At 45.6% G+C, this 141,434-nt stretch overlaps 10 protein-coding genes and 1 long non-coding RNA gene across 18 annotated transcripts; 4 read left to right on the top strand and 7 right to left on the bottom strand.

Annotated features, from left to right (window-relative positions):
• Window positions 1-42,601: 42,601 nt before the first annotated feature.
• fndc5a (fibronectin type III domain containing 5a) lies at window positions 42,602-50,056 on the top strand. Its single transcript, XM_084683281.1, has 5 exons — window positions 42,602-42,622; window positions 43,291-43,489; window positions 48,956-49,045; window positions 49,279-49,412; window positions 49,988-50,056. Exons 2-5 carry the CDS (start codon window positions 43,306-43,308, stop codon window positions 50,054-50,056), a joined length of 477 nt encoding a protein of 158 aa, XP_084539407.1. The 5' UTR covers window positions 42,602-42,622; window positions 43,291-43,305.
• Window positions 50,057-56,881: 6,825 nt separating this feature from the next.
• LOC146299726 (uncharacterized) lies at window positions 56,882-60,512 on the bottom strand. 2 transcript variants are annotated; one of them, XM_084675399.1, is made up of 6 exons: window positions 60,365-60,512; window positions 58,603-60,065; window positions 58,282-58,463; window positions 57,882-57,982; window positions 57,662-57,761; window positions 56,882-57,555 (listed from the first exon to the last, which is right to left on the bottom strand). In XM_084675399.1, exons 2-6 carry the CDS (start codon window positions 59,956-59,958, stop codon window positions 57,426-57,428), a joined length of 1,869 nt encoding a protein of 622 aa, XP_084531525.1. In that variant the 5' UTR covers window positions 59,959-60,065; window positions 60,365-60,512; the 3' UTR covers window positions 56,882-57,425. The 2 variants fall into 2 exon arrangements, with proteins under 2 accessions (XP_084531525.1, XP_084531526.1); XM_084675400.1 differs by lacking the exon at window positions 60,365-60,512 and adding an exon at window positions 60,164-60,331.
• Window positions 60,513-60,648: 136 nt separating this feature from the next.
• Window positions 60,649-64,688, bottom strand: LOC146299725 (uncharacterized; the record flags this gene model as incomplete). The annotated part of the gene is made up of 5 exons (XM_084675401.1): window positions 60,649-62,298; window positions 62,432-62,531; window positions 62,676-62,782; window positions 63,078-63,541; window positions 63,675-64,688. Coding segments are annotated over 5 exons (1,815 nt in total), but the record flags the coding sequence as incomplete, so codon positions are not given.
• Window positions 64,689-65,320: 632 nt separating this feature from the next.
• On the bottom strand, window positions 65,321-91,390 carry ldlrap1b (low density lipoprotein receptor adaptor protein 1b). The gene is made up of 9 exons (XM_084675402.1): window positions 91,129-91,390; window positions 78,732-78,874; window positions 77,445-77,557; window positions 76,289-76,403; window positions 75,634-75,706; window positions 72,060-72,155; window positions 69,784-69,908; window positions 69,171-69,205; window positions 65,321-66,588 (listed from the first exon to the last, which is right to left on the bottom strand). Exons 1-9 carry the CDS (start codon window positions 91,211-91,213, stop codon window positions 66,444-66,446), a joined length of 930 nt encoding a protein of 309 aa, XP_084531528.1. The 5' UTR covers window positions 91,214-91,390; the 3' UTR covers window positions 65,321-66,443.
• A 2,570-nt stretch (window positions 91,391-93,960) lies between these two features.
• Window positions 93,961-104,743, bottom strand: maco1b (macoilin 1b). Of its 2 annotated transcripts, none has more exons than XM_084675388.1 (11): window positions 104,262-104,743; window positions 102,819-102,960; window positions 102,016-102,142; window positions 101,005-101,128; window positions 100,193-100,371; window positions 99,351-99,957; window positions 98,415-98,573; window positions 97,224-97,406; window positions 96,755-96,875; window positions 96,445-96,619; window positions 93,961-96,324 (listed from the first exon to the last, which is right to left on the bottom strand). In XM_084675388.1, the coding sequence occupies exons 1-11, from the start codon at window positions 104,339-104,341 to the stop codon at window positions 96,122-96,124; spliced, it is 2,100 nt and encodes a 699-aa protein (XP_084531514.1). In that variant the 5' UTR covers window positions 104,342-104,743; the 3' UTR covers window positions 93,961-96,121. The 2 variants fall into 2 exon arrangements, with proteins under 2 accessions (XP_084531514.1, XP_084531513.1); XM_084675387.1 differs by having other exon boundaries at window positions 99,351-99,963; window positions 104,262-104,742.
• On the top strand, window positions 103,441-108,403 carry rhd (Rh blood group, D antigen). Of its 6 annotated transcripts, none has more exons than XM_084675392.1 (10): window positions 103,441-103,623; window positions 105,850-106,036; window positions 106,164-106,314; window positions 106,442-106,589; window positions 106,790-106,962; window positions 107,184-107,321; window positions 107,567-107,694; window positions 107,835-107,914; window positions 108,040-108,113; window positions 108,261-108,403. In XM_084675392.1, exons 2-10 carry the CDS (start codon window positions 105,870-105,872, stop codon window positions 108,327-108,329), a joined length of 1,128 nt encoding a protein of 375 aa, XP_084531518.1. In that variant the 5' UTR covers window positions 103,441-103,623; window positions 105,850-105,869; the 3' UTR covers window positions 108,330-108,403. The 6 variants fall into 6 exon arrangements, 5 of the variants coding, with proteins under 5 accessions (XP_084531518.1, XP_084531515.1, XP_084531520.1 ...); XM_084675389.1 differs by lacking the exon at window positions 103,441-103,623 and adding an exon at window positions 105,218-105,384; XM_084675390.1 differs by lacking the exon at window positions 103,441-103,623 and adding an exon at window positions 105,219-105,384 and having other exon boundaries at window positions 108,245-108,403.
• Window positions 108,404-108,671: 268 nt separating this feature from the next.
• Window positions 108,672-111,887, bottom strand: tmem50a (transmembrane protein 50A). Its single transcript, XM_084675397.1, has 7 exons — window positions 111,703-111,887; window positions 110,797-110,902; window positions 110,476-110,588; window positions 110,305-110,372; window positions 109,833-109,925; window positions 109,321-109,381; window positions 108,672-109,132 (listed from the first exon to the last, which is right to left on the bottom strand). Exons 2-7 carry the CDS (start codon window positions 110,896-110,898, stop codon window positions 109,087-109,089), a joined length of 483 nt encoding a protein of 160 aa, XP_084531523.1. The 5' UTR covers window positions 110,899-110,902; window positions 111,703-111,887; the 3' UTR covers window positions 108,672-109,086.
• A 569-nt stretch (window positions 111,888-112,456) lies between these two features.
• mgst3b (microsomal glutathione S-transferase 3b) lies at window positions 112,457-113,925 on the bottom strand. The gene is made up of 4 exons (XM_084675398.1): window positions 113,712-113,925; window positions 113,380-113,502; window positions 113,064-113,136; window positions 112,457-112,712 (listed from the first exon to the last, which is right to left on the bottom strand). Exons 1-4 carry the CDS (start codon window positions 113,835-113,837, stop codon window positions 112,612-112,614), a joined length of 423 nt encoding a protein of 140 aa, XP_084531524.1. The 5' UTR covers window positions 113,838-113,925; the 3' UTR covers window positions 112,457-112,611.
• A 334-nt stretch (window positions 113,926-114,259) lies between these two features.
• Window positions 114,260-117,701, top strand: rsrp1 (arginine/serine-rich protein 1). Its single transcript, XM_084675395.1, has 5 exons — window positions 114,260-114,437; window positions 114,841-115,411; window positions 115,536-115,672; window positions 117,119-117,199; window positions 117,336-117,701. The coding sequence occupies exons 2-5, from the start codon at window positions 114,850-114,852 to the stop codon at window positions 117,504-117,506; spliced, it is 951 nt and encodes a 316-aa protein (XP_084531521.1). The 5' UTR covers window positions 114,260-114,437; window positions 114,841-114,849; the 3' UTR covers window positions 117,507-117,701.
• Window positions 115,679-117,042, top strand: LOC146299719 (uncharacterized). Its single transcript, XR_014731405.1, has 2 exons — window positions 115,679-116,003; window positions 116,216-117,042. It is a non-coding gene; the product is annotated as an uncharacterized LOC146299719 (long non-coding RNA).
• Window positions 117,702-120,628: 2,927 nt separating the features above from the next.
• syf2 (SYF2 pre-mRNA-splicing factor) lies at window positions 120,629-124,299 on the bottom strand. The gene is made up of 7 exons (XM_084675385.1): window positions 124,201-124,299; window positions 123,706-123,780; window positions 123,428-123,553; window positions 123,016-123,133; window positions 122,349-122,439; window positions 121,547-121,645; window positions 120,629-121,161 (listed from the first exon to the last, which is right to left on the bottom strand). The coding sequence occupies exons 1-7, from the start codon at window positions 124,216-124,218 to the stop codon at window positions 120,996-120,998; spliced, it is 693 nt and encodes a 230-aa protein (XP_084531511.1). The 5' UTR covers window positions 124,219-124,299; the 3' UTR covers window positions 120,629-120,995.
• Between the last annotated feature and the right edge of the window lie 17,135 nt (window positions 124,300-141,434).

Genomic DNA, 141,434 nt, shown 5'->3' with positions numbered 1-141,434 from the left:
GCAGCATCACACATCCCAGCAGAAGACACGTCTAGATAACAGGATTTGTGACGCTTTGACATCTTTATGAATGTTGTAATATGGCTGATAGTGGCTCAGGCTGACGAACAAAGTTAGATGCCTTCAGTATTACCACCAATCCAGAGTGACATCTAGGCATGACCGACGCTTCGAGTGATTTAACTTTCCAAAGTGGCGTGATAATTCCTTATTATATTTTGGGTAACTGTTCCATTCAATCACTGCATAACGCTGCAACTCAAATTCCCAAATAAGAAGTTTTAAAAGAGGGTGCCACAAACACCCAATAATGTCTGTAACAAGTTGTGGAAATATTCTTTTCATTTGAGGAGGAGAGAGTTCAGCGCAGTCAGGCTCTCGAGAGGAAACAAGCTTACAAGACAATGCAGATCTCTCAGCTCTGAGAACAAAGAGGATCTGGCTGGATAGTAATGATGAGCTTCAGGGTAGGTGCTGCATCAGGAAGGATGGAGGGGTGAAAAGAGGAGAGAAGCCGAATGGTAGAGACTTCACTGACCTGTCTAGGGAGCAAACATGCTAAATCATTTCTCCATTACGTCCTCTAAAAACAGGAAACACAAACCATCCAATATAGATGTCGACATGCTACATTTATTTGAATGCAATATGAGAATGAGAAACATCTACACAAACACTATGAACAAAACGAGAGCAGAACAATGTCCTCTTGGTCATACAATCAGATGGTGTCACAGATAAAAAGTTACCAACACATCATAACTAGTCAAAACAGAAACATTCCATCTTTCAAGGTCAACATACCAACCATCTCTGGAGATGAGTTATGGCGTTCAATCTCAAACAGTGCAGTGACCCTTTCACCACCAGGTCCCTCTCCTTGGCAGTGGGACGGGCGACACCATGTCGTTAGAGGAGGGGAGATGCGCATAGCATTGGGAAAGTGAGTGCTAAACACTGGGAACATACCCTGCCATTGTAATGCGAGGCCCACGAGAGGGTTGTCTCAGGTTGTCCTTGGCCCCCTGACCCGGGGCTCCCTTTGATGCCAGGGGACGTGGGGCCGCGGTCCCCTCAGGGCCTCCCTTCGTGGCCCTGGGATAGTAGCCTGGAGCCCAAGGATAGCTCACCAGACACTGTAGGGGCCAGCGAGGCCAGGAGACACCCTTTTGTCCCTAAGAAAACGAACGTGGGTTTGGGCGGAGCCGCGGTGGGGTCACAGAGCGTCGCACACAGAGAGCATGGAGAGATCAAAACAAACAGGAGATAGATTGACTTCATAAAAACAGGCTCAGGCCGACAGTTGAGTAACAATGTGTCAGACGACTTTCTTTCAGAGGGAATTTTGAGATACATTTCAATCTGAGTAAATTATTGTTGAATCATAAACATGATAACACTTCCCATTCTTCCCAAAAATACGTAGGAGCTGTTCTGCCCCCTAGTGGTGTCAATCACAAAGTTGGCTCAGGTTTGTGGCACCCAAGGGTTGGAGTGTAAATGTTTTTCTTATTCAATGACATGTAGATGGAAAAGTACAAATACTTAAATCAGTCTTTCCTGGAAAAGTCAATTAAAAAAACGGACATGACCTGACAACCAAAGCTTTTCAACTAGGACATTCCTGCTTCATCAAAGACTAAAAAAATAATCTCAGAAGAGGTTTGTGTGAGTCCCTCATTTCCTCTCGCTCTGCATGAATAAAATAATAGAGCCAGAGCTGATGAGCCAATGGTGTGGCAGGTTGGAAGTGGTGTTTGTTATGTAAGACGTCTCAGTACTGAAGCTGCTGGAGCAAGTGTTAAGTGACTGCCTGTTTCCATCTCCCACTGTGTTTAGGGGGGCAAAAACACCTCACCCAGGTGTCAGTTAAATCTTCACTGTGCAGCCTCCAACAGGGAGCAGCTATACTGTAGGTGAAGGGGATGGAAATAATTTAGGTATGTTTTGTAATTTTGTTTTTTTAATCAAAAGGTATAGATACAATTAACTTGTTAATATTTTTTTCCCCACAATTTGTGCTTGTTTGGGTATAAACATTATGGGAAATTGACAAAATAATTTACCAGAACTATCAACAAACACTCCAAGGCCCAGTCAGCCTTTGGATCGACTGTTTTATAACAGTTTTTTTTAGGTCAAATTCATTCTACAGTCTCAATGTGGTTGTTTGGCTATTTCTGAAATATTCATTCTTCTGGAGGGTGTCTAGAGGGAGGGATACATATCCAGGCATTCAGCAAAGGCATAAAAATGTCAGAAAATCCCCCCCCCCCATATATCTCCGATCCCTCCATCTCTCCTGTCTCTCTCCAGTCTTCCATCAGTAAGGCGAAGCTGTGTCCTCCATATTTAATGACCATATAAAGTATGAACACGGGGTCGGGGGGCAGACTGAGAACACGTGCTTCCTCCAACATTCATGAGTGTAAATGCACAAAGCGTGGGGGCGCAGAACAACCCTCCTCCTCATGGGAGAGGTTGCCAGCAACCCACAAATCAGGACTACAACCCCCACCTGACGACAAAGCGACAGAGAAAAGGCCCCAGTGGTGTCATAACTTCTGAGGAGTGCTCGTCAGGCTGATTGCTGCCTGATGCGTCTGTGTGAACTGCCTGACAGGTGAAGTGGAAACACGCAGCGGGAAAGCTCTAAGTGGCTCACATCATGATTTGATTGTCAAAGCTGTTTAGCTGAAACAGTTTTCTTCCATTTTCTACCATTTCCATGCACTTGTTTGCCTGAGGTGTTCTTTTGTATCCAGACAAAAGTTTGTCTTGTCCACTGCACACTTTTAAATGAGAAGTGACAGGTTTTAAGTCAGTGTTATCTGACAGGAAGTTTGGTCAAACTGTACAATTGAAAACAGGAGATGGGTGAGAAATTGGAGATCTCATGGCAAACGTCCTTCGCCCAAAGAAAGGACACAAAGCCCATCAGCTCAACTTTGACCGATTCCCTCAGCTTTCATTTTCACTCCCATTCTCTTCTCAAATTTCATTTGGCATCGAAACAATCCTTGGCCCTAATATGACCATTACCAATATTACATCCCAGTGAAAAATCGCTCCATTCTTCTGTTACTGCAGGCAGTGGGGGGAAGCGGATTAGGAATCCCACTTGAACAGGCAGATAAATTGTCACATTATCGCCTTTCATTTCTTTCCAAATCGGCAGCTTTAAAGCTCCTCAACTTTGGGAGAGAAGGCAATCGTGTCCGGGGGCTCTGTAAGCCTGTTCTCTTTCTTTCTTTCCTTCCTCCCTCACTCCCATTCACACTGTACAGTGATTTAATTCCGCCATCCGGTGAATGTTGAAGAAGAGGAGAAGGAGGAGGGGAAAAGCTTGCGGGGATCATGGTAGTGTTAACTCTGCTCCTCCTCCTGACATTCCTCTGTCAAAGGACATGAGTTTGCTTTCTAACGGCGGAGACACTGTTAACACCGCTTACAGCTGTATTCGGCAGGTTTATACTTAGCCTAATGAGCCTGGCACCAGTATCTGTAGGCCTCAGCCTGTCTGCAGAACCCTCCGGGTCCAAATACTGCTTCATTATTCCATGTAGGAGGCATGTAACACAAAAAGATGCGCTTTACCTAATTCCCATATTGCACTATGCTGTACTTAGTGGGAAAGCACTGGAGCCGACCTTGTACGACCACAGACACACCGAACCCTCAGTTTGTCTGGTGCTTGCTCGGGTGTGGGGCTGGTCGAGCTGTGCCAGACAGAGAAGGTTAGGCTGTGATGGATGCTGGTATTTTTTGGTGGGATATTCATTCATTAGCATGGAGGCAATAATCTCAATGGTTGATCTACTCTCCCACACAGCAATGTCACAGTAACTTTGGGAGAAGGTCTCCTTGTACTGGCCATGAATTTTTGACGTGTTTATACAGTAGGTTTGCAAGCGTAACACACCCTTCCACTGACTTTCAGGGACAGGAAAGTGTCTGTGTCTGTTTGTGTGAGAGAAAGATGGAGGATGAGTGTGTTTTTCCCACACACACCTCACGCGCACTTGCATGTGCATGCGCGCACACACACACACATTCCTCCCATCTGGAGCCTCACAGAGAGTTTTGACATTGCAACAGTGTTCATAACTTGAACTCTGTATACACTGATGAGTCAGACTCATAAGACAACAGGGACAAGGACTTTGTGTGTGGAAGTGTGTGTGTGTGTGTGTGTGTGCTTTTGCTTGTGTGTATATGCATGTCTGCTTCTATTGATATTTACAGTCCCAGTTCTCAACCAGGCTTTGTACCACTTTGAACTACTTCCACATTGCCGTGAGAGTGTGAGGCTCAGCTCTGGGTCCAAGGCTGGGGACACTGGAGCAGAACGCAGAGGATGTGACAGAGCACCCAATCTCTTCCGACGTGAAGAAGGTCTAGCATGAATATGGCTGGCAGGGGGCACTGTGGAGCTCTGTATACATCCTAAGCAGTGTGATTTAACAGAAGATTCTAGGAGACTGACAATAGGATACATGTGTGGCAGATGCAAGATACATCCATTCATTGGAACATTCATAACAATACATGGCATGAGCTGACATTTTAGTACATTTACTTTGTGATTCTGATGCATTATGAGTTGCAGTGTACACTATGATCAATAAACGAGTGTGTCTGATGACAGAGAAGTCCTGAAGTGAGGGTTATAGGTTTCCAACCGTCCTGTTACTAACTAGCTCTGTGGGGGTATTACATTTCCCAGCAGGCATTGCAGAGCTGCAGCGGCGTTGGCAAGCTTCAGGGCGTCTCCAGACACAGTGTTCCTCCTAAGCCGATGGTATTTGCACGCACACACACATTACCACTGCCACCACTGATATAGGCACAACTCTATTGCACACCCCACTGAAAGAGCACACTGCGATACCAGAAAGATGTGTATCCTAAGACCTGGTATCTAAATGAGGTTCAGAATCTTAATCTCAAATTGGTCCCTGAGTGGACTTAAGGGCATGCCTCTTTGACTCCACAGAGGTGATAGACTTAAGACATATGTAAAGCTTTTAACCGGGCAGTTCTCAACCCTGGCCGTCGGTCCCCCCATAAAATCCCACACTGTAAATGTGCCGACTCACGGCTTCTTTACAACCTTGTTAAACACTCTGGTTTTATTCTCCTGGAGGACCATAATGTTTTTGCCGAATCCAGAGGGGTCTCCAGCGGGTGGCACTTTGCCCGGTAGAGCTTACAGACGAGCAAGAAACACAGAATTTGTTTGGAATTTTTGTCATGGATTTACAGAAAATATTAGTCACTATGACTAGTCGTTCTTGCGGGCTGGGGACCCGTATTTTTCCATAGAAGGCCAAGTGAGTGGAGGGGAGGCGTGCGTGATGTTGCTTGTCAGTTTGAATTAAGAGCGGTGTGCAGTTTCCTGTGCTGGCTCCAGTGAAACAGCCACACACACACACACAAAGGGCTGTCCTTCACAGGTAAAAGATGCATGCCATTCTCCTCTAATCTAATAGGTCTACTTTTTCATTGCTTCCATGTAAAAACTGTCAGAGTGAATAGTCTACACTATTCATTATGAACATATACGTCATTCTAGCTACAACAATGGTGCTACAGTACATTCCACCAATGACTATGAATGGAATTCAATGTGCGAAACATTCATATCAATAACCTTTGCTTAATACATTAGCTTCCCGGATCAGTTTTGATGAAAGGGTGTATATGTCTTGCTTGCGTAAGACTCATTTTCTGTTTCAAAAGCCTTGTGTGAAAGACCAGCACTAAAACTTGTTTTGACTGAACCCATGAAGGTAGGGAGTGAATCTGGTTGTGTTATCAAAAACTGTGTGTGTATACTAATTCATATGCAAGTGAGACTTTACTCAGTATAATGTAGACATTACATGCAAAGGATCAAACACCCAGACTCATCAGCATGAACATGACATGAGTTAGAGTACAGTGGGTGTCTCAGGAATGAGGGAAAAAGAGAATGTCAGAGTGAGAGTGAGAATGCGAGAAATGCCTTGATAGTGAGCTCAAAAGATGAACATGGATCAAGATCAATCTTTATCGGGAGGAACAGGGATCGAATGAGAGAAATAGGGTGAAACTTGAATGGATAAATGTAGAGATAAAGAGAGAGAGAGAGAGAGAGAGAGAGAGAGAGAGAGAGAGAGAGAGAGAGAGAGAGAGAGAGGGAGGGAGAGAGAGAGAGAGAGAGAGAGAGAGAGAGATCTAAAGAGACTATGAACAGTAGGCCCTGGTGAGGTTTAAATCTGAACCAGTCTATCTGTATGGGACTGCACAGAAGTACCTCTCTGGAGGCTGGGTCGGGTAGAGGAAACGCATCAGCATCTCAAGTCCTGCTTGTCTGCCTAAAGAGAGAAAGAACAAGAAGAGAGGAGGAGGGTGAAGAGAAGAAGAAGTACGAGGGGAAGCTTATCAGAGGAAACGTTGAGGAGTTTTTGTTCTCTGGAAGTAACAACTCCCCAACCAAGCCTCAGAGAAGCGGCGGGGAGACTGCACAGAGGCAAACCCTCTCCACTTGCCTTCATCCTCCGGACACGTTCCCCACATTTTTGAGGAGACAGAAGAAAAGACAGAAGACAGGAAACCCTGAATTGGGCGAGTCTGTTTCATCCCAGTCTGAGGGATGTTCGCGTGCAATGGTTTGGACAGAGGGACAGATGGCGCGGGGAACAAAAATCAGCGAGTGACACACTTAAGCTCGATACATTCTTATGTAAAGTGGTGTCGGCTTCTTGTTGGTTCAAATGTGTTATGGACACAAGTGTGCCGGGAGCAGATGGCTCACTGAGTATTCTCCCAGTGAGAGACGGAGGCTTCCAGGGGAGATGGACCGTCGGGATGTTTGGTTCCCCAGGGGTGGGGGGTGGAGCTGCTGTTCTAGTCCTTCACAGCACTGCAGGGTAGGTTCTGTTTCTCCTCCAACACCCAGAAAAATAAAGGAGCCCTGACAAGTGATGTTACACGTCTCCACTACACACCAAAAATGATGCTCAGGTGTATGAGTTTATGCGACACACACCGGTGAGACAGCGAAAACACACACAACCCACGTCCCAACCCACACACACACACACACACACACACACATACACTCCCACAACCCCTATCCTCTCTCTCTCTGTCTCAGACACACACACACACACACACAGAGAGACACATGCACAGACACTCAAAACTCAGCAGTGAGAAACACACATCAATGTCTATCACTCTGATCCTCTGGTATCCTGGTGTGGGTTTCTGGGTTGTGGGGCACGTTTAATTGGAGGAGTGGACACATAGGCTCTCTGGAGCTTTTAAGGGTCAGCTAGGCTACGGTTCATTAGTGCAGCAAAGGGAATCCTCCTCCAGTCCCTCAAGGATCCACAGGCTCTCTGCTATTTCCACCTCCACACACACTTTACATCACACCTGCAGACCCAAGAACTAGCCTTTGAAGACACACACACTCACACATGCAATTTATGTACCCAAGTGTACATTAAACTAGTGTATTACCTCCATTCTCCTTATAAGAGCATTTCAAAGCATAAGTCAATTGTGAATTAAATGCAAGACACACACAGATTAGGTGAGTGTGCAAGAACACATTATGTTCTTCAAAGATGTGGCATTTAAAGAATTTATGTATGGTTTGATCTTCCCTGAGTTCAACTGCTAGCACAATTGAAGTGCTCCCGTAGAGAGTTATATAATTTTACTTCCTCCTTGGGTACCAGCTGGGTTCATTTGGAATCGCAGGGGCAATAGGCTGTATCTGTGCAGAATAACCAAGACCAAACTTACACATCAAAGCAGGTTAAATTGGCCTAATGGAAAGGATTTTTCATCAATATTTAAACCCTGCTTATTAACTGTCTGAAAGCCTTGCTGATGAGACAGGCTACGTTGCTGGGATTTCCTGCTTCTCATAATACTCTGAATATTTCATCACTCCTAGAGCAATTAAAGAGATGTAATTGTCATCTCTTCTACCGTAAAGACTTCCCTTATGGACGTCTCTCTTTCCTTTTTCCCTTCCCCTCGGCATCCATGCACTCCTATTCTGTTCTCTCCTCTCCTTTCCCCAGAAATGTCAAAAGAGCCACACACAAACTTGAAAAGGAGAGATAAGGATTTTTTTTTACTTGCGCCCACAGTACCATACAGCACGCTTTTCTGAAGTAGAACTAATTCTTCATTCACCTTGAACTAGGAGTACACCTTCTGAAGATAAGAAAGGACTTACTTGGGCAAGAGGAACTTTCTAACAGGAGTCTGAAAGAAGAAAAGCAAGTCCAAAAGGAGAAAATTAAATTTTCATTCATGGGTTTAAAGCACTGACATGATTCTAAACTGGGCAGAGGAGAGGGATGAAAAGAGAGGAAGAGACAAGGAGACAAGGAGACAAGGAGACAAGGAGACAAGGAGACAAGGAGACAAGGAGACAAGGAGACAAGGAGACAAGGAGACAAGGAGAAAGAGGAGATGTGGAGGAATGGGTTTCCACCCGAATGCCTCTGACCTGCACGCAAAGCTGCCAGGGAATATTAGCTGGACTGGGCTTAGCTGAATCCATTTGATCATATGTTTAACAGTGTCACAAATTCACCCTGCATGTTAACTACAGACTCCCCCTTCCTCCCCCAATATCCCTTTTCGCCTCTCTCTCTCTTTGAATACATTGATTATATTCTCAGAAGCCTCATTGTAAGAGAAGCTTGACAAGTCGTTCCTATCAGTCAATTATCATCAGCGATAAAAACAGACAGTCATGCATCAGCCTTGGCAAAACCTGCTTTCCTTTCACATCAAAAGGAAAATGCAGATATAATCAGTTGACGGTTGTGCAGTTTCCTCTCATGTTGATATGTAAGCCATGGAGGCGCAGCACCTGTATTTCTTCCCACACTCTGGCACTCCAAATAGATTGAAGAATAGCTCATTGATTCCATGTAAGAGGTGAGGCCTTAGGCTGGGAGGATGAAAGCTGAGAGGTTGAGAGGCTGGAGAAGGCTGGAGGATGGAGAATAGAGGATGGGTGTTGATGGCTGGTTTAAAGGAAACCTCAAAGACTGTGGAACTTTGGTATGAGGCTGTGGTTGGTTACATGCTTTAATAAAATACTTCTTCTCTCCCCTTGGCCTTGGCCTACCTCATCCATCAACAGGGACAGTGCCAGAGACAGTGTGGGGCCACAGTACTAGCCTACAGGTCCCGCACAAATCTCTGCAAATGGGAAAACTAATAATAGGTCAGACTGTTGCTGGGAAGGACATCGAAGGAGAATCTATGATGTGGTATCTGATATTCCATTAGTAAAAAGTCGTTTTATATAACCCTATGACTCCAGTCTTATAACTGACTAGGTCATGTACTGTAAGTCTTGGGTCAGACCTGGTTAAGCAGAGTGTCAGGGTCCAAGGTTTCACTTTATAGCCCTCTGGGAGCTCTCAGTGGCTTTCTGAATATGAATCAAACACATGACCTTCTCTTCAGGGATCTGGGCTTACAGTGAGAATCTGGATGGTGAAATGGCCATGAGTGTGTGTGTGTGTGTGTGTGTGTGTGTGTGTGTGTGTGTGTGTGTGTGTGTGTGTGTGTGTGGGACTTAAATCATCGTGGTTATTAGAGAGGCGATGAGGCGATGGGGCCTGCTGATGGCTGTTTATGGGTCTGAGCCAGCATTGGCCGTGCATCTCAAACAGGACGATTTAATCAGCCCGCATCCACGACAAGGACTCTCATTGTCAGCATTGCTACCTTTCCCTTACCCCCACTCCCTCTCTGCCCCCCTCCTCCCTTTTCTGCCCCCTCTCTGCCACCCTCCTCCCTCTTCCACTCCCTCTCACTCTCCTCCTCCCAGACTAATGAAATGACCAGATAATGGAAAGCACCTCATACCCTGCTATAATAGAATTATATACATCATCTCATTCACCCTCATAATTCACTTATACTGTCCAGTGGACACCGGACATGCACCCTGTAATAGGATTATATTGTATACAACAGCTAATGTAAAGTGTATTTTAATGATACAGGATGGTACACATACCAACACACACACTGTACACTCCCACTCCCACACACTCTCACTAAAACAGACACCTTGACTACAAGTGTTGTAAAATGAATGTCATAAACACGCTCAATTAAGTAATTGTAATACCACCAATAGTTGCTCGTAATTATATTGATAAAATATGACACATTCCATATACATGACTGACAGCGCAATTATGTATCCAATTATGATATTATTCTCACCTCTATGACAATACATTCTACAACCCAAATTAATAAATAAGACATAATTTAAAACCAACCCATATAACTTTCCCAGGATTTACTGCTTGAGTTATTTTAATTAGAAGTTGTAAAAAAAAAATCTTCATCACGTACGTCATGAGCACAGACATGCCCATCTCTAACTTTGGTCAACCCCCTCCGCTTTCTTCTCTTTCTCTCTCTCTCTCTCTCTCTCTCTCTCTCTCTCTCTCTCTCTCTCTCTCTCTCTCTCTCTCTCTCTCTCTCTCCTACTCCTCTGATCCGCAGATCTGTGATGCTGAGCAGCTGGTATAGTTCTATACTGATGAAAGGGGTGACAGCGGGATGGAAGGATGGTAGGTTGATGGAGGAGGAGTGGAGAGAGGGAGGGAGGGAGGAGAATGGCTCTATCAAACAGTTGTCTAATGAGCCATCTGTAGTGGTCCTTTGGAGTCCAACACACCCTCTTCACTCCATCGACAAACATCAAAACAACCCATCAGCACCAACACAGTCATAAGAGAATGAAAACCCTCTGACGTCCACACGTTCCCACATCCGCACCACACACACAATCAACATGTGTCCACACATGACGTTGTTGAAGCAAAGAAGTGAGGAGTTGCAGCAGATCGTTGCTCTATTAGAGGCATAATGGCTTATCGGGTGACTGGAGATAACTGGTATGGAAGCCAGTTGGCTCGTACCATTCACTGAGCTCTGGGAGGACTACACAGGGGTCACTGACAGCACTGTGGACACAACCAGGGATGGATTTTTCACGATGCATTCGGAGTGTCAATGCATGCTCCAGCGGTTATGGCGGAATCTGCTCTGCCTGGGCTGACAGATAACTGACTCGTTTATTACTGTAATATCCAAGGTTGTTTGTTTCTGTACGGAATGGGGTTTTATAGAGGTTCGCTGGAAATAGCATGGGGGTCATTTTATCTCTGTGAACAGCTTTCATTCTCTTATCACAGAAGAATGCAGAGGTGGCCTCAAAAGCAGCTCTGCTTCTCTGTTCCTATGCAAACCACCACCAGTCAGCTTTCCTGGACGTGTGTCGGCCATCCATCTCCCCGGTTTGTGCACACGGAAAGAGAACGAGGCAGCTTCTTGGAGGGCTTGCTGATGAATGGAACAGAAGGCATTCGTGGAGGTTAAAACTGTTTCTCCTTTCCATTCCCCAAGTCGGTTTTGAAAGGCTTATTGCTATCCCAGTCTTCCCAGATGAGATAACAGCCAGAATGACGGAATTATCCATCCCTACAGATCTGAGAGATGGATGAGCAGAATTTTTGGGAATGTGACTTGTGGGGGTTGGGGGGGGGGGGGCGGGAAATCCAACCAATGTTACAGGACAGATTTCCTCTGACTTCTTTTCATCTCTGGCCTTCTAGAGAGGAAGTAAAGAGTCAGTGCACGGGAGGCAGGGAAGTCGATTCGTCAACGAGGGCTGTGAATGGATGGCTCATTGATTGAGGGATTATAATGATTATGGGGAGCGGGCGGGCCTGTGGTAATGCTATAGAGACGGCCATTACAGCTTCTCCCACTTTGTCAGACTCCATGATTTAGATCCCTCCTGGATAATGGCATACATCTGTCCATCTCAAATGACTAGGTATTCATCAAACATTTCACCGTCAAACATACATTTAGAAAAACACACTGACACACAGGCACACAACACAACACACAGACACACAGACACACAGACACACAGACACACACCAGCAGGTGTCTCAGGCCCGCACAAAAAAACACAACCGCATAAACCTGCCTGTGCACACACACACAGTCTTATCAGAGAAATTACAGTAACGAGACAAGGAGGATTTACTTTCTTCAACTAGGATATTGCTGATGCTGCAGTCTGTCTCTGAAGGGGTCCTCCAAGTTGTCCCCCTCCACATTGAGTTATAGGATGATAGGATGGAATGAGGGTAATTTAGAGTCGGGTCAAAGTGATTGTGTATGTTTTCAATCAGGCTTAGCCTGGCCTGCCCTTCCAACCGCAGGATACATTATTGTCAAAGACAGTAGGCCTAGGACCCTGTATGTATGGAATAAAGTGGGGTAGTAATTCAAGTCCCTTCCGCCATCCATTTTTTGGCCTGGTATCTACAGTGAGCTTTATGATTAAACACACATCCTTATTTAAGGGTCCAAACTTAAATGAACCACTCGTCCGTGAACCACAGTAAGTGCTCCCTAAGGAGAGCCAGCAGAGGAGGAGAGGTGGGAGAGGGAGGAGGGAGTCTGGAGGAGCCAAGTGGGGAAAAATGACAGATCCAGCACATTGCTATTCATGGTTTGGTCCTGTCCATTAATTACATTCCAAAGCGTTTCTTGAAAATGTGCTCCTGTAAAGACCCCCTTCCTCCCACCCACACATGAAAAAAGGCCTTCCTGGGTTAAAAGCAGAAACTACCCACCATCCAAAAAGTCATTACAGTGGCATCATTAATAATTCCTGAGAAAGGGATATAAATTAAAGAGAACACACAGAAGATTTGTGCGCTCCATTCCAACAACTTCAGCAAGTCTTCCTAAGTATTCAAATACGTCTCATGTTGAAAAATAAATGTTACCTTTTCTTTCATTTTTTGACGGATGTGTCTCACCAGCAGGCTATTTCTTTCACAAGAAGAGTCCAAAACTTTCAGGATCAATAGAGAACTGCAGGAGAAAACACAATTTCTTTCCCTCTGCTTTCTTTTCTCATTCTGGAGATTCCCGTGGTGAGATAGACTATTGTCAATTCCACCACCACAACCCCTCTTTCTCAAGTTAAATAGGACTGCGTAGCTTAACGTAGCTCAGCATAGCCTAACGTAGCCTAACATAGACGTGCATGCAGCGTAGCCTACTGTACATGTAACAGAGAGTGTAGACAAGTGTCATTTGAGAATGGGCTCTCCGATCCTGTTTGTTTTCAACACAGTTGATTATCAGGCCATCTAGGTGAGCCAGTCCAACCAATCAGTGTGGGTAGCTTCTCCCTGAGGCCTCCATTAGCATTCCAGCCCTAGCCCTGGCAGAGAGAGGGTCTATGGGCCAGAGTACTACAGATGATGAGTGGGGGCCAGGGCGTGAAGGGCGTTACAAGAACTCATGGCTGCTGACACTATGACAACAATGAGGGACTGATGGCATCAGGTGACAGGAAGTTTGGGCTTGTAGCCAACTTACTCTGCTGCTGTTCACAGGTGACTGCACAACTACACTCACCCTCGGAAATACACACGTGTACAATACAAACACTGACTGTGTTTAATCATCACTTAGGCAGATACTTTAATGCATATCAAATCTGTCTAACCCCAACCCCCCAGGTGACAAATGAACACACATTACCTGTCACACATGTTTGATAGGGATGCTAATATGCATAAGACAAATCTAATACGGACAGGTGTAAATATGCATTATTGTTATTTACTCACAAAGCCATGTTAGAACATGCATGCATTGTTCTGATTACAGAACAGCTTCAATCATTCCAATTAGGATGGCAGAAAATCATTTATATTTTGCTCATTAATGCTTTCCATGTGCATGCATCATCATCAAATTAAACAAAATAAATAATTGTGGAGAGCTTCTTATCTGCGGACCCATTCTCATAATCTAAAATTGTGTGTTCAGGATGCATGTTAATCTGAAGTAGGAGACCCTCGGAAAGCCTTGAATGAATTCATACAACAGATCAAATGAGGGGGCTCGTTCATCAGTTTAATCACAGCTCACCTGAGAGTGCGTCTTCTCCATTCATTTACCCCTTGTCACAAAACAACAAGGCAAGCAATTGAATCTTGTTTTAAACACAGCCCTCGCTCAACTCATATCATCAGCAACAATTTTGTCTCCCCAGCAAGTCCATTGGCATTGTGTCACCCTTCCAGAACTTTCCACTGAGCTTCAATTAAACAAAGCAGGCCCACACCACAGCGCTGATGAAATCATCAAGCATGCTCTTCTCTAATTGCCAATATGTCATTAGGCTCTGCCAGCTGAATGCTGGGGGGACATTAGTATTGGCCAGTGTGAACAGAGGGAAAGCTTGGATGCCCCTGTATATGTCTGAATATACATACTGTTAGTGACGTTTCTGCTGTTTGTCTGTACTTATGTGAGTCTGTACGTGTGTCTATGTGGGTTTATGCACTTGTGAATGGCCTGGCTTTGTGTATGTGTGTGTGTGTGTGTGTGTGTGTGTGTGTGCGTGTGTGCGTGTGTGTAATAATCATTCCGGCTCATATTTCTTTCTAATAATGCGTCAGGTTAAGAGCTGATCCTTTTCACATCCTTTACAAGCCGCTGCTATCCGATTAGCAGGCCCTGCCAAGCCCACATTTTTGAAATTCACCGGCAGATCATTTCTCTTCTTTATTGATCCGTTCCCCCGGCGCACGGAGCCCATCAATAAAGAGCCACCCATCAGGTCTCCATCTGGCCCCGTGGCCCCGTGGCCCCGTGGGGACAAAGTGACTCATCCCTCTGTCTTCCCTCCATGGCACCTGCCACTCTTGACCAGGGCTGGGCTCAGGTGCGGCCCACGTGGGGGGAACGGGGGGGGGGACCACTGTCAATGAGACTGAAAAGGAAAGAGACACTTTAAAGGTTCCAGCCGTCTGACTGTGTGTGTGTGTGCATACTGTGTAACCCAGAGAACGCCGTTGGAGACCGATCTCAGACGACTGTTCACGCAGCTCCGTTCCTCCGTCGGCACGTGTCGCTCGGACCAGGCCTCGCCTCATCTGTCCCTGGCGTCCACTTTAGAAACGACACCATGCGTTTCCCTGACGCTTCAGAGGGCCCTCTTCCTCGTTCCTCATTTTCCCCCGGCCTTCCCTCAGACTCCGGCTTCATAAATCATCTTAAGTGTGAGAGAGCGTCTCGTCCACGCCGGCAGGCGAGAGCGCCGCTGCTCCGCCTCCTCCATGTAATCCCTATGGGAAACGACAGCACGCTAAACCAACTCATGTGGGCCCGTGGATGATTTGCATGGGGAATAGTCTGTGTCTTGTGACATGCAAAGGAACCAGATCTGTCTGTTAGATACACGCACAGTAAAGCAAAGCTGTGACACACTGAAGGACAGTGTAAACAGTGTAGATTGTAAACTGACTTTCTCATTTTTTGCTGTCTTTCTGTCCTATTCTTCAATTCCCCTACATCCCCGAATGCCACAATACACCGTTTCACCAGGCACACAACACTTGAATAGGGGATAACTGAGAATCAGTCAACATCAAAAGACACGCTCAATGATGCAGCATCTCAGAGGTAGGCTGGTTGATAATCCACACACCTACCTTTCCTACCCCCTGCTATGCTGCCTCTGGGACCCTGGCCAAGTCTTTATGTGTTTCATATCTGAGAGACACGCTCTGGGCCTGCTTGAGCTTAGAACAGCGCACTTCCAGAAAGAGACAAAGTGTGTTTTTTGTGGGCAAGATTTTTTATTCTCTATGTCTATTCAAACTGTACAGTAGGTTTGTACATGGGCTCTCTGTGTGCGTGATATAGAAGTTCACAATGTATGAGTGTAATGGACGAAGCCCAACTTTTGTGTGCATCAGGCTGTGTGTGTCTGTGTTTATTGTCTGAATGTCACGTAGCACATGTGTGTGTAGGAGGGGCATATTAGTATGAGTATAACTAAGTTTGTGCATAAACGTGCATGCGATGTTACATAGTATCGGTTAGGTGTGTGTTTGGTTGGTTGTGAGAGTGTGTGGTTGTTTGTGACTGTGAGTGTGTGTGTGTGTGTGTGGGGGGGGGGGGGGAGAGCTGCTTAGTATTGGAGCTGTGAGGCATTGAGAGCACCATGCAGCTGGAGGCGTCCAGATGGAGAGTGTCCCGTACCAGTCTGCTGGCTAATGAGTGGAGCACAGCCAGCGCCACTGGCAGATGCCACGCCAGAGGGGAGAATTCCTGAAAAAGCTTTTTGGGAGCGCCACATTTTAACCTCGACTTGCGGCCAGACTGCGAATAAAAGGTGTATGAGCCGAGGTGGGGTGCGGGAGCCTAAATGTTTCACCGGTTGTTTACTTTCTAACACGGTACTGATGCGGAGTCTCTCCCATTTGCCGATACCCTGTTGGCTGGCTTTGCGAGGCTGGAAAATAGGTCTACAAAAGATTACCACAGAGTAAAACATCCTTGAATACTCCCTATTGTTCAATTTGTGATTAATCAATCTGACATGTTCCAATATTGATATTCAGGCAGTGAAACCCTTATCTCTGAACATCATCTATAATCCACATCTCGGTGCACAATCTCCAATTTTCCAAACGGGCCTCTTACCCTCTCTGAATAGAATTGTCGGGCCTTTGCTCTCCTCCCTGAGATTAAGTTTGGCGTCGCATGCTGTTTCTGCTCATAAATCATAGGCTTTATCATTCCTCTGGCCTCAATAAAACTCCTCTAAATGTAAATGGATTCATGCGCCGCCATCTTTGCAGGCTTACTTTAAGGGAATAACTGTATAAATCAAGTTTGTTTAAGAGAAGTGCCGTACACAGTTTCCTCACTCTTCTGTTGATGAAACCCACACACAGTGAGTGTGGAGAGGGGTTGACGGCAGTTCCTGTAACACGTGGGCCACACAAGACTCCGGGGGGAAAGCCTCTCTGGACTCTGTAGAATGATGTCATGCATCGGAACGTCTTCACATTCTCACTTACAGCATAGCAGAAAACCACACTGCTTCTGGGAGAGAGACATTCGGAGAGAGAGAGTTCTAGTACCAGAGAGAAAGATAGCTCAAGATGGAATGAAGACAAACAGATAGATGGAAAAGAGAGAGAGGCCAAATATAGAAGTCCATGAGGGCTGAGAGGTATTGAATGATTAATATTCTTGATTATAACATTGAAAGTGTGTTAGAAATGTTCTCAGGAACCATGTCTCAGTAACCATTAAGTGATTTCTCCCTTCAGTCAATGGTGATATTTCCCAGAAAATTCCTATTTCTAAGTGATTTATCTACGAAATTATGTAACCATGGGCAAAAATAGAGATGGGTTGAATTTTACCCCCCCAAAAAATGTATCCCGAGGTTATCTGTATTCAGCTGGGAAGGCAGTTGTGCTTTCATCTTGGAAGTTAAACATCTGAGACTCTTTTGTCTGAAACTACAAAACACTGTCGACGGTTTACAAAGATATTGAATGAGAAGGGAGGAAAATGAAGGATTTGGAACATTGAAATGTTTACATCCCCGTACTGAGTCCTCAACTCCACTCAGTTTGGCAAACGTTAACATGAATAACTTTGCCCCATTTTCTTTCTTTTTGAAACACCCTCAAAAGTCCCTGGGTACCCGGTGAATCTGACGAGGTTGCGACTGGTGGATGAAGGTTTGGCTGGTGAAAGGTCAGCCTCTAAAAAGAGAGAGACAAAGTCATCAGTTGTTCTTTAGAACAAGCAGTGTGATGGAGAGTGGGGGCAATGAGCTAAGAACATGAAGCACAAAGAACTCAATCAATTAAGATGAGAGTGTAATACCGCCTTGGCACACGGATAAAAATAAAACAATCTCCCAAAAGGGAAAATAATTTAGTGCTTGTGCATTTATCAAGCTCCTGCCCCCCAAATGGTGAACGTTAAAGTGGTTTGTTCGTCCGCTAAGCTCTCTGAGTGTACAGAATATGAACAAAGGGGCCCTTTTCATTAAGGAGAGAGTCTCTTCGTTATTACAAAGGGCCCGGCTCTTTGTTTCTCTGCTTCCTCCTCCCCCCCCCCTCCGATCCCCACCTCTCCCTCCCAGTGTTCATTAAGGGCCCCAAGTTGATGAAATGGCCTATCTGGGAAGAGTCACGGCCTGGTTTGCTCTGGATTCAGCCAAAGGGAGCGAGGCTTTCCGAGGCTGATTAAGCCATTGTGTAGGTAGCGCCTCCGAGGACTCTGGGAAGGACGTGCTTCATTAAGACGATTGGACCAGATGGCTGGGGGGGAGTGGTCGGCCAGACCATTCGCCTGTCTGTCTATATTTCTGCTTGTAGATAGGCAGGTCAGGGTCATAGAGGTGACTGCCCAGACTGGCTGTTTTCAAAGTTTCCTTCCAAACTATTTAAAAACATTGATGGAGGTTAGAGCCTTTTGGACAGACCTGTTGTTTGTTATGGAGTTCATTGAGATATGGCACTTAATTAGACTTTTCATTTGTAACTTCTCAACTGTCTCGAAATCATCAAATCCACAGGCCATAGGTGCTGATGTTCATTCAAACACTTCTGAGTTCTGTCTCAGAGACTGAAATATGTGTTTATTCAGTCTGATGTTGATGTATTTTTTGCTTTTGTTCTTTTTACCGACAACATTGGCTCAAAGAGCCTACTCTGGGTTAGAGTGAAAATTACACTGAAAAATAGAAAACATTCAATAAAAGCAAACAAGACAATCGTACCAACTTCAAACCATGACTCATTCGTCTCATAACCTCTCTCAGAGAAAAGGTTCATCAAAACATCAAAAGAATCCATGTTTTTTGGATTTCACCATTAAATCAGATGACGAACTAGGCAATCTGTCTTTGTCATCACAATCAGGTCCAACTCTCACAAATGCTCCCACAAGTGCCAGAGAAAATGCACCAAGAACATCTCTAGAGGTAAAAAAAAAAATCCTGATTACAATCATTTCCTGTTTGAGGGCAGGTTTCCTTCTTATCAGAATGTAAGAGTGCATCGTTGACACAATCCTCATTCTTTCCAGTCAGCCTCTCAGACCGTGACTATTTTAACTGAGAAAGAATGTTGTGGACTCTTTGGCCTCACTGAAGAAGCCTAAATTTCAAGCCTTTATTACTCTGCTCCTTCCATGGGGATGCTGGATGAGGGTTGAGTGGCTAAGTGATGGATGTCCCCTTGATAGTACACTTAGCCTGTTTATGAGCAATATTAAAGCTGTGCTGTACTTCTAATGGTTAAGAACACTTTCTGTCATCCATCACCGTGGTAATGAACACTTTATGGAGTTCACACACTTATAATATACTGGGCTTCCTCTAGGCTTCCATCAATCATTTCCCTACAAACTTTGAAGAGATGGTCTGCTTGATTTTCTTAATTGGTTTATGGCCTGTGTTATTTATTTGCATATTTATGAACATTACCGTTTCCCATTCCATGGGCTGTGGATATTTCCTCTTAATAGTATGGTGTGGGGGGAGGGGGGGTTGGGGGGGGGGTGTTGATGAGAGTGGTGAGGAAACAACTTGATGTCACAGGTATATTTAAAAGCCTACCACTTAAAATTCCTTACAGCATGTTTGAATTTAATTACATACATTGCGGTTTCAAAGCACGTTTAAAAAGATGCCAAACACATTTTATCTTTCTCCCTCTCTCTCACTAAAAGGTACACTTACACGCACATAAATGCACAAACAAACACAGGCTAACACACTGTTGTCCGTGCAATATACCTGTACAAGCCCCTGAAATCAAAATGAAAAACAGACTTCAGGTTTGTAGTTAAAGGGTCTGCTCTAATGATCCAAGAGTGAGAGAGACAAGAGAGAGACAGAAGCCACGATGACTCATTCATCCCTTGTTAATAATTTTAAAAGGCCATTGAGAAAACAGGTAATTTCAGACCACATTTGACTGCAAGCCCACGTAAATAATTGTTTTTCTTTCCCCTCTCTCCTCTTAAGTGCTTTCTCCTGAATGAGGTTGTGCTACATGTGACATATCATTCTAAGTGCAGCTTATGCAGGCGTGTGTGCCAGTGCTGTAGGGACATGTCTCCTGCCGCATCCTGCAGCTCTCACCACGTTTGCAGACATCGAGGACAACGTGTCCATCTCTCTTTCTCTGTCTCTCTCCCACTTTCTCCCACTTTCTCCCACTCTCTTTCTTCTTCTCCCTCTCCCTCTCTCCCAGTTCTTTACCAGTTCCCTTCAACTACAACACTCTCTGTTTTACAATGACTGTACTTTACAAAGTCAAGATATAGTGTCTTTGTCCTTCCAGTCTCTCAAATCAAATCAAATCAAATGTATTTGTATAGCCCTTTTTACACGCAAGCATGTCACAGAAGCACTCTGTTTGCCTGTTCTGTTAAAGCCAGAGGTTAAGTGTGGTCAGCTCTTATACTGAGATATAAAGAAACCGCCTCTATCTCTCTCACACACACACACACACACTCATACACACACAGCACAGAGATTATAACCTTACTAAGACTGTGTGAAGGCCCAAAACAAACTGGAGTTCTGACCCTGGATGGAGCCAGGCTTTCACCTTCATCCCTCTCTTTCCCTTCTCTCTTTCATCCCTCACTCCAGGGCTGCGTCCCCATCAGTATGTGTCACCTGAAGAACAATTCCTTGCCTCTCATTCTTCAATGTCACACGTCTTCTGCATGCATCCATCACTGTCTGTTCCTCTTCCTCCTCCTCCAAACTGAAGCTATCTTTCTTATGGAAACGTCAATCTATACTTTCATTCTTACATTCACTGTACCTCTCTCCCACTTCTCGTCCATTGTCTTACCTCATAGTGGTCTTTTGTCTTTACATCCCTTGTTGGATGTAAAGAGTGATGTAAACAGTGGATTCCTGAGCATTATCATCAGGATATTCATCAAGAGGATTGATTGGAAGTGCCTGGGTGAGTGTGCGTGTACCCACACGTGAACTGTATGTGTTTCTGTGTTCCTAGGCTACTTGTTTGTCTGTGTTCTTTGTGCATGAGTCATTATTGTACACACATGCATGTCTGTGTAAGCGTGTGTATGTGTGCAGTGTGTGCGTGTGTGTGCTTGTCTGTGCGTGTGTGTGTTGAGACCAATGGCTGAAGCAGGCAGTGAGAACAGGGCTTTGTGGCTGTATCAGCATTCAGCAGGCAGGGCCGTGTCAGCCCCATGCTGAACGACGGCTAATAGAAATGACCTGTGTCCAGGGATGGGAGACGGGCAGAGAAAGAGGGAAGGACAGAGAAGAGAGAGAGAGAATGACAGAGAGAGAGAGTAAGAGATAGAGAGCGTGGGAGAGAAAGAGGAAGAGAGAAGGAGAAAGAAAGAGAAAGAGAAGTGGGGGGGGGTCCAATTATAAAGTACAGCCTGATAGTGGAAGCGGAGGGGAAAGTACCGTCACAACCCGCATGACCATGTTAGGGGCATCCATCAGCTCAAAGTCTTTGCCTGGCCACAACAAGAAGTAGCTTTCTGCTACACTCAGACATTTCAATAGAATGTTCACATGTAGAACCCATGTCACGGTTGAGTCTGTTTTAAATATATTCCTCTGAGCATGCGAAACAATCAATATGGTGTGTGACAAGAGAGGGACAGAGAGGAATGTAGAGGGGGATCATTAATTCCAGGACTGACAATATTCCTAAATGGTCTCTAAATGTTGCCCATTAATTAACATACATAAATAATAAGACTACCATAACAGCTCTCTATTTGCCGTAGTGACTTGTGGGATCTCTTTTTACACTTAACGCACAACTTCCTGACAGATAATCGCAATAGCGAGGTCGATCTTCATTTAGATCTGATAGACATTTTAACAGCATGAAAACTATTCCGATGCAATTACACATTGGACAATATTTCCTTCATTATCGTCAAAACTGTGGGTCCCCGGTGATCTGTCAGAAGTGTGAAATCAACTTAACTGCACACCGTGAGGAAGACTCCTAAATGGAGTAATCATCAAACGAAACTGACAAGTACTGTTGTTGAAAACAGCTGGGGAAGGATTGAGACCTGTGTGATTTGTGAGTGTAATACATCGATCAGTCTTATCATATGCAGTACAAAGCAACAACCAATCAGCAACCACTCAGGACCTGACGACAGCTTGATTAAACACACACTCGAAATAGATCTGTGTGTCACGGCTCCAGGCGTGTGACAAACGCAAAACGTAATTCCCTCAAGGCCAAGGCCAGACGCACATGGACTTGGCTCAGTCTAGTGGCTGGCAAACACCTCCTGCAAGCTGTCAGTTCCCTGTCATTTTCCCTGTCGCTGAAATGGACTTTATTACCAGTGCAGGAGATGTTCTCAGTCCAGTACCCAGCCCTCAAATCTGCAGTCAGTGGCAGGAAATCTTTTCTTTGGATATTAATAGTTGTGCTTAGTGGGCCATTTAATTGAGCGAGCCCTTGACTGACAGGTGAAAAGGATGAGGGGGAGGTTCCTGCCGATGCGTGGGCGTTACGTGGGATTCCTGTACTGCATAAATACACTCAATTCCCTGAGCTATCACTGCAGGATGGGATGTACTGGGGCAATGAAGAGTGAAGAATAAGTAGAAAGCGGTTAGTTGACTCATTCTCTGGTTGCTTTCACCAGAGGAAGAGTGAGGAATTCTTCTTTTCTTTCTGTTTCTACTTTTAGGACTGGATCTCTGTTGACAAGAGTTTCTGGCATTATTTTGACCAGACTGTTGATTTGCAGATATAAGAATCTGTGTCAAGGTTTGACAACAGTTCAAGTCAGCTAGTTACTTTATCAAGGAAGTGCACAAATTAAATATTCATGGACAGTATCAAATTGACCATTTTCTATTGGCCTAGAAAGAAAGGCAAGCGTGCGATGTCTTCAGTGTAGGAGAATTACTCCTCTTCTCTACTATTCCTTTTTTCTTCTTCCCATTAATTATTATCCTCCTCTTCCTCTTTTTGTCTTGTCTGCCCTTCTGTAGGTCACGTCCATTTTTAGGAAAAAGGACAAACAAAGAGGTCGAACAACAACAGCAGACTCCAACTTGAGCAACAATAAACCCTGGCTGCAGGATGATGTCAGTGAGAGGCAGATGTGTCTGTGTGTGTCTGTGTCTGTGTTGCCAGCTCATTGGGCAAAAGATAAGGGGAGAGGTATAGACAAAAGGGAAGGATGAGAGAGGGGGGAAGGGAGGGAGGGAGGGAGGGAGGGAGGGAGGGAGGGAGGGAGGGAGGGAGGGAGGGAGGGAGGGAGGGAGGGAGGGAAGGAAGGAAGGAGGGAGGGAGGGAGGGAGGGAGGGAGGGAGGGAGGGAGGGAGGGAGGGAGAGAGAGAGAGAGAGAGAGAGAGAGAGAGAGAGAGAGAGAGAGAGAGAGAAATCTGAAGCGATGGAAAATCAGATCAGAAAATGATCAGAATGTCTCTCAGCAGCTCATTTGAGGAAGCATCACATTTGAAAAAATCTCATCATAAAAAAACTAATATGCAGCTTCTTCCCCACCAAAGAATCTCTGCAGAATATCAAAATAGCTGGCAGACATGCATGGCATTATGATAGTCAACAACAAAAAACTCCAAGAAGCAAATGAGTTATGTGGTATGGTAATGATGTACCCTGGCTGACCTGGGGCAACTCCCAATCCTCCCACACAACAACAGTATCCCGAACCTGCAAAGAGTGTGTGGTCATCAGGAGAGAGAGAGAGAGAGAGAGAGAGAGAGAGAGAGAGAGAGAGAGAGAGAGAGCGAGAGAGAGCGAGAGAGAGAGAGAGAGAGAGAGAGAGAGAGAGAGAGAGAGAGAGAGAGACCACAAGACAGTGTGTGTGTGTGTGTGTGTGCGTGTGTGTGTGTGTGTGTGTGTGTGTGTGTGTGTGTGTGTGTGTGTGTGTGCATGTTCATTCAAATCAGGCAGACTGAAAAGGAACACTGGGATAATTCTGCTCGTGTTGAAGAGTTAACGGCCCTCTCTCGTTGAGACAATCAGTGATCAGATGTGTTCTCCTCCTCGACACAGACCCCCCACTGGGACGACTCGGGGGAGATCCTGCCCCTGCTGCAGAGAGGACACGCCACCCCACCCTGTCCATGTCCAACCACTGCCATCAACACCACCGCCTCGTGAATATTCATGAGGCATGGACAGGGGTGATGCAAGTTGTTTTATCCACTGCGGTGGTTTTCCAGAGAGCGCTGCCGAGTGCCATGGAGCTCCAACGACTACACATCCCTCCGAAAGCAAGCGGCAACCTCAACCAGATACAAAGAGGGATCTTTCTGGATCAATATCTGGGATTCATCTGAGCAGATCTATAAAGTGCAGCAGAGACAGGAGTCATTCAATAACCTTTGATAAGGGCTGTAGATAAATTGAAATGGTGGTATTTAAGATTGAGACTGGTTGTAGGCTAGCTGTAGGGTGGTTACATTCTTATCAGAATTTGTATTACACTTGTGTCGGACAGTCATGTCTCCCAGAAATGACTATCCAACAAGTGTAATGCAGATTCTGATAAGGCTCAGGGCGTTTACTGCTCTCAAACACAGCAAGTCAGGTCGACCGCTTGGTGTGCTTGTGGGCTGCTTTCAGGAATATATGTGAGACATTTTACCCAATTGCATCTCAACTTCTCACGACCTGATCAAGTAAACATTGCTCTTTTTTCAGATAGAGGAATTTTTCAGAGGGGTTTTTCAAGGTCCAACACTCAAGGCTGGTCACTGCCCTACCAACGCCATTTCATAAAATCAACATTACTTCTCCGCAATTAAACTGGAGCTTTTCTAGATGAATGGTGGCACTCGAGCAGAGCGAGGGACCACATCCCTATGAGGGCTGTGAAACAGTCTCATAAAAACAGCCAGGCAGCTGTGCTCAGTGAAGCCAAGCGGCGCAGATTAAATTGACTTCCTTAGTAAAGCCAATGTCCCCTCGCACACCGTAACTACGGAACCAAATCAAATCACTTGAGTCCCCTCCACCTCCGAGGCAGTTCCTTCCATGCTCAGTCCAACAAACAGGCCTTGCACCTTTACTGCTGCTCACAGGAAATGAGCGCTAGAAGCCCCTGTTGGATGAAGCTCTGAACATGGTGCTCAATCCACGCCTTGTCTGCTTCTGAGGCCGATTCTTTCATCATCATTTCGTAATTATTTGGGAGGTCTGTCTCTCTGAATGAACTCTGACTGAGTAATACAGTGGTTCTGATTCAAACTGCATTTTGCTGCCATATTGTGGATCTATAGGCATTGATGGTGGTGAAGAACACCTGGTTGTCCTTAATACAGCCCTACTACTTTACTATAGACAGAGAGACAGAGTAAGAGAGAGGGGGTGGAGAAACAGCAACAGATAGAGAGAAAGAGAGAGAGGGAGGAGGAGAGATTGTCACGGCTCACACACAGAGGTAGACCCAGATGCAGACTCAGACACAGTAGGTAGCTTCCAAGAATAGGGTTTATTTAAGGCAGAGTAGTCGTGGACAGGCAGGTGATCGGTGCACAGGCAGGCGGCGAAGGTACAAGCCGGTATCAGAGTAGTCATGGACAGGCCAATCGAGGTCTAAGCACGGGAAATCTGAGCACAAGGCAGGATCAGAACAGGCAACAGGTACACGAGAACGCTCGGTAGAAACACACAAGACGAACTGGCACAGGGCAAACATAACCCAACGGACTAAATACCCTACTAATGAGCAGACAAGACAAGAAACACCTGGAGGGGGCGGGCAAACAAAAACAGGGGAACACACAGATGTGACAGAGATAAGGTGACGGAGCGAAAGGGCAGAGTGCCAGAAAAGCAAAGATCAGTGGAATGTCCTGCACCGTCAACGAGAATAGGAAAAAAAGATTGAGTTTCATTAATGGACCTGTGATTTCTTGATGGAGATCAATGGCTGAGGGTGTGGAGGCTGGAGAGACTGGGGCTGGAGGATGTGGAAGGAGGGGAGCCCTGGGGCTGACATACCCAGCCCTGAGCAGATGACTGCTGGTTTATTCTTGGCCAGGCTCCATTCAGGTGTCCCACAGAGAAGGATGCAGTGTCCTCCACAAAGGAGCTGGGTCAGTTCTGCTACCTGCCTCCCTGGATTTAAGGAATCCATACTCTCACCCTCAGAGCATCTGGTGTGCACAATCTGCACATGGCCATGTTCTCACCTCTCTCTCTCTCTCTCTCTCTCTCTCTCTCTCTCTCTCTCTCTCTCTCTCTCTCTCTCTCTCTCTCTCTCTCTCTCTCTCTCTCTCTCTCTCTCTTGCACACACAGGATCATGCACACAGCTGAGTGAAAATACTGCTGAAGTCAGTCGTGCCCTCACTCAATAGAGGCACTTGAGTGACTTGGCCCTGCACTACAACAATGACAATATGGTGCCCCTCACTTCAGTCAACGTCAAGCACAAGAGCATTTCCATGTGCAATTCGAACTGTGTGAACTCCCCTTGGGTTAGAGGATGGCTTAATGTTTGTCCTTCACTTCTTCTTTATTGACAATGAGTTACCATAGTCTTGACTATAGATGACACAATGAACACACGTTGCAACGAAACATCGTAAACCTGAGGATAGAAATGCGACAGGTTTTACCTTAAGTGCATTTAGCTCACCATGAATTGCGTTCCTTAGAGTCTTAGCACAAACATTAAAATTTGTTTTGTTTAATTTTGATCTCTAAAACGGCCTCATCTCCCGTAAGCGCTTTGAGCAGTGCCACACCGTCAGTTCAGATTTTACAGTTTCCCGACGGGAGCTTTACTCGGCTTTACTCGGCACAAAAGCGGCAAATTAACTCGGAATCCGTAATGGGATTATAAATGGGGAAGTCAATCATTCAACACTGCGTGTGAACGGAGGCAAGGACTGTCCGGACCGAGAATGAACCAGCAATGTGCCAATCAAATTACTCTCACATCTAACATTTTCACATGTTACCTCCAGGTGAGAAGAAATCACATTATATGTGGGAAATTGTGAAAGTAAACACAGTCGGATGAAGGCAAAAAAACACTTTTTCAATATTTTACATTAAGTAAGGTTGCCATTTAAAAGGAAACATCGTCATCATTATCCTCGTCATGCCTTTAAATCTAGATTCACGTATATAGTTTGAAGTAGATCTATTTAGGTTTTATACCAGCCCAACCTCTCCTCCGAGCTTGGCCTTATGTTCCCACCCAGCCCCTCCTGGTGCTTCAGCCTAGACCTCACATCTCCTGGGCCATAATCCCAATCCTATCAATTAGAGACAGGCACAAAGGCCCCTCTGCCTCTCTGGATCCTCCATCCACCTGCCCCACCCCCCTACTAACACATCACCAAACCTGGAGAGCCCCACAGATATCCAGGACCCAGCACTCACCTCCTCTCGACCTCTCCATCATAAGATTTTACACCTCATAATAATCTAAACTCATTTAGAATGGTGGATAGTTCCAGGTAGAAAGTTTAAATGTCACTCCAGGCAATATTTGTGAGTGAAATATTCATACTCTGGTTATTGCTTGCTTTTTAAACCCCTCTGAAATGTAGAGTCAAGGTCTAAATAGGAATAAAATTCATCTGTAAATCCTGTTCTGTTACAAATGAGTTCCTCACCTTACTCAAAATGGCTAGATCCCCTCAAACTGCATTCAGCACTGATGGTCTGACAAACCTTTTGTATAGAAAGAAACAAATCCCATCTGTGATCAACATTAAAGAACAGCATGTTATCAAATCAAGAGCTCATGTTTTCACTGTATTGTTAATGTGTCAGGAATAACTGTGTAAATTAATTCAAAATGCAAACAAGTTGTCAATGAGTCCCACAGCCATGCGCTCACAGGCAACAGATTAGAAAACTTGGATGGTTGGATTAAAATGACACAGTAATTAGATATACTGTATACACTCCTCACCACTAACAACCCCCCTCCACACACACACAAGCACACACACACAAACACACACAGATACACAAATTCTTCCTTTTGCAAGAGTTGAACAAGAATGATGATGGATACAGAACAATGTCCATGAACTGATTTATTCTTGATTTTCTGCTTGATCTGCGTTTAATGTGGCGGGCTGTGAGGTATCACTGAGACCTTTTCCAAAAGCAAATTACGCGCTTGGGCTGAGTCCTTTATGTGTTTGCTGAGTGGTGAATATAAAGCCCATTAATATTCCATTGGCCCAAGACTAGAGAGATCTCTTACAATTCCCAAGTTTGGGTCCAGTCAACAATCTATGAGTCCGTCTTTGTGCTGCTTGTGCGTAAATTGAATGAAATAAATTATGTGAGCTCGATGAGAGCGTAGCCTACATACAGCAGAGGACTTGTGTATCAGGCCAGAGAGCCTGATACTGCTCATTCCTCTCGCAATTCATAAGCTGATGCCCATCTGTATAGAATCATAAATGAATAACTGCAATATGTTTACTTTGTTAGCTGAATACTTTTTCACCTGAGATCTTTAACCAAACAGTCAAACCAGCTATTTATAGTTTTTAAACAAAAGAAAATATCAGAAGATATTCTCAGTCATTCCTCAATGGTCACTTAATGCGCAAGCTGAATTAAGAATAACTCGTGTGAATGGAAAATGACTTCCGAAAAGTCGATCTTAAGAACAAAATAAATGTTTTGATTTACGTGGCAAAGATTACTTGGTGTGTGTGGTCGTATAATCTGGAGAACGTCCCATGCACCCTAATTCACCCATTCTCAGACACACACACATCCACGTCACACCCAAATGCTGCGGTGAGTAAAGATGTGTGTGTGTTGGGAGAGCGAAGTGCAGCAAACACTTCCTGGTGACACAAGGGACACTGGATAACGCCGTTTCACAGTCGGGACGGTTGCCGACTCCGGACTGTCCCGCTATACTTATAAATTCCTAAGGAAGCTCAAAGACACATCTCAAATACACCGCAAAGACCACAGTGCAGGTAAGGGCTGCGCTATGGCTTTGTTGTAACTTTTTTGTGTTGGAAGTTAGCTTTTTCCTACCAGTCTATTCAAACCATCGAAAATAAGGCTCAGTTGTGTTATAAGGTCAAGATGTGTGCTTGTTTTCTAACTGAGTGGACGGACGTAGCCTATGCAGTTCAGGAGTGTCGGAGCCGGGCCAACATTATTTATGAAAAGGCTTGTGCTCAGACTTGTTTGCGTGGGCTTCTTCATGCATTTTTAATCGTTGAGTGGGCAGCAATAATTCTGAGAACTGTCTGACCAAGTAAGGCAAACGGATGAATAAAACAGGGAAGATTGATAAAGCCCACTCCATCAAACAGGAAGGACTTGACAGGACCTGGGATTTAGACGTTGACAAGCGGGCGGTTTCGATTAAATTGTTTGCTTGTATGAATTTGAATGCAGTGTAAATTCAAAGTTTTAGCCACTGAAGGAGTAGCCTATTTCTTGGAAATTGTGTTATTTATAATACTGTCATTAAGCTAATCGTCTTGAAATAATGATGTTGACAATGAATGTTCAGTTGTAATCGATGTGACCACGGGACTATTTAAAAATCGCAAACATCACAAAAAAACAAGGATTATTTGCAGGCCTATTTCTATTGGAATAGTCTATTTGCTCTAGCTTTTTACTAAGGCAAATTGACATTGTTAGGCATTTGAGCCAATTAATTGCAACCTTATAGATAACATATCAAGATACATGTTAATTGACTCGGTCACTAGCCTATATCACAAAACAGTGGTACAGAGTCAGTTGGTAAGGATTGTAGAGTCCAGGCACACCAGAACGAGCACGTTTCTGTCTATAGTTGAGCACCCATTATCCCGCAGATCTTAAACGTATACGGAGCCTTGGCGCCATCCCGAGTTACCGTCGTGGACCAAAGTCTTCATTTGAGTCAGAGCGTCGAACGCGACCGTACCGACAAATACACTGTCTGGTAGCTAATATGACGATATGATGGGGAGGACTGCTCGTGGGCGACACGGTCACACGTAAAGACTCAGAGCACAGACCATTCAACAGCAGGCTACTGTTGAATTCAGGTGCTAAAGTGCTGTCCCAGGTGCTGAAAGCGCTCGGTGGTCGAATATCTGCGGCAAGACTATGACCGCCGTTTTCAGTCCAGACAAGAACGCATGGACAGATGTGAATGCTGAACAACAGCGAGCAGGTTATCATAGCACTGAGCAGAGTAAATGGGATTTCACGTTTTCCGAATGTTAGAAAGATGGAGAGATTTTTTCTGCCAACCGTGCTCCTGCTGATTCTCAGCTGTCTCGGTGTCTCTCGTGTCTTAGCGGGTAAGTTTATATTTATGTACATTCGTTTTGGAGGAAATATCTTTTGCATAGCCAACACATCCTTATCTTGTGGTGATAATTGAAACACTGCATGCTCGCACATTATTGGGCGTGCGGGAATAATGTTTCGAATGGGCTTATGATGGGTAAGATTATGATAATTTTCTGTCCATTTAAATGTATATTATTTTGAATGATATAGGCTATGTAACCTATACGTTAATACGTGTGGGAACTGTTCAACACAGAGAATAAGCGATTCCACGCTCAGGAAATGCCTAATTAGGAAATGTTCTTAAATGTCGGTTGTTCCAACATTTGACAGTTTGATGAATGAATTTACCATTAACGATGCCAGAGCTAATACACGGCGGCAATTTGGTTTGAGGTACTATGCAATATATGAGAACCAAATCTGCTGTAAAGCAGTTGTCTGTTGGTCATTTAACAGACACACACACACAAACCCCAACTCGATCTAACACACTGAGAAACACGTAACAAGCCATTAGTAGACCTACTGTATTTTGAGGTTTTCTGTATCGTTGTTTAAAAGGTTGTGTGTGTGTGTGTGTGTGTGTGTGTGTGTGTGTTTGGCGTGTGTGTGTGTGTGTGTGTGTGTATGTGTGTGTGTGTGTGTGTGTGCGCGCATGAAGGCTGCATGCTAAAATGACCTTTGAATCTCATTTAATTTACAGGACTAGACTAGTATATTCCATAGTACAGCAGAGAGGTGGAAGCTCTAATGGTATTAAATTCATATCTCTCAACTCTGAGATAGTCATGGAAGTCATTTTCCGCACACAATCTTGTGATAATAATCTAGAGTATGATTAAAGAGTGGACTAAGTTATCAAGGCTCAGTCACAACATTGAATTAGCATGGGTACAGAGAATTGAATCTAGCAACACTGTGATGATGCCTGGCTAATTAGGAGTGATTCTTGGGAGTATACTCTTTAGACAATCCAGCAGAATCTATTAGCTTTGTGATATGAGCACTCCAAACTGTTGAGTGCTGTAGCTTTCAACAGTCACGGTGACTCAATGTTAAATCCCACTGATACACCAGCTCAATCAGAATTCACCTGTGGTCCATTACTCCTTTTCCACCACACCATCAACCTGAATTACTGGTTGCCCCTTCTCCACATATACTTCCCGTTTCTCTTTCTTTCTAAATCCCTTTCTCTTTGTCTACCCCACCCATTTCTCTCACTCTTTCTATATACCAGCCACCTCTTTCAATTTCTGTTTGTCTATACCACCCATCTTTATCTCTTGCTCTCTCTATCCATGTCTCTCCCCCACCACCCCTCTCTCTGTCCTCTCTATGCCTCTCTCTACTTTCTCTCTCTATATGTCTCTTTCTCACACAAACACACACTTATCCTCACAAACATGCAATCTGTCTGTCTTTCTCACACACACATACTGTACACACCGTTCAGAAACACACACACTCTCCCACTTGTACACCCAAGGGCAGATACAGCACTGTACATATCTACTGCAGCCATGGAGTTATATTACTTTCATCCATTTGGACTGTGTGTCATCTTATAAACCACTTCCAGTCAACTGCAGCATGGAGAGATGGACAAGTTCATCTTCCTCCATCTACATTTGAACTAAGGCTGTTAAATAATGCTGATGGGAAACCATGTGGTGAAGATGTTGGTTAATATAGAGTTGATAAAAAGACTATGTTGATGATAAGCTAAAAGGAAAAAAATATTTGTTGACCTTTGACTTTTCAACCAACACTAGACACTTTTGGCACCTGTCAAGAGCAAATTTAATGCTGAGTGAGACTCTTCATTGGGAATCTGAGTCTTTTCCACTTCCAATCTCTTAAACATATTCTCAAGCATTTTTATATCCAACACCCTGGTGTGTTTGTGTGTATGTGTGTGCATACACACAGCCTGATTGGTGGGAGGGAATGACTGACGAGGTGTGTGTGCTGTGGTGCAGTTAAACTGGACCGTCGTGACGTCTTTAATGTGTCACTGTGTTTATGGTGAGTCATTAAACACCAGTGGCCTTTCATAAGCAAAGGGGAGGTAATGTTTCCATTTAAAATGTAAATGAGGCTCAACACATTTATCTTCATGGGGCTGTAAATCCTACCAACCAATTCCCATTCCTTAACAGCCAAAGCCACAAAAAAAAAAACATGGAACCAATGAATCAGTTAATGAATCAAACAAGTGATCTGTACATAAGCCCATGAAGCCCATCTGTTGAAGATAATAAAAGGAACATGGTTCCCTTGGATTACTTTTACAGTATAATAGGACAATTACATTGTCTTCCTATTGGCGGCCATCGATGGAGTAACTTGGCACTCCCGAAGCGGGTAACAAATTCTCAGTGGCTGCAGCATATTAACTGTCAAGTGTGGAGTCATTCACTATCCCACTTGAGTTGCTGCCCAGGGCCAGGGAAGCCAGAGGTCATAAACCTATTCATTGTCTGTTTTCATGCCAAAATCCCTGGAATTTGATTGTAATGCTCTTTTTTTGTGATATTTGGGAGACATTGTTTTCTTCATCAGGAAAACATCCTATTTGGGGTGGCTCACCGGTGAAGTGCGTGGACCACAGGGGCTGTTGACTTATCGCAGCAGCCTGGGATAGAATCTGGCCCAGGCAATTCTCTGCACGTCTTCCCCTTTCTCTCCCCCTGCCTTCCTGTCTCTCTCATACTTTCAAAGTACGAATAGGATTGATCTTAAGATATTATGTTAAACAAGCCTGAGAAACAGGGCACTTTCTGAAATGATTCCATTTTGGGCACAAGATTTGTGCAAACATACTTCAAACTGTGGTTAGGAACTGCAGGAGGAAGGCCGGGTTTGTGGGTTTGATGTCTCAGCCTAAATGTAAAGTTGATCACCTGATCTGAGTGCTGCTGGTTATGTGAGGAAGACTCTTGATTGGATGGGTGAATCATCACTATTTCCAGAGGAAAATTATTTCCAAACACAGTCAGGAGTGTGTATGTATGTGTGTGTGTGTGTTTCTGTGTGTGGGTAGGTGGGGTCTCTGTATACAGTGAGTTCTTCTGTATGTGCCAATATATCATGTAATCTATTGCTGTCTGAGTGTATTTAATTTCCCCTTGAGAGGCTTCGGTAGCTCTGTGCACACCTAAGACAAACATTCTAGACAAATATTCTAAAATACCGATGTACGAGCACTGTCTCCACTGCTGCTCTCAGGAGGCCTGTGGACAGTAGATGATGACCACATGGAGGGTCATAAGGAACTCATACTGGCTACTGTATTAATCATTTCACAGCAGTAGTGTCTTCACTGTGCCCTCATCCACAGTTTGGACCATTATCTGCCACTGGAATCACACAGTGCTCTGCGGTCATAGTCCTGCATTGTTTTCTCTCTGTCCAGACTCCGCCTCCTTAGAGGATGCCACCCATGGCTCGGTGGGTAGAGAAATGAATGGAGCAGGCTCTGTGGTTTTCTGTGGGAGCTAGTTAAGCTAGGCCAAGTCGAGCTACTGTAGCTGTTTCAGAGAGCACACAGCAGAACAGACATGAGCTGGTGGAGCTGCCAGCTGTCAGAGAGTGCCTGGGAGGAGGAGGACGTGAATCGCGGCAGGGCGGCAGTGCCAGCGCGGCTGACGTGTTTCTTGTGCCACCACTGACGCAGGAAGGAGTCTGGAGTGTGCCCATGTTCTGGCTGTTGGGAGGGGGGTCAAGGCAGCGGGGGGTGCTAACAGGAGGCAAGTTATGGGGGGTCCAATCTGCCATTTAGAGCTAATCAGTGTGGGGTGAGATTTAGTGAGGGGGTCTGGTTTGTGTCAGAGACGGTGATGATGTGTGAGTGTGTGTGTGTGTGTGTCTGTGTGTGTGTGTCTGTGTGTGTGTGTCTTTCCAGTCCCCCCTTCGGCAGCTCACCAGAGCGTAAAAAATGCTGTTTTTATTTGGTGTTTCGGATACCATCCTGAGGGTAAAGCCCAGATGGTGTGTTCCACTGCAGCAGGCTGGGGAGGCACAGGTGGGCCTGCAGGAGTTTACCTGTGTCTGTTGTCTCTCTTTCTCGCTGCCTCTTTCTTTTCTCTGCTTCTTTCCCCATCTCTCTTTTACCCCCTCTCTCTCTTTCTCAGTCTCTCTATTTGCTCTTCATCACTCACTCTCTCACACACCCACCATGCTGGCTGCCAGAACTGCCCCAGTCACACACTGCTGTGCTGTATCAAAGTCTCCTCTTATCCCTAGCCAACTGCAGCGGTGGGCCTGTGTGTGTTTGTGGATACACACACAGGGAGCGTTGGATTTGTGTGTGTTGATCAACCCTACTCTGTTTTGTGCCTGTATGACTGTGTGTGTGTGTCGCACTATGTCTAAACTGGCTGAATCCAGTGTTGCAGCTGGAGTCTCAGGGGCCAAAGCTCCACACAGTGTGAGTGATCAGGAGAGACCATCTCCTCACCCTGGCAAGCACTCATGGTGGAACCATCATGCTCGCCATGCTGGGAGAGAGGGATGGAGCTGGGAGGGGCGGAGAGAGAACTCAGTTCTTGTTCACCATTTCCCTCATCCAGACACAGCTCACCTCACAGTCAGCTCCTCATTATCCTAACAGCTGCCTCCCTGTCCAACGGACTAGATGGCCCTGAAAGAGAGAAAGATACAGACAGAGAGAAAGAAAGAAAGAGCAAGAGAACAGAGATAAGGAGGTAGAGAAAGGGGCAATGAGAGAAACAAAGAGAATACAAAAGGATGACAGAGATAAAGACACAGAAAGCATGAGAAGATATGCAGAGAAGCAAGGAAAAACGTTGGTGCAGTGTTGATGGTATAAATGTGACTCAGACTCCCAGACTTGCGGGGAAGCTTCATTTGGTAAAGATTTTATTTCCAGTTAACAGACAAACACAGCCCACACCTAACTGCCCAAGCATCAGACTCACCGCCAACCGCCGTGCTCAAACAAGTCTCATCCTCACAACACCGCAACGACACGACACACCATTGATTTTCAGACAGCGCCTTTTGACATTTAATTAGAGGAGAGACGAGGGGTGTGTACCCGTGTGTGTGAGTGTTTGCGTGTGATAGATGAAGAGAGTGCGACACACAGTTTTGCCTTTGCTCTTGTAGCCGGCGGTTAGGGGCATTCATTTCCTGTGTGTAAATATAAATAACTCCACAAGATGAGAAAGCCCTGGAGGAGAGTGTGGAGTGAAACACTCATTTATGGAAGAGAGCTACCTGTAGCTTCGCTGTGTGTGAAAATGTAATGGCCTGGGTGCACACGTACACACACACACAGAAACACACACACACAGAAACACACACACACTGGGAAAGGCACTGGAGGCCCTCTGTATCGTTGTATGCTATTGTATAAGGTTCTGTATCTTTCATGCCGTCATAAGGACACCATGGACTCAGTCACCTGTTAAAATGAAAATGGTAGCAGTCTGAAGCATTGTGTGTGTGTGTGTGTGTGTGTGTGTGTGTGTGTGTGTATGTGTGTGTATGTATGTGTGTGTGTGTGTGTGTGTGTGAGAGAGAGTTTGTGAGAGTGAGTCATAACCTTCAGCATAGGGCCTGCGGATAGATGTGGAGGCAGTAGTGCAAAGAGAAGACCTTTTCCTCCTAAGCTTTTCCCCCTTCCGTGCATGCACTGTAAACACACACACACACACACACACTCTTTACTATCTGAGCAGTCTCGACTGAGGTGTCAGTAAGAAAGTGATATTATACTCTGAGCTGTGGAAGGGCTGCCCACCTGTCCGAGAATACCTGCTGCTGTCGGACAAACACAGAACTGAGACGAGAGAGATGACCCATTAGCAGACCGGGGTGGAGAGAGCAACAGATCAAATTGCTGAGAAGGGAGGACAACATTTTACAATATTTTGCAAGAACAGAAAACAGAGGTAAAAGATAAAGTGAGTAAGTGTGTGAGGGAGAGATAGTGTGTCTGAGTGAAACATGGAGAGAGTGTTTGTGAGTGAAAGTTCAAGGGAGCGTGTGTGAGAGTTAAAGATAAAGGTAGAGGAAGGTAAGAAGAGAGGTGAGAGAGAATGAGAAAGAGGGAGAGCTAGCGTGAGAGAAAAAGAGAGAGGGAGAGAGCATGATTATCCCTGGGCTCCTGTGCTGAAGCAATAAGCTGTCGAGCAGAGTGAGGCCCCTGAGCTCTCCCCAATAAAACAGGTGATAGTGCGTTCATAATTATACATGCAATTGTGTTATTGCCTCCCTCGCTCTCTCCGGCAGGTCTTAAATATTCACCAGCTGCTTTAAATCACACTTATATTACATTTACTTATATTGTTCCTATTCCCAGTGTCCAAAATATGTATGTGCGTATATCTATAACAATGTATTTGTTAATGTATTGGTGTGTCTGTCAATGTGTGTGTGGGTACAGTAAATGAAAGTGCATGTATACACAAACAGTGTTCAGGGGACGTGCACCCAAGGTCCTTTACTGTGAACTCCAGATCAGCACAAAATCCCGATGACTATCATGGCACATTAACTATGAATGAGCAGGAGAGAGGGTACCTGCCAGCTATGTTTGCTGTAATGGGCCTGGGGGCGGGGGGGGGGGGGGTTGCCCTGTGAGAGAGAGGTTGGAAAAGGACGGGGGTTGGGAGGACCAGAACAGCGACCAGAACAGCCCCATCCTCGGTTCTCAATGACCCATCATGGGAGTCAGAGGGCCACTTGTAATTCCCACGGCGTAGCTAATAACGACAGTCAACGCTGTGGTTATGAACATGTGCTAATTTAGCTATCCATGAAGCAACACCAAGTTAATTTCACTTGTCTGTGAACCTCGTTCACTCCTGAGGGCCCCTGTGCAAACACTCGCACCCGGTCACTAGTGCTAGCACCCTAACTATTAGCACCTATCTATTTGCTTGGTGCTTGACTGATATTAGCAAACTAATTGTGATAGCTAAACAGGTGGCCTACGGTACGGAAAAACATTGAAGTAGCGCTTGGTTTGTCTCAGCACAACACTGCTACAAGTGGAGTGTCCAGCAAAGAGGAGGAGAGAAAGAGAGAGATTAAAGGATGGTGTGACCCTGAGGAGAGAATGGAGGTCTCTGGTCCCTAACCAGGTCAGAGAGCCAGGCAGGGCAGGGCAGGGCAGGGCAGGGCAGGGCAGGGCAGGGCAGGGCAGGGCAGGGTAGGGTAGGGTAGGGTAGGGCAGGGTAGGGTAGGGTAGGGCAGGCTGGCGCAAGCCAACACTGTGGAGGAGCAGAGATTTGCAGTGGCATAGACAAAGGCTTAGACTGGGAGAAAGAGGAAGGAAGACATAAAGAGACATAGAGAGACACAGAGACAGAGAGAATGACACAGAAGAGAGAGGAAATGTATGTGGAGAGAGATGGTCAGGAAAAGAGGATGAGGAAGGAGAGAAAGGTGAAAAAGAGGGTACAAAAAGAAAGGAGAGATACAGAGTGGTCTGGGGAGGCCTGAGTAGAACATTCATGACATAATGATGGGCTTTATTGATTAAGGGCAGCAGAAGAACAGTGAGAATGATGCCTGAACACAGTATGTGTTTGTGTGTGTGTGTGTGTGTGTGAGTGTGTGTGTGTGTGTGTGAGTGTGTGTGTGTGTGTGTGTGTGTGTGTGTGTGTGTGTGTGTGTGTGTGTGTGTAGGAGTGTAACGACTACAGATAGACCTCCTTAAATGCTGGAAGATAACCATAAAGCTAACTCTTAGCGTGTTTTTGTGTTCGAAGTGTGAATTGATTATATTTCATTAGCAGACAAACTCACACACGTACACACATTCTTCCACAGTGCTCTCTAATGGAGGGAGATGTTAGCGAGCTGTCACACTTGTCACCTTAAGACACCACCCAGCATAGGCCAGACAACTGGTTGTCACTCTGATCACTGCACTAACAAAGGAACATCGTTGACAGCTTATAACACACACATAGGCTACATGAAAACACGCGCACACACAAACCCTTCCTCCTACTAAATCACACACACATATAAACACACACACACACTCTCTCTCCTACCACTAAATCACACTCACAAACATACACACACACACACAAACTCTTCCGCCTACTAAATCACACACTCACACACACTCTAACACACACCACACCCTCACCAGGGGACAGAGTCCTGGCTCAAAGTCACCCCCGTCTCTGTCAGTGTGGTCTCAGCAGCGAGCAGGAGACTATTTGGAGACATCTGTCGGCTGTTTCATTAGACAGCACTCACACCTCATCATGGGGATATATTAGGACTGGCCGTCACGGCCGCTGTCCCCAGGCAGAGACACTGCTGAGAAGCATTCAGTCAGACCCAGGAAAGGAGGCACAGTGAAGGACAGGCCAGTAACCAGGGAGCAGGTCTGGAAGTAAAACACTTTGCTTAGAGGTTAATGATGTCAGACAGTGAGGAGTTTGGGGTTGCTTTACAGACTGTAGCTCACATGGAGTTCAAAGCTTCAAGACTGGTTTCAGTAATCTGTGTGTGCATGTGTGTTTGTGTGTGTGTGTATGTGTGTGTATCTATGTGTATCTGAGTGTGTAGTAGCCATTTGTATGCTGTCCCAAGAGGTGACAGTGGGGCTTTGGGAATGAGAGTCTGTGATTGTGGTGTTTTTCTGTGTGTGTGTGTGTGTGTGTGTGTGTATTTGTATGTTTGTGTTTGTATGTGTGTGTCTACACTAAGAAGTGATTTGTGTCACAGTCACAGAAATGAATGTATCCCCTACGGCAGAGTGAGCTAAATGCTAGCTGTCACACAGTGTTTGCAGATCAGTGAGCTACAGCTAGCGCTAGCGCCCGTTTCTGTCGCCCGAATCAGTCCCTGGAGGGCGCAAGGACCAGCACACATGATTAATAAAGAGATAATGAGTCTGATTTGTCACACACACTCCACGGCGATGCCACCTCCCGCCCCACCCGCAGTGCTCTCCCCCGCGGCTTTTCCCCCGAAACCTCAAACAAACAACCAACCCAAACATGCTAACAGGAGACGTGCTCAAAAACCAACAAAAAGTCACTTCGGATATCGAGGACTACCACCTGTGCTGACGGCAGGAGGATCAAGAGCTCCGCGGCGCATCCGCCTGTCAGCTGTCGTTAGCCATCGCATTTGTCAAACACGTCAACAGCAGGCAGGCAACAATAACCAAGGGAAGTAGCAAAAGGAAACATGGGGTGCGTGTGGTGAGTGCATGTCTTTGGGCGTGCGTGCGTTTCTGTGGGCGTGCGTGCATGTGTCTCCTCGCCTCTGCCTTTCATCGTCCCGACAATTGGGTCCATGATTTGTAGGCGTCACACTGAATGTTAACACACTCGATAACTTACTGGATGCATTTGTGCACCCCCTTAATAGCAGAATCCATCAGGGATGATCCACATCATAGGGGCTGTCTACTCTCTACTCAATCCATCTTTCTCAATCTTCATGTCTCATCATGGGCATCAATCCTCCCACATGCCAAATATGATATGTTCTACTGTAAGGCCTAGAGGGAAACTCCAGATATCGGCAGTGTTAGCATTCTTTAGAGATGCAGCCTTCCCTTCCTTGAAGAAATCTACTATTTGATATTAGTTTGGGTGCAGCTGTGTAGAAAGCACGACTGAAAGTATGAAATCACGTCAGACCATGTGTTATCTCCAAGAGGAAAAGGGGGTAGGCTGGAGTTGGAAGGATTCGGGCTGTGACTTCCTCAGATAGCCGTGCAGCATGGCTGATGTGGCTTTCATGTTTTCTCTGCAGTGTTCCTAATTCTGTGTGAGGGTAGTGAGAGTGGAGAGGGTAGGGAGGGTGGTGAGGGTGGAGAGGGTAGGGAGGGTGGAGAGGGTAGTGAGGGTGGAGAGGGTAGGGAGGGTGGTGAGGGTAGGGAGGGTGGTGAGGGTAGTGAGGGTGGAGAGGGTAGTGAGGGTGGAGAGGGTAGTGAGTGTGGAGAGGATAGGGAGGGTGGGGAGGGTGGAGAGGGTAGGGGAGGGTGGAGAGGGTAGTGAGGGTGGGGAGGGTGGAGAGGGTAGGGAGGGTGGAGAGGGTAGTGAGGGTGGAGAGGGTAGGGAGGGTGGTGAGGGTAGTGAGGGTGGGGAGGGTGGTGAGGGTAGTGAGGGTGGAGAGGGTGGAGAGGGTAGTGAGGGTGGAGAGGGTGGAGAGGGTAGTGAGGGTGGAGAGGGTAGGGAGGGTGGTGAGGGTAGTGAGGGTGGGGAAGGTGGAGAGGGTAGGGAGGGTGGAGAGGGTAGTGAGGGTGGAGAGGGTAGGGAGGGTGGTGAGGGTAGGGAGGGTGGTGAGGGTAGTGAGGGTGGAGAGGGTAGTGAGGGTGGAGAGGGTAGTGAGTGTGGAGAGGATAGGGAGGGTGGGGAGGGTGGAGAGGGTAGGGGAGGGTGGAGAGGGTAGTGAGGGTGGGGAGGGTGGAGAGGGTAGGGAGGGTGGAGAGGGTAGTGAGGGTGGAGAGGGTAGGGAGGGTGGTGAGGGTAGTGAGGGTGGGGAGGGTGGTGAGGGTAGGGAGGGTGGAGAGGGTAGTGAGGGTGGGGAGGGTGGAGAGGGTGGAGAGGGTAGTGAGGGTGGAGAGGGTAGGGAGGATGGTGAGGGTAGTGAGGGTGGAGAGGGTGGAGAGGGTAGTGAGGGTGGAGAGGGTGGAGAGGGTAGTGAGGGTGGAGAGGGTAGGGAGGGTGGTGAGGGTAGTGAGGGTGGGGAAGGTGGAGAGGGTAGGGAGGGTGGAGAGGGTGGAAAGGACATCCAGGTTTTGATAATTATGCTTCAGTTGTCAGTGATTCTTATTAAAATGCTTACTCCTGATTGAATGTTAATATGTTTTTACAGAGAGCACACATATTCAATCACACACGCACACACAAACAGTAATATACAGTGGTTGCCCACTTCCTTGACCTAGTTTGGAGCCTCTCATCCATAATGCATCACAAGTTTATTAACATGTTGGAGTTTGATCTGTAATCAGCTGTCTGTGTGTGTTTGTGTGTGTATCTTAGAGAGTGTGAGAGAGAGAGAGAGAGAGAGAGAGAGAGAGAGAGAGAGAGAGAGAGAGAGAGAGAGAGAGAGAGAGAGAGAGAGAGAGAGAGAGAGAGAGAGAGAGAGGGGGAGAGAGAGTGTGTGTGTGGCTCATCTAATCACAGCTCAAGGGGCTGCAGAAAAGAGGATGGAAAATACATAATTACTGAATCTCACCCCAGGTAACAGCTGAGTCTCACAGCACACACACCTGTATGCACACACAGCCAAATGCATGTGCTGCAACCACACACACCTGTTCACCCACATGAAAATAATCACAAAAATTAATGACAGAGGGAAACTAATCATTACTGTGTGATCACATGCCCTGTGACTTCTAATTTAACTGAAGCGTAGGTAGTTTATGTGGTAACTGCCCAAATCATAGCCCTCAACAGCGACCCACAGCAAGTAGGCAACTAAAACAGTGACTAAAACACATTTGAAGCTGAACGCCAGTCCAGGGTTCAAATAACGGGGGCTTTGGGGGGTTTGACAACCCCTAATTAAGACTTGGACACCCCCCAAAAGAGGGAAAAACAACAGGTCGGAGGGGTTGATACATTTATAGATCGTTCTTACCTGTCATAAATCGTAAATATTACTTTATGCCTTGGAGAAGAACTTTGTCCGATTGTCATTGTATAATTCGCACTCTGCGCCAGTCCACTAGAATGTCTACTGCTGGTGTTAAATGCGATACCTTTCCTAAATGTATTCCTAAAAGTCTTACGCTTTTTATTAAGTTGCAGTTATAAGTTAAGTTGTCATTTGTCAGAATCTTTCTAAATAATGATATTAACAAATTCCCTCCCACAGGGAAATTTGTGAGGAGCCAGGCTTATTTAATGATCTTAAATCAACTGTGTGTCTGGCTTTGCTGTGGGCTGCTGTAGCACTATACTGCAGTCCTGCCAGACACCCCGAGAGAGAGAGAGTCTGGCCCACGTTAGACTTGGACGCCATGTTGCTACCTGCTAGCTACCTGTGGACATTCACTTCATCCATTTACAACATGCCGTGATGGGAAGCCAATGCTTGCACTTGTTTCAGGACACAGTTGTGTTTGAAAATGGCTTTTGGGGGAAGGTAATGTTGATTGAGTTGTTTTGGGGATAGTGGTAAAATGTGGTGCATGGTAGGATAACATTTCTCTCTCTCTCTCTCTCTCTCTCTCTCTCTCTCTCTCTCTCTCTCTCTCTCTCTCTCTCTCTCTCTCTCTCTCTCTCTCTCTCTCTCTCTCTCCCCCTCTCTCTGTGTTTTAGACAGCTTGGCAGCTCCTGTCAATGTGACCATCGGGGATCTGAAGGGCAACACTGCCGTGGTGACATGGGACATCCCCGAGGGGGACCCAGTCATCGGCTTCGCCATCACACAGCAGGTAGGCGCACACGCACCAACGCATGCACCATACACACACACACACACACACACACACACACACACACACACACAAACACACCCATACTGTAGATACGCTTACAGGCAATTCATTAGTAGCTGTCATCAGTTGTTACCCATCGTCTCTCTGCCGAATCCCTTTGCTGGCGCTTGCTTGTGTCACGGAAGGTGTCACAGGAAGTTGTGTTGCCGGGAGGTTCCCGGTGGAACACCCGTTTCCGCGGCAACAACAAAAGTTGAAGACAGCCGTGTAGAGGGGGAGAGTGATTTTATTTCCTTCCGACAGAAAGACACGTTGTGTTGGCGTCCCAACAGAGTACATTGAATTGTCCCAGAAACCACGCACACTCATAGTGACACGCACACTTTGTGGTCCTACGACGTGATACAGGTTGGCAGGTGTGGTGCTAGCGCGACGGTCAGTGTGGAACACCTGTCCAGTGCCTTGTCATGGTATCAGAAAAATCCTGAGACTTTTAATTAAGGATTTGACCTTTCTACCAGGACACAAAGTAGTTGTGCTTACCATCCATATGGTCTATGAACTGTTTAGACTAACAGGTCCGATCAAAGATTATCTATCAATACATTTGTCAAAATAGATTTTACAAACTGTCCAATGATTCCTCCTTTCTCTCTTCAAAACAGAAGAAGGACGTGCGCATGCTGCGCTTCATCCAGGAAGTCAACACCACCACGCGCTCCTGTGCATTATGGGACTTGGAGGAGGAGACCGATTACATTGTGCACGTGCAGTCCATCAGCATGAGTGGGCCCAGTCCGCTCAGCGAACCCCTGCGCTTCCGCACGCCCAAGGAGGCCAAGACTCTGGCCTCCAAGAGTAAAGGTAACACATTAGAGAAAGACACACACACAGACACGCACACAAATATATTTACAGTGTACAGCGCAGCTGAAAATGTACACTTAGTGAGAAATTGAGAAACAGACAACACACAACTATTGACACAGTTTATACATACTATAATGTACACTGAAAATATACAGTATACTGTAAATACACATACACATACACACAGCAATTCACTTTTTTCACTCTTGAAGTATGGCATACTGCTGTACTGTTCTATTGACTGATTTTGTCCAGGGCCGTAAAAATCAATGGAGACACCAGGCGTGAAATTAAGTTTCACAACAGAATCATGAATAAAATACCTTTGGGGTACACTTCATGGTGTGTTGATATCCCTACTGTCCTCATCCCCCCTGCCCCTGCCCCTCGACCCCAACTCTTGCTTAATGGCCTGTCAGCTGGGAGCTGAGGGGACATATCTGTCAGCGTTGGGATGAGATATTCAGGCCTGCAGCAAGGATGCTAAATCAATCTGGTTTTGGCATGCTCCCCACTGTAACCCCTTCACTTGCTCCAGAACATTCCCTCTCTGTTTCTTTCTTTTTCTCCCTCTTTGTCTTTTCTCTCTCATTATCTCTCTCTCACCACATGGTCTGCTGGTAGTCTGGGAACACAGTACACTGCTTAGCTGCTGTGGAGGGTAAGTTTAGGACAGACAGACAAATAGGCATATAGTCAGACAGACAGACAAATAGGCAGATATAGGCAAAGACCAACAGATAGACAGGCAGACAGACAGGCAGACAGACACAGCCACGCAGACAGACAGACAGACAGACAGACAGGCAGCCAGACACAGGCAGGCAGGCAGCCTGACAGCCAGACAAACAGACAGATAGGCAGCCAGACAGCCAGCCAGACACAACCAGGCAGACAGACAGACAGACAGACAGACAGACAGACAGACAGGCAGGCAGGCAGGCAGGCAGGCAGACAGACACAGACAGGCAGCCAGACAGCCAGACACGGCCAGGCAGACAGCCAGACAGGCAGACAGACAGGCAGGCAGACAGACACCACCAGGCAGGCAGACAGCCAGACAGCCAGCAAGACAGCCAGAAACACAGGCTCACTTTTATTACTTTCAAGTTGGTTCAGATAAATAAACGTCTTCCAGACAACCCCATCAGGCTGTGTAGACAACAGAAGCACTGTAAGCTCACAACATTTAAAACAATAGAATAAATGCACCTGTCTGGATAGTATTACTAGCTGGGAACACAGAATTACAGTGTGCAGACAACAGCCTTCACCTTTGGCTCAGCTTCCAGACCCAGATTCTAGCATCATCAATGGGGGGGTGAGACATTTCCCTCCCCGTGAGAGAGAAAGAGAGTAAGAGAGAGAGTGAGAGAGAGAGAGAGAGAGAGAGAGAGAGAGAACATGTTAGAGAGAGTAAAAGAGAGAGAGCATGTTAGAGAAAATAAAAGAGAGAGAGAGAGAGAAAGAGAAAGAGAAAGAGAAAGAAAGAAAGAGAGAGAGAGAGAGAGATAGAGAGAGAGAGAGAGAGAGAGAGAGAGAGAGAGAGAGAGAGAGAAAGTAAGAGATGGCTGGGCTGAGATCAGATTACTTGTGTGTCTGAGACAAGTGTTTGTTTCCTCGTGTTGGGCAGACCATGATAGATGGCTGCAGTAGCCATGCATGACTCAGCTCCAGTCACCCCATTCTACAGCCCTCACATTCCTCTCTCTCCACCTCCTCTCCCTCTCTCCCCCTCCTCTCCCTTTCTCCACCTCCTCTCCCTCCCTTTCCCTCTCTGCACCTTATTTCCTGCTCCCTACCTCCTCTCTCTCTCTACCTGCCCTCCTCTACCTCCTCTCTTTTCCTCCTCTCCGCCATGTTCCCTCTACCTTTATTCCCTGTCTACTTCCTCTCTCTACCTCCACTCACTCTCTGCCTTTCTTCTCTTCTCTCTGTATTTCTCTGTGATTTCTAAACAGTTTCAGTTTCAGTCAAGTTGATAGTTGAGGCTTGAAAGATGCCACAGCTGCAGGCCTCTCGAAGGGATTCAGACACCTCCTGACTCACTTTTCGCCATTCCCTCAAAACTGCATCACTCCCACACACAAACACACACAGCAGTGACGGTGGGTGGCAGTGCTGTAGTAAAGACCACCTAAACCGAGACCAAGTCATGAACAAGACCAGAGTGTCTCGAGACCGAGTCAAGACCAAGACCAAGGCCGGGCCAAGACCGGACCACTCAAAACACAAGCAGTAGGGTTTGACTAGGTAAAAAGATTAGATTTGATCTGTAACTGTGTACATGAACTACAAATCAGCAGTCTTAAAGTAGTGCCATGTGCTTATGGCACATGGTGCTAAGAAGCCTTGTTTTTGAGTTAACAAGGATGTAATGTAACTGGCTCATTTTCACAAACTAAATCTGGCAAGCAACTGAAACTAGCACCCTGAAACATACATTATAACATTACATAGGAAGCTAATACTCGCTAAATCTCGTGTAAAGGGGGAAGAGATTTCTGAGAGTTTTGGTACAGAGACAGATGCAAACATTAGGTAGAGCTTTGCTAGCGTCTCCCTGGCTTAGCTTTCCTTTTTTGTTTTCTTTCTAAATGCCGGTAAAGGTTTGATGTAGGCTGAGTCCCAGCCGGCTCAATAAGCATCTCTGAAGAATTTACACACGACTGTGTGTTTTCTTTTGAACGCTATTCTCTTTGTGGTTCAGGTAACCACATCTGATTATAGCTGATTTGGCCAACATCTTCAGACAGCCCCTGTTTCATATATCTTCCTCATTCACAATTGGGGTGCGAGGGGTGATGGGTAATTTCATATTAGAAATGAGTGAAGTTATTGGTTGCCTTTGAAGCGTGATGTGTTACATCCATTGACTAATGATATTAACAAATAAATTAAACAATGCACAGGCAATTTAGTGATACTCCCACAGTTGTGGTCTTGAAAAAAAATCCAGAGTCCACTTTGTCCGAGACAAGACCGAGACCTTCAAAAAGTGGTTTCGAGACCAACACCGGTCTCGAGTACTACAACACTGGTGGGTGGTATGGCTGCTAGTATAGCTGGGTTGGCCCATTGTCTTTTTTGGTGACAGGCAGCATGGCTGCTGCCCTGAGAAGGGAGAGGAAAATAAGCTAGCCTGCCTACCCTGCTTTGGATCTCTGTTCTGCTCCATATCACACTGAGTATAGAGAGAGGGAGAGGGGGAAAGAGAGAGGGGGGGAAAGAGAGACATAAAGAGGCAAAACAAGAGCAAAAGGGTAGTTTAAGAGAAAGAAAGAGAGAGACAGAGAGAGAGAAAGGAGAAAAGCAGAAGACAGAAATACAGAAGAAAGACAAGAAAGAGAGACAAGATAAAGATCATCAGAGAGAGACAGAAGAGATGAGACATGTATTCCTTTCTTTGTTCACCACAGGCCCAATCAGGTGCCAGATCAAAGACAGAGAGAGATGTTCAAAGAAAGTTTTCTCCAAACAGACCATGAAACTGAATGACAGAATCTGACATGTCTCAGTGAGGGGGAAAGCCAGGAAGAAAGAGAGATGAGCGTGAACCAGAGGGAGGGGAAAAAAGAGAGAAAGGAAGCAGTGAGACGGCTGATTGAGACATCATGTCAGAGTTTAAAACACAAACACAATCATTCTCCCTTGTCTAACTGATTGCCTGGAGACAGATGCACGCATACGCTTACACACACACACACACGCATACACACATACACATACACACACATACACACACATACCTGTAGATACTTTTTCACAGAACATCACAAGTTATTCACATGGAGGGAAAAGGAAAAAACTAGTAACCAAACGTACAGTACTTTAAGTAGCTTTGTTTTTTAACCCCCTCCTATTGTGTTCCTGCTGTTCTCTCTGTTGTTCAATGAATCTGATTGTTAAAAGGTTATTTGTCCGTATAGGGAATCTGAACACACCAAATAAATGAGACATTTTTGAATTTTCATAACATTTTGGGCACTAAAATGTTGTGTTAACTTTGGTACACCTGTGGTGTTCCTAAGATGCTCTTGAGTTTCAAGCAATGTGTCCCTTTTCTCTCTGTTCTGTCTCTAAGTACGATTTTTTTGCTGGATAGAACCAACAAGAAACATATTAGATGCAAATACCAGTTATTAATCCCACTGACCATTAGTACAGGTACAGAGTGTCAACAATAGTGTAAATACAGTGACCTTTCACTAAAGAGATGGTCAATGGTGTTTCTATGCTCAGTTCTTGCATGAGGCTATGCTGACTTTTCACCACCTCTCTCCACATGCAACCAGCCCCCCTTTCCCCTCAGGTGTCCACACCTCACCACGGTATTGGACCCTGCGTGTCAGTGACATTAAACTTGACCAATTAGCCCCAGGGAGGCTGGCCAGCAACAGTGTCAGGAGCCTACGGCTGGGTCCTCTTTGATTTGTTAATACCAAGGCACAGGGGCCAATCGATTGGCTGAATTGTTGAGCACTGAAGCCAGCCGAAGCGTGGAGAGGCCCAGGCCCTTCAGAATGTCAGCCTCTGACTCCCTCTGTTTGGTCTACGCACACACCACAGCAGTGGCAGTTTGCTATGCCGAGATGAACTTTAGAAGGAGGCGACGGCCTGAATTCACAATAACAAAACAAGAAAAGTTGTTTTTGCACAGCTCAGTTCATGTGTAGTGACTTTGTTCAAGGGAACACAGATCCAGGCATTTATGTTTTACTATTCTCCTCATCCCCCCCCTTCTTCCTCAGAGAATCCAGGTTGGCCAGGCCCTGGACTTAAATATTCTCTTCATTCCCCTCTTCAAGCTCAGTCCTCCAACACCCACAGCCTTTCACACGGTCAGGCCCTAATTGGGGTATGTGCCTCCCTGTTCTGCTGTCACAAAACAGCAAGGATATCATTGAAGGAGGCTTGCTCATGGGCTGTGGTGTCTCTCTCTCTCTCTCTGTCTGTCTTCCGCCCTCTCTCTCTCGGCCTTGCAGTATGGTAGAGCACGCCTGTCTGAAGCTAACAGAGAGTCCCAGGCTGGGATCGGGGAGTGATGGAGAGATCATCTAGCTCAAGTGGAGTGAAAGTGACAGAAATAGCATAAAGGGGGAAGACATCCAGATACTGGAGCAAGAATCTGGCCAACTGTGCATCTTGTGCTTACAGTAGAAACACTCAAATTCAGCCCTGTCAAAAATGTCCTTTATAAATGACAGGTTTTTCCTGATATTGAGCAATACCTGATGTTTAGAGGGCTAAAGTGGTGGTCTGATCGGAACAGACATTAGACTGGGTGGAGGGTGGACCGGGTAAGTGGTTTGAATTCTTGTCAAAAGACAGCTCTAAGAGAGCCACTGTGGCAAATTACCTAAACAGTAATTCATGCATCCCTGCACATGCTACTAAAAATGATTTTGAACAGCACGTTGCCATGGTGATGAACTCACAGAGCTGCTCTTGTCCCGCCAGACGAAGTGACCATGGAGGAGGTGGGCCAGACCACTCAGCTGAGAGCGGGGGAGCTCATCATCATTGTGGTGGTGCTCATCATGTGGGCAGGTGAGGGATGGACTGTACCAAGGTTAGAATGCCACCCGTGCCACCTTGTTACCAGTTTAAACAGTAGAAATGAGCTGTTTCGGACGAAACATAGTTAGAAAGGCTACGCTAGCAGGGCAAGCTGTTTTTGTGTTTATGCAAACCGCCACAGTAAAGTGTTTTAGCCCATATCTCATTCTCTATCCCTCCCAACCTCTCTCTCTCTCTCTGCCTGTCTCTTCCTCCTCGCTCAGGTGTGATCGCCCTCTTCTGCCGTCAGTACGACATCATCAAAGACAACGAGCCCAACAACAACAAGGACAAAGCCAAGACGTCCTCAGAATGCAGTACTCCCGAGCACCCAACAGGGGGGCTGTTGCGCAGTAAGGTATAACCCCACCCCTCCTCCTCCTCTCCTCCTCCCCCTGGGCCCCCTCACCGATGCTGGGAAGGTGAATCGTCCCCGCAAACCTTTTGACTCCCACCTCCATTCATCTGGGCTGTGTCTACTTTACTTTGATGCTTCATTCCGTTTTTCTGCATCAAGCCCAGCTTGTGTGAACATGCTTCCTCGGAGACCACAGTCGGCTGTAATGTTAGAAAATATACTGATGAGTCCCAGAACGTTCACGAGAAGCATGGCTTCATGTTCATGTGCTCTGATCAATCCGTCAGCCAGACTTCAGATCTTCAAATCAAGCACTGCTTTTAACTCCACCGTTGAGAAACACACTGACAACCCCCCCCCCCCTCTTCCTCCTCCTCCCTCCACACGCACACACCCACACATACATATACAAACTCGCCTTCCCCTCTTTTTTTTCACACCAGACCTCTGTGAAAGACCATGGCTCCACTCTGTTCAGGCATTCCATGCTCATAACAGAATGACACCTTTTCCCAGTGTTCTAAGCTACCCTCCATCTTTCTCACCCCTGCCGTTTACTTCTCTCTGTACCCCAGGACGCCAGGAACCCCAGGAACAACAACAACAACAACAGGACGCCATCTGTCAACATCATCGAGGTGTGACACCCAGAACACCAAACTCGAAATCCTTTTTCAAAAACTTTCAAAAACTGAGTGTCTGCTCAAACAAAGCTAAGCTAAAGGCCCGCTTCATGCCCATCTGTTTGTCAGGATGAAGCTGGGACTGTGGGTATTGCTGCCACCTAACTGTGCCCAGCACCAGTCCTTTGGCACAGTGCCCAGCTTGGAGCCTGGCATCCCAGACTCTCTGGTGCCTGGCAAAGGACAAGTGACAGTGTTGGAGATACAGTGTCTGAGGTTTCTACCTGCCTGCATCTTCCACCAGCCTAATCACTGCCAGCAGGCTACGGAGGTAGAGAAGGGCCACACAGGCCCAGCCAGAGTTGATGCAGGCTGGGGGGATACAGACAACCAGGGTCAGAGACCCCTTCCTCTCTCTCAGCGTGTTAGCCATGAACAGAAACACGCCGCGAGGAAGTGTGCGCGTGGTTGAGACTGGAGCACTGATGACAGTTGTCTGTTTTAATGAACTCCCACCTGCTCCACCTCCGTCAGGACCACCACGACCTTGGTTCTTTCCCCCTATCTTCCTCATATGATTGTTTTGCTGTCAGCTTAGAGTGGAAACTCGCCTTTCCACATAGCTACTTGGGTCATGTTATAGCTGTCATGTACACTGTGGATATTGTGTTTTCACTGCCTGTCACTTCGTCGTACTATTTTTCTCTTTATCGCTCGCGGTTTGAAAAAGAGAACCCTGAGGTAGTGTAGGTCTCTAAGTGCAAAGGTATCCATTTTATAGATCTCTCCCTTAGTTTCTTTCTTCCTGCGGCAAAAAAATCTCTCGACATCCCCCGAGAATTGTTTTCATTCCGAGCGCTGGGTTCCGTCTCGGGGGAATCCAGATAGCGGGAGGCTAATTTAGGAGGGTGTGAGGCGCGGTGGTGGCAGGAACAGCACAGAGGGATCAAAAGATGACACCAGACAGACACCAGTGGAGCGGGAGACTTTATTCCTCTGAGAATCAAAGTTTGTTAACTCTGACAGCGGGAAAGATGAGGAACACTTGACGGATGAATCTGGTACCTAGACGGTGCTCTTAATGATGTAGAACCTTAATTTGTATATTTGTGTATGTTCCTTTTTACATCCACTGATCCCTTACAAATAGACGACTTCCCTTTCTCCTGTTTGTGATCTTCTACACTGATATGTGTTACAGTACATGCAGTCATAGCCTACACATGATACACCACTTTGAAAGAAAAAAATTCTAGACGCGTATACTTTTCCTCAGTTGACTCGTGTTCACCATCACACTTTGAAAGGCGTGACGCTGTACCGTTGTGTATCTAAAATAGACGACACTTCCCCTCCGACGACCCCCGATGGACTCTTTGTGAGAGGCCTGACTCATATCTAGGGAGAACTGGACTCAGTCTTTATGGAAGGGCTATCCAGGCCTCTCCTGTGTCAGCAATAACAGTCCTCAGTGGAGTGAAGGGATGGGTGGGGTGAGGGAGGTGTCTCACAAACTAAAGGAGCACCTGGAGGACAGTGCCCGTAGCTGTCGACCGAAACTCCATATCCCAGCATGCTTGGCTCAGGCTTGCACACGCCACATTTCTTACCCTTCAAACAGGTGAAGAGGCAGGGAGGATTGTGGGCACGTTAAGTTAAATACAAGCCTCTTTTTAAGCGTCATTGTTGCTGTCCTGAACATTCATAACGTATACTGTCTATGTGACAGGTTGCTTTTAATGTATCTCCGCACCATGAATCCCTTTGCAACAGTCCCATCTGACATCATCAACTTGTGACAGCCTGAGGGCTCACGTACCATTGACACATGACAGAAGTGGACAGTGTTATGGACTACTGTTCAGTACCACTATGGGCCAATCAGCCCACCCACTAACCCCTTAAGGTGGACCAGGACAAAGTGGGATGACGTGAAAAAAAGAAAAGGAAGAATGTGTTTGAGGGCTTATTCAAATAGTACTGCCTTAAAATACCTTAAACTTCCATTTCAGTTAATAGGATGGAACAACAAAAGCCCGATTTGTAACCGTTTCATTATTTTAACATTCTGTGGGGTGTGAAGACTATGTTATCTGTGACCAACCATGGTCAAGTGATTAAGAACAAACATGAAAACGTGTTTCTCAAGTCTCTTAATTAGAAGGTTTGATGGATATAACTGAATGTATGGATGCTGTTTGAAAAACTCTTAGGCAGATCAATGTGTACATAGGTTTTTATATCTTCTTATTAGTTGGTTTGCAGGAATGCCAGTAGATGGAAGAAATGTGTCTTTAGTTGAAGGTGTCAGTTTTGTATTTATGGCGAAGGGCACTATAAAAGTCCTTTCATTTGAAAAACATGCATTTAGATTTCACTGCTCTGCTCTGCTTTCAACGTTCTACAAGTCTGTAACATTCTAATGTTGTACTGTAGCTGTTTGTATGGGGGGGTGATGGCTTTAAAAAGACTGTGGAAGTTGAAGCAAGTTGTTTTCTATCCCGTCCTTACAAACCGAAAATATGGAGAATGATCCAGTGATGATTCACCCTCTATGATCAAATCCAAGGGATCAATGGACATTTTGTTCAGTAGACTGAATGGATATGCCGTTTTACTAATCACATCCATTCGCGCTTTCACCTTTCCATGTCTTACTGTGCAAAACCATAGACATACACCTGCTATTTCTACCACTTCTTGTACAGACCATACTCTGTGCTGACAATTAACCTTGGGTGTGGGAGAAAGAGAAAGGAAAAGAGAGATAAAGGCAGTGAAGATGGGGGGAAACAGGTTATGGAGGGGCTGGGTGTGGGCTGAACAATGACTAATGCAATGGCTTTTATCACTCCCTCTCTCCCGCTCCACTTCCACCTTTAATGAGAAAGAGTGGAAGAACTCTGGTTCAATTTCTCTAATCCTCGCTGATTCATGTCAGGGACAAGAGCGGGTTTTAAGTAGAGACAGTGGGAGTGAGAGAGGGAGGTGAAGGGAGCCAGGGCGAGAGAGCTAGAAAGAGCAGAGAGAGGTGAACAGGCCTATCTGATTGATTACCACAAACGGATGGCTGTTCCGAGGACCAGCTCTAGTGGTGAGTTCTCCAAGCGCTGTTCTGCTGCATTACCCAGAATGCTTAGCAGCTCTTAGAAAAGTTTGGTGCTGAAGGTTGAACCCATCTGTCCTTACGACTGCCATCCATACTCACAACTCACTTCCTCCCTCCCTTCGATCGATAGGCATCTGTCGACTCAGTAACAGATAATGATGATCATCTCCCAGGATAATTTCTTTGAACTGTGGCCATGCCTGTAGGTTGCTAATGCTAAATCTTTCAATGGAACCCCAACGGATTTCATACACCCACTTCAAGTTTTCAATTAGTATTTCAATTTTAATCTTAGTTTCGGCAACCTGGAACTCGTGCCCTTACTCAGAACCGTACAGTGAGGGTGCAAGGGAATTGGTAATGAAGTACTTATGTATCTGTAGCCTAGATCTATGAAGCTCATTCTTAATTGAGTGTATTATAATTATTTTGGATTATGGTTTGCTGTTCTCTGTGGCAACTGTAAATACAGCATTTTATGTGGCTGTTTTAAGAGCAGGCATAAATGTAGGGCTAATGTAAACCATGTTTCCGTGATGCTGCCAAGCTTGTGTCTAAGCTTGCTCTGTGGCGTGCAGACGGTTGCAGATCTGCATTGAGGAGGCATCATCATCCAACGCATGAGGGACTTTTCACAAAAGAGATCAGTGCCAAGCCTTCAGGTAGGACTTGTAAACATGGTTGGTGACATATTGTTGGTCGACTCCAGAAGGTTGTCCTTCCTGTGCCACGTTCAAAGAGAGTGGCCTTAGGTGTCACAAAAAGCATGGGGGCTTGTGTAGTGGTTCCAAAACTACAGGAGGTGCCAGATTGTCCTAACGTCATGTAGTATGTGGAGCCCACATGGGCCTCTTCATCTGTACAGACCGCCCTCTGCCACACCACAATATCTCAGTCTTTTCTCTTTTTTCCTGGATTAAAGTCATTGGGCAGGCCCCCACCTGTTAGAATGTGTACAGTATGACACAATACCTTCACCTGCCTCTACAGTTACGGGGAGATGCCAAGGAGGTGTACTCAGATGAAATGCAATTAGGCTGCAAGCGAACATTGTTTTTGTTGACTTTTGTCTTCTCAAAAGAAAGAATATATATGAAAGACTGTAAGAACTCAACATTCCAATGTGGTCGTGTTTTACCTTTTTATGATGCTGAGAGTCATTTGGTTTTTGGACGTGTTTCTTATGTTGTTCACAAGATTTCCCTGAGAAGTTGCTTTGCTCTTGAAATAACAGAAAACTTGGGATGGGATTATAATACCATTCATTTTGGTTTTGAACTGTACATAAAGTAAAGACAAACTGGTAATCATTGTTGGCATTCAAAGAACCATAGTAGAAGTATTTCTTTATATTTAAAGCGATCCGTAATGATGTAGGCCTCATAACTGTGGACAGTTTAACACTGTAAAGAGATTTACAAAAAAGCATGGTTAAGAAAACATGAAATGCTTTATCAATGCCATCTTGTTTATATTCAATGTTCAACATATACAACAGTCACTGCTTAAAGAGGGCTAGCATGGTTCTATTATTATGCACAAGGTTACACAATTTCTATTATGAAGAATATGGTGTATGCTAACTTGTGTATGCTTAATAAAATAAAATAATCTAACATTTTCCCAAAATACTTTTCTGCTTTCTTCTCAATACTGTTCTGGTCCACTTACTATAAATGTTGACTTAAGAATGACAGGAATGTACTGTGTGGCTACCTTGGTTTAAACAAGTAACGTTTACCTTTCAGATATTCAGATAAAGTGTCAATGTGTTGAAAGTGAATTTGGATGGACTTGAAATGGAGGGACTTAGGCCTTGACATTAAGAACGCAGACATCTCCTTTCCCTTCTTGAATAATGCATTGCTGAAAATGTTCACCGGAACTGTCAGGAACAAGCGCCAGCCAACCACATGCAATATCCCCCCCTCATTGCTCTCATAGAGTTCTGACAGGCCCACAGATTCATTCTAGTCAATAAATACCCAAACAACACGATATCAAGCAACCAAATTTAATGTGGAGTCAGCAATCTGTATCCAAAACGTGCCTAGATTCACAAAGACAGAAATCAACAGGCCTTGCACACTGGAGCCTTACAAAGAGCTATGAGCTCAAACTCCCCAGTAGATTACATTTACAGATCTCTCCAACGTGTCAATACAAGACCAATCCCAACAGAGAACAAATAGAAAGTTGGGCATTCAGTGACTTGATGACAACTCATTGTGAGATGTTCTCCTATCGCACCTCATTTGGACAGTTTGGAAAAAGTAACAACTGGAGCATTCTGGCTTTAGGACTCTGATAGTCAGATCATCAGAAAGGCATTAGACAAACACAAACAACGTTCACGTTGCTAGGAGGATCATGCACGTGATGTCAGATGCTAAATAGTAGCTTCTGTAGCTCCCGTCTCCCACGCACGTGCACAGCAGTCCTCACAGCCTGTGTTCACGAGGCACTTGCACAGCAGTCCTCACAGCCTGTGTTCACGAGGCACTTGCACAGCAGTCCTCACAGCCTGTGTTCACGAGGCACTTGCACAGCAGTCCTCACAGCCTGTGTTCACGAGGCACTTGCACAGCAGTCCTCACAGCCTGTGTTCACGAGGCACTTGCACAGCAGTCCTCACAGCCTGTGTTCACGAGGCACTTGCACAGCAGTCCTCACAGCCTGTGTTCATGAGGCACTTGCACAGCAGTCTTCACAGCCTGTGTTCACAGCCTGTGTTCACGAGGCACGCACACACACAGCTTCTGGATGACTGGGCTGACACAGGCATCCAGTGGATTTGTAGAGACAGCCTTACTTTTAACAGCTTCCATTACTCAAAGGACACGGGTCATGCTGGTGAGATCTAGGCTATATCAGTTGCTCATAACTTCCAAAATACACAGCCGCCCCCCCCCCACACACACACACCTAATTGCACTCCGCACTAGCAGATACCATACACAGTTGAGGCAGCGTCAGCTGCATGGTCAGACAATACAGACATGGAGAGAGTGCAGACACATTCTCTTGGTTCCACTTATGCCGGCCTGTCAGACACAGCACTGCAGTTCTACATGTGAACATAGCACATTAGAACACTGAAACACATCCTGGAATTTCAGGATAAACTTTGTGTGTGCAAAGGGGGTGACACACGTGTCCACTGTCCAGTGATGACACCAGAATTGTCTCCACTTCAAAACCGAATTAAAATACAGCATTTGCATCTGTTTCAGCTTCAGGAGGAATGAATGTTAAGGTCTGTTTACCAAGAGGTTTTCTTGAGGTTTGTGGGGCAGGGCTGGAAAAAACCCTTCCAGTTAAAAGAGCTCCAGGCTTACATAAGAAATGTATTTACATAATGAATGACCCTCTTTCTTTCCACTATGCTTAACTTGCGCCTGGCATTGCAAGGCGTTGAACAGAGTGCACTGGACCTGCGACTGTATAGGGACTGTGGACATTGTTCTGAAATATTAATTAAACTATATACGAGTTCCGTGAGGAAGTGAAGTTCACTCCACAAGCACTGTAGAAGGAGCTGGAGCAAAGGTGTCAAACTGGAAGATGCAAGGTTGTGACAGGGGCCAGCCAAATGTCACAGCATGTGCATGCAACTCCAGGTATAGTAATGAAAACATTTAAGTTACTCCACCAAAAACCTGCAGGAAGCATATACTGTACGTTTTTTGCCTCAAAATGAAGCTCTGTTCACTTCCATTAATAGAAAGTACTCAATCTTTTTAAAACGGTTTAATATTTTTAACTTGAGTGGTGGAGTGTCCCATGAACAGTTGTCTGACCAGAGATATCTAACACCAGCTAAATGTGCCAGGTTAATATATTAGAAAGACATAAAGTGAACTTGACACACGGATCTTGGATTTTGGAAAATTGGAAGGCACTGGCGCATGACTTAAAAAGCACAATAACAAAACAAAGAAATAATAATAATAATAATAATAATAATGACATAATCTGTAAATTTAGCAAGCCACACAGCAATCAACATGAACATAATATATACTTCCAAAAAGCATTTCACGCATGCAAAAAACAAACAAACATAATAAACAGTAAAGATAAGAACAGTTGTGCCAGTCCTGCCATTCTCATACATTTTGGGCAAATGCAGGCCTCTTCACAATTCTTTTTATTTTATTTTTTATAACAGGCTCTTGCCAGGGTCTTCATAAAAAAAAGAGACAGAAGTGCTAACATATAGAAACATCTTGAAACATTTTGAAACGACTTAAGAGCAGTTTGGCCATGCCTTTCTCTGACCTAATTTTTTAAATTCCTCTTGAAAAGCTTTGGCACCGTGGCAAAGCGCCGATGCTTTATGTGGCTCTGACACCTCCATTGGTCCAAACTGAACTTTAGCACCCCATTGCCAAAACGCACTTTGTAATTCCTGCAACAAAAATGCAAACAAGGTCACAGCTCGTCTTCACAGTCGTCCACTAACTGCATTTCACCTCAGAATGCACACACACAAACAAGTCCACTACAACATGTACCTGCGTGTGAGGTCCGAGGGGTGCTGCCATTGCTGCCCATTAAAGCCTGCTCCCTGGTGTGCTACATGGTCCATCAGGTTGTGCAGCTCCGTCATCACCCCTGCGCACACGCACACGCACACACACAATCAGCACTTCTCATATTCCAACCACATCAGGTTTCAGGGCTATAGGAGGCCTGGGTGGACTGTTGACATGAGTGGAGATCCTCACACAGTACCTTGTCCTACCCCTACATTCTCCTTCATGTGACGGGTGACTGAGTCCACGTAGACCCTCTTCTCACGCTGCCAGTGCTTCTCACTGTCAAACACCACCGGCCTGGAACAGACAACACATCCACCCTCTTCCAACAATATAGATACGTCTTGTGTGTCCCACTGACGGCCAATCCTTGAAACTATATTTGAAGCCAAGCTAAGCAGCTTGCTGTATCATTCATTTAGTTACCAAATCCCATTACTCAAATGGAAAAGGCATATTTGAAGAGACAGATGACCTTTTTACCATTCAAGGCCTTGTCAACAAAGTTATCCAATGAAAGCTGACATGGCAATAGAGTTCTATCTAGAGGTGATAAGAGGACTTCACACTGACTGGATGAATGCACAGTTCAGTACCGTGACAGGGTGGCCTTCCTATCTTTTTTGTTGCTCTCTTTGTGTTGAAAATGGCTCTTCTTTTGGACCTCTCTAGGTTGAGGGGAGCTTTCGTTCTCATTCTGTTTGGGTGGAGACTGAAGAGTTGCTGGTTTGTTGCTATTGTTGATCTGGAGGTTGGGAACCACAACCACCGACCTGACCTGAACAGGTATAAACAATAAAATAAAACTGCTTGGTTGTGAAGACAAACATTAGATTTTATCAACAGGAAATGTTGATCAAATTCACAAGTAAATCTTAAGAATTTTCGGTGTCAAGAAGTGATTCCGATATATTTACCTGGACCTGCAGAGGCAAAGTAGTCTCAAAGCTCGTCTCCACTGCCACCTCCTCCACCTGCCACTCCTGGGTTGAACTAATCACGCCTCCCTTGTTCTTCCCCTCACTTCTCTCATCACACACTTCTACGGGTGGGTCTGTGCTACAGTGACAAACTGAGGACTGGAGTAAAGGGTCTCCTATGTTCCACACCTCCCCTGTGGCTCCGTCTAAACATTGCTCTGCACCCTCCACTGGAATCAACAAGGCCCCACTGACATCGAGGGAGTCCTCCAGGCTGAAGGAGAGGCACTGCTGACACACCTCAGCCTGGCCTTTCTTGGGTTCCAGGGGACAGGGAGCCTTCCGTTCCACTCTGTCCTCCCACAGTGAAGGAGCAGCCAGCGCCTGCACCCCCTTCGCTCTCACACTGACCAAAGTGCTGCTGGAGAAGGCCAGGGGCCGCAGAGGTGTCTCTGCCTTGCACACATCCTTCTTTTCTTCTCTAAGTGCATTCAGAAAGGACCCAGAAAAGCTCTCGCCACCGAGAGATCTCTTCTGTTCCCCTGCCCTCTGTTTTACCAGACCCTGCTTTGGAGCGGGCTGTATTAGCAAATTTCGATCTAAGACAGAATGCTTTTGGCCACCAGCCTTCTTGTCAGAATTACTATATTCATAAAGGCTCTGGCAGCTTGAGATAAAATCATCAATACTGTCATTGCTGCTGCTGTCACTGTGTATGGGGCTCAGACACATGATATCGTCAATGTCACAGTCAAAGGCAGTACCATGGTCCAGTGCCACATTTTCTAGATCCAACTCTGGTGGGTTTGGATATACCCTGCCTGGCAGCCTACCCCCCTGACTACCATCTGACACCCCTGACGGCTCACTTTTAACATGCTTTACGCCAAGCCTTGAACCTGGTGTCCTACCTTCCTCGTGGTCTACTACCAAATTCTTCACACCTGATGACACAGTTTTAGGGCCAGATAAGGCTTGGCGTATTTCTGGAAGGGGGTTCCAGGAATCTATGACACATGCAAGGTCTGGGGACACAGTATTTTGTGGTTTCCAGAGCTTTTTAGCAGGAGTCTCATAAGTATCATCAAGGCAAGAGTCATCAAGTCGCCTTTTATGACTTGTGGAATCACTACTGGTCACAATCTCTATTTTGAAGTTGCAAAATTGATTTGAATTTTCCCACAAATGGTTTATTGTTCCATTAGACTGACCATTTCCACAAGATGCCATCGTCCTGGAATACACAGACAGGGGTCTCAAGTGCCCATGGCTACCATTTTCATAACTTGATTTCTCAACACCAAGTCGATGAAAAATTGTTTTCATACCATTAGCTATCCTAGCATTCTCCATCCCGCCAAATAACAAGGCCAGATAACTTAACCATACAAAGCTTAAACTACAAGTAGCTAGCTTTCTACGTAATAGCAACGAGAAGAGTCAGGATCCTCTCGACTGGCCTGAAAAATGAAGATGTGACGTTGAATTGGAATTTGTCATTGACAACATTACGGTTAATTGTAAAGTACAGGCTAATTATGTTGATGAAATCAGATACCATTTGCAGAATTGCAGCCAGCAGAATGAAATGGGCCCAAAATGTTGCAACTACCTACAAGCCCGTGCAGTGCATGGGGATGTGGCTAGCTACTTTGATAATTAGTTTAACACATTATCTTTCTTTATTTGATCTTGCGTTTCAATGCAGGTTAATACATGTGATCTACAGCGCTTTCTGAATGAAGAAGCTTTTACTTACGACTTTTTTTTCGTAGTCCACCGCAAGAGGAATATCGAAAAACACTCACAGGTGCAAAAATGCGAGGTCAAGAGGTTCACGGACGAGCTCTTTCTCATTGACGTTTAATTAACAATGCGGTTAACAATCTGCTGCTACTAGGCCTATACAAGCACTCGGACTGCACATTTTAATAAATACCATATTTTCAAACACTTTTTAAAGAAATACATTATTCAAAAACATTATTTAAATTTATGTAACAAAATGTCCCATCCTATAACGATGATCAAAAGAGACCGATATAATTCAACATATATTTTATTACAGAAACTTTGCATACTAACAATCCAAATTTAAGTAAGGGATAATGCCCGACGAGGTGTCCAATATCATCTGATAACGGACGATGCGGAGACGTGCGCGTCGGACGGTTACTTCCGCGGAGTGCGTTATCAGATGATATTGGACACCTCGAAGGGCATTATCCCGCTTATACCATGGTCACTTGCCAACGATTTTTTTTTTTACAAACATTAATTTATGTTTTAAGGCGTTTTGCAATAGAAATCTAACGTTTTTTAACGTTAGCCAACTCTGATATTTATAGTCCGCTCAGCTCATAGAACCAACACCGGCTTTCCTTTGGCTGAGCTATTAGCCCAAAAGCTAACGTTATGCTAGCAGGATTCAAAGCCAATAACATTGTGTACGGTTGACAAACAGTAAATATAATTTTACAGTATGTTTGACAATAAGATTTGCTAGCTAACCAGCCATGTCACTGTCCCAAAATCAATATCAAGATTTTCCCGAACAATATCGGCCATATACTACTAGTACTAGGGCTACAGTATGGCCGCAGCCTGTGGAGCGAGTTGAATAGCAAATGGATGTGAGATGATCGCATCATAGTTGACATTTTCTCCAATCAGTGATTATAATTTGACAGTATGTTTAACAACAAGACTAGCCAGCTATCAAGCCATGTTATTGTCCCCAAATAAAATCAAGATTTTTAAGAAGAAAATAATCGGCCATGTGTAGAGTTGCTACTAGACGCAGACTGTCTGAAGTAGATTGACTAGCGAAGTGAATAGCGAATGGGATGTGAGATGAGCGGTTACGTGACACTTACACACTACATTCAGAAAAGAAACATTTTTCAAATAGGTTAAAATAAATATTGAAGTCACTCATTGTTGTAAATACAAGTTTGCTTGTTAAAGTCTTTCACATATTGTAAATGGAGGCTTTGACTACGTCACTGTTTTTATGGTTACATATTTAAGATATTTTGTACAGGCTCCTGTGTAGCCAGCGGAATAATTTAGAACGGTGAAGACAGTTTTTCTGCAATGACGCAGTAGGTGTCCGTTATCACCATATAATGTACACCCCTGCAGCCAATCAGAATCGAGTATTCACCCAGACCATGGTATAATAGTCAAATAATGAATCCAATGAAAACACGTTTAGTGCGCAGCTGTCTCCAACATGAACAAACACTGAAAAGTCAATTTTGACCTACACAGCCAACAAGCATAATGTGACATTTATTCTCATTAACAACTTCACTTCGCAAGATAAATAACTTGAAACAATATGAAATGTCAACGTCAATTAAATTTAGTTCCCCGTTGATTATAAAATTATTAGTTATACATAACATTCTTTTGATTATAACATCCTTTTGATTTCTCAAAACAATGCAGAAACAGATTTGAAAATAGTGTAAAAAGCATAACGACATGAACAGAAGAGGAAAAAAAAGTGCAAACTTTGATTAAAGATGATATCCACTCTTCCTCTTCTATGATCCAGCTTAAGGAATTGGACTTCTCTCAAAGAAGAGAGGGACCTTGGCAAAGCGTTTGTGATGAAAGTTGCTCTTGTTCTTCCATTGTACCAAAGTATAACTTGGAATGATATTACCAAAAGCCAAACGGTAATTTCTATTAAAACCAGAACGACAAAAAAAGTTATATTGCAATATGTAATTAGTTATTCACTGGATGCATCTCACCTTTAAAAGCACACACACATCAGACGTCACGTCAGACACACATCTAGAGTCTCAGTATGTACCTGCAGGTGAGGTCAGAGGGGTGCTGCCATTGCTGGCCATTGAAGCCTGGTCCTTGAGCTGCCAATGTGTCCATCAGGTTGAGAAGCTCCTGCATTAGCCCTGCATATACCACAAACACACTCTTTCACATGCAGACTTCACAAACTCGTGCTCTGCACTGTTTAGCCTGTATTTTGATTATTTGACAATTTTTTTAATTGTTTGGCACTTCATTGAAATGCGTTGAATAATCATTTTCAGTACCTCTTACTGAACGTTGGTCTACATTCATATTCTCCTCATTATGTTGGTTGACTGTCCCCACATAGTACCTCCTCTGCTGCTGCAGGTAATCCTCTCTGATCACTGGCCTGAAACAGACAAAATAGCCACCATCTAGCAGACTGGACATCTATCTTTCCTAGTCCAACATTCCAGATCAACATTCCTCTATCCACCAAACTCATCTGACAGTGATGGAGGAACCAATGTTAAGCCAGTTTCTAATCACAGATCTAATTTTGCCAAGCAGTAAAGAACATACACTTTGTTGTCGCTGAGATAGAGATTTGACTGTGGACAAATGAATGATCCAATTGCTCCCTCTGTAGGTGATTAACAGGATGACATTAGGCAAAAACTACAGTCCTGCAAAATATACTATACCTTGGAGGTAGCATATCCACCCTTCTATTTTTCTGGATTACTTTTTTCTTTGGGACTCCTTTGTTTACAGCTGGCTGGGTTTCCTTGACCTCTAGTACAGGTGGAGGTAGTTTGACTTTAGGCTGAGTTTGTGCCGTTGTGATAGGTTGTTTTTGTACCGGCTTGACTGTTTGGTTTGGTACCGGATTGGTAATTTGTTTTGGTATTGGCTCGGTAATTTGTTTTGGTACTGGATTGGTAGTTTGGTTGGGTGGTTGGTTTACATTTCCAACTCTTTGGTCATCTTGGCCTGGATGGATAGTTTTTTGTACAGAATTGTTTTGTACAGGGATAGTTTTCTGCTGAGGTGTAACTGTCTTGATCTCTTTCGGTTGGGGTTGAGTGATGTTAAGTGCTGGCTTGCTGTTGTTACTTTTCAGGCTTGGAGTCACTCTCTCAGACTTTGCCTGAACCAGAGATGGAATCTGAAAAGATAACAAACAGAATAATGGATTTAGCTAACATTTGTATATGAATTTAAAAACAGCCTCTATTATGAAAACTCTTTGAATTAAGACATTGAACATGCCATATGTCTGTGGGGTTCAGAATCCTTACCTGTGGTTGCATAGATCTGGTGATCCTTTTGCTCATCTCCATGGTAACCTTTTTATCTACAGAAGAGACTGGACAGTCCTGGACTGAGGGAAGACCACACCCCTTACCTGCATTGGTCTCAGCACAAACTGCTCTGGCCCTAGGTGCCACTGTGGCACTCTTGGGACCACCAACAGTGCCTTCCGTATCAAACAAGCTGTAAGAACAGTCCTCTAAGGTAAAGGAGGCATATTGTTCAAACACTTCAGCTTGGCTCTTGTTGGTCTTAGGGGTAAGTAGGGGCTTACCCTCTACACAGAATAGCGGACTAGGCATATTCTCTCTCCTGCTAACCAGAGGGCTGGATGTGTCGAGGGGCTGAAGGCATGAACCCCTGATATTTCTTCCTGCTCTACAGGCCTTAATGCCGGCCATAAAAAGGTAACTTTTGCCATTTTTTTTCTTTTTGTCTTGCTCTCCCTTGTTCTCTTCTTTGCCCATTCTATACCCAGGCCCCTGTTCAAGACTTTGACTAGACCCACTGGGTTTTTGATGACAGTCTTCATCATTAAAACTCTGACAGCTTCCTTTGAAGGTGTCATTCAGCTCATCAGAGCCTCTTCTTCCGACAGGACTCAAGTACATGATCTCAGCTTCACAGTCAAAGCCCAGATCGAGGGTGAGCTCCTCAGGATCCAACTTGTGGCTCTCAGAGACCTGTGAATGACGTGGAGATAAACTGCTTGACAACATGTCGCCCTCACTAAGGCATGGAGAGTCATATCCCCCATCCAAGACTGAATTCTTCTCAAGAGGTGGTATTGTTTGGGGAACCGAAGTGGAGACAGGATCACACACGCTGTCTGGGAAGGCAGTTCCTGAATTGTAGGTCTTTTTGACGGGAGTCTCTAAAGTGTCATCAGAGGTTGAATCAGAGTCCTCATCCCACGGCCTCTTAAAGACATGTCTGGCCCTGTAGCCGGAAGAGCTTCGCGGATTCATTTTGGACGTCTGCCTTTTTTGTGCTCCCTTGAAAACATATGCATACGATGCAATTTACTTTGATTCTAGTCGGATCTACTCACCCACAGTAGCTAATGTGAAAACAGATATAACGCCTACTTCCTACTGTAGCTTGTGGACTTGTACACGAGAGCATGCTTTTCTGTTGCTTCCGCTAAACAAGCTTAAGCTAGCTAGACTTAAAACCAGAATAAAATGTCAATTTGACACGTGTCATCCAGGTTGTAGATCACTCTAAAAGGGGTTTGATAGTACAGCAACACCTGTTAATTCCATCAATTACCTCGGCCCTGCATAATTAGCCTGAAACTTAACTATTTTGTTAACAGGCTAAGTTGATGTACACTGTGGGACATTTTGTTAACTGCGTCAGTGTTCGCTAAATTAACGTTGGCTTGCATTCAGTCAATATGAATAGAAAATAGTTGGGGTAGGATATAGGGTAACATAAAGTATGTCCCGAAGTGCATTAACTTACTGTATATTGCGTCATGTACATTTCACATTTTAACTTACCGATTACTGCTGAACTGCTAGTTCTCCACCATGCACTTATGACTGTCGTCATCAAAATATTTTGACCGTCATTGAATAGACACGCATTTACGTCAGACAAGGTGTTGGTTTTTTTGGATGACGGGACGAACTTTTAATATATATTTTATTGAATTCTACCGTATATGGGTGCTACATATTCAATGCAAGTATTTCAATTAATTTCAAACTGTAACAAAATTGTAAAAAGTAACACTGTGATCTTATCAAAAACATCAACCCATATCCTTTCCCCCACCCCCACGATGTTAACTAGTCAAATATATGTAAGCAACATTATCAAACAAAACAATGGTAGGCCTACATACAGTAGTGAGCTTGATGGTAAATTAATGTCGTCGTCGTCCGTCCCCCCAACATGAAATTATGTGCTTTCGATAGGAATGAAGAGTGCAAAAATAGATCTTGCAATAGAAAAAAATATGATTGTCTTTTTTTATACACATAAACACACTCACGTCCACACACTCAATTAATAGTCATACAATACTGCACACTGCGAGTACATTTTCTTAAAGCCTTTATGCCCAAGAGGCAGACCACCGAGCCCAGAGCAGATGACAGGAACCACATTTGTTCCCTGCTCATTTTTGGCTTTACTCACTGGCTTCACATCAATCACCAGTGACACTGTCCCTTTGAGTAAGTCACACCTCCATCCACAGATACTAATGGAAACATCACAACAAAACCCTTCTGGAAGTTATACATCACGCACTGACCAGGAATGTCTTGACATTTAAATCCATGTTGATGTATCCATGTGAAATGGTGCCTTAGTGATAAACTTTTTCTCCACACCTCCCTATTGTTTATATACATACATATACATCATTTGGTGTACTAAAATACAAACAGCACATAGCATAACATACAGTGGGCAACCAAAAATGACATTTAATTTGTGGTGTACTGTAACAAAATGATGATGGTATGGTTGAGGAAGAAAACAAATGACACATGGAGTTGATATTGCTTTGGTTTGAGTTCTTGGGGCCATCAGGTTCTGGCCTCCCTTGGTCAGTTAGACACCATAATTTCCTCAGCCACCAGGTGGCGCCACTACGAGGTCTGCCGCAGGGATAAAGTCCAAAACACCACTGATGCTACCAGTCTCCCACATCCCCGCTTTTCCTTTCATCCGCATCTCTCTAGTTTCCTGCACACTTCCTCTCTTCTTCTTCCTCTCCGTGGCTGCGTTTGTTTCTCCTTTTAGAAGCCGAACATGTCGTCTTTCTCAGCATTGTCTCCATCTGTTTTGTCCCAGTTGCTAGGGGACAGGCACTCTTCAGTGTTCAAGTCCTGAGGGTTTACCCCAATGTCCAGGACCTGGGGGTTATTGCGAGACTCAGCGAGTCTGTGGAACACAAGGAAAAAAAGTATATCATTTGCTATGTTAGAGACTGAATTGTATTTTTCACAAACTCAATCGTGTTTGGAAAGGGGGAAGCCCCAACAAGCCAGTGTGATGATGAATGTATGACATGTGTAGTAAAATGACCGGCTACAAACACAATGTCAGCACTGGATTATCAGGAACTGTTCATGGAAAACATCAAAGTGATAATGTTGAGGCATGGGACATTGTATGGTGGAAAACTAGTCAGACTTAACACCAGACAGACTTAACACATGAACTCTAGTCAGCTCACCATGACATCACTCATTCAGTGCCGTGGCAACAACGGGGTGCAAATGGCTGATGGCGTGAGGCAGAACAACACACAACGAAAATAACGACACAACGTCATGATCTCAGACAAAATGCGTGAGTCTAAATTTTCTCTAAAAATTAATATTTGTCAATGAGAATGGGACAAGGTTCAGATACTGCTAAAGGTAGATAGGAGGACCGACACTGCCCAAAATGTTATGTACCGTTTATATGTCAATGTCTCTATGTACCTGTGTGTACTATACACATCCATGATGAGACAGGTGGGCTGAGGTGAGGGGGGTGAGGGCAAGGGCGAGTGGAGGAGGATGGTGACTAAGGAAGGAGGGAGATGATGGACACATGGAATGGCGTGTCCAGTTAATGATCTTGTGATTACCTGAGTACGATTCAAAACTATCCAGACTGCGGCTGGGAGGGGTGCAAAGGAAATGTCAAAGAGTCAGACAGCGCAAATCACACAGCTGGATCAACAGGGGGCAGGGCTGGACGTTTGTTGGTGAACGCCGCAGTAAGAGTCGGCTGCCAGCAGATGGCAATGCAGTCTCTCTAATGGCAAACAGGACTTGGGTTTGGCATAGCATTGGACATGGTGAAAACACCTCACTTCAACTTCTTGTGGTTAAGGACTATATAGGGAACGGGGGGGTTAGGTAAGCATACTACGCAGCTCCCAGTAAACTAAAAAACACACAGAGAAAGGGGAAAGCAATGCAGGTTCAAGCTGAGAAGTCCCACGGATCAAAACAAACAAGAGGGACAACACAACTCCCCAAGAAAAAGCGTTTGTTTCTTCCTACACAGAACAAAGGAAGTCTGTCGTCGAGAGTCCCCTCCACCTCTCAGACTGGAGGGTGGCAGGTGAGCTGGGGTATCCAGAGTGCTGCCACCCAGCAGTGCCACACTGTACAAGCTCCAACCCTATTGGAGGGACAAAAACCCTACTGCCATTAAACAAGCTTTTACTGAGAAAGCTCTTTCGTCGAACACAGAGGAAAAGACCGACCCCATTCCACCCCGTTCCTCCCAGGGGAGGCAAGGGGAAACAACAAGCCTGAACCAAAAGCTAAATAAGCCTGTCAATACACAGACTTTATTAATAGCAAAGTCTAGAGGGGGGGCGCAAGGTCAGGAGCTCTTTTTTGTGTTGCGGTCGTTTTTTGACTTCGAAAATCCATACGCAAAGTGGTGCCACAAGCTTGTTAAAAAGGTGCTACAACTGCCTGTCACCTTTAAAGGGACTCCAGTGGACAAAATGTCCCCTACAGTTAAATATAAGCTTCAGACAGGGAACTCTGAAGAGACAGATATTAGTATTCCTGGCTGACACCAGTCTGGCTGCACCATGAAACAACACGATCAACTGAAGTTAAATCTTGGTTACATGAAAAGCATGCCAACAGCTTGCTTTGAACAAACACAGGCTATAACCAGGTCTTCATCTCCTCCCGCTGAACGTTTTCTCAAAACAATGTACCCTCACCTCTCATTTGAGCCTCCTCCTTAATGAGGCCCGCTGAGATTAACTGTGCAGGGTGTAATTACCGCAAGCAGACAAATAATCATCTGATAACTGGCCTAAAATGGCCTCTTAGCGGCTGATTACAGCGAGTATAAAGAACTTGCTGAAGGTGACAGTGTGACTCGGAGACAGAGTGAGAGAGAAAGAAGTCAGGGAGAAAGAGAGAGAAAGAGAAACAGAAATAAAGCGCCATCAAATTAACTGACAAGAAATGCTAAACAGCGCCGTGGAAACTGAAAGCACCGATAAGAGTTGAATTAGACGGCATTACTTCAGGGCTGCGGTAAGACAATATAAACAAATACACATTAAGAGTCGCATCTCGGCTTCCCTAACCCCTCAGTCTAACAACCTCATCTGGGTACTGGTAGTTATATACAGACATGGGCAAATGGTCCGTATTTATCAAAGAGACCATGTTTGACCAAAACAAAAAAACTGTTCTGTTACCAAATGTAATCTCTCTCACTGTGTGGCCTAGGAGAATAGACAGAAGAAATAGTCCCAGTGGAAGCAGCCATGGCAGCATATGACTTGGGGTGTGCTGAGGCCTATAAAGCGAGCCCTTCAGGCTCTCCAGGGCCTGGGAGTGCACAGCGGTAAGCCATGAGGAGGGAGTGGCAGAGTTTACTGCCAGTCGAGGCCAAACCACTGGGCTATTTCCAGAACAGCTTGTGCGAGGAACTGCTGGGAAGAAATGGTTCATCGGGGCTGTAGGAGAGACGCAACCACGAGCCCTCACCTTGAGAACGCTTCATCCAGGCCGTCCTCAAGCTCCTGGAAAACAAAATGGCAGGATTAGGGGTTTGTGCCTTTAGTTTACACGTATTCATTTCGGACAAGGCATGTTGTATGGTTTGCGTGTCATCTAGGGAGTTCAGAGTCATTGTGAGTGTACACCTGATGATGCAAAAAGTTTGCTCTTAAACTATAGCACACTTCCTCCTGTTGGCTCTCATGGCCGGGCTGCTGAAACAACCACCGCTGTTTAATAGGGCTGGGGGGGGGGGAGTGGGTATATGTATGAGTGTGTGTGTGTGTGTGACACCCACTTTTGAACCCAACCCATCTTCCAACCCTGTAGTCTAGGTTTATCAACACAGGAGTGTCCCATACCATCCCCTGCTATGTGGACCGATCTGATAAGGCAGGTTCTTTTCAATGCACCATTGTCCCCTTGCATGGTAAGAGTCACCAGCACAGTACACAGTACATAAAGCCCCTGCATGTGAAAACACCATGCCTGGTCCTGTACCAGGAGTATCTATTGTCAGTATTGGAGGCAATTTCTCTTCTGTACATGTATTTCTCTGCTCTTATCAGGCCTGTGCAGTGAGCTGAGGCTGTGGTCTTACCCAGACAATGTTGTTGTTCTCTGTGGCATGATTGTGCACCGTGAACGAGTCTGCCTCGCTCCCTGAGTGAACCAGTGCCATGTTGGCCCCCTCCGCCAGGTCCAGAAGGTTCCCTGTGGCCACCTCTGTGACACAGGACACACACACACACACTTTAATTAAGAGACTACACCGCACATTTTCAGACACTGCCCCCTAATTCAAGCATTTTACTAAACCAAGAATTTTCGTTATTTTCCAACAGCCGTTTACTCATAATCCCAGTCATGATCATCAGCACGTTTAACACAGTAAACAGGGGCTATTATGAGCCTGGTGAGGCCTACGCCCTCCTTTTACCAGCCCCACCCCCCACACACACCCACTAATGTGTCTCATCAGCATAGCCATCTGTGGACTGTCCTTAGTGATGAGTGGGTGTGGAATAACCCCCTGACACACACACCTCACCATGGAGACATGACTAGCCTGTAATGAGATAGCCTCTAATGGCTGGGCTGCTGAGAAGACCACAGCTGTTTAATAGGGCTGGGGGGGGGGGGTGTACGTATGTGCAAGCCTACAGCCAGCCTTCTCCCCCAGTGAGGCTGGGTTCCACCTCTTGAGGGGACCAAGGTCAGTCATCGCAGTCTCTTCTCTGCATTTCTCTGGGTACTCTCATGGCGTCCCTTGAGCACCCTCGTCTTCCTGAGGGCTTCGTTATCCCCAGGCGACCTCTCCCTCCTGAAGCACGGCCCTCAGACAGACGAGCGACATCAAATGATAGACCTCAGCAGCTCCGCGCGGCGGCTCACCTCTCTCCATCAACACTGCATCATTGACATTTACAGCATCTTGCCTTTCACCCAGGAAGCAATTATCAGCCGGTGATTAGTCATCTGATATATCTGGCTGAGCTGGAGGATGGTGTGTGTGTGTGTGTGTGTGTCTACAATGTTCCCATAGTTCTGTCCGGGGTGGGGAGCTGGAAGAAAGGACTGCTGGAGGGCAGCGTCTGGGTGAACTACCCAGGGATGGAGGGGCGAACTGGGGGCCAGGGCTATCGGATTCTCGGCCCCTCTGATCCTACATCCGGGAGCAGAACAGCCATTGAGGACCTCTCAAGCACACACACACACACACACACACACACACACACACACACAGAGACACACACACAGACAGAGTGTACTGTGACAGCAGACAGGATGCTGGCAAAAGGGAGTATCATGTCACCAGAATAGCGCTGAATCGTCTGACAAAAACCCATTGCTTGACAGACTTCCAGAGCGAGGAGGATTTTGGTCCACACAAGTGAAGGTCACATAAATAGTGTTGGAACTAAGCCTGTGTGTCCCCAATCACTCTTTTATAGGTTAAAACCTTCTAAAAGCTCTTAACCTGTGTAAGACCTAAGCCTTCCCTGCATTTCACAGTGAACGTAGCCAAGAGTGCAGCACACACGGTATATTTAATACCAGGACATCAAACCTCACAAACATCACCCGCCCAGAAAAGTAGTCTGAGTCTGTTTTTGACTGTTCTTATTAGAGTGATTTTTCCATTCCCCTGTAGCAAAACTGTCAACATCCAAACCTGTATCCATGTAAACAGACTGTCAACGGATATTTAGGGGGAATTCAGAGGAATTTGATTCTGGCTTGGGGCCACCTGGCCAGTCGAATGGGAACATTGTCTCTAAGCTGGTGTTTTCAAGCTTGATCTGCTTGCTTACTATATCAGCAGCCCTCACCCATACAAGGACCGAAAAAGAGTGAAATAGGAGTGAGAAAGAGAGGTTGAGAAGGACCTGAATTAGCCGTTGGCAAAAACTCAGTCGAGGGAGCAACAAATGGAGCAACGAAAGCCGATGGGCTCTACAGCTCCTGCAGGAAACGATGCATAGTGATGTCCTGGAAACTCCTGGCTTCAACACAGAGCAGGAACCTGAGAGCCTGAAACAATGTGGGCTCCTCATGCAAACACAGCTTCCTGTGGTAAGACTTCACTGTCACTGAAGCGAGGGACGCCAATCTCCCTGACAGCCCAATGGAGTTTGTGTGCTGTATGTATTTATATATCCTCCCTCCATATTTGCAACATGGCCAAAGGAACCAGACAGGCCATGACACACAGCACATAATCCCAAAATAAGCACTTCCAGGCGACGACCTGAGACTCCTGGGGCGATAAGCAGTCGACCCTGGCGACCCGACCTGCAGCTCGGGTCAAACTCGGTGTGAAGTTGGTGTGTGAACTAGTCCCTGTACAGGGGAAAAAGAACTGTGCTGACTCACCTCCTCCTTTCAGACTGGCCAGGCTTGCAGAGCTCTCAGACTGGGAACTGCTGGCTCCCTCCCCATCCGAGCCAGACTTGACCCGCTTCTCCTTCTCTGTGGATAGGAGAGAGAGACACAGACACAGAGAGAGAGACAGAGAGAGAGAGAGAGAGCGAGAGAGAGAAGAGAAATAGAAGCATGAAAGAGTAAGAGAGGGGGGGGGTGGAAAAAGAGGGACATGTTAGGCAAGACACGAAGCAGATGCAAGTCAGCAAAACGCGGCAGTGCACCAATGATAATTTCACAAGTCTAGGGTGAGTCAGGGGTGGAAACTTAACAGAACATGTATTTATGTCCACAGCCACTGAAAAGAAGGGTGTTTATGTTGTTTGTCTAGCTGGTCATATTTGCTAAGGTGTGCATAGATGTGCACCACTTCTTCCTTCAAGTATTCAAGAGCCCAACAGTAAAAGTTATATTACAACTGCTCTGCAACACTGCAATCAGTTAGTGGAACATTTAAATGGCAGAAGAACCAAACGTAACGTGGGCCCTGCCCCAGGACCCAGCCAGGCAATTTCTCTTCCCTAACTAGACCCCTACAGAGGGTTGATGGAGCCACCTCTGTCCTCTCCAGACACTCTCCTGCTGGGAGCTGGCCTGGAGAGGCAGCCGGGCAACAGAGCCAAATGAGAAATGTTTCTCTCATTCTCTCTCTCTCTCTCTCCCCCTCCCTGTCCCTTACTATATCTCTCATTCTCTCTCTCCCCTCCCTGTCCCTTACCATATCTCTCTCTCTGTCTTTCTCTGTCTACACCCTCTCGATGTCTCTCCTCCTCTCCAAGGGTTTCCAACTAACATGCTTGTATATGGACATGGACACACACACAAGCCACTTTGGCAAGCATGAGTATCTGAGCAGGTCTGATAAGTCTTCAAAGGCCAGGTGGCAGCTGACCCACTGGAACTAATGCTTCCATTAACTGAGCATTAGATTAAAAGCACCCCCCCCCAGCCCATCCCTCATGAACACCGGCACGCGTTACGTCTTCTCCTCAGCCGTCACACGGTCGGAACATCAAAACCATCCCGAGGTGGACGACCACTGGTGGATGGGTTCCAAGTCAAAACCGTTCCTCCCCACCCCCCACCGTTATGAGATGGAAAAACGCCAAACAAATATGTTTGGCGTTTACACCCGGTCTACATCAAAGCCACAGTCTGCAATCTTCAGTGCACACTGCATTTCTCACGTGGCCCAGACGAGGAGCTTGGGGGCTGTAGATCAGACTCCTCTCCAGTAGTACTGAGTGAGCTAGACACAAACAACCAAGGAAAACACCCACCCCGTTTCTCCTGCCCACAATCCTCTGGGGCTTTGCAGCTGGGAGGGCAGACTCTAAGGCTTTCTTTTTGCCGTCTTTCCCCTCTTTGCCACGGGAGAACTCCCTCACTACTTCCTTGATACCTTCCCTCTGCTAACCGACCCGCCACTCTCCTCTACACCTCTGCTCTGCCTCCATTCTCCCTCATCAACTCCATTGTGTTGAACAAGGTGATAATGCGAGCCCCGTGAATCGGGGGGGATAGCTGAGCTTCGACTGCTCAGGGTGAACCTGGGAGAAGGGGTGGAGGAAAGGGGGGGGGGGGACCAGGAGAGGGAAAGGAGTGAGGCGAGGGGGGGCTGGAGAAAAGACTGCATGCGTAATTGGCGGTTGTTTAATATTCATTTCCGAGACGCGGAGCCAAACGGAAAGTGCAGAGCCGGCTGCCACTCTCGTGTTGCCTTGATCTCGTGAAAAAAATGAAATAAACAAAATGGAAATGCACACGCATTAAAACACTATCAAAGGAAGCTGGGGTAAACACAACACAGAGGAGAGGAGTGGTTTAAAAAAAAAAAAAAAAAGTGTACAAAATATGGTGCAGAGCATGTCGGGTTTGTGTGTTGTGTGTGTGAAGGTTTGAATAAATAACATCTCCTTCCGTCTCACAGTGAGAGGGGATCAATGGCGCAGACACACGGCTGTCAGGGGGCGGACCACGGGAGCTGCCCGTCGCTGTCACACTCCTCCTCTCTTCCTCCCTCACTGCTGTCTAGCCTTCCCTAGATCACTCTCCAAACCCCTTGCCACACACCCAACTCTGCATATCCCTTTCTCGGTCTGTTTTTGCCTCTCTCTCAAACCCCGGACACACACACACACATGCACACACAACATTTATTTTTCCTCCTTCTCTTTCAGTGAATAACAGGGAGGGTGGGAGGGAGGAAGGTTCAGACAAGGAAAAGAAAACAGGAGGCTGATGGAGGAAGAGGCATCAGGTGCCAGGCCGGATTGATGGCCACAAGCAAGTGCTCCAGACCCGAGTGTTGTCACCAGTCAGGAGCTTGACATGTTGAGCGTGTGTGTTATGTGTGTGTGTGTGTGTGTGAAAGCCCATCCTAACCATACAAGCTGCATGCAGTGTATTCCCAGCCTCAGGAGGTCCCGTTTACATAGAAGTCACACATGCAGTACATTTCAGACATGTTCTGCTGACCCATGGGAAAGCATGGATGAGCGTGCGACACTTCCTTCCCTACACAGCACTCTGGGTGTGTACGTGCCCATGTGAGCCGGAGACAGTCCTGTGTAAGAGATACTAAGTCGAGATAGCCAAACAACATGTAAAACAAGGTGAGAGCTTTCCACAGCGATCTCTTCCGTGTTGAATTCCAGTTTGGTTTTCACTGGTCCTAGCCTGTCCAGCCACCTCCACCCCCAGGGTTAGCATCCTCCCAGCACCTGTCAGCAGCTGTATCTCTCCATCCACACGTCACCAGCCCCCGTCACCAGCCCCCGTCATCCCTCCGTCATCGCTGCCTACGGCCCTTAGCAGCATGTTGTCTTTAATAAAGTGTAGCTTTTACTAAACCAAGCCAGACTTTCCTCTCCAGCTTATAGTTTTACTACAGGGGGATTTGTTTCCAATCAATAGGAACATTCCTGTACGTGTGTGTGTGTGTGTGTATATAACAGGTGTGCACACCCAAAGGCACGAGTGTACGCATGAATGTGCGTATGCATATTTGTCCGGGTGTGTGCACGTGTCATGGCATGAGCATGCGAGAGAGAGAGAGAGAGAGAGAGAGAGAGAGAGAGAGAGAGAGAGAGAGAGAGAAAGACAGACACAGAGATGGAGAGAGGGGGGTGGACACAGAGACAGTGGGGGAGGAAGAGAGAGAGAGAGAGGTCTCGTGACAGGTGTGGACAGGTCAAACACAACCCCAGCGTTCCACGCGCCTCCGGGGCACAGGAAGGGTCAAAGGCTGAACGCCTAGAGAAATGCGTCGTGTGAACGAGCAGGGCTACATGGAGCGCATGAGAACAGGAGAAACCGTCCGGAGGTAGAGAATAAAGGGGGTGATATGGGGGGGGTTGGGGGTTGTAAAAGGAGGAGTTGACAGAAAAAGAAAGGAAGAAAGATCGAAGGGGGAGGGGAGCAGGATAAATACGGAGGGACGGAGGGGAGGACGAGGAACGGTTCCGCTCACAGAATGTGAGGCATCTGTCACAGCTCTCCGGTTGTCGGGGGCGACCATGCGTACCTTCTTTGGCAGCCTGCCAGAATTCAAACGCCACTCTGAAGGCTTGTGCCACGGTTAGAGTCACCGCCTGGGCCTGGGGGATAGAGAGAGAGAGTGAGATCAAAAGAGAGAGAAAGAGATCGAGAGATAAAGAGGGAGAGAGAGGGAGATAAACACTAATGAGTATCATAAACTAAAGACGTTGATTGTGAGAAAGCAGAAGGGCTCAGTCACTGCCCTTGCTGCATTCTCACTAAACAGGAAGTCGAGACCCACACAGGGAGGGGCTCGGTGGGAACAGGAAGTAGTCGAGTAGCCAACCTGCCAAACTTCTCAATGGATGTTCAAAGAGGGAAGAGAGACCCAGGGTGGTGGTTCCCTCCTCTCCTTCTCGTGACTAGTTGTTTACGTAGCCAGGAGGATATGTTGCCTTTGAGCCAGAGCTAAATTAGGGAGTGGGGAAGGAAATAGAGGGAGTGGCACACCTACTCACTCAAACCCCCCCCCCCCTCCTCCCCGTGGTTCCCCTCCCTTCCACAGAGTGGAGTGGGGAACAGGGTCAGAGCCTCGCCTCCTCTGTCTCTACCTCTTTTTCACACTCATAAACAGATACAAGCCTGACTTATGCCCCCAAACCCCCAAGTGCACACAGACACACACACACAGACAGACTCACCACTTTCCTCTTGGTACAGAGGAAGGCATGACACTCCAGGGTCTCGTTCTGCTGGCTCTGGACGATGTAGGCAAAGACTTTGTCGTGCATCTTGTCGGCTGTGCAGTAAGATATCCTGGATGACAGTTGCAAACACATCCAAACAAACACATGAATGAGGCCTCTTTAATTAGAGCTGAATATCACAGAGTTTCCGGAGCTGTCCGCCCTAGCAGGGGCGATCATGCGACTCCATCTCTTCTAAGCCCTTAAGCCCACCACCAATCTGATTTAGACCCTTAAATCTTTCATTTCCACACCGCTTCCAATCCAGACACAGCACGCTCTCTACACACACACACTAGTATGCAGGTAGAAAATAAATAAATAAGTGTGGACATCTGTGGTGGTGTGTTCCCAAAGGACTTATAAAGTCCTGGCCTGTCCCTGTTTCCCCGCCCAAGTGACCGCCCAGCCCAGCGGCCTCTGGGGTTTTTATCATGATTGGACTGGCTCTGGTCTCTGTCAAATTAACTACAGACCTCCCCCCTCCCCCCTCCCCCCTCCGTAAGTCACGTTGGAGCTCCGGAACGTGCTCTGCTACACAGATGTTCACACCAGAGGGGTGACATCACAGGCTAATGATGTCATCGCCCGAGACCTGACCTGACTGACAGGTGTGTGGGCGGGTTCTGTAGTTAATTTGATAGAGACCATAGCCAGTGGGGAGGGGGGGGGGGGCAGAGCAGCAGACAGGAAGTTGGGGGGCAGGAATAATGAAACAACTAACATCTGCCCATGTACCTCTCCTCTCTTCCCTCTTCTCCTCACACCAGCAAACCCTCCGACTGTGAAGGGATCAAACGTCTCAATAACAAATGACTCTGATATGAAAATGCAAGCCGTTTTTTGGGGGTTCCTCTTTTAAAGGCACAGCTGCAGCGTGAGGACAACAGCAGAGTGGGGAGATGAGGAGAGGCACTTGGGAGATTTACAACAGATGTGGAGGGGAGAGCCCTGGGAAATTGAGGCATCTGGGTGGATCCATTTTGTTTACGGCTAATTTATCTTGCTAGCAGGGGCCTCCAGGGAGTGGGAGAGGTGAACCACACCAACGTCCACACCTCAGTCTGGGGGGTCACACTAGGACAACAGCTAGCCAGCGACAAGAACTGACCTGTATATGGAGATGTTCTCTATCAGCTGTCCGGAGGCGTAGTCGTAGAGGATGATGCCTCGCGGGGAGACCTTCAACGTCACCTTCTGGAGCTTCTTTCCGCTGGCTTTGGCCTGGAGGACACACACAGAGGATTGGGAGTGGTGAGCTGAACTCGTTCGAAACCTTTCTATCCATATTTTGATAACTCGTGCTCTGGCCCGTGCAAAACCGCCAAACTCTTGCACTTGAGTTATTCCACTTGACGTCTTTGAACCTCTACAAAACAGCCTTCAGAGTTCCCATTGTGACGTTTTCATCAAGGCCAAAAGTCACACAGCTACTCAAAAAGCTCTTCCGTCCGTCCGTCTGAGAAAAAGAGGAAGGTCTAAAAACCTCGAGGACAGAAAGAATAAGAAAATTCTATTCTCAAACAACATTCTCACAGAGGAGCCATGGCTCGCGCACAGCAACTCAGGCTCCAGAGGAAGGCCAGTCCCTGGGGGAGGGGATCCATGCAGAGACGAGACTTAAGGGAGGAGAGCAAAGCCTGCCTGGACTCGTGCACCACAGAGCTAATGATATCCCAAACACAGGCCGGGACGCACGACTCATTATAGTGCTAACAACACGTACACACACACACACACACACACACACACACACACAACCAGCTCTTAGGAGCTCAAAGCAAACACACTCCCGTGAGACAATACCAGAAAACATTCAAAACAGGACCAGAGTTTGGTGATGGGGAAGGAGTTTGTTGTAAAATACTAGGAAAGTCTATTACTGACTTGAAACACATGATATCCCATACGAAAAAGAGAGAGGTACCATGTTTCCAAGACATGTTTCTTGTTCTTAATGACAACAACAACTAAAGAAGCAGAACATTCACCTGAGCAAATTCCCTACGAGGCTAAGGCTATTGTGGTACTGTCGTGTGAACACACACACACGCACACGCACACACACCCCTCCTCCAACATCTTTGCTCTAATGTAATTATGATGGAGCTGCCAGACTTAATAACAATAAGGCTCCTGTGCGATCAAGTCGGCCAAAGCAATTCTATCTAATGGCATCTGTTGTGAATACCAGCACACGCCTGGGGAGAAGGGCTTGATTAAGGGCGTCAGACAGGTCAAAGGGGGCCAGTGTTGGAAAACAACTTCATTTGACATTTGCGTCATCATCGGCTGACAGTCTAACGTGCGTGCGTATGCACGCGCCGGGCGTTACGTGCGCACGCATCCCCATCCTCTGTACACGTCGACGTGCACCGTGCCCGTGTGTTTGACTCACCGTGGCGACGATCCTCTTGACGGCGGCGGCAGACAGCTCCTCCCCCTTGGGCTGCTCCACCAGCGTGACGCCCAGGTACTTGAGCTGGAACACCATGCCCTCCAGCAGGGTCTCCCGCGTGTCCGTCCAGTTCTCCGGCAGCTCTGGACACAACAAGCCACACGGCGCACAGGTGAGGCCTGCCTGGAAGGCAGCTTGATAAAAGCGGAGACATAGCGCTTCATTTGGATCCTTCTTTCGACATAACACAGGAGGGGCCGTCAGACACGCTACGCCCTCTCTGTGTCCTTGTCGGCTGGGAGAATCGAAGGAAATGCTGACTATAAATAAGGCTGATCTCCTTATACAGTTCTAAATGGCATTCCTATTTTGTCCAATAGGAATGCCATTCATTCAACATTTTACTCATGTCCCTTTAAGTGGACTTGTCATTTCAAAACCATGAAAGAAAGACATTGAGCTAATCTAATATTGCAGTCCTCGATGAACACGGGCCGTGCCAGTCGGATATCTGCCCTGAGCTGTGGAGCAGCAGTTCAAGGACGCCCTCCCTCCCTCCCTCCCTCCCTCCCTCCCTCCCCCCCTCCCTCCCCCCCTCCCTCCCTCCCTCCCTCCCTCCCTCCCTCCCTCCCCCATCCCCCCCCCCCTCCCTCCCTCCCTCCCTCCCCCATCCCCCCCCCTCCCTCCCTCCCCCATCCCCCCCCCCCTCCCTCCCTCCCTCCCCCATCCCCCTCCCCCATCCCCCCCCCCTCCCTCCCTCCCTCCCCCCCCCCCTCCCTCCCTCCCTCCCTCCCTCCCTCCCCCCCCCATCCCCCCCCCCTCCCTCCCTCCCTCCCCCATCCCCCCCCCTCCCTCCCCCCCCCCTCCCTCCCCCATCCCCCCTCCCTCCCCCCCCCCTCCCTCCCTCCCTCCCTCCCCCATCCCCCCCCTCCCTCCCTCCCTCCCTCCCCCATCCCCCCCCCATCCCCCCCCATCCCCCCCCCCTCCCTCCCCCATCCCCCCCCCCTCCCTCCCTCCCTCCCTCCCCCCATCCCCTCCCCCTCCCTCCCTCCCTCCCCCATCCCACCCCCCCCCCTCCCTCCCTCCCTCCCTCCCTCCCTCCCTCCCTGTGTGTGTATAAGGAGACAGCCTGGGGGGCCTGGTCACAGGACAGATCAACAGAGCGCCACAGCCTAACCTCCCTCCCCCTCTCTGCTGTACCATGGGATCCCTCATCCAAGGCCATGACGGACCACAGCCGCAGCACACATGCGCGACACACACACCCCTCTCGGGTCTCATAGGACCGGTCGGCCATTTGCTCATTTTCTCTCCCACACATGCACACCCTCCCACTGGCACCTCATAAAACCTTTATGGACCTGTCACTTGGAGATGTAGCCTATTCGCTAGGAACATGTGCTCCGTGTGCCAGGTTTACAGTCCTATCTGCCCCCCTCTTCTCCTCCCGTCTGCGGCTGACCTCTCCTGAGTGACCTCTGGACGTTTCCTGTTGACCACCGGGGTCATCTGGACGCGGCGTCCTGCCTCGGTCAGCCACGCTCTTCAACGAGACACGGGCCGAGTGGGGGAGGTGAGGGGGCTGTGGCCCAGATGGAGGTGGTGGGTACTGGACACATCTCACTGCAACAGTTAAGTTGTTTGAATTGAGCTTCTCTCTGACAAGTTTGAATCCCAAACAAGCAGCACTGAGAAGGGTCTCCAGGAGCGGCTGTGTCAGTGCGCTTCTAAAAGAGGAGCTCGTCTCCCCAGGGAACAGCGGAACACTAGGGTTTTCCTCACGGGCGTTTCAGAACCAACGTGGAGTCTTGGCTCCTCCGAGAGCACAGGAGCAAACACTCCGGCACTCAAGGTCAACGACTTGAAAAGTGCAACGTGACTTTCCTTTTGAATATCAAGTCCAGTGCCATGAGAGCAGCCGCTAGCAACGCAGAGCAATGGCTGTTTGCACACCTGCGGTGGAGAACATTTCAACATTTCAGAAAAGAGAACCATCAACCCTCTTATCGTTACCTTGGCTTTCACTTCCTGGTAAACATTGTACTTTTCAAGATTTTACTCGATATACACACGGTGCCCTGACCTCTCAGAGAGTACGGGTGCACACACACGGTACACACAAACACACGCGCTTCTATTTTCATGACAACCCCATCATCAAGTCCTCATCTGCAGACTAGACAGCTAGCTGAGCTTGAGTGTCTGCAACAAAGTGGTCTGTAATAGTCTGTATGCAGCCCTAAGCCGTACTTACCCAATGACAGACTCAGGTGAACGCCCAGGACTGAGGTTAGCAGCTCCAACTTAAAGCCTGGTTAAATGGGCTCTCTGGTTCCATTAAACCCTGCCTACTGACTTAAAGCACTTCATAGCCAGAGTCAACAGAACGCTAACCGTATCCCAGATTGCTAATAAGCATACACGTTTATCTTTGGAGTGGTTTAGGATTTCAGTCATGCTCGAGCATTAGGTCCTTGAGTCATTTCACTAATCAAGGTCATTGCTGAAAAGTAATGCAGAAACAGGGAGTAGATCTGGCTCGGGGAACCAGTCAAACTCCTACAGAACATGAACTAGATTTCCCCTCGGTCTATGCCTCCCATCCTCCCCTTCCATGTCCACCCTCCCTGTTCCCCTGGTGCTGGAGGAGCAGATCTGGGGGCTTCTCTGTGGGGCTGGCAAGGAGCTCAGTACCAGGAGTGAGCTATCTGCAGAGACTCAAGAGAGGGGGGGGGGGGGTGTGATCAGATCGACGAGGAACCAGCAGGGCAGGCCAGCACACAAAAACCAGCAGGAACTAGAAGACTTCTCTCCGTGTGGGAACCATACATAACCTAGCCTACTTACACTGGATATGTGTTTCAGACCACTGGTTTCCTTAACAACTGGTTACGCAATAATCGACTGTTCGAGCCTATTCGGCCCTTTGTAAGACAGAGAGCAGTTTATTTCTCACACACACACACACACACACACACACACACACACACACACACACACACACACACACACACACACACACACACACACACACACACACACACACACACACACACACACACACACACACACACACACACACCCTGCCCCCCGATCCCAGCAGAGGCGGTGGTGATTAGTGCACACACTTCAAAGGCTCCAGACTCAGAGCTGGTCAACGAGCGCTGCTGCCTGCCTGGCGGCCTGGAAGTGGGCGGGTGTGCGCTGGAGGAGCGCTGAGCTGCGTGCAGGGAGAAGCGGCGGGGTTTGGCAGCCTCTCTGAGGGCCGCAGCTGGGCCCTGGGACTGTGGGGGCGCCAGGCAGAGGTGGGAGAGGGGAGGGACACCTGGGGCGATGTGGGGAACTGTGGAACCGTGATCTTCAAAGCCCGCGTGGATCTGGATAATGAAAAAGGCCAGCGTGGGTTGGACCCGTGTGCGTTTGAAGGGCTTGATCTGCTGGCCCGTGAGGGGCAGGTGCCGACGTGTGCTCCCGCAGGACGCCATTAAGAACAGGCCACCTCACACCTCCTGCCAGCCCCTCAACACGCACACGTGCACTGAATGCATCCGCATACTACCCATGAGAACACACACACACAAGCGCCTTCACAGCACACACTCATATAGGGGGGCATGTTCAGTCTGCATGGGCAAATGCGTATTATGAAGGAAAGCCCAGTGAACACAACTGAAAACACTCACAGCTTCATGGCCTGCCGACAAGAAACACAAACTAGTCTACTTGTTTATATTGGAAAGGTCAAGCCAATGGAAAAGACTGAGGTCTAACAACTCTAGAATAAGAGAAACTATAGAGGTTCTGTAGCTTTTCTATTCAAATCCAATTCTAAACCATGTTTTTGTCCTTTTGTAACAGCAGTATCACAGAATATAAAAATAGGAGTAAGAAAGTCCTTTTATCTCAGTTAAGATAAGACATTACCATTATTAATGATATACAAAGGAACAACGGAATAGGCCGTGATGCCTTTAGGCTGACTTCAGAGTAGCCAGCAGTTCTTAATCAGGTTTCAGGAGGCCTTCTAGATGCCAGGCCAGTCTGACAGAGCACAGCCTTAACATGTGAAACACTTACACACTGGCCCTCCGCAAGACACTGATACTCCCCTTGGAGACTTGACATTCTTGCCAAGGTGTCAGACTAATCTCTGTGCGTGTGTGTGTGTGTGTGTGCGCGCGCGTGTGTGTGTGGGGACAGAGAGAATCCCAGTCTGTAAGTCCACTCCTGCCTCGCCTCCTCTCCTTTTTGGAATGACAAGTCCTAACACACCCTCACCAGGAGCCAGGGAGGAGGAGCAGGAGCAGGAGCACATGAACTCAAGCTGACACCCACCTACTTCCTCTCATCTCACCCTTTTAGCAACACACTTCATCTAAGCTGTACAATCCATTTAAAGCGACAGGTCCTGACATGGCTATCATTTGCGGCCCTACTGTATTACAAGGACGGACAGTCAAAGAGGAATTATGGCTTTGAATTAAAAGGCTTTAAAAAAAGTTACTGTCAAGTCGCCAAGATGGGGAATATTAAAAATAAAAATGATTATTATTACCCTGGCACAAGGTGCATGCCCGACATGATAAGGTATGCAGTTGGGAGCTCTCCTCTTCGCCAGCACAGCTTTGATGTAGCAACCAGAACCCAGTGCAGAGGTCCAGAGTCAACACAACGCGTCCGCAAACTCTGCCAATTTCCTTCTGGTCTGGCCAGGTTGTTGAAAGGCCCTCATAGCCTAGTGACCTCAGGGAGGCCCTGCCGAGGCACTCTGCCAACTAGATAGCACTGGGAACATGAGGAACACGTCCTGCTCACATCTCAACATTCTGTGTTCGTCCCCCCCGCTTTGCAGATGACAGTCACGGTGCGTGACGAGGAAGGGGACGGGTAGTGCTTTTATTAGGCCATAGATTCGGTTCCACCGTTCTTTCAGATACAGCAGATATAACGCCCTGGCTATTTACTAGGGTGGAAAAGTACACCGAGATGCATCTCAAGTTATGAATAAAATACTGATAATAAAGTTGGAAGAATAATTAATGGATTTATTCTGCATGTTCAATAATGGATCAAGTTTAACAGGGGGTATGGGAGAGCCATGTCCAGAGTCTCTGAGCAGCCTGGGCCTCTCCACTGCTCAGCTCTGGTCTCATCAGGGAGGGGTGGGCTGGCATCAGAGTCTGAGACAGCGCGGGCATGGACCGAGTGGGTAAGAAGTGCCGGGGGGGTAAGAAGAGCACATTGGGGGGGTAGGGTGAAGAGGCGGCCCTGCCAAAAGAGGAAATGAGGCCGGCGATGGAGAAGAGGGCATGCAGAGGGTCACAGCGGGTCACTGAGATCTCTCTCTCTCTCCCCCACCAGAGCCAGCTACTGTAGCCTGGACAGTTATAAGAGAAGGAATCCTGTCCTCCAACAGCCGACAGACTGTCGCCCAGGGAGGGGGTGGGGGAGATGGGGAAAGCAGAGGACTCTGTGGAAGAGGGATTGGGGGAGGGGAGCAGGAGTGGGAAAAGGAAGAAAAAGTGATGCACAAAAGAGAGAAAATGGAGGGGGGTATAGAGGTAGTGGCAGAAGCACTACTAATTCTTAAACACACTGGGGGAGGGGGGGGGGGGCGTAGAGGAAGGGGGGAGGCACAACACCGCCAATCTGACAGGCCATTACGTTTCATTCAGATGTGTGGGGACGGCCAACCGCCTTTAATCACCGTGGAAACAGGCAAAGGCTCTCGGCGATGCTGCAGACAGAGAGCTTGGAGCCTGAGGAAGAGATCGAGTGAGCGGGCGAGCGAGCGAGCGAGATATTCAAAAGGAAGACAATGAAAAAACACACAAATAATTTGCTGTACGTGCATATCCACAGCGTGACAGACTGGGGTTTTATCGCTTCTATTCTGGTCCAGACACAAGATCTCGGGACGGGAGATTTACCCGCCGACAAGGAAGACGCTGACAGACCTGAACACAGGACAAAATGACGCCAAATAGACACACTCACAGACAGACGTTCTTTTGCTTTACCTGACACCTGCGCTGTGGTGACAACACGGATTAGGTTTCAGGAAGTCTTCAGCCACAACAACAGAGTGCTGCCATGCAGGCGAAACACTCACACAGCTCACTGGAGTCCCAGGCGCCTGTGGTAGCCCACCACTCTAGCAGAACTGCCAGCAGAGGTGGAACTGTCAAACTGAAACTCTGCCTATGAGTCAGCAGCAGTGTGTTGCACGTACAGATACTGTACATGAGCCAGCAGGAAGTGGGGGCGCTAGTCTCACATATGAAAGCAAAGACAAGACTTTCGGGTCTGTTAGCAGGCCCCCAAGCTAGACAGCTGCTCCAGCAAGGCATGCCTGCTGTATAAACAGTTTTCCCCTTTCTGTGGAAGACAAACAAGCTTCCGACGACTATTGAGAGCTTACTAGTGTGTCGTCCTGTCGAGCTGAATGATTGAGTGTGTGGCGAAAATCTTGCTGGCTTCTGTAAGTAACTTGCAGTTGGCAGCCTGTGAATAGGGCATTGTTTTGAGTGGGCTGGACGTCCTGCGCACCTGCATACCTGTCCACACCCACAATATGACAGGGACTTCCTAATGGACCTCGTTTCCCCCCCCTAACATGTTCACACAGTCACATCTCACAGGGGTCTGGACATAACCAGAGATTGCTGTGTCTACTGGAGTCCCCTGTCGCTTCCACAGACACACACCACACACAGTTCAATCATAGACTGTGTATTCCCATCCCTCAACTGGGGAAGCTGGAGTGAAACCCTTCAATTTGCCACAGATTTCAACCGAGGCAGAATGTGGGACAAAGCCCCATCAGTGATGGATGTGTGTGTGTGTGTGTGTCGTCAGAAGTGAACAAATCTCACAACTAAAACAAGAGACCTGGGAAGCAGTGGACCAAGCAGTTGGCAAAGGAGCTCAGACACCAGACAGTAGTGTGTGTGTGTGTGTGTGTGTGTGTAACGTCATGTTACCGTCTCAGCAGTGGACAAACACTAAATTACAGACGGGCCACAAAACAAACTGGATTTCGACCCGACAGAGCGTGTGCCTTTCCGATCAATAGCCGGAAACTGCAAGGATACACCTATAAATGCAGCCAATCAGAGATGCAGCAGGCACTCATTTCGTTGTAAGACTGAGGGGGGAACAGAGTCCGGCCCTGAGGTGAACGAGAGCTGATGTAAGGCCTCGTCTGACCCATCCATCTTCACTCACCCTACAGTGAGGAGCGGACAGTGTCTCGAAAGAACCTCTCCTTCCAGCTATATTCGATTCCTATCAGAGTGTTTAAAGCCCATTTAGGAACCTGCAGAGTCAGCCAAGGAAAGGCAGAGAGCAAAAGTGTGAGCGAGCGAGAGAGAGAGAGAGAGAGAGAGAGAGAGAGAGAGAGAGAGAGAGAGAGAGAGAGAGAGAGAGAGAGAGAGAGAGAGACATAGAGAGAGAGAGAGAGAGAGAGAGAGAGAGAGAGAGAGAGAGAGAGAGAGAGAGAGAGAGAGAGAGACAGAGAGAGAGAGAGAGAGAGAGAGAGAGAGAGAGAGAGACGTCTGGAGGGGACTGGAAGCGTGATGGAGGAAATGGGAAAGACAACCGAATGGATTCTTGCCCGAACATGAAGTGAAGAGATGGGACGAACACCAAGCAGAGCTTGGTACCAGTCTGGTCTGTGCACAGAGACATAGAGGGGAATGTTTACTGTGGGAGGAAGGACTGAAGGGGCATTGTCAGGCTCCAGGGAGAAAGCAAAAAAAAGAAAAGACAGAGAGAGAGAAAAAGAAGAAAGAGCTGCAGTTAAAGAGAGAAGCTGACAGCTTTGAGTGTGTGTGTCTGGTGGCCGTGGGGGTGGTGTGTCATGTCCAGTGATGGTATCTGCCTCTCCCTGCCTGGCACACACGCACGCAATGCCATCACTATCTCTGTTCCTGCCATCAGAGAAGTTTACATAATGTCACATACAGTACGTATGCACTCTAATTGCTGTCCAGTTCACTAATGGAGGTCAATACGCCGTAAGTAAGACAAATGGAGCATAGTGCCCTTTAATGTCCTCAAGGCAATGTCCTGATTCTCCTTTAGTGTCCTTCATAACCCCCCCCCCCCAATCTCCTGGGTGCATTCATGAATTAAATGTGCTTTTTTTTAAATGTCATATCAGACCATCTAGTCTCAGATTATTATTATCTGTCAACAGCAATCCTTGTAGCAGTTAAGTCCTTGTCTTGGAGAAAGCAAAGTGTTACGTAACACTGGAATTATCAGCGTCTGATTTGGCGAACATCCCCCCCCCCCCAACCCCCCCCTCCCAAAAAACTCCAGGCCTAGTAGTTTGGTAAAGGGAAGGGATTTAAAGCAGATAAGAGTCTTATCGCCTACCACTAAGTACCAACAGAGACACGTGTTGTTCACTGCAGGTCAGATCCCCAGAGGGAGTGAAAGTGAAGAGGAAGGGAAGCTGAAGAGCAGAGGAGGGAGGAGGAGGAGGAGCGCTTACATCACTTAAGGATTATAGGAGTGGCCGCGCCACAGTGTTAGTCCATGTGCTCCTGGGCGACACAGAATCAGTTTGTCCACGGTTGAGCTTTAAAGAGCTTGCTGCTGCAGTAGGTCGTGAGTCAAGCGGGTCCAGGGCATCCTTACAGTCCCGGCTGACAGGTTAGACAGCAGAAACAGCTCTGCAGGACAGCCGGCAGGGATGGGTCAATCTGAGAAACCAGAGGACCACTTTAGAGTAATAACGCCTAACGACCCCTCCGCTCATCCTTCTCATGTTTACTGTCATCCCTCAGACTTCGACAGAGTGAGGAGCAAGGAGCTGGGGGGAGGGGGGGGGGATTATAGTGAACGGGGGCTGCGGGACAATAAATAACATCCCAGAGTTCCCCTGGTCGGGACAGCTAGTCCGGACGGCCACATAAATAAACTCATACTTTAATGGGATTTGTAGGCCTTCAACTTGCTGTAAATAGCCTCAGGTGGCGTTCATTTAGGCAGCAGCCCAACCCTTCCCCTTCAGAGGACAATAGATGAGTCTGCAGAATTGCAATGGCCATATCATGTAGGCTGGCCTTAATCAAAGTACAACTTACTCTGGTTTGACAACTAATGAGCCAATTCAATATGGCCTGAGGTTCTCTGGTCTCTAGCACTGCATTTTAATGCACACACAACCAGGCTACTTGTTGAGGGCAGATCAGACACCAAAGAAAACAAAGACAATCTACAAACCAAATTGATGCTTTCGCCAGAGGCTCGGATTCTACGGACCCAATTCTATGCAGGCAGCAACAGTGACAAAGCATTATTGTGCCTTGCACACACGACACACACACACGTGCCTTTGTACGCAAGCAGCAGATACAGGAGGACTAACAGAAGCATAAATCACTGGGGACTTTACAACTCCATAAAGGAATCCTGCAGGAAGCAATCTCCATTACAGCCTGGCAGTGCTTTTTGGATGACTTTGTGCAGGGGACACAACTCTACGGACTGGACAGGACCAGCAGGTACGAACCAGTCAGTAGGCCACACACAGTTAACCAAACTGCAGTTCGGACTTCCTTCATTTCAGAGGAGAAAATTCCACTCACTGGGTAGGAGACCCAGATGTCAAGTACAGCTATCATTTGAGGCTTCTTCTCCAAGCATGTCTTAACATTGACAACAAAAAAGCTACGGAGATCACATGATGACAATGTATTTTCAGTGTTGAGACACCGACAGGTTTAGCATTCCTCCCCTCTGATGTTAGTCAGGGCTATACGGTACGTTTAGTTTGTTACATATCAACATCGTGTCCATGAAATGATTTTGGTCTAACGCACGCATTCAGCAGGCAACTACCACCCATTGATATATCATCACCAGTGTTAGCCAACACCTCTAGGTGAGAGGATAGAGAGACCAAATGGTTAAAGGTCATGTTACACCCACTTGGAGGTGCACCCCACGTCCATCTGTTCCTCGGGAAACTGGTCAAGCAACACAATCTGGTCTCTCTACTTTCCAGAATCAACAGAGCTCTTGTATGAAAGCACCAACGGCCATAGAACAAAAGTAAATGTATGGTTTTGCAGTAGTTGAAATATGAAATTGATGGCCTTAAAAGAGGGAGTGAGACAGGAAATGACAGGTCTGACATCTGATTATAAAAGGCAAGAATCTATGTCTGTCTGCCACTTGACCATCTTGAGAACTGGGCACTGCTGAAGTTGAAAATCGGTGTGTGTATTGGTCGGGACACAGGGGTGTTGTTTTGGATGAGCTTGTTTAGATTGGTTTGCATTCCAGATAAATATATATACACACACACACACACACACACACACACACACACACACACACACACACACGCACTACTAACTGTTCAACACTAAGCCATGTAGTGGCCTTAGTGTACGAGACACGGGCTTGCAGTTAAGGGTTGGACAAAGCCCAATGAAGACAACTCTATGGTCACTGGTAATATATCCATTGAGAGCATGTTACTTTACCAAGGACTGAACTCAAGTAAAGATTTTAAAACAAAAAGGCCAAGCCAAAAGAAGGTTGATGGAAAGATAAGAAGTAACCCATCTTGTAGTGGATCACCAATTTGTCATCAGCACAATATTGTCAACTTACCAACAACTTCTACCATGTAAACTATGCTGCAAAATTCATGGTCACCATGGAAACATCTGCAGAGCATGACCACATGTTTATGGTCTATCACTGACTGACACCAGCATGTACAGTATTAATAGTGATCTGCCCTGCAGTGGAAACTTCCTGTTGCCAAGCTGAGACGAGTTGCGGTTCATCAATAGTTGAGCTGAGGTGCTGTGCCGCAATTGCCACTGATACCCAGCCACGCATTCTCTCACGGTCCTGGTATTAAACTGCCAAAATCAAGGTCTGTATTTATGTTTGAAACCTGTGCGGGCTATGAATAGACAGCCACGGGTGAAAGGAAGTCCAGTGAGTGTATGGGTGTGGACTTATGATTAAGATGTAGCCTAGGTTAATCAATTCAGTCTCAAAACGTTACCATGGTTTTGTGTGAGGAATATGTATTATTATTTTACAGACCCAACAGGGGCTGTTATCCACGCGTCCACTGTGCCTGGCACAGTGAGTAGGGATTTGGAACAGAAAGAAGGCTTTTAGAATGGGTCATTATATACCCAGAGAAAGTGGCCCCAACAACGCATCGATGGCACTGCATGGCACGTGCCGCATCTTGCTGCCAATTGCCCCATTGTCTAGGAGAAAAGGGAAAAGGCAAGGGGAGGGGTGTCGTTCCCCTTGTGGATCCACACAAAAAGGTTACCAGGCAGCAAAGCCTTCCTTTGAAAAGCCATACTACAGAAGTGTGGTCATGTGCAACTGCCTGGGTGACTGCTCATCGCGGACATTGCATAGCTGCCTGTCTGTGACAGGCCACTGAAGCCAGAGATCAAAGCTTTTGTTGGATTGTAAGTCCAGAAGCTCCAAACAGCAATGGAAACCTGCTGAATGAAACACTGTCTCATAAGCCATATCATGTGAAACGATATCACAAAAATGTAAAGGTAGTTACAATGCATCAACATTTGCCGTATGCCGTATTTCGAAAGGGTTTAGCTTTTACACATTCTACAACCACGATACCTCGTGAATGTTAGCTAACATTCTTTGCAACTCCCGCTACAATCACATAATTTGTTTCTCATAAATGTATCACCTAGCAACAGACCGTTGCCATGTTTATTTCTGTCCGCATACGCTTTCTTTCTACCTTTACTACGCAATAAAATTATGAGTTTTTAACCTGCTTGATTATTTGTTTAGTTTGTCTCTGTGAATCTGCAAACTGTTCGTTTTTAACTCAAGTGCCTCGAGCGCATCTGGAATACAATTGTAGTTAACTGTCTAATGTGTGCCTGGTGACGTGGCGAAACAGGATTGTGGAGAACCTCGCATGTGAAATGCAAAACCATGCAATCAAAGATATGTTTGTCATCTTTAATCTAAATGTGTCCTTTGTAAACTTAGCTACTTATAACACTTTCAAATGAGGGGGTGGCTAAGCTTGGTCCTGTTGTTGACAACATATTGACAACAGTGAGGACGAAGTCAAGTTCAGACAGTGCCTGTGGCACTGCGCGGCATCTACTACAAATCCTACTACAGCGTATATAGCAAAACGATGAGCAAAACGATGTGTAAGAGATTGGAAAGCGGATACTAACATGCGACACTAAGCTAAATTCTTAGGCACACCTATCGTACGACTCACGTCAACATCACAAAGTAGCAAACAAATACTAGCTGTTGTCGTGGATAGGATACTTCACTATTGTTTAACTACCACCATGCTACTACTAGCTTTTTGGCGTAATGCTATCGGCATGCTTCGTATACTCACTTTTATGCCTGCCCACACCCCATGACTGTTTTGCGAGACTGGGGCTCCGAATAATTGCCCTTCCAGCCGATTTCAAAGCGTCCATATCGTAATCCAAAATTGGGGCAAAGAGCCCAAAAAGCTTCAATCTTGTCTATTAAAGCACCTGGCACGGTTTGTTACCCTCTCGCTCCCAAACTTTTCAGCTGTTTTTTCTCCCTTGCTTCGCGGACAGCCCAGAATCGATGGATTATCATGTTCGTTCCCACTGGGCGGTGTTATGTATGTAAATTAACCGGATAATGTACATGACGTGTGTTTGTGGAGTCACGCGAGCAGGGTCGCTGCAGAAGCTTGCGCAAGTTAAAGACTACAGGTCTAATAAATAAATACAAATTCTTAAAATCTTTAGCTGTCAATGTTTCATTTGGCAATTTATGTAAATTGTAGTCTACATTGTGCCATTACCATACAAATTTGGCATTTTGTTCATATGGTTTATATTTTCTAAAACAGCGAAACAATTATTAAACGAGATAACTCATTTCCATTTGAGTTTGAAAACCCTTTCTGCTTCCACTCATGGACTATTTACCTAGTGTTTAATGTTTAGCTTCCCTGACAAGATCTGGCTGACATGACAGACCCACCTGACTGTCTGGACTGGACAGAAATCTGTAGGTTGGCAGTCTCAGGGGTAATTGTTTCAATACCTTTTCCCCAAATATATTTACAAGGCCGGGGTGTTCTCTTACGGGCCGTGTGTTGAATCACAACCCACCGACTACTCACACATTCATGATTGCACATGCTATTCGAAAAATCCTACCCAACCTGATCTCAAAACATTGCACAGTGTCATAATACACATACAGGAAATAACCAAGCCAATAAATGAAGAGCAACAGTACGGAGACATTATAATTCACATTACTAATACATATCATTTTGGAAGTTAATTGTCCAGCGATACTGACCAAAACCTCCAAGATTAAATAATGACCGCAAAGTCATGACATTAATGCTCCCCAAAAAGGCACAACTTCCTGTGAGTTGGAGTTTCTCAGGACTTCCTTTACTTTAGGTAACCCACTTGCTCCTTTAACTGGGGTGTAGTGGCAAAGTACATGATGGTTTTTACTACTGTAATGAACTCCATAGATCATTTTATATTTGCTCATACCACAAGTAATTGCCTGCATTGTAAGTCCTTTGTCCATTGAAGGTGATGATGTTGTTACAACAGTCCACAACCTACTCTATTATCCACACTTAGGCATCACTGGCTCATCCCCACATCATTGCAACAAATAGCCAATATAATTCCATTACATGAAATCTTTATTGGAGATATATAATTAATAACAAATGGTCACTACTCCCAATATATAAAGGGAAAGGCTTGGGGCCCTGGAGGAATGTGTGATGCATTTTGTTTATGACAATTTGCACAAAAACCATGTTTTTCGGTGGGTATAGAGAAGGTGAGAAAGACAATGGAGTTGCTGTATTCTTTAACTGTGGTTGTGTTTTTGAGGCAGTTCTGAAACACCAGAACGCTTATAGATGGATCCACACAAGGTAGTAGCTTCATTTGATGTTTTCTGAAGACATTGGCCTGTTGCAACTGATACAATCAAAATGCTAGATGTGCCAAAAGAGGGTGTTGATTTGTAGCTAATGCAAAAACAAATTCACATCAGGAGAGTCAGGCTGCCACATGGACACATGTTCTGGTGTAGAGACATTTATCTTATTCAGCGGAAATGTTAATTCCTCAATTACAGTTGAGTACAGTTTCATGTTTTCATTGGATTGAAAGAGAAAACCATTGCTTGACTGTCTGACATATAGTTGTACGTATAATGTTTCAAGAGGTTTATCATATTCTTCTGTCTGAAATAGCTAATTGAATGTCCTTGGGGGAAAATAGCTATGCAAGCAATGAAATGCCCCCCCCCCACCCCTACAGAATGTGCAGGCTTCCTGTCGGTGTCAGAAAGATTGTCCTTGGCAGACACTTCCCCCATATCCCACCAAATCGTGGAGTACATTAGATGAATGGTCATTTTTAGAATCAAAATGTGTGGCCCATAATTTGTTTTCCTTTCATAGTTTCATTCCTGACATATCAGGGCTCTTGAGGTCATCTCCATTCGGAAAGCCCCTGCCAGGGATTATCACTTTGTAGCCATGGTGAGGAAATCAGATGGTTTGAAAAAAAAAAAGAAAAAAAAAAAAAAATAAGAATAAGGGGGCATCCTTGAACAGTATTTTCTTTTTTTTTTACAGTATTTCTGCTACAGTATTAGGGTGCTCATGCAGCTCCATCACCATTATTGTGAAGACCACAAGAAGTATGGGCAGAGCACAAACATGTTTCTGTGACGAAAATGTCATTGCATGCTATAAATTGGCACAGGATAAGAGCTACAATTACATTACGCTCATTTCCTCCATTGCCCTAACTCCAGTTTCAATCCAATGTTTTTGAATTGCTGTTCTGAAGCATGAGATAGAACGTAAATTAACATAAAATGTATAACCTTGTTTAATGTTAAGGCTACTTTTACTTGAAGAGTGAAAGACTTCTCCTTGTACACCACCTGTTCCAACATTGACAAGACCATTACACGGAATAGAATCATTTGAAATTGTGAGTGCTACACATCAGTGCCACAAGTCAAGATTGAGCAGATGGCTGAAACCCTTAAAATAAGGTTCTGCCCTGCCATCTAGTGGAGGAGACATCAATGCACTACTATAGAAAGACCAGACAGAAAATCAGTGACTTCAACAGGAGATGTGTGACATTGCCCAAGAGTTGACATTGAATAAACCACTCCGACAGAATTTGCCAGAACCTTTTTTTTAAAGTTTTTTTTTAAATTTATTTATTCCTTGTAAACCTCACAGAGCGAGAGCGCAGCCGAGGTCAGACCTGGGGAGGAACAGAGCAGTGACTGCGGGCATTGAAAACAAACAAATGAAATGTTTCTCTATACTTTCAACTTCAGCCAACTGACCACCAAAACTATAACTGTCACAACATTTCAGTAGCCAATGACATAGCAATCTCTGCACAAAAAAAAAAAGCTTTTCCATGTACAGTAGGTCAAACCACACACACAAAATGACCATTTCAGATGACGGCAAAACCACATCAGACTTGAGCTAGTTTCCCTGCAGGAAACAACAACAATACCAAAGAGGAAAAGGGGAGATCTGCAGTTAACACCAACGTCCCAGACAGTTGCAAATACTGTAACATTCACAAAAAGAAAACATGTCATATCCTAGTTCCTTACTTCAAACTACGTAAACGGTCTACTACAAAACAGGTGGCGTCTTCTTCTGCTCTATTACTGTAATTATATCACAGGTCATCTGACCAACAAATCGGCCAATGTATTTGGAGTACATTCTTGGTACATATTTGAAGAAAATGTGTATTTCTTTCTTGGCACATGGTTGAATCTTCAACAATATTTGGGGTAAGCAATTTCAATGGAATTTGCTTTTCCTTTGCATTTCTAGAGCCTTGTTTCCTTGTATACATGTATACATTGCACACAAAATCCATCTTTTCCCTTTCAAACAACTTGTGTTTTTTTTAAGTTTTTTTTATTTATTACTGCAACTTAAGTCAACAGGTTTTTTTGGACAGAAGAGCAGCCAGTAGCTAAACAGGAGAGAGGAGTGAAGTTAACAGCAGAGAGCAGTGCTGCTTGAAACTGCTGGGCAGTGGCCATGCTGAGACGTGGACCTGTGTGCAGTAGACTGGGTGGTGACTGATGTCAGGTTGACATCCAGCAAAAAGTAGGCTGATGGTCACTAGATTGCTATGCTAGAAAGTACAGAAGCTCAACATCTGATGTCCTGAAGAGTCAACCAGAAGTGATACTTATATAATACTAGTCCAATTTCAATTTCAGATTGAGATGGATTTATATGGTAGCTGAATGGTACCAATTCAGTCCTCTGTAGCATGGCCAAATAATGGCCTAAAATTAAACAGGGGCAGGGCATTGGGTTGGGGGCATCTTCTTAATAATCCACCAATGAGGTCCTGTCTCAAGGCACTGTGATCATGACAATTGGTGTGAGACTACACAGGAAGGCATGTCATACATTGTCTTCTCCATGATGCCATCTTTAAATCCTATTGGACAGGATCCAGATAAATACAACAAATGGGGCATTTCTGAGTTGAGGGGCTGCTAAGGTTGGTATTAAATACTTTGTTTTCATCTTACGTTGTTTTCCAGCTTGCTGAGGCAGCAATGATCCCAAGACTGAAAAAAGGAAACCACACAATCCACTCATTATTAACCGATTATCGAGAATCCCAAGAAGAGCCAGCTGAAGGTTAAATGGGGTCTCTGACATACGCAACTGAAAAGTAGCATGAACACAGCAGGGCTTAAGAGTCTGTGCCAACTTTGCACTACATTCCTCTGAGTGGCGTAGAGAAACTTCCACCTCGAAGATAAAAGAGAGAAAAAAAGAGATGCGCTAGCCATCCAGCTTTCGACAGAGAGAAGACAGTTCCTGCCAACCGATGAATCTCAATTCCAATGTGAAGAAAAAGCCAATGGGAAACTAACCCCCAAAAATGAGCCATTCCCCAAGACCAGGTAGTGGTAAGGAAGGGGGGGGGACGACGACGACATGTTGTTGCCTTAGGGATAAGATGCATGCCCAATTCTGTATTCTGTGAGGTTTCACTAGACACTTACGAGAGAAAAAATAAACTGCGATTTCCTAGTTGACATGTATGTCCCTTTTTTTTTTTGTCTTTTGTTTTCACTACAACAAATACAGTCACACAATACAACATCCTTCTGACCTGGCAGGGAGAGAAAAAAAACAAAAAACGTTGACACAGACATGCTGAGCAGGTCTGGACGAGGTGGTCTTGGAGAGGAAAAAGGGAAGGAAAAAAAAAAAGAAGAAAGAAAGAATTGGGTGGAGCGGATCAATGGATGGAGAAGAGAGAAAGGAGGAGGAGCGTTCACTTTTTGAGGGGCTGGTAGACCGAGGCGTTGGGGTCCAGGCCGGAGGGGCTGGTGTCCATGAACTTGGAGGAGTAGTGAGGGGCCACAGGGGTCATGCTGCTTGTGTCCCCAGTGTAGGAGATGCTGGGCATGACTGCCATCACCTCGGCTATCTTCTGCTTCAGATCTTTGATCTCCTGGTCTTTCTGCAAGATCTGACCTGGAGTAACAAGCGCACACGGTGTAAGGAAAGACGATGCATAACATGAGGTATAAGACCGTAGGTGTCAACATTTGAATGATGAATGTAGTGTGGAAGCACGCCAAAGGTGGAGCTGACCTTGTGCGATCTCCAACTGGCGCTTGGCGTCGCCCAGTGCTGAGAACAGGTCCAGCTTGATCCTGGTCTCGGCGCTGAGGCTGTTCTCCAGGTGCTGGGTCTTATCCTGCATGGCCGACAGGGCCGCCATTAGCACCTCAGTGCCCTTCTCGTTCTCCTTATACTTGTGAAGCTCCTGGAGGAGAGATCGAGGACAGGTCAGTGACTGGACTGAGCACTGGTTATACAAAATGCCCCCCCCAAAAAACAAAGACTGCTGTAGGGTGATAGAGAGGTACAGCTGCAGGTGCAGACACGCTCCAAACCTCACCTGCACTTTCATCTCCAGCTCTCGGATCTGGTCCTCTTTGAGCTTGATGTCCATGGTCAGCTTCTTGCACTCCGCCTCCAGCTCAGAGACGCGTCTCCTCAGTGTGTCTGTGCACTCTCCTCTGCACCGTGGAGGGAGAGCGAGGGCGGGAGGGAGAGAGCAATCAAATCGATGCCAAGAACAAGGCGCAACACAACCACAAATTAGACTGTGGCAATATCTATTTATACATCTTTTATGGAACGTTCAAATCAATACAGTCAACAAAAACACATGTTCATTAGCGCAGGACAGGAATCAACAGGGTGTCCAGACAGATAATTCTTCTCTAAAAGCGTCTGCTGACTCTGAACACGGCGTAAAAAAGGGGCCTCTGCATGCAGAAACATGTCAGCGCCTGCCTGCCTGCCTGCCTGCCTGCCTGCCTGCCTGCCTGCCTGCCTGCCTGCCTGCCTGCCTGCCTGCGTACCTGGATGCGGCAGCGAGCGCCACCGCCCGGGCTGCCGTGGCCTCCTCCAGCTTCTTGCGCTTCTTGTCGTCGGCGAGCTGCTTCTCGGCGGCGGCGCGCGCCTCCTGCTCGGCCTTCAGCCTCTTCTCCAGCTGGCCCACGGACTGCCGGTCCTTCTGCTTGGCCTGGACGGCACTGTGGAGCCTGGACAGCAGTCACGCACCACGCACCACAACGTCATGTTAACCAGCAGCCAGCAGGGGGACACCACCATAAACCAACGACTGTCGCGTTTGTGTGTGTTTTTTAGTGTCTACAATGCGTCAAGACGGTTTATGCGAGTTTGGAGCCAATAGCTGTTTTTAGATGTGTGTGTCACTGAGAAAGTAAGGGAAAGTTAACCGTCCAGCATCTTAAAATTAAGATGTGAGGGGAAACAAGCATTCGGTCAAAGAAGTGGCCTATACACTCAAGATGACAGTTGGAATATGAACCAAAATCATTCCAAGTCCACTCATATACTTTGCATTTAAACATTGAGCAATGCCTTCACTCAAGCCTTGGAACACGACGTGTCATTCAGTCACCCACGTGAGGAGATAAGACTTACCTGTTGGTTTGAGCTTGTTGCCAAACCAGCCTTGTAATAACATAAGCTGATGACTAGGCCTCAGCAGCAGCTGGGTTTGCATATACATGGGTGTTGTCCTGCAACCTACATCATTAACCTGAGCTGTGAAAACACCACACGCCAAACAGGGAGTGACCGACTGCCACGGTGTGACACTGAATTTGGCCAATTAAAATCATCCGACAGGGTGTAGTTAAGTCTGGACCGCTGTCTGTCAAACCTGAGAAACAGGTGCTTCCAACCTCCAGAGCACAAACCTAGAGGAGAATTTCACCTCCTTCCAGCACAGCTGGCCTAATGGGTAGTGGAACAAATGAGTTACATCCCAAATGCAACATAATACTATTGACGCTGTTAGGGCTCTTAGCAGACTGCGTGTGTCGCGTTCCATGGTGTTTTGTATGTTCCGGGTGTGTCGTGTGTTCCGGGTGTGTCGTGTGTTCCGGGTGTGTCGTGTGTTCCGGGTGTGTCGTGTGTTCCGGGTGTGTCGTGTGTTCCGGGTGTGTCGTGTGTTCCGGGTGAGTCGTGTGTTCCGGGTGAGTCGTGTGTTCCGGGTGTGTCGTGTGTTCCGGGCAGCTCACTTGTTCTGCAGCAGTTCGTTCTCCTGGCGGAGCTGGCCCAGCTCGGAGCGGACAGAGCGCTCGGCGCTGCCCAGGGAGCCGATCTGACTGCGCAGGTCCTGCTCCACTTGTCGGCTGGCCTGGAGGTCTGCCTTCAGCTTCTTCACGTCCTGCTCCAGCCTGGGGGGGGGGGGGGATGTGCAAGCGGAGAGCAGAGGAGTGTTTAGTGAAAAGGTCTGGCATGCTCTCATTGTGTTTGGTCAATGGGACTAAAACAAAGCAGCTAGCTCAAGGTGCCACTATTCAAGGAAAACTGAATGTCGCACGTTAGGTGGCAACAAGTGTATAAAGAAAGAAAACTGAAAATGACAGAGACATTGGGAAAAGGGAGAGGGAGAACCTTGATTGCTGGCACATAAACTAACAAACGGGATGAACTAGCCACAAATTCCACATCATCTGACTTTGCTCTGACTTCCAGGAGCAACCTGCCACCCCCACATGGAACACCTGCTGCTGGGCCTGCACCTGGCCCAAAGCTTCCCTCTACACCGCACGTACGCTCCGCCACAACCTCTCCGTCCCAAGTCAGCACGGCACACAGCACATGCACGTCCTTCCCCAAACTTCCAATACCTCCCCCGCCTGATCGTGTAACAGCAGACAGCTTTGAACTTCACAACTACAAGCTGCGTGGCCTCTAACAGCCCACCGGGCCATCACCCAGCATGCTCAGTGAAGCGGGACAATATAATCAATGTGACACTCGGCGTCATCAGTTCATGTCCGAGGGTGCTTTGTGTGGGAACATTGTCATTTTATTTTAAGTCCCTCGGGTAGGAATCGGTGAAGTAAATGTTGTCTAAGGCTGGTAACCCTGTCCCCTAACCATACAGGGTTGTTACAGAGGTGTGTAACTAGTTGAGCACGCTTGTGTGTGTGTGCGTGCGCTCTCACCGTACGAGGGCTTCTGGCTTGCTCAGCTGGTTGTTGGGGATGCAGTTGTCTGTGGGGTCCTTGTGGGCCCCTGGCGCCTGGCCCTTCCCCGACGCCACCTTCTGCTTCTTCTCGTTCTTCCCCCCCGAGGAAGAGGGGGGGGGAGGGCCCGAGAAGGAGGCCACGCCGCCGTTGGTGGCGCTGTGGCCACGCGGCGAGGAGTTCCCGGCGCCGGCGGCCGCCGCCGATGACGCGCTGCCGCTCACATTCTTGTAATTCTTGGAGGAGGACGAGGAGGAGGAGGAAGAGGAGCAGGAGGAGGACGAGTTCTCCTCCTTGAGCAGCAGGTTCTCCGTGCTGCCCACTAGCTCTGTGGGCAGTCTCTTGTTGTTCATATGGTTCTCCATGTACTCCATCTCCTGGAGTTTAGAGTCTACCGAGGACGGCAGGATGTTGCTGTTGCTGCTGCTGCTGCTGTTGTTGTTGTGTTGTTTTTTCGCCTCCCGGCCCTCTTTACCTTTTTCTTTGTATTCCAACTCCGGCAGCGGCGCCGGCGTCGTCTTTTTACTGGCGGGGGCGCCGTTCTGTGAGACCGGGGCCGCGTCCACCTCTGATATCCCTTTAGCAGCTGCAGCTGGAGGGGGGCGGGGGGGTGGGTGAGTGCCATACAAGTTACTTCACATGAAATCGGGTATTTTATTCCTCACCATTATCCACACTACATGTTGCTGCAGTGAAGGTGACTGTTCCTACTCCAGAGATCTCCTCTTAGAACATTCCTTCACTGAAAACGTCCATGTGACCAGGATCACAGGCAGCGCACGTGTAAATTGTGCCCACAAGTGTGTGTGTGTGTTCCTCACCTTCCTCTGCCTCCCTCTCTTGTCTCTGAAGCATCTGTTGCTCCGGTGGCAGAGCCTGTTGCAGGAGCTGCATGTAGAACTCGTTCTCCTTCTGCACTTCCTTCTGCTTCCGAAGGCGCATCTTATAGCTGACGTAGCTTTTGAAGCCGAAGCCCAGCGTTACCACGGGGTAGCCGATGCTACAGCGCCGGGGAGGGGCAGGGAAGCGAGATGCAAGTCAAGTCAAGTCAATCTGCATAGATTAGGCAGTAATGTTACAGGGCAGTCTCAAAATGAACTGATTCATTCAAATGAAAAGCCCAGATAAGCTGGAACGAGGAAAAGATGGAGCTGAGCAAAATAATCATGGCTGCTCAACAGGAATTGGTGCCCCTAATACTCTCTATTTTACCAAGTGGAAGCTCAATTAGCAAACATAATACTGGGCTAATATCTAAATCCTAATCCCAGGAAGAGCTCCTAAAGACGACTAGGATTATAAAAAGAGGTCTTTCTCAGGGCTATGTCAGAGAAGGACCTCACAGCCACCAAGATGAACTTTTCCTTTATATCTGGCTTAAAAGACTTACCCCACTCCTGAAAACGGTACAAGCCCAGCATGTTAAGTCTAGAATAACAGAGAGAGGTTTCACACAGCTTGGAGCTCGGGGCGCATGAGGGGCTTTCCAGGAGTTGTGATTTGTCGTAGCTAACAAACTGAACTAATATTGTTTTCTTTAAAGATAATGGGGCAGAGCAGTCTGTGTGGTCCTGTGGGCCTGGCCGGACACACTGCTCCGCTCTCTGGACGGCAGAAAAAGAAGCTCACTCACCAGTGTGCGGCGAAGGGGCGACACAGGTCTACGTGGAAATTCTTCAGGTCTTTGAATCTGATAGCTGCCTCTATGTAGACAAACAGTATCCATAGAGACACTGTGGGGAGGCAGACGCCTCGCTCTGTGAACAGAATGTGTGTGTGTGTGTGTGGGGGGGGGGGGGGGGGTGAGAACCAGAAGTATTTCATCAGGACAACCACGCACACACACAAAATATGAAGTATCTCATCCTCCACACACACACACACTCAAAATAGACAACGACAGCAGCGTACACACTGGTAGCCCACTTCACAAAATCGCATTAATTTATTATGCCGCATTTTTTGAAACACGCCCAGTCTATCAAAAGAAGCAAAGTCTGATCTGCGGAGTCTAATAATATACAAACAAATATGGTGGACAGAGCAAAGCCTATCCATTGTCTCCCAGTCCAAAAGAACTTCCAGCGCACACTCACCACAGGTCAGACTGGTGGAGGGGACTGCCGGGGGTCTCCTCTTTGGCGCACTGCTCTGCTCTGGAGTTTCAATTTCACACCCTTCGATGGTCAATGGCTAGGCCTACCGCTAAATCTGACACCTGATCCGGCCTTGCGGCATTCTGAGAAGTAAGCCATCGCTTTGTAAATGAGATAACGCACTGCATGCCAGTGTTGCACAACTCCCAACACAGCTGCACCCCCAATGAGAAAGGCCCACCTCGGAATCATGTGACTCGCTGGACTCCCGCAGCGTAGTGGGTACCTAGCATCACTCGACATGGCGACTCTGACTATGTCATTGATTGCCATCTTCGGGCGGACATGCTGACGCTACCGCGGCTCGACGGGGCCGAGAGAGGAGCTCCCAGAAGCACATGCAGACATCTGGTTCTGACAGCTCTTTGGTCAACAGTACACAGACACACAACCCGATTCCAACGCAGACGCTCCCTCCCATCATACACTCACGCGCGCGCACGCACTGGAGTTCACTCTCAGACCTCCCGCCTATGACACGGGCGTACCTGTATGCCAGACGTACTGAACCCACACGTAGGTACTGGCGGCGAAGAACAGCCATTGGACGGGGATGAAGAGCAGGCATATGATGTCGGAAGTAAACGCCACACACACAAAGAACACAGAGAATGCCTGTGGGGGAGAAGAGGGAGAGAGATGTGGAGGGTTAGCGGTGGACCTGCTGACCTGCAGCATCACAGATGTGGGTCACATGTCAACACAGCAACGTTTTCTCCTTTTAGTTTGATGTTCGTCCCGCGTCAATATCAAACGGCACCAACGGCACACACATTAGACGATCTAAGAAGGATTCATGATTCAGGTCTCAAATTAGGAAGTGAATGTCTTAAACGGACACCAATGGTGGACGACCCCCGCACTTGTTTACAGTATTCAATCTTATTTGTCACTGGGTCAGATGTTTTCAACTGCAGTAAAAACCCTTCTACATATCAATGCTACTGGGTTTAAGAACAGATTTCACATATAAGCTCCTGAACCATTCCGACAATAGTACATATCTAGAGCAAGATTATGGCCTGGATATCAAGGCTTACAGATTAATATGGGAAACAGCAGTGCTCAGAATCCCAATAGAACCCTGGACAAGGAGATCTGTAGCGACATGTTTGAATCCCTTTCTCCAAGGCTGGATTTCCTGAACAACACCAGCTGTAGAAAGCAGGCTTGGGTTGACACAGAACTGGAACCCAGATTCTGAAGCTTCTGAGACTCTGTAGACCATCTGTTTTACGTCCCACATCCATCAGGTCCAACCTGCTGGAGACAGACACACACACACACTCACCAGCCCCTGGTATCTGAAGGAGTCGTAGACGCTCCGGATGAACAGCCAAAAGGGCCACAGGTACTCAAACCTGAACTCGAGCACAAAGTCCGCCAGCAGCACCAAAGCCCACACCACCAAGAACTTCAGGTAGAGGAAGGTACTGGGAGGAGCAGAGACACAAAGAGCTATAGGGGAACATTTTGCTTCACAGTGCAGCAACATCATATCATCAGTTCATCTACAATCACTTCATTTCAACTCTAGCCATCTCTCCTATCAAATAAGACACATTTAACTTTATTTATATAGAATTGTACAAAACATTTAATGTGTAGGGATGCTGGAATGCGTGTATACAGGGTGTATAGCCTACAGCTTCGGTTTGGGAGATTAGACATTTATGTGCTGCAATTGCATTAAGTCTAAGCAGCTTATTCTATATAAGATGGAATTGTGCTTGTGAACATCCAGAGAAGGAGTAAATCAGGTGCCTTTTTTTAGAGGCAGTAACTCTGGTCACAATGTTTCACAATCTCCTTAAAGTGACGTCACAACAAACACAAAGGCATATAAAATCTATCTAAATGTAGTTGATATAGAAGGATAATGATTCAATTTACAAGGAGGGATTAATTTATATTTTAACTCAATACATGAATCGGGTGTTAAGGTAACCTCCCAATTTAGGTGCCTAACCTTGTGTCTTACAATCAACGGCTGATGTGGCAATGCCAAATGACTAATCCTTACAGATAGTCATTGAACATGTACTGCAACTTTTTTCACAGCCCAATTTGCTACTAACTGCTTACCCAGCCGCAGGGTAAGACCTAATTCAACTAGACGAGTTATGGACTTAAGTACTACTATGCTGTTGTATGAACTAAATTGCTTGGTATACTACAGCTGGTAGCATTAACTGACAAGCTTGCTAGCGCAATGAACCATTGCAATTGGAGTGTTTTGTTTTGTTGCTGGCTACACAGTTGGCTAGCCGGTCAGTGGGAACCACCTAGCTTTTAGTACCCAACACATGGTTTCTCGACTTAACCGTCCAGAAGGTACTCAGTGCTAATGGGAAGACTGAAGAAATAGCTAGCTACAGTAGTGCTACCAACCTCAACATCATCCACGGGCTGTAAGGCCTGTTATTGCTAGATAACCGTCACAGCTAGCTACAGTACTATACATCATTGCCCATACCTGCTGCTAGGCTATAAGGAATGCTAACCAACTTGCTAGATGTTAGCTAGCACAAAACAATTCGTCTGTCTACATTTGAACATTGCTACAGCTAGCTACTGTAGCTAGCAACTAACATCAATGCTAGGCTTAGCTAGCAAGCAAAGTGACATTTAACCGTTTGCTGGAGAGTGTGACCAGACCACCAAATCGGGTACAATTGCTCGACATGCAAAAACACATAATGGTCGTGATAGTCTATCGTCTGTCTTAATTTACCTGCCGTATATACCCTCGGTGATTCGGTTCCGTTTTAACGGCCGTCGGAGTTTGCTGCAGTCCGCATTGCGCCGCTTCATCCTCCTCCCCTTCGCTTTGGCTTCAGAATTACTACTGTAATCTTATCCAGTTTTCTTGCGTGAATTGACAAATACAACAAATGAAGTCCTTGATATAGATATCACTGTTATTATTTTTTCGTCTGAAAACAAAGAAATAAATAAAGGACTATCTTCAAGAACCTCCTCTTTTCTTCAGCGCAGGCTCAATAAGCCGCGCTATAATTTACTCAGGTCAAATTGAGAGACAGACTGTAGATCCAATCAATCTACTTGCCAAGTCTTTTCATTTTGACGGATGTAAAGATGAGCCATTTATATTCCTCTGTGCTCTGTCATTTAATTTATGTCCACCAAAGGAGAAAGAGAAGAGAGACGAGCAACAACTGCTGCCTTGAGCAACAAACCATTCGACCAATTACATCTGTTGAGGACAAATCAGGCAGTGCTGGTTGACCTATCAGCGACATAAGGGCAAATTGCTGGATCGTCTGCCAACGTTATATTCGTTAAATGCCCATGATTGCGTTGCCTGTCTTTACATTTTCTCTCTGTCTCACAATAAAATGCACGCACACAATATTTATATCCGCTCCCCTGTTTTGATAACAGTCTGCATACACTAAGTTTTGGCTTAGAAATCCTGGTATAATATATTTACTCTAATTATTGCTGTCATCTCATAATGTTATTGTTTTTAAAGATTAAACTTCAGAAACGTATGCCACCCATGAAATCTGGAGACAAACCGTGCAGTGTTTTGTCCATCTACATTGAGACAACTAGCCTATATTATGAGACCACTATGAGACCCTTATTCCCTAGACCTGCCTCCGAGCGATCATATCGATCAACTTGAAATTCTTGTTGAGCCAACGTCCAATCAGTATTTTACCAGTACCCAGGTTTTACGCAGTAGTAGACTATGGCTCCTAAGTACGCACCAAGTCTACGCTCTCGACTATTTCCTCTGCTCTTATGCTTGCAGACGAGTTTCATTGTAATATTCCTTTTTTGTGTTAAGTATGACCAACACATATTGGATAATAAGTTACTTTACGCGGGTGAGTTGATGTTTTTGGAACATGATTGCATGTGAGGTTAATAGGTAATTCGATCCAGGGCAAGAGTTAAGTATGTTTTGTCTTTAGAGGTTTTGATACAGTCTATATGTTTCTAACATGGTTTATATTGATGTTGTTTGTACATTTGAACACTCTGAAAATATCACTTTTTTTTAATAAAAACAGACATAATTACGTTATGGGTGGAAAATAATGTCAGAGCTAGAGAATGAGAGGGAAATAGAGCAAAATAGAGACCAACACCCTATCAAAGAAAATGGGGAGGGGTGTACTGTTTGGCAATGATAAGCCAACAGTTATGTCAGCTTTAACTCTTGGATGGGTGAAGTCTCTCGTAAATATCTCTTCCAACGGCTCAACTTCACTGCCAGAGAAACACAACACATGAACAATTCTCAATTCAAAACTAAATATCATTTGCAATCCTGTTTCTTTTCTGCACAGAGTTTCAGGATGTCAATGTGATGGTGGTTCTTGGGTTTGGCTTCCTAGCCACATTCTTGTCAAGGTACAGCTTCAGTGGTTCTGGTTTCAACCTCCTGGTGGCAGCCATGGCGGTCCAGTGGGCACTCGTCTTAAATGGATTTGAATCTTGGTATCACGGAGGACAGATAATAATAAACCTCAGAAGGTATCTGATCTGATGTATCACTGAGATTGATTTAGTCAATTTATTCAGCCGTTTTTGGGCCTGAAATGTGAAACTTCATAGAAACTGGGTTGAATGTTTAAATCCCAATTTACTTTGTTTGAGTTAGCCTGGTGATTGCTGAGATGTGTGCAGCATCAGCCCTCATTTCTATTGGTGCTGTGCTTGGGAAAACCAACCCTGTCCATCTTCTCCTCATCGCCCTTATTGAGGTCTCAGGGTTTGTACTGAATGGCTGGATCCTCCAGACCTACCTGAGGGTAAGCCCCAACATTATCACCCAACACTGATGCAAAGAGGAGAGTGCAAAGTATGGACTGACAGATTCATCTGACAAGTAACTATTTGATGTTGGTAATTTTATGCAATCGTGCTGTCATCCTACAGGTGAAGCCCCTGTATTGTACCATGCTGCTTCATATCTTTGGAGCTTTCTTTGGACTGATGATGTCACGGGTCCTCTACAGTGAGGGTTCAGAGAAACAACACGAGAAAGAGAAAATCCATCGCAGGACAGGACTGTTCTCCTTGCTTGGTAACTATTCTGTTTGTTTCTTGGAGTCAAATATCACCAACCATGTAGGACAGCCACAATAAGCTAGGAACTAATGTTGCTAGGCCAATGCATAATATCTAGCCCCTGACACTTTAAGATACCGTACTTTATTCCCTGTATGGCATCACTATGTATCAAGGCCCTCAATGTGATTGGTGATGTCTGATGTTGTTTCCCAGGGACTCTCTTCTTGTGGATGTTCTGGCCCAGTTTCAACTCGGTCCTGGTAGATCACAATGACCATCAGAGGAAGCAGACAGCAGTCTACAGTACCTACCTAGCCCTGTCCGTTAGTGCCGTGACCGCTGCTGGGGTTTCAGTTCTTTCCAGCCCCACAGGGAAATTCAACTTGGTAACCGTACCCTGAAGTCATAGTCATTTATTTGTATGTCTAATGGTCAACATACAACATTATGTGTCAGATATGAAACATGTTGATAATATGCTTCTGCCTTTGGTGTTCCCACACATCAATGACGATTTAGTTACTATACCAAAGTGGACTCTTCTCAAACCAAAGTTGACTCACTGTCATTTTTGTATAGTAGGCATGTTTCTCTGCTCCTCTTTCAGGTGCACATCCAGAGCTCCACTCTTGCTGGTGGGGTAGCTATTGGAGTTTCCATGTCAGCTGTCCGTGAGCCGTGGGTAGCTATGACGATTGGATTGGCTGCTGCAGTGATATCGACATTAGGATTGAGATACATTCGGGTAATTATAAATATCAAATCATTGTGACAAAATGTGATTTTGTCCTGAGGAGCTGTCCTCCTGTAGCTTTCAGAACTAACCTCAGTTGTAACTGATGCACCTGTATAACCAGCTAATTCGACTAATTTGCACCAAATTTGATTTGGTGCAAAACCTAAAAAACAATAACACCTCCAGGAATAGTTATAAAGTTCTCTCTGTTCTATGACCCATTGTTTAACAAGTCTAGTTGATTTTGCCCACAGCCCCACCTGCTGTCTGCTTTTAAATGCCATGACACCTGTGGTGTCTTCAGTGTCCATGGGCTGCCCGGCATCCTGGGGTGGCTGGCACATGTACTCCTTCAGCTAGCTGACTCTGATGACCTCACAACGTTAGTTCACATTTACCACACATGGCTGTAGTTTCTGAGTTGCCTGATACAAAGTGTGTAGGCGCACAATATTACACCATGTATGGATTCACAGAGTAACATTGGTTCATGTCTGATTTGTTTCTAAAAACATTTTCCAGGGCTATTCGTTGTGCAGTGTTTAACATTTGCACTCTTAATTTCACCCTGAGTCTCAGTATGGCACTGGGGGTCATAGCAGGCAAGTCACAAGATGGTTCCTCTTACTGGACATTTGACTGTGCCTTCATCACATCGCTACTGTTGGTTCATGCTTATGTTACTGTGGTAACAAATACAATTCACAAACTGTATCTTAATCTTAAGGAATACTTTTGAAGTGGAATTTTTGGAGGCCACCCCAAGAAAAAAAGTTTTTTGATGACCAGGCCTTCTGGGAGGTAAATTGAACACTATCATGGAGTTAGTACATAAAACAACCAATATATAAAGTTGTTCTACATTGGCACTAATGAGTCATTTGGATCAAAGCGTGTGCAGTTAAAGTTAACAAATGCAATATAATTTTCAGTTTCCCCACCTTGCAGTGCACAAGTGAGAAGTTCATGGAGAAAGACATGGATATTTGGAAAGGAATGATTGAAGGTCCAACATAATGCATGTTGTGTGTCATGTGAGTTGAGCCAAGAACATGATGGGAGAGTGGTGAATAAAGACACTTTGATCTGTCCATGTTTTGTTTAATGCATGTTTCAGTTTGATAAAGTGACCTCATAGTTTGGTTGGTTATTACACAGGTAAATGCATAACATGCACTGCAGTCAGTTAAATATTTGCTGTGAAACTTTTTTCTTAGTCACAGACATAGTCCTCAGACATAGTCTCTTGCTCTCATTTCAGTAGCATGACTTTTCATCCATAAGCATTCCATGTAGTAAACCTGGTATGAATGCAATTAGGCCTGTCTTCCCAAGAAAAAAACACAAATCGCCATAATATATTTTTACAATCATTTAGGTAAATGTAAAAGTACAAAACACAGTATTATGCTGCTAAACCATTGGTATTTGCAGAGATGGTTGTACCTCAAAGATTCACGCTTTCCCCAACATTGAGTACACAATTTATCAGAACAAGGAATACAATATAGTCAAACATATTAGGATAGTTTCACCTTGTTTTAAAGACGTCAATTACTGTAAGTAAATGGCTTACTAATTGTGCCGTGAACAGACTCTCTTGTGATTAACCCATATTCCAAGGATCTGTAGATCCAAAGTCTATATCAAAATGTTTTTCTTTGTACAGCAAGAAGCAAACTACTTTTAAATTAAACATGTTACTTGAAGAGCTCAATATAAAATGTTATGCTTGAAATTGAGAAAGGTAGTGTTTTTTGTTGTGTTCCATCCACTATTGCCACAGGTCCTCAGTGCGGCCAAACTTGAAGACCAAGCCCCTGGAGGAGAGAGTGGGCACATTATTTAAAATTATCATGAGTTGTTTAAGAAGGGACATACTTTCTGACCTGTGCACTCTTAAATAAAAATACACAAAAACAAATTACTGGCAGTAGAAAACTGTTCATATCTAGACTTTAATTAGACCATGTGGACTAAGCGAGCTCCCAAGTAAAAATGTACTTACCCAAAGAATATGAAAGCATTTTGGAAAAAAACTGCAATTCCAGGATACACCACATCCTTGTCTGTTGAGAAATAAAGAACATGATGGGTCCACCACTACATATGACAGAGGGGATCATATCAAACACAATGCCTCTTGGTATGTGGCATTGGCCTTCATCAACCAGGTCTGCTTCTGATCAACAGAACATTACATCAAAGTCTATTAATGGTTCCAAAAAGACGGCTTTGTGTAAATAAGTTTAACAGAGTAGTTGAGTCAACCATCAGCATTACTTCCTCCTGATTCCTCCCACACCGGGCACTTCCGTCCTCTGGCACAATGACTGAAACTACATCCTCTGTAAATACAGTTTCTATACCAGCTACGACACTGAAAAGCTAGCTATTTGATGGCACGGAGGGTGGTATTAATACTGAGGAGTGTGAGTTTAACTCAATTCAATTTGGCAACATGTACTGTGAGGCTTATATTGAAATGTACAGAATAATGCACATGGTTTTGACACTTACGGGGTACAACAAAGCCTCCAAAAAGAATCCACATAGAGGCAATGAGCGAGCCGAATGCCAGCATGAAGCCAATGAAGAGCCACACTCGAGCACCTGCACACAATGAAGGAGGGGGTTAGGATCAATGAAGGAGGGGGTTAGGATCTGGAGCACTACGGTGTGTCACACGTAATACAAAGTAAAGAGTATCTGGCATCCCAAAATCCAATTAAAGAGAAAATTTGGTTGACCAGGTTAGCAGTGGAAAGATCAAAACTATTTGGACTGCATGCATTTGCTACTTGTGCAACAAACTGCACGGCTGTGTAGACCTTTTTTATAACAATTATGGCAAGTGAGTGTCAAAAAACATTGGCCTACCTACATTCTGGTTAGGACCATGAAGGTAGTGGAGAGTGATAGGAGGAGGAGGAGTTTAAAATAATACTTGTCTATACTGTGCAGAACATTGTGTGGTAGATTCTGTACAAACCTGTTTGTCCCATGCAGCCTTCGCTGTAGCTATCTCCTCGTACCTGGCCATTTGACACAGCATTGATCCTAAATTCACAAGAAACCAAACAGTTACACATCAAACATGGGCATGGTCCATTACACAAAACTGCAGAGTAAGCTGTTGGACCAAGAACAATGTGTGACTTACATGAGGAAAGCCACAGTAGCAATGACACCACATGTGTGGTAGGCATGATGAAATATTGCCTCATCTGGATATTTCACAGCTGCATCAATGATGATCCACCATCCAGTGAAAAACTACAATTGAACACACAATGAGTGTTATGAGTTATGCTACAAATGTTATGTGAGTTTGATAGTATTATTAGCGTTTGTTGTTAGATTTCAATTATTTAAATCGTGGAAGCTATTCTGTATTGTTTAAAGTTGCTTAAAAACTTAACAAGGCTCTGATCATGACCGTAGAAAGTTCATGTCAATACAACTCACTTTGTTAAGTACTTACCAAGACTCCAGCTGCTATAGATGCTATGGTATTTCTTCTCTCCCCCCAGTCAACATTGCACTCACAGTCTCCACACCGGATTCCGTCTAAAAATCCTGACATGACTCTGAAGACCATAAAGACAAACATATATATATATATATATATATATATATATATATATATATATATATATATATATATATATATATATATATATATATATATATATGATTTTTTTTTTGGGGGGGTGGGGGGGGACAGTTACAAATTAAACAATCGGTGGCAGTTCTCTGAATATAGCTAATACTGTAAATCAGAAATTAGACTGTTGTTTGAAGTGGATGATTCGCCGGACACGACATTTTGACTCTCGACTACGCATCCGAGACATCCGTGTGGACCATTTACGTTACCCACTAATACCACTGAAAAAATTGTGGATGTGTTAGGGTGAATGTCTCCGACACATCTAGGTTATGTGAAATAACACTGATCTCTGAAGATTTGATCGCCAATGCCAAATGGTTAATTTAGCCATGCCATGGTGCGCAGTAAGGAAATGCAGCTCTGATGCTCGCAAACTAAATCCTTTACCCACATAAATAGCATGTAATCGCATACAGTAGCAACGTTAATGCAACGTCACTTTCAGTTTCCAAATTTACCTAAGATCTATTATAGTAATTATAGGACGGTTAATTAGCGCTCTATACAACTTTGTTCGGGCCTTGTGTGTTTATTATAGCATCCTGGCTATTGTTCGTAGCTGTTAGGCAGCAATAACAAGCATTTCCTTGAAGGCTTCTTCTTTCATATTCCGCATAATGTGAGACAAATACACGGTAACAACAATAGCCGCATTCACCATAGAATGTAAAAACACATAATTTAATATGGTAACGCGTCATTTGTAGACATAAATACCTTATTCTTTTGTTTTTTGAAGTAGACCCCCCAGACACAGCTAGATTCTTAGCTTCCGTCAACGCGCTCACTCACAGTCACAAGCATGCGCACTAGATTCGACGCCTCTTTAATAGTCCATATGGAACAGCTACAAGCCTAACTACTATAGCCACTAGTTAAGGCCACAAACACGTATTTTATACAGTAGCCTACTTTATAACGCTGTGGGATCATGAATGATATACTAATGAATAGACTGGGATATAAATCTAAGCCTATAGGGTGTTTTTTGTTATTTTTGTGTGAAGCCACATGAGACATCATGTGAGTCCTTTTAACATCTAATGAACTGAGTCGTTTTTTTTTTTTTTTTTTTCAAGCCTACAGTACAAGTTGAATCCCTTGTTGTATCATTGTCTCTTTGACATTGTGAGAACTTCCAAAGATCAACATACAGTATGTTGAGGTCTGTTCTATTCTCATCTGATTCAAATGACCATATAAGCCATTTCCATGTTATCATTTACCCGGGCCTCCTGCAGCGACTTCATCGCGCCGTAATTCATAGGGTAATTTGCATGGATTGTGAACCTCCTTGAAATAACTATTATATATTCTTTATGATACCAATGTTATCATTAATTAATGTGACCCTCTCCTGGAATTCAAGTGAAAATTACAACAATTCAGCAGTGACTTAACAGAGCCATTAATGTAGCCTTCATATTTGTGAAGGCATACTACATTCCGTAGGCTATACCGCTGCAACACATTTTGTCTAAAGTTTGTAATTTTTTATTGAAGTATTGGTTACATGGAACAAAATCAAAATAGCTAAACATTTATGAAAAATTGAACAATCAATATAAAAGTGGTGATTGGAATGAAAGGTACAAGCCTTTACAGACGTATATACTGGTATCCACCCTAAATGACTCCCAGCAACTGCAAAGCCACTGAAATGGTAAGAATGATGACTCCAAATAACCCAATATATCCATAGGCGCCTTGCATCCTCTTGACTGGGTCTGTAAAACAAAGAAGCATTTCACATTGTCATAACCTAACAATATGCACACACCAAGCATTAACTGACAACATTGTCAACAATCAATTACAACTGTTGTTTGAGCTTCAAAACCTCTTATCTCCAACCTTTATTGCTACTGCCCTTTGTCCCTTTTTAAATCAATGATAGAACACAACTAGGGGGAAAGTAATAATAGGGTGTGTGTGGAGAAATAACTTTTTAAAAGCCACATATGTGGAGACGTAAATTCACTACAAATGCAAAGATTAGCATTGCATCAACCCCTGATCGTCTATGTAAAACTTGCTGCAATACAAAAATATTGGTATAGTTCCAATGATTATCTCACCTCCGGTGTAGTAGCCCCATGCATAGGAGAACCTGCTAGTCACCCAGATGGCCCCAAGCACAGCAGCTGAGGTCTGGGAAGAGAAGAAGGGAAATTAACAATGCTGCTGATATATTGTGAGTAAGGAATACGGAAGGAAAGACATAGCTGCCAATGCTACACTAGATCATCACAACTCACATAATTGGCTGCATTTCCATAACGCTGGTATGTTACACAAGATAAATCATAAGTCGTTGTTGCATTCCTTGAATAGGAAAATCGAGCACAAAAAACTTCTAAGAGTATTAGATTATGCACACAGATGCATACATACTGGGTAGACAAGTGAGGCAATAGTCTGGAACACAAGCCACTGTGGGTACACCTCTAGTGTGTTTTGATGGGCCCTCTGAATACAATTGAACACTGGGTCCTTGTCACTATACATCGTAGGGTACTGTCAGATAGAGAAAAAACACAAATGTCAGTTTGTTGGTTTAAATACAAAAACTCAATAATACACAAAAACTCAATAATACACAACAACACGCTTCATTTTATTCGGCCGTGTCGTTTTTCTTTCAGAACAAACTCCAATGAACTGTCAGTAACAATAATGCAACATGCGTTTTGCAGAGTCATAGTTACTAAAGAGTGCTGCTTTACCTTGACATCGTACTTCTTTCTGGCGCCTCCAACCTTAATCCCGAGATAACACAACATTATCCAGCTATACAAGTATGTAAGGATAACATATCCAAAACTGGAAGGCAATAACTCCAAAATCTCCATTGCATTTAATAGATCTTAACCCACAAACAATTTAGATTGCACAGAAGACCTGTTTATAGGTAGCTGGCTAGCTGGTCAGTGATATGCAACTCGAAGGGGAGTTAACGTTGTATATACATTACTTCACGATATTACCCGTTGCGTAGTGGTTATATCGGCCAAAGCCTTGTCTTGTACAAAGTTCTTATACTGTTATTTACCAGTATGGCCCAATAAACATAACTAACAACCACCTAATATTGTTAGTATATATGGTGTTTGCTTTTGTTAAAGAACAAGGGCGTTAAAGGCATTGATTTGTAAAGCATGTTCACATTGTAGGGCGTGCTCATTACCTGCAAAGATGCGCAACAGTAAACCCCGTGAACTAGTTTAATGTGGAAATTTCCAGTCTTCTGATGACGCATGCGCTCGGAAAACTGGCCATTCGAAAGAACGCAGCTTGGAGATATACGACATAACAAAGGCAACGGACAATATTCGAAGTTTTAGTAAATTACTGTCTACGTACATTTCGACAATTCACTCTAAACAGTGAGAATAACGTTAAAGTATTAAGATTCTCGTCAACATAACAGAACTGAGCCGTGGATTAACAAGGTACGTGGTTGTAAACTAAATGCAAACGTCGTCGTTACGTTAGCTAGCTAGCTAGCTTAGTAGCTAGTGATCTAACTAGTCGGTATTCGTCTCCTGCAAGGCTACACAATATTGGTTTGAATTGTATACTTTGTTTTCCAAGTGTGTTCTGTTGTAGAGTTGGAAAACATTAGTTAGTTAACTCTTTAAAAAAACAAAAACATTTTTGCCTGTCCCTGATAAACTGTTGGTTGGGGGAGGGGACGCGCAGTATTATGCAATACCAGCCATGACCATGGACTGGCCTAAATTCAGGCCTGCTGAACGAGGTTTACAGTTACGCAACCCACTCGTCTGCTGTTTAATCATTTGTCTGACCGTGATCGATAATAATCTGTTATTAAACATGGTATGCCTTCCACAGGTGATCAGTATGAGGAAAGACTCTCACACCAAGATGACTGCAGTCCGACTAAGTGAAGGGATCAGTCTGGTCTTCGACCAGGAAACACTCTCTAGCTCAGCCTCACCCCCCTTATCCACACGCTCCCGTTCCAGAAGTAGTCATGGCAGCAGTAAACATTCCTCCGGCTCCGGTGGCCGGGCCCAAAGAAGAGAGGCTCGTGCAGGCCGTCGTCACAGGTCCTCCTCCAGCACTTCCCCTTCCTCGTCTAGCAGTAGCCCCCGCCGCAGGTCCCGTTCTCACCCTCGCTGCCACAGAGCCGCTTCTCCTTCCCGTTGCTCCCACCCTCGCAGGCACAGGCGTAGCCACCACTCTTCTCCACAACGCAAAAGAGCGCACTCCCGCTCATCCAGCCCCTCATCCCCCCCCCGTCGCAGCAGCCACCGCTCTCGCCCCAGGTCCTCAGCCAGGAGGACAGCTGACCACAGGAAGCCCATGGGTAGTTTCAGGGCCAAGACCTCCAAATCCACCAAGACCAACAGGAGCCGCTCCAGATCTCCAGCACGCTTGACCGTTAGACTAAACTTGGATGGTAAGGCTTGGCCAAAATGGTGTGCATCAATACCCAAGTTAAATTAGTAATGTCACATTATTAACTATAGTGCTTATTATTCTAACTCAAGTAATAAATACAATTTTTATGTTCCTCATTACAGGAAAGACAGATGACGTTTGGACTGCAAATACCAAGCCAGGCGCTGAGGAGAGCCCCAGACTGACCACACCAGAACCACAGCCCAAATCAGATGGGTGGGTCACACTAGAGCCAGCCTTCCAGAAGAGTCCAACACAGGTGGGTGTCCAGAGAGATCAACATGCAACATCTGTGGTCAGCATTGAGTCCAGAACTATCTGATGTTTTACTTTGTCTGACACAGGGAGGTAATGGCCTAACAGGATTGCGTAGTTTCCTTCCCTGAAGGAGGTGTATTTCACTGGAAAAATAAGGATAATGCCCTCTTTGTACTTGTAAGGAATTCAATGGTTTTACTACCAAAACCCAGTATCATCATTTGACACAGTTGTGAACAAAAAAAATAATCTTTCTACTGTAACCTCACTAATATTTTTAAAGCAGCTCATGCACTACACACCATAAGGACAGAACTATCCCAACAACGAAGGTAACCTCTTACATTTCAGCTAACAAGATATTATAATATCTGTATTATTGACTTGAATCAACATGAACGAGCCACAAACGCACTCAGTGTCTACGTTTGTCTTTTGCTGTAGGATTCCTCTCATTCTGTGCTGTCTGAATTATTTTCCTGTTAACCTCGCCATCCTGGGGGAACACACATGCTCTGTTTGTATTTATCCCTTGTTCCTGTAGATCACATGACAGTGTGCTCCACTCCTGGCCCCCCTCGGATTAGGAGAATAAGAGGGCAGTCATGTGACTTGGGTGACACCAATGCGTTTGCGTGAAAGGTTATACAATCTGGTGAATCTTGCCATGCTCACAATGCCTATACAGGTCCAGTCATAGCCATGTGTGAAAGAATGGATTGTTTTGCCCGTACACGGGACTCTACCTTCTCACAGAATTTGTCTTGCAATTCAATTCATACGTTAATACTCTACACTACAATGATCTACTCAATATAACGATTTTCATCCACCAGTACACCTAGTATTGTTAGCACACCACACACACACACATAGTGTTTGTAGATACTCTGAAATGTGTGTTTGCTTACAGCTGAAATGGGTACGTTGTTATTTAGCAGAGCCCTCCTCCCCTATCGCTGAAGACGCGCAGGCGTTTGGACTGCGTTATAGTGACTATTCCTGACGAGATCTAAAAAAGAAGAACTCTTCCCTGTCTCCGTATGCCAAAGATAAGTTGGTACACAAGTTGTGTGCTGGATGGGCTTGTGGAAAGCGACGTCGTCATCATGCTACTCAGAGAAGGGGTCTTTTTTTCCTTGTTATCTGGTTTCCATTTTGGTTTTTCTTTTGTGTGGTCCCAGTTCTACACTTCTATGAATCTCTTAATGGCCTCTAGAGCTCATTGAGGCAGACAATGCATGGGGAGCTGCAGTTTGTTAAAGCCATGTAAAATGAGTGACAGCTTATGCCTTCTACAGAATAACGTATTTACACTATGTTGGATTTATTACAATAGTCAGTAAAAAAATAAAAAAAATAAAAATGGAATGTTGTCTGCAATCAGCTGCTGTTCACCTGTCTGGGAGCCCGTTCTAAATGAGTGTCTTTGTGTTCTCTGTAACAGAACAGTGACCCGGAGCCTGAGGATGATGGCCCAAGCCCCAAGATGTCACCTACTCGAAAGGGTATCTCATTCAGCATCAATGTAAGTTTTCCACAAATACAAAAATCAGAATCTTTTTTTGTATCCACATTTGAAAACGCTAAGGACAAGGGTAGCTATGTTTTTTTTAAATTAATTTTTACCAATAAGATAACATTTCTGTTTCCTGTTCTTCCAGAACGCAGTGGCCAAGCCCACAATGATTGCCACCAGTGCAGAGAGTAAGGTAATCCACAGAGTGGAGAGCTACAGCAGCAGGGCACCGTACGGTCACTGGATGCCTGTCAAGAGACTCCCCCAAGCCTCTGTGTCCCGCTCCTCCAAACATTCCCTGGCCACCTCACACTAGTGAGGCACCGACCCTGTAAATATCACTGTAACATAATGTACATAGGGAGGGGAGGATTTGAAGTCTTGTGTATCATGGTAGATACATTTCACTTTATATTAGAAAAGTATGAAGGACCGAAGATGTAATCCAGGTGGTTTTTGATGTTTTTTTTTGTGTTGTGTGGCATAAGTATTCAATAAAGATTTGAAATGATTTAATGAGTTGTCTCTTTTCAATCATTCATAAGTAATGCTCCTCTCCAGGATGGTAAGCAATATAAATGTTTCTGGTTATCAATGCGACCCGCAGTGCAGATGATGACCACCTGGTGGTAGGCTTGTGTCACAGGAAAAACAACATAAAACCTAAATAAGTCCCATTGAGCACATGGATTTCAAATAATGAAAACATATTTATGAGAAATCCTCTTTGAGGAGTTTTAAATAGTAGCTAGCTACTATTAATGGGTGATATTTCAACATTTATCCTGACAATGTTCAAAAGAGTGAGTAAAAAGATACATTACTGAAAGTAGGTCTGAGATTGATTATAAAATTGCCCCTGGTTTTGTTGCTTTCAAAGAAAAGGTTTCACATGGTATGCCTGAATCACCTCAGCTGGATAACAAGGCCACTTCATAGTTATGAGACTGATCACCGACTTACTACACATCATCCAGGAGTCTTGGTTATTTACTAACCTGACAATGTTCAAAAGAGTGCTCTTTGGCAAGTGCACTAAAAACACTAGAGATGGTGTCAAGTGTCAACACATGACTGCAGCTTTAAACATGTTGCTTCTTGAGTTACCTCATATAACCCAAGATCCCATTAAGGTTAATTTGCCTGGCTAGCAGTCTGTAAATTCAGATGAAACCCAGGAAGCATACTATTTTGACAGATCTGTCACATATTCATTTATGTGGGTTGTGAATAGGCAAATAGTGTTTGAATTGGCTTTGATATTGTCTAACTGCAGCTTGCTTCCTGTTCATCTCGAGCCTCTCATCCTAACATCCCGTGTGATTTGGTTACAAGACATCAGTGTGTAGGTCTCTAAATCAGGATCCTTCTGGCAATGACACAGTCTTGACACATTAGAAAAAACCCTGGACTGTTTATAGCAGTGAATAACAGATTCTATTGTACGTGAGGGACAGAACGCCTTTTGACATGAGCTTGAGAAAAATGCAACTAGTCTTCCCTTGGAGGCAAACTTTATTTGATGTTTAATTCTCCCCGCCCTCCCAATGCCTCAAATACCAAGAGGCTATTTAGGATTGTCGATTCCCAACCCTAATAGACGGTAAGCTGTACATTTCTGTTCGTATTTAACTGTGTTGCAGAAATAAATCAAATTCTAAGTCTATTAAGGAAAAGTCTACATATTGTCACTGTATTTCGTGAACAAGTTCTTAGAAATCCTTCAGCAAACGTTCACTTATGATTAGATGATTAGAAGGCAGAATATTCAGTTTTATAACTTGGCATTAGCAGAAACAAAACCTTGTCCTTTGGCATTTAGTAGTGTCATAAGGGCAATTACATTGTCTTGTAGAAGGGAACTTTGCAGGAACCCTGTGGCTCAGTGGGTAAGCATGTGTACCATCGAGTGTACTGTAACACATTACCCCCTGGTTCAAATCTCACTCAAACCAATTGATAATTCATTTAACTGATATCAGTTAAGTAATATATATGTTAAGACTCCTGTAGTTGCAGCGCACACCCCGAGAGTCCAGATCCCCTCTCCCAATTGTCTTTCCTGGTGGGACAGTTGGGTACCTGGAAAGACAGTTGGGAGAGGGGATCTGGACAGATCCCTGTAACAGCCACTCCAGCGCACTCCCCCAACTGTCCAGATCCCCTCCCTTAACTGTCTTTCCAGGTACCCAACTGTCCTACCAGGAAAGACAATTGGGAGAGGGGATCTGGACACTCAGGGAGTGCGCTGCAGCTACTGGAGTCTAAAAAGAATCGTACCTTTTATCAGTTTTATTTATCAAGTTTTGAGTCTTTTAAAGTTTTATGTCCATTTTGTATTTTTTTGTCTTTATTAAGGGAAAGCATAATTACTCCAATTTACAAATAACACTAATAGTGAATCACATCAGCCTACAAAGCAGATATTATGAATATTACATGTTATAATACATCTCATTCAATTATTTTACATTTTTATATATTTTTTTTTCCTTTTTCTTAATTTTAGTTTAAGGTCTCGGAATCAATTTTCATTCTGGCCCTTTGTTCAAACCATGTCCATTGGTAGGGATTGGTGAACCTATCACAATCTCTGCTCGTCCTGGGCCAAGAGCTCTTTCACGCCATTGTTTTATGGGAACATGAGAAACTACCCAGTCACTGACAATGGTCAACTGCAAAGCAAACAGGGGAAGAGGCAGTGTATTGCTACCCATATGTGAGATAGAAAAGGACATGAATCAAAAAGGATCCAAATTAAACAATTTCATACATCGCTTCTTTTGGATTTCCCATGGCTAAACTATTTACAAAAACAAATCTCAACCCGAGAACCAACATGAGACTCCCAGGTTTTTGATAACAGCTCTGCAAAGTGGAGTCAAATATCAAAGACATCATTAAAAATCCCCCTACACATCCCCCATAAATCAGGAGACCTTTGTGTCACTGTTTCCTTGCACGCTATACCCCTGCTTTAGTCAGAGCACATTCATTAATACAGACCAAACGCCTGACTCAAATTAAGGATACAGATCCTGGTTTCACGCATGTGTTTGGGGGACCTCCACATGGCGTAAACAAACAGTACGACCTACTGGCCCATAGAGGGTGCAACAACATAGCGTTTGTTGAGGACAAAAGAGAATGGCATGGGAATCTGCAGTCATGCCTTTGATCTTTTCTTAGGTCACAAGCCTCCCTGGCTCATGTCACTGCTCAAGGCAAGTTAGCTTAACAGATGTGGTTGATAGCGATGCAATTGAATTGCTTAATTCTTGCTTATCTCCGCGTGCACCTACACCAACACATTCTTCTGCCGCTATTGCTGATAAACAGGCTTTAGCCTCAGGGTTAGGAATGGTGTTTCATTCTCACGCTCACAGTATGCCCCCCATCCAACCACCCTTGCACAAGACATAGAAACCAGGCTGCAAATCCAATCAAGTGTTTTTATTTAAAAGATAAAATAACTTTCAAGGGTGGTGGGGGACAATAAACATGCATCTCCAAATGCCTTAAGAGGGCATGACACCAATAATATTTTTCGTTGAGATTAAATTCAAACCTTGCTCAGATTACACTGATCCTAAGTATTAAATACAAAAAAGCCTCTTCAAAACACCTGTGTCACAATACAAACCATGTAGCTCCAGATAACCATACTAAGCATTGTGATACACTCACATGAAGTCTGTACTGTAAATACATGACGAGTCCTTTAACCTTACTGGCATTATTAGCTTCTGAGCATCCCAGTGGAGACAAAACGCACTGTGTAAAGGAGGATCCTCAGAGCGTCCCCTCAGACAGCCGTGCCTCTCTCCAGGTTCTGTTTGATCTCAGCGGTGTATTTGCCGTAGAAGCGCTCGGCCTTCTTGTTGAACTTGGCGTTCCTCTCGTTGATGTAATCGATGTCCGCGTCGTCGTTGTAGGCCCTGCGGCGGCTGTACTTGGCCCTCTTCTCAATCCTGCGTCAGCGGCAAAGATGGCGGTTTTAATTCAAACTCCCAATCACATGCACTAAACTGCAAACTATCTCCCCCTTAAATGGACACCTTTGTCAACAAAAAATGACCCATCCCACAGAAAACTTTTGTCCTCTCACATTGTTTCAACACCATACACCAAAGGGTCATGGCTGTGTGTCGTATTATCGAAGCCTGCACCCTTGCTGATCACAGAGTTGCTTTAGTTACACACTAACCCATTACTAATCATCTTTTCAATGCTGGGGATTACTGAGAGCGCCAAAATCTGCACTGGTTCCTGCGAACAATGACCTGCTCCACTATTACTAATCATCTCTGGACTGATGCATTGAATAGGACATGGTGAGGGGATAGTGCCACTTACTGTTTCTCCACATCTTCCACCATGCGGTCGATGCCCTCCTTGGATGGGACATGGGTGCCGTGGATCAGGCTGTTGGAGGTTGGGTGGAAGTCCTCACCACTGTGGGAGACCACCAGGGCACATTGAGACAGGGAGCTGTTTATCATCATCGTGAGCCATGACTCCCTTCGCCCGCGCAACGTATCAAATGTGCTCGGCTATGGCTGCTGAGCCACTGTGGCTTCAGTGCATCCTTCACAGTTGTCCATGTGGCAGCATTTAATGGGGGGGGGGAAATGTGTGGGTTCTGAACTCATCTTTGGCTGATCAAGAAGAACCAACCATAACCATAACCAGGCCCTTCCTCTCTGAGTGTATGCCTCACACTGACGCTCCAGACAACATGAGATGATTCTTGGGAGTCTGACTGTGTCAAAATCAGCCCAGGGGCAGAAGCAGCCCACACTGCTGAATGTGTGTTGCGTTCCTTTGAGAGCATGTGATTGGCAGGAATTAGTGGAAATAGTGGCCACCAATACTTTCCGGCCTGTATGGTAATGCCTTGAACTGTGATCCGTGTCCTAGATAGACTGACTGTTTACTGCAATTTTACAGAGCTATAATAGAACATTTCCTGGAGAAAATGTGTGTGCTTACTCAAAGCAATGCAAATGGTCAATGTAAATACCTTGAATAGTACCAAATATAAAAAAGAAGTGAAAACCAAAAAAAGAAACAAAGACATAATATATGACTGTAAAAGCTTCATCCTACAGTGATGTAACAGCAGAAAGGGTTTGTTTTTCCCCCCAGGATGCCTCACCAGTCCTCCCTCTGCCTCTCGTAGCTCTCCATGTCTGGTTTGATCTGCCTGGTGAGGCGTTGGTACTGTCGCAGCTGGGCCTCGGCGTAACCTGCGGCCCAATGGCAACACGACAGAGAGCCGGGGTTACATTTACCGGAACAAACGTCGAGCAGGCGTGCAGCCCCGTGACACAACCTGGGTCTGGTTAGGGGAGACGAGAAGCTGCCCACCTCCCCTCCTTTCAAGCCCCTCTGGTGATAATTTTCTCCCCAGAGGATTTAATTCAGAGAGGGGTTTTGATGCAACAGATGGCAGCCATATTTGAGGCTGCCATCCCTTTTGGCAGATTAAATTGGAGGCAGTTAAAAATGATTTATCCCCTAGGGGCTTTTCACGCACCCAGAATTCCTCTGTACAAGGCTGTTCGAGTGACAGAACGACCATCAGTAGCGGTGTTCAGAAATTCAATGGCTGCTGCTTTCGGGACAATCGTGGGGCTGGCCCCATCCAGTGATCCTTATGGTGCAATTTCATACTTTCCAAATTGCTCTCTTAGGTACGAACCATATATGACACGGATTTAATTGATAGGTGATGTACCAAGACTAAGCCATGACAGAGGTAACACCTCAACCATGAGGGCCCTTGACCTACTACATAAGGGAGAGTGAACATGGTTTCAAACCTGAGAATCCTGGATCAGGGTTCTTCTTCTTCTTCTTCCTCTCCCAGCGCTCTGCATCCTCAGCACTGATCTCCAGAAGCTTCACACGGTCATAGTCCTCTCCCTTGGCCGCACAATCCTAAACACACACACCAACAGACAGCGTTGAGATGGAGCGAGCACACACAGTTCACAATGGATCTCCATTTGCTCCTACAATCCTAAACAAACCTGACGTTTAATATACAAAATGATTAACATTGGTTTACAATACAACTCATCACAGTGTTTACTTATTAAGGTGCCTAGCCATGTCTTGATGTGTAACTAGCATACAAGATTCACCTGCCGGTTGAGTTAGGTGGCACTCAATTTCCCCATAAGTACCACAGGTCTGATGAGTAGTGGGTGATTCGTGTGCAGTTGTAAGTACCTTTTTCTTCAGATCAGTAGCTAGTTCCCACTCCAGGCGAGCTTTTTTAGACTCCCAGTTTGTCGGTAGCTTCAATCGTTTGTCCTCCTCCACAACCTCCTGGTGGTTGAGCTTACGTGCTTCATTCTGAGATGGACCACACAGAAAATGTCGCGCGTTCAAGATAAACATTCCGTGCATTAACTGTATAAAGTATAGAACGTTATTCCTCGTCAGTTTGAAAGCCAAGCCAGACTGCGTGGCAGACTAAATGTATCCGCCAGTGTTCCCTCACTCACCCTTTTAAAATGCAGTTCCCGGAATTTGCGGAGCCTTTCCTCTCTCTTTTGAGATGAAACGCCGTCACCAGGATCCTGAACAGTTGGCAACAATTAGCACATGGCTATGTAGCATGCTACACTAACATGTTAGCATATGTTAATACTATGACAATAACACATGCGCGATTAGGCATATCGGTCGTGTATGTCTACAAAATGCGTGTCGAATAATGATAAGATATGACGACCAAGCTCTCCGAATAAGGGTTTATTGAGGAAACAAGTCTGCTAACATCAGCTAACATCACAAACACAACTCCGTTGGTTAGCTAGCTTGCTAGCTAAGATTGTAAACAAAACAAATATGAAATTACGGATTTTCCATCGATTATAAAGAATTATTGATACACGTAATACAGTTTCAAATTACAGTAACTTTCACCCTTCGTAGTGGAAGTATACAAGTGCCACTGTCATTACTTTACAATTTATTTTCTTTACAACATCACTTACCTCAGAACACGACGCCATGTTTGACCGAGGGCTAGGGTAAAACGTATTTCCGGTTGATTTCAAAACGCTTACAAATAAATGTCGCGAGTAAAAAAGAAGAAGAAGAAACGTCTCAGTATTTGAATTTGAAAAGTAGTTCGGGATAGCATAAACAACAATAAAAGCCCTATTCAAGAGTAATCAAAAATAACTATACGAACTGTCAAATGTAAAAAAGCCACCCGGAAATTAGTCTCTGAAGATTGGGATGTCTGCAGCAGGCCTTGACCCTTAAATGCAAACAATGTCAAAAAGTTTTGTTATGAAAAGAGCTAGGAAATCACTATAACGTAGCATTATTTGTTTGCGAGCCAATCTTTTGAGACACTGTGACAAACATATTTTCTTTCTGTCTAGTGTTTCATAATAATGCCTTTGTGTGGAAATCAAATCCAGATCGTCTGTCTTTCTGTTAAAGATGGTTTAATCAAACCAAAATAATGTTGGATCATTGACAACATGCACTTGCTTAATAGGATACTGGATATGACTGGAAGTAATTGAATAAAAGCATGAAAGGTCAACCATAGAGTCAGTCATCAGTCTGCCCTCAGAGTCTGTTTTATGGATCTTAATTGACATGGTCTTTACCCATAGAAAGGGCAGTACTGAAGCAATTTTTTTCCACAAACAACTTCAATTCTATGCTGTAATGCATGGTATGCAATGAAGGATCTCTACTGGATTGGAAAATAAAAGTAAACATTTTCCAGAGCAACGTTAGCATGTTTGACTTGCCAAAATGGATGGCCTCCCTGTTTGATTGTGTTATACCAATAGAGCTCTTTTAGAGGATGTAATTAAATAGAGTTTATAGTGTTAGATTAAAGCCTTTTCCTAGATCACAGGCAATGGTAATGGAGTGATGCATTTGCACTGGAAACCAGATGGCACAACATCACAGTGAGGCAAACACTCAACACTGTCTCAACTAGCCTTTGTTGTTACATAAAATAGAACACAATTGGTAAAGTGTATCAAACTAAGTTAGTAGTCAACAGAAAATGGTGCTGCAGAGAACATCTATGTTGAATATGGAAGGAAGAAAGGGTTTCAATGAGGTCTCCACGAAGAATGGCGGGACTGCATCCAGTGTCTATATGCATGTGTAACTTATAATCATCTTTGTTGATGCCAGAGAGCTAACAGGTCTATATTGTTCAGCAGGAACGTTTTCAAAATCTTACTGTATAAGACACATGAAATATCCCTCAAGGGTCCTCTCTTACAATGTTCTTTACTATGTTCACTCAGGTAGACATTTTCTAACACCCAACTATGCTCTAAACAGTATATGTTTAGAGCAATGTTTCTGCTTCAGTTCTTCCTGCATACATCACTGTTTAACTAATTAAAGAAGATTATACAGAACGATTAGTCTAATCAAATTGTTTGGAGATCAGCCACAGAGAAAACATTTCAGAACAGGCCGCGGGGGACAGCCATATTGTGTTTACTTTAGGTGCCCATCTCCGTGCAAGATGTGTCAGACACACTGGCACTGGGGGGAAAAACAAAGTTGCTATTATTACCTGCCAACTTCCAAAATGTTTTTCTTGGAAGTGACCAGCAGAAGATCTCTTCAGTTGCCATACAGGAGAACAGGTCGAGGTGTAAAACAAGAGCCTTAAACAAGTTCTATTGGGCCCTGGTCCACACAACCCTCCAGCCAGCGTGAGAGACTCAGCAAATCTGTCACTGCCTGTTAAGAGCAACTGAGCCCCCATTAGAAGAAGACAGGGGACTTTACCACTGGTTTTGGCCACCCAAAAAATGCTGAACCACCACTCCTCAATATTAACTTTTCCAGTCAGGCAAATCAGGCCTGAAATAGGGTAACCTTATATGTGCAAATAAATTATGCTATTGGGGCACATTTATACAAATGCAACACATGGCTTCATGGGGCTAGAGAATGGCTTCCCATTCATCAAACTGTACATTATATTGGTTCGGATTGTTGCCCAGTGCGGTAAGACATGTTTCTGTAGATGAGGAAATGCATTGGGCTTGTGGAGTTATCTTGCTTTTATAATCCGGCCCCCCTTGTGCCTCTCGCCCAGTGATATCGCTCCGGGGGCTGGGCCTCTCTACATGAGCAGCTGCTTCACATCTGGAACTTAATATAAACATCATGGCCAATAAAATCATTCCATTTCCTTAATTACTATTCCTGTCATTTCCGCACTAAATGAAAAGATATTAATTCTGGGCCAACACAAACAGGCTTCTCCACTATGAGGAGCTACTCCTCAAGCCCCACCACCCTGATTTCAGGGCTCTGTCACTGGACTGGAAACCCACATGTAGGGGAAACAAGGCTCCTGCGTCTGTGTGCGTGTGCGTGCACATGGAAGGCCATGGTCCGCATACGTTCATGGAACACAAAATGGCGTCTCGTTTTCCATCCCATCCAAATCCTGCGCTGATGCCAGCACAACCCTGACAGGCGCAAGGAGTGTTATCTTTCCTTAGCTGTGCCTCTCTCTCTCTCTCCATTTCCTTCTCTCTTTCTGTCCCTTGTTCTGTCATTGTCTCTCAGTGTGCTCAACACATGCCCTGCTGTTTTCTCCAACCCCCTTGTACTTTTCTCTTCCTTTCAATTCATCTTCATCTTCCATATCCACTCTTGTGCACACACACACACACACACACATATTGCATACACTCCCCTGGAGTGTTTTAGAGTGGTCTTGTTAACTGTAGGTGCTGGCTGATTATAGGCTTCGGCTGTACACACAGCTACACAAGGAACAAGGCTACTCTTCTTATTGGCTTGTTCCCTCAACGCGTGTCAGGGGAAATAAAGAAAAGATGGACCCCACGCCAATTATTAAGGTGGAACAAGATGTTTTCAACAGTTTAATTGCTTCCCATTGATTTCACAGCTCCCACTGCCTTCAGATATGTCTAAAGGTCGAGGATGAATAGAAGCAACACATGGACTTTAGGATGACATACTTGTAATGTGTCAAACACTAAACATCTTTGTGCCTGAGCCATCAAATTGGCTCTTGTATGTCTGGCTCACAAGCACCATCTCTAAAAGCAAGGACATACTATGATCAAATAATCCTGTGTGACTCGATTTGGAACTGGAACTCTTTCTACAGTATATGTCAGGTTTGTAAGGGACAGCAGACTGATCTTGTACTACATAGATTAAGATGAAGAGTGTGTGTAAGTGTATATAATGTGTATGTGTATGTAAGCACTCAGGTACCACAAGTTTTGCAGTCAATATTCTAGCTACACCACACACAATTAAACTCCCAATTAAGACCCATTAGGGTTTTTCCACTAAAAACAAGCCCAGGGAGAAGTCCCACCTCCTGCCAGTTGTGGCTTAGCAGATGTCTCCTGTGCTGTCATCCAAATGAACATGGACTCATCCACAAACTTTATGGTTGTATAATTACTGATCAAAACTAAAGTGGGAGTACTCCAAATACAGGATGAAGCAATACAAAGAGCTAAAGGCAGTGATCAGGGTTGGAGTGTGTCCTCCCAAAGAACTATGAAAGTTAAGATTGTTTGGAAAAGCTTTTTTGTTTGCTATGGACCCACATGAAGTCTTTATGTCGGAAGTATTGGGTAGTTGAAAAGCTCGAAAAGTAGTCAACACACCACAAGATGGCGACAGTGCACATCCTTACAGTGCACATTCTGCGCTATTCTGATGACCTCAACAAACAGCATGAACCTTCTCCTTGACAACTCATTGCAAACCTCAATGCTCCTACAGTTTTCTCAGCAGCATCAGCTGAGAAGGATTTCTCACTCCTCCGGCTCCACACATCCTGTGCCCACACACAAGACCAATGAGGGTGTCTTGGTGTTGCGCGTGGCCTAAAACTGTCATGCGTTTCCGCTTCTCAGTTCCCATCCTATTTCCCTTTGACCTTAATTAGATAGTGCAGTCCTCACTTGGCCAAACAATACTCTGTTGTGAAGGTTTGTAGAGAGGTGGCCCAAGCCAACTGCCTCTGGACACACAGCTGCGTGTGGGGAACGCGCCCTGCTTCTATGTCCCTCAGTCAACACTGAGAACCAGGGCACACATCAAATAACCCTGGTGTTCTTTCTTTCATGCTCTCACACGGTCAGATACAGGGGGAGAATAAGATCACTTTCTCAGCACCAGTGAATTCATTTGAAATCTGGTGATAAAGAAACCATAGCCAGTGTGGGGCTTTCACATGTAAGCAATCAATGGGATCTTTATTCATTTATTAGATGGGCTTTTTGCATTCTTAACCCTTGTGCTGCCTTCGGGTCACATGACCCAAAGGTTCATAACGAACCATCGTTGTGTTTACCCAATTTTACCCAATACAAAAATGAATAAAAATCATTTTCGCAATGTGGGGCGTCTGAGACAGCCCAACGGTTAAAAGAAAATGCTTCACATTTTCTTTTTGTATGCGGTAAAGTCGTTGCAATACGACGGTGGGTCACAATGATAACACAAGTGTTAATAAAACCCATGTTGTCTGGATAGTCAGTGGCTCCTCTGGAAAATGTTGCTGCTATACATTCATAGGTCTCCTTTAAAAGCTCTGTCTCACAGTATATCTAGCCGTATATGCTAATATAACAGCATGTATGGTGTAACTTTCTTTTAATGATTAAAACCATGAGATCAAGACCCCAAGTTTCTGTCTGTGAACCAGACAGAAAAACAATTAGGGATATTCCAGAGTCAGTGAGCCTTTGTACTGTCTTTCTCAGTCACTGCATGCACTTTCATTATGGAGTGTTCTGTGTGAGAATGAATGAGGTGTTTCCTCCTGAAGTGGGTTCTAATCTGTCTCCCAGGAGAGATGCTGGAGTGTGATGGAAAATGCTCTGTTCAGGCAGAGGGGTGTATTATTCAGTCCGGGTTCACGACAGGAAAGGATATCTGTCTATGTCTGTATTTCTGCAATGAGGGAGAAATACCATTTGGGATGTACGTAGACTGAACCAAAGTCTGAGAGAGAAGTTTGACAGAAAGAGCGCAAAAGTGTGGGAGAGAGGAAGAGCGAGAGCGAGAAAGAAAAAGAAAGAGGAAGAGAGTGAATTATGTAAACAGGATTTAGAAACCAGACACCCTCCATACCCATCACAATGTAATATACGGAGAGAATGTGTTTAGCAGAGCCCATTAAAGCTCTAGGCCTCGGAGGAGAAGAGGCGGGGGAGGGGGGGGGGGACTGACTGACTGACACCAGGAGGTTGAGGTGCTCGCAGGCCAGACTCCCCTCAGAGTAGGAATGAGTAATGGGTCAGGGTGTTTTCAGACTCCCATCCCCTCGCGAGTCCAGCCAGGCAGCCAACGATGATGAGGTTACAGTGATAGAGGGAGCGAGCGAGAGAATGAGAGAGCTCGAGAGTTAGCAAGCTGTCTCCTCTTGCTGCTGAAGGTAATTTCAGATCATGTTGCAACGGAAGCCAAACTGACAGAAGAAGAATCTATCGAATTCAGCTCAAAGATCACAATAATATTGAGCCTTGTTTATAAACACACAGTCTGGATGCACCGGGAGTATCATTCGGTCAGGTCCCAACACTCCAGTAGAGTGCTGTGTTCAGCACTTTTATAGCCATGGTAAAAAGCCTGTAGGTACATTGCTCTGCTTTGTCCTGATGAGCGTTAATGTCCATTTCAGTGCATGTGTGTGTGTGTGTGTGTGTGTGATATGACTATAGTATGTACCAACTTTCCCCTTGGGAATAGCTTGGCTCTGTCCTCCAGCAAGACGCCATCTCTATTATAATGCCATCACTGCTGCCTGCCAAGCCAGATTGTATGATGTCACTTCCTTCCATGGTCATGGTGGTTTAGGTTTGGCAGTGGTCACAAGTGGTTGTGACAATTTGTGCCCAACTAGGAAGCTGCATGGCTGCCAATCTGGAAAATGGCCATGACATCTAGACCCCCCACCCCTGAACACACACACACACACACACGCACACACGCACACACGCACACACACACACAATATTCTTTAGTGGGCAGCTTTACATCTTTTATCTGGAATCAGCCTGTGTGCCATCTGTTCCTCCTACTCCCTCTTTCACTCCCATTCTTCCTCTTCATTCTCGTACAGTACATCTTCTCATCCTCTCTTCATCCTCTTCCCCCTCCTCCGCCCCCCTCCCCTCTGGCTTTGTAGCTGTGTTGCGAGGCGGAGCGGAGGGCAGGGTGGCGACTGGCAGGTCCGTGGCGGGTGATGGATGGCTCCTGGAGAGGAAACACTCGCCTGGCGATGAGAGAATGTGGAAATGTACGCAATGGCGCCGTGCCGGTCACACGGCCCGGCCCACTCTGTGGGTCGCATCAAAAACAGCGTTTCTTCCCATGCCAGGGGGCAGGGGCAGAGGGGGGCTCAGAGTGGATGCTGGCTGAATGGTTGGGTGGGTGGACACAGGCCCAGGATCAAACAAAGCCGAGGCAGGGGGTGGATGGTGGGTGGGATGGGGAATGGTCAAATGGGGCAGTTTTAATTTAGAACAGATTAATCACAGCCAAAAATAAATAAATATAAATAAACTGTTCTCAACTACAACAACTCTCTCTAGGCCTTTCCTTTTTTTCCCCTGCGTTCCATGTGAGCTGTCCTTGTGGGGGATTTCCACTCCAGCCTGCCTGACCACTGTGTGCTGTGCTGTTCTCTGAAGCACTGAGTCATCATGTCATTGAAGCTCGCCGGTGTCTGGAGATGTTAGCTGATGTTTCATTTCCTTCGTGGATTGGAATGACATAAAAAAGAAAAATGCTCACTCAGCATAATCTGTACCTCTGATAACTTGTGTATGCTAGTGTACAGTTCAGGATGATTCCAAAAATAGTTGTGTGTGTGTGTGCTGTATCTGAGGTTGGAGCAATTCACTTGTGGGTGAAGTTGGTACTGGGTACATATCTGTTTGGTTGACAGGAGCAGGCAGATGTCCTCGTCATGCTCTGTGGTGTGGTTCCCAGCAGACCTCGCTCTCTCGCAGGCCTGGGCTGTGGGCGCAGGAGGGGAAACCACACCCCAGAGAGGCGGTGGGGATGAGGGTGGAAGAAACCGCTCGCCTTGCAGGCCACCTCACGCTGGGTCAGCCACCGGAGGGGGCGAAGGGGAGAACACCAGGACCAGGACCATGGTTTGGAGGTTTCACTCTGTCCGTGCTCTGAGCAATCTGAGCCCCTTACTTACGCCTCCGCCCGGAGAAGAGAAGAAGAAGGAGGCGGGGGCTTGGGCTGGCGGTGGTTGAGACTGGGATGAGTGACATTGGTATTTCCACAATTACAGAGTTCAGAGACAAAATGATAAGCATGGGCCGATATGAAAGAATGAAATGGCCTGGAAATAAGATGAATGGGGTAGATAGGAAATGTCATGAGAGCAGATGTGAGAAATCCTTCAGAGTCAAAAGAGTCTGAGTCACTTCACATGTTTATGTAGTCTCCACAAGGCTCCCAAATTAACTTCTAACGGGACTTAATTTGACTTCAAACACGACACCAATTGCATCTTGAGTTTCATATCATTAGGATTCTGTCTGATTCCCCCTATCACATAAAACGTTCGACATGTTCTGGAAGGCCCAGGCAGAAACAAGAGACGGCGCTGTAACGTTCCATTTTGCTGTGAACGGCTCTTATCCATGACAGAAAGGTCAGAGTCTATCATTGATCAAAACCAGACATTGTTTAGATTTGACTCCACCTTTGAAACACAACCATCTGTGAAGGCTGAACATACAGTATTTTGTCTCAGATTGGGATGCGTAATCAATGCAATTTCAGTCTTAGTTTAATTGTTTTGTTATATTGCTTTCCCTCCTCGCCTCTTTTTTCTTTCTTTTATAGTTGAATGCAATCGTTTTATTAGCTAAGCCTTTCTATTTCGAGGAAGTGGGGCCTTGCCAGTCGTCGTGGTTCCTATAAAAACTAATCATTTCAATTTCCTTGTATCTTATTTCACTCATTTACTTTAATCACAGTCTAGGGGAGGCGCCAATCTTTCCCCATGAGTGGTATCTGTTAAAGGGAGCAGAAATGTAGAAAGGCCTGCCTTGAGAGCTGGCACAGAGGAATGACTTTCATACTAGCCTATTTAATGACTGCTCGGGAGTTTATGCGATTAGGGCTCATCTCAAAAGATCTGAATGCTCTTTGAGGTTGGTATATTCAGCGAATGAACTGGATGGGCAATCTGAGAGAAATCTTGGTAAACATGGCAAAGATCTTTGTTGGTGCTGTGCTTTGAGCCACAAAAATTGACTCACCAACTGGAATTGTCTTGTGGAAGGACTATTCAAAGGTGGCAAGTCAAAGTTAGGAGTCTAGCTAAGCCATATGATTGGCAGAATGAACATCTTGTGGCAGGTCAGTGAATGATTATGGACTCCGTCTGGGAAATTAATTAACAACAATGCAGACAGGAAACCAAAAGCAGACCTCAGGTCTGCTTTCATGTCTCATTTCATTTTCCAGAAGCTTCATTTTTCACGTCCTCATACGGGCTTCAACTGAAGCTCATCAACATAGTGTGGCTACTTTACATTGGGAGTTTGATGATTGCTTCGCAAAGGGATTTGGCTGCTTCTTTGTTTCTTCATGTTTTCTACCATTCAGGATTGTCCATTTGGTTACCATGACTTGGTGATGATGGAGGTGCACAATGCTTGAAGTCCCCGGTCACTGTATGACAGGGAGAGCAGGCCCTGTTGGGTCACACTTTCAGGCGTAACATTAGTGATCCCAGGGGACTGTGGGCAGGATTGGTTTGGGAGGGGCACAAGTGTTTTATGATCTGGCACCAGGGTGAACAAAGCAAATAATAGCCAGACACTGAGGAGCAGGTAGTTTCACTTAACCTCTGTTCAGGTCTGCAAGCTGCCCTAACTGGAAGCACATGGCCACGGGGAAAAAAAGCAGGAGAGAGAGAGAGGGAAAGAGATTTAGTACAAGAGTAGAAGAGAAAAAAGGTTGAGGTGGGAGTGGGGGGGTCAGGGTGTCGACCCCTTACAAAATCCATCTCTCAGAAAGCCGACAGGGGCCTCTGGCCTCCACACCACAACAGAAAGAGAGAAAGAGAAACCAACCAACTTAACAGCCAATGATATACCCCGGCAGCCCAATGAAGGATGACAGGTTGGCCAACCCCACAACTCCCACCAACCCCATTGCATCATGGTGGCGGGGAGTCCCAGAGAAAACCTACGATCGTGAAACTGCTCTTCTCCGGTAGCTGTATACACAGGCTCCTGGAACCACAGCTGCCAACTCCTCAGGTTACAAGGCCCACACAGCCTTCAGTAACACTTGGGGAAGTGGCAACCCTTTGCTTCTGAGAGTGAGGAGGTACCTGTGTGATCAATCGGAGCAGGATCTGAGAGCGCGTCTTGTGGACTGTGGTCTGTTTACTGGATATCTGTGGGTTGTGGCTTTGCCTCTCTCCCATTAGTGTGTTTGGTGTTGTTCGCATGCCGATTGGCCCTACGGTAAACGCTCTGGGAGGGTCCGCCCCTCGGGGAGGACCTGTGGCCACCGAAGCCCCCCGAGATGGCGAAGGATGGATGAGGTGAGTGTGTGCGAGAGAGTGAGAGTGGATTGTGTGCACCTAGGTAAATGGACGTCTGTAAGTCAGGCTGCTGTCTGGCAGCATGTGTCTACACGTTTTCCTCCATGGTTGGTTGTTTACGTGTGCGTGCGTGCGTGTGTTATGTATGGGATTGTGAGTACCCTAAATGTGTGTTGGAAAGGTCAGTATGAGTGAGCGCCACCTCCATCCATCTCAGGAGCCTATCTAGCTGCTGTCTACCCAGCTTACCTCCTGTTACCTCCTGCTCTCTGGTCCAGCCACCACTATCAAGTTCCCCCATGTGGTTCCACTTAGACCGCCAACGGCTCAGGCAATCAGTCTCCTTTCTGGCCCACAGACAGGACAACGGCCCACAGAACAGAACAGACCTGGGCTGGGCTACAGTGGGGAAGCCCAACAGACTGGTGCCACAGACTGGAGAACTTTGGCCTAGATAACATGACACGGCACACCTCATTGTAACAAGCTATGGTATATTGAGCTAGGCTATGCTGACCTGGGCTATGCTGAGCTAGGCTCTGATGAGCTAGGCTATGCTGAGCTAGCCTCTGGTCAATGGGAAGGTGTTACGGTGCGATTGTAACACACAGTAGGGGAAATTAGAGATTTACCACCAGCTGTGAGCGTCTTTCTCTCCAGGCTCTCAATTCCATGTGAACATGCAAGTCCAAGAATAGCATGTATATCTAACACTGAAATTCTGTGGGAAAGCCGGCCATGCCAAAAAATGATGCTTGAACTTACTCATTAGATTCTCTATCTTGAATAGAGGTGTAATGCTGATCACTGTGCATTAATACTGCATTTTTGCAAGGAAAAACAAGAGCGGGTAATCAACAAAAGACTACTACTACTGGTCACTGATAATTCCCTTTCCACATGGGATGGGGAACTCTTAGATCAACCTAATTACCTAATACTGTTTTTGTCTGATGTTATATATAGAGGTTGTTCTGTAAGGAGAGCACCCATGGTGAAATAAACTTTTGTTTGAGTTATTTTAGGAAAAAGTATTGATGGTATGGCTAAATACAAAATCAAATGGACAAAAAATCCCCCCCCCAAAAAAACTGTGTAACCTACAAATGTTGTCCCTCTGATGCAAATGAAGCACTTCATCCTTTCTTCCTCAGCCTCTTTCAGCACTTAAGCTATATCATTGTGTATCCATATTGATGAACTCTGACAGGGCTCAATTTCAAGATGGCCAAAGACATCTGATCCCCCCCCCCCCTCACTCCACCCTTCACAAAAATGAAAACTGAAGAACTCCCCCTGAGTTTCCCCTCTCTGCCTTTCCTTTCTAGGACATAATGGCCAGTCTTAATTTCTGTTTCCAGTCATGGAATATGATAATTTTCTTATTTGCAAGAAATGTCAATTGCTCAACTCAGACACATAATCATTGTGGAGGAAAAGAGGAGCTACCTGCGTAATGTGCTTAACAGATAGTAACCTGGTTAGCCGCAGGCACTGTTTGAAAATGAGAAAGTGCTGATGCACAAAATCAATTTTCCTACGTCTAAATGACTCCCTATTCGGCTTAGGATTTCACCTAAATGGCCGAATCCTAAAACACTGATGCTAATTCTATCATATTAGACCCTGATTCTATAGTTCAAGTTATTGCTAATGCTATTTGCTTTATTTATTGATGCAGGGAAACAGCTCAACGGCTGTAGAGTATGTCTCTGTTTCTGCTGCTGCTTAGTGTGTGTGTTTGTATGCGTATCTGTTTGTTTGTGTGTGTGTGTGTGTGTGTGTGTGTGTACAAGACAGTAAAGGCCTGGAACAATATTAGCTGCAAGTTGAGTTTTCATCCTCCTAATTTATCTCCTCAGGCAGACTAATTTGATGTGTATTTTATTGCTGTAATAAGTCTTCATTGAGGTAGTTCATCAGTCAGGACAGACAATCCCACAGACTGTCTGTGTGCTCCTGTAAATGTCCCTGTGTGTCTGCTGGTGGTGGTGAGTGTGTGTGTGTGTGTGTGTTTACCTAATGTGGAGGGGAATCTGCGACCTAGGAACCACAGGACAAAAACATGTCAAGCGAATCTTTAAATGAGTGGTCCCAGAATGTTGTGATATGTGTGTATGTAAAAGATGTGTATTTGTGTATCTGTGAGAGTGTGTCTGTGTGTGTCAGGCTATAGATTTGTGGATTCTGGCCTAGCTTGGCCTGTGGCCGTGGCTGGACCACCTGTGCAAGCCACATCATAAACAACCACCATGTGTCAGCCCCGCCTCCACATCGACATCACCACACAGGCTGCTGGTCCATCACACACTTACACATTATCTCTATGGACTTCCTGTTTGAGAATAGGTGTCCAAGACCTCTAAACACCAAGGCCGTAACCCGAACTGCAGGACAGGACATTACAAAACCACCACAGTACAGAACGGATGCGGTGTGGGAAAAAGCCTCAGCCAAAGAGCTGGTGTAGAAACAGAGGTGAAAAGTGTCCAGCATGTATTGTGTTAGCATAACTCTTGTTGTTTACAGAATATGGTTGCTTCAGGTTAACGGTTTGATTACAATGAATGTCTGCCAAAATGGCCCCTGTCCAACTCCTCTTAGGCACCTTGATATCCCATGTCCCATAGCTAGGTCTCATGGCTAGATCCCAGGACTTGACATCAACGTTGCACCCGATTTATCAGTTTGGCTTCCTACCCTTCCTGCCGCTTGTGGGTCAGCCTAATAACCTCTGTCAGCTCTTAAGGCGTGAAGAAGGTATATTGTAACCATTTGGGCCGAAACGGGCCGGCTTTCCCGATATTGACTCAAACACAATGAGGGAAGAAGGAGGGGCGACGTGGAATAAAGTGACACTAATGGAGCATTGATGACAAAACAAGGCGCGCACTGGGACCACTTTCCAGCATTTTTAATTCTTAATGTCGTCGCCTCGGGTTTCAATACGTCTTGGAGCAGAAGCAGCGCTCCACGCCCGGGCGGATCTGGGCCCTGGATTAGGATTTCCTCGCGAGGAAATGGTCATGTGATTTACTGTTGCTGGAGACGCGCTACAGGTGCCAGGGCACGGGGGGTGGGGGAGGATAAGATGACCGAAACAGAAAAAAGCAGGATAGCTCTCTGGAATCACAGCCAGCTCCTCACCCCCCGCTCTGGAATGGGCTCTGCCGTGCCTGCGCTGGGACACCGGGAGGTCACCCTATACTTTGAGAACACACTTGGATGGCAATTAAATATTAATGGCAGAATAATTCTCTGAGAGCTGTATCTTTGTTACATGGGACATGCAAATCACTCCAATCAGCGATTCCACTGACACGACCCAGGCCTCGCTGGATAAAGAAGGCTGGGGTGATCTTTAACATCATTAGGGAAAAACTACCGGGTGATGAAAGGAAAGATGAATACACTTACTATTCGGTTATTATGGAGTGTTTACTGAATTTTGCCAGCTCCATGTCGATGTGCATGTAGGTGGAACTGTATGCGGTCCCAATGATGCTGTTGATGTTGTGACTGAAACGATGGGGGATTGTCTTTGTAGAGGCTGACGACCGATATGAAAAGAACTATACAGTTCACAGAATGACACTGGTCCATCATGTTAGACAGGACAAGTTTATCGGAAATTGAAAAGTCCCCTAGAGGATGAATACAATTGTGCATTATTAATTTCTTATTTTTACCACGGAATTACAGTTGAGCAAAATCCCAGACATTATCTTCCAAACGGTGTCAGTAAAACAGTGAGAAAAATGCATTTTTGGCAAGGGTGGCAGGGGAAAAAAACATGAAGGAAAAAAGATGAAAAAGAAAGAGCCCTTCATAGGGCATCCTCTTTTCATCCTGCCTCCCGCCTTCATAAACAGGAATAGTTTCTGCCCATTAGAAAACATCCCCCTCTCTCCTCTCCTCTCCTCTCCACCATGTCTATGTGTCTGTCAGCGATTCTGTGTGGGCCTGGATTCAACCCAGCCTGCAGCCCAAAATACCCCCCCCCCCCCCCCCCCCCCGCCCTGCAGGTTCCTCAGAGTGCCACTCAGACCACAGGCACACAACCCCCCACACACAAACCCGCACGGCCATGGCTCCATTCATTCACCTACTAGAATGTAACAGACAGAAAAATATACCAGAGACCAGAGAGGCCCAGAGTCCCTTGAGCTGACAGGAAGATCGTTGAGGCACAAGTCTGAGACGTTCAATCAAACCTGATATGCGTGCATTTATGGAGTATTTATGTATCACACAGGAATTGGAATTATTAGAGGAATGTTGAGTTTCTATTCTATGACTTTTTTTTTTTTTGATTTCATGGGAAAATCTTTGTCTACAACAGAGGACCAAAACAGTTAGATATTGTGTTGTTCTCTGCGTGACAGGTATTCATTACCTAGGAATAAGCTGTCTCATCATTTTGATTAATACCGTGATAACCATCATCCTGGCAGCGCATAGCCTTATCATTCTCCAGATCTGCTGAGAAGGGGAAGGGGGAGGGGGCGGGCAGAGGAGAGGGATACAAATTCATCTGAGAGACGAGTTTAATTGCTGCAGTATTGTTTAATAAAGACAGCTATTTGTCTGCATTCCTTTCTTGCTGTTCACTGGTTTCACTTCATCATGGCTGGAATGCCAGGCTGGGCGATGGCGGCGGGCGTTACGTGTGGGCACCGCTCTGACACACACATTCCGTTCATCTCATCTGCAGACAGGCCTGCCTTAAATCGTATGATGTTTGTGGGTATGATAAGACTGTTTATAGTACAGTACGTGTCCTTGCTTATGTTTGCAATGTGTGTTTGAGTGTGTTTTAGGAAAGACCCCTATTTACATGGATGTGTGTTTGTCCTGTCCATGTGGAGAAGAGATGTGTGCTGTGCATGAGTGTGTGCGAGAGAATGTGTGTGTGTGTGTAAGTATGCATGTGTAAACAGCTGGCAGCGGCTGACTGTGGTGCTGTGTACACAGTAGTGAAGGTTTGCTGGCTGAGGGTTCGAGGTGGGTGGGGGGCAGCAACCTGAATGAGGCATTTATGGGCGACGGTTAAAAATACCCTCGAGCCGGCCCAGGGTGGCTGTTACAGCTAATGCCATTGGACTGGGCGCCGGCTTAACCCGCCCAGCCACACACGTTTCACATGAACTACTTATTTCAGGCCCGGTCTTGGTTGTAGCCTGCAATGCCAAACCTGATGTAAGATAATGGTTAACCAAAAGTATGATATGGAGGCTGAAGAATCCTCCCACAAGGGATGGCATGTGGCTGCCTTGTCACTGCACACACAGCCGTTTGATACTCAAGAGCAGACAAGGCCGTGTGTGTGCATGATCCTGCTGTGCCGCTGACAATGAGCTGTTCTCATCTTGGGGCCATATGAGGTGCCCCGAGGAACAACAACTGCAGCCGCGGCAAGCGGGAGGATAGGTGTCAATGGCTGTGAATCCCTTCAACTTCAAACAATACATAACATATTGAAATTACCCAATTCATTGAAATATCATCAACTGATTTTATGTCAACCTTTTCTTTTCTAAATATGGATATTTCACACACAACTGATTACAAAATTGACATTAGTTCAGTTTGTACTTACAGATCAGCATTGGTAGAACCTAATTCATGCACTGTTTTCAAGTTTGCCTTCAGCTCCTCCAGTCGGAGGCAAATTATTAGTTGTTGTTTTTTTTATCAAGCAATGCTTCCTGTGAGCCATTTCATGATAACATTACAGTAATCGGAAGATTTACGACAGGTGTGGGGGTTATTTGATGTTAATAAAACATTCTTGAAGGATTTTGTTCATGATAAGTGCTTTTTGTTTGTTTGTCGGGTCTCGAGTGTAAGTATAAGCCCATTAACTTGAGACAAATCTTTTTTTATAGTGGTTTGTGAAAGCTTTCTCTGAAAGATATGTCTACAGGGCTGGCTGGGCACAAGTGAGGCCTGTTTAGTCAGTGGAAGTTGTTCTCCTATTCTAAAACTGAAACTTTACAAAGAAATATTTGAAGGAAATGTAATGAAACACAAACTGCTTCATCAAAATGATTTACGCAAATCCACCTCCTCACAGCCAGAAGCAGGCCTATATATCCATGCATATCATAAACACATTTGACTGATACTCAAGTTGGTAGAATATGCAGAAATAACTCCCAGAAAAAGGAGCCCTGTGTCCATTTATGAGAAAGGGGAGAGTACGGTTGACAAAATATAAAACAGAATGTGTGTTTTTCTGCTAAATTTGATAATGTCCCCCTCGGGCCTTTTAGGAGCCCAGGGATTGAGCTAGAACTCATGGCAAATGACAGAGCTTCAAAACGCAGCTTTAAAAAAGTCTCAAGTTAACAGGACCCTCCAAACAGCCAAACCGCTTCAAACGGCAGCCAAACAAGATCCACATTGTTCCATAGCATACCCAAAGTGGCCCTAACCCAGGCCCAGGCCCATAAACAACTCCTAATTGGTTTAATTATCATATAATTTTAAAAATATGTTTTAATATAAGGGGTATCCTTTTATTTACGCCGAACGAGGGGAAATAAGACTTGGCCCTCAGTAACAAATTCAGTATGTTCATTATGTAAACACCTTCAGAAGGGTGTGAGCTAAAAAAGGGAAGAGAGCGAGAAAGACAGAAAGAGAAATAGAAACAGAGAGTGTGTGTGAGAGAGAAAGAGAGAGAGAGAGACAGAGACCTATGTGACGAAGAGAAAGTCTTTAATTCTTTTAGCACAGGAAGGTTGGGTTCAGCATGGATGTTTGGGGACAGAAAAGATAGCGTAACCAAAACGTACATGTTGAGTTGAACACGGTTCATTTTGAAACTTTATTTTTCTGTTTTTTTTTCCACAGAGCTGACAGATAAGTCTTGGAGGAAGCAGGCAGAGTGTTTTACAACAACTGCTTCCTTCCTGACAGGAGGGGCAGGGAAGAGAGGGATAAGAGAGAGGAGTGAAAGTCAACAAAGAGGCTCTTCAGGAACTTGGGCAGACCCTTTCCTTCTAAAAATAAACCATCCAGATAAGTGCTAGCTCTGTAATCAATAACAACTACAGCTCCAAACACCAGGCCGTAGTGTTTTGGACCAATCTTTTGACATATACGGCGGGCTCCCTCAAACCTTCCCCATGCCCCACACACACAAACACATGTGTCTGACTTACCAGACAGAGCATGCATGCATTCCTGTGTGTTGTGAATGTGTTTTTATGCAAACAATGCCTTATCAGTGATAATGTTGGATTCCTGTTGGATTCCAACAACCTCAACCTCAAACAATAACACAACCATAACGTGCCAACCAGCTCTTTGGCACGACAGATCATGACTGGTCTTGTCTATTTGTCTAATGAACTGGGAGCTGTGGTTTTACTGTAGATTAACATTATTATGAACAAACAGATAGAGCTGAGCACTCACTGATGACAGAGGAGGGTAGCCATTGGGGCAGTTAGAATATTAGTCTTGTCACGGGATCACCGCCCACACTATCATTGTAGACAGCTCCAAAATAATAGCTTAACTGCTCTGAGTCATGGGATTCCTATTAGGATAAATAGTAGTGAAATGACCGTGTGTTGTGCCAGGACCACTTTCAACTGGCCTGAGAAGATGAAAGGAATTGGTAGGAGC

The sequence above is a fragment of the Hypomesus nipponensis genome, chromosome 3, assembly GCF_054491055.1.
Source record: "Hypomesus nipponensis isolate SF chromosome 3, ASM5449105v1, whole genome shotgun sequence".
Taxonomy (NCBI): Eukaryota; Metazoa; Chordata; class Actinopteri; order Osmeriformes; family Osmeridae; genus Hypomesus; species Hypomesus nipponensis.
This window is presented reverse-complemented; position numbering and strand designations above follow the sequence as displayed.

Bases quoted from the DNA above. Each gene is read 5' to 3' on its own strand.
- LOC146299726 (XM_084675399.1), bottom strand. From the start codon at position 59,958: ATGGAGAATGCTAGGATAGCTAATGGTATGAAAACAATTTTTCATCGA. The intron at 58,464-58,602 runs GTAAATATATCG...ATACCTGTTCAG, and splicing joins CTTTGCCTCTGCAGGTCCAG to GTCAGGTCGGTGGTTGTGGT. The intron at 57,762-57,881 runs GTACTGTGTGAG...GCGTGTGCGCAG, and splicing joins GAATGTAGGGGTAGGACAAG to GGGTGATGACGGAGCTGCAC.
- rhd (XM_084675389.1), top strand. From the start codon at position 105,246: ATGGCTCCTAAGTACGCACCAAGTCTACGCTCTCGACTATTTCCTCTG. The intron at 107,915-108,039 runs GCAAGTCACAAG...CTTAATCTTAAG, and splicing joins GGCACTGGGGGTCATAGCAG to GAATACTTTTGAAGTGGAAT. The intron at 108,114-108,260 runs GTAAATTGAACA...CCCACCTTGCAG, and splicing joins ATGACCAGGCCTTCTGGGAG to TGCACAAGTGAGAAGTTCAT.
- ldlrap1b (XM_084675402.1), bottom strand. From the start codon at position 91,213: ATGGACGCTTTGAAATCGGCTGGAAGGGCAATTATTCGGAGCCCCAGT. The intron at 77,558-78,731 runs GTGAGTCAAACA...TGTGTCCTCCAG, and splicing joins TCAAGAGGATCGTCGCCACG to GCCAAAGCCAGCGGAAAGAA. The intron at 72,156-75,633 runs GTACGCATGGTC...TCCTATCCACAG, and splicing joins CTGGCAGGCTGCCAAAGAAG to AGAAGGAGAAGCGGGTCAAG.
- rsrp1 (XM_084675395.1), top strand. From the start codon at position 114,850: ATGAGGAAAGACTCTCACACCAAGATGACTGCAGTCCGACTAAGTGAA. The intron at 115,412-115,535 runs GTAAGGCTTGGC...TCCTCATTACAG, and splicing joins CGTTAGACTAAACTTGGATG to GAAAGACAGATGACGTTTGG. The intron at 115,673-117,118 runs GTGGGTGTCCAG...TCTCTGTAACAG, and splicing joins TCCAGAAGAGTCCAACACAG to AACAGTGACCCGGAGCCTGA.
- maco1b (XM_084675387.1), bottom strand. From the start codon at position 104,341: ATGAAGCGGCGCAATGCGGACTGCAGCAAACTCCGACGGCCGTTAAAA. The intron at 100,372-101,004 runs GTGAGTGAGCTT...CCGGCGCTGTAG, and splicing joins CGCCCCTTCGCCGCACACTG to CATCGGCTACCCCGTGGTAA. The intron at 98,574-99,350 runs GTGAGAGCGCAC...CCCCCCCCCCAG, and splicing joins AAGCCAGAAGCCCTCGTACG to GCTGGAGCAGGACGTGAAGA.
- fndc5a (XM_084683281.1), top strand. From the start codon at position 43,306: ATGCTGCGCTTCATCCAGGAAGTCAACACCACCACGCGCTCCTGTGCA. The intron at 49,046-49,278 runs GTGAGGGATGGA...CTCCTCGCTCAG, and splicing joins GGTGCTCATCATGTGGGCAG to GTGTGATCGCCCTCTTCTGC. The intron at 49,413-49,987 runs GTATAACCCCAC...TCTGTACCCCAG, and splicing joins GGGGGCTGTTGCGCAGTAAG to GACGCCAGGAACCCCAGGAA.
- syf2 (XM_084675385.1), bottom strand. The intron at 123,134-123,427 runs GTACTTACAACT...GTGTGTGTTTAG, and splicing joins CTACTGATCTGAAGAAAAAG to GATTGTGCGGCCAAGGGAGA. The intron at 122,440-123,015 runs GTTTGAAACCAT...ATTGGGCCGCAG, and splicing joins CCCTGATCCAGGATTCTCAG to GTTACGCCGAGGCCCAGCTG.
- mgst3b (XM_084675398.1), bottom strand. From the start codon at position 113,837: ATGGAGATTTTGGAGTTATTGCCTTCCAGTTTTGGATATGTTATCCTT. The intron at 113,137-113,379 runs GTATGTATGCAT...TTCTCTTCCCAG, and splicing joins TTGCCTCACTTGTCTACCCA to ACCTCAGCTGCTGTGCTTGG. The intron at 112,713-113,063 runs GTGAGATAATCA...TTTGTTTTACAG, and splicing joins ATGGGGCTACTACACCGGAG to ACCCAGTCAAGAGGATGCAA.
- tmem50a (XM_084675397.1), bottom strand. From the start codon at position 110,898: ATGTCAGGATTTTTAGACGGAATCCGGTGTGGAGACTGTGAGTGCAAT. The intron at 110,373-110,475 runs GTAAGTCACACA...TTGTGAATTTAG, and splicing joins GCTACTGTGGCTTTCCTCAT to GATCAATGCTGTGTCAAATG. The intron at 109,382-109,832 runs GTAAGTGTCAAA...ATTTCTCAACAG, and splicing joins TGGAGGCTTTGTTGTACCCC to ACAAGGATGTGGTGTATCCT.